General features: G+C 34.5%; 2 protein-coding genes and 3 long non-coding RNA genes across 13 annotated transcripts; 1 reads left to right on the top strand and 4 right to left on the bottom strand.

Moving 5' to 3' along the window:
- Positions 1 to 430: 430 nt before the first annotated feature.
- Positions 431 to 2,250, bottom strand: LOC149477625 (uncharacterized). Its single transcript, XM_089710393.1, has one exon. It carries the CDS (start codon positions 2,019 to 2,021, stop codon positions 561 to 563), a length of 1,461 nt encoding a protein of 486 aa, XP_089566519.1. The 5' UTR covers positions 2,022 to 2,250; the 3' UTR covers positions 431 to 560.
- Positions 2,251 to 16,698: 14,448 nt separating this feature from the next.
- LOC149477624 (uncharacterized) lies at positions 16,699 to 18,044 on the bottom strand. The gene is made up of 2 exons (XR_016317554.1): positions 17,231 to 18,044; positions 16,699 to 16,980 (listed from the first exon to the last, which is right to left on the bottom strand). It is a non-coding gene; the product is annotated as an uncharacterized LOC149477624 (long non-coding RNA).
- A 4,641-nt stretch (positions 18,045 to 22,685) lies between these two features.
- Positions 22,686 to 24,084, bottom strand: LOC149477623 (uncharacterized). Of its 2 annotated transcripts, none has more exons than XR_016317582.1 (5): positions 23,942 to 24,084; positions 23,415 to 23,649; positions 23,216 to 23,287; positions 23,018 to 23,097; positions 22,686 to 22,913 (listed from the first exon to the last, which is right to left on the bottom strand). It is a non-coding gene; the product is annotated as an uncharacterized LOC149477623 (long non-coding RNA). The 2 variants fall into 2 exon arrangements; XR_016317583.1 differs by lacking the exon at positions 23,942 to 24,084 and adding an exon at positions 23,738 to 23,921.
- Positions 24,085 to 31,984: 7,900 nt separating this feature from the next.
- Positions 31,985 to 33,738, bottom strand: LOC149477622 (uncharacterized). The gene is made up of 2 exons (XR_016317533.1): positions 33,505 to 33,738; positions 31,985 to 33,333 (listed from the first exon to the last, which is right to left on the bottom strand). It is a non-coding gene; the product is annotated as an uncharacterized LOC149477622 (long non-coding RNA).
- A 799-nt stretch (positions 33,739 to 34,537) lies between these two features.
- Positions 34,538 to 102,683, top strand: LOC149477621 (uncharacterized). Of its 8 annotated transcripts, none has more exons than XM_089710153.1 (35): positions 34,538 to 34,639; positions 41,060 to 41,713; positions 55,527 to 55,643; positions 56,632 to 56,763; positions 57,582 to 57,743; positions 58,189 to 58,267; positions 58,828 to 58,936; positions 59,472 to 59,574; positions 59,952 to 60,124; positions 60,815 to 60,925; positions 61,304 to 61,413; positions 67,214 to 67,371; positions 68,003 to 68,091; positions 68,373 to 68,516; positions 69,279 to 69,443; positions 83,631 to 83,724; positions 83,804 to 83,898; positions 83,981 to 86,271; positions 86,680 to 86,891; positions 87,491 to 87,613; positions 88,320 to 88,509; positions 89,208 to 89,946; positions 90,340 to 90,449; positions 92,108 to 92,188; positions 93,465 to 93,671; positions 93,898 to 94,089; positions 94,620 to 94,735; positions 97,151 to 97,243; positions 97,935 to 98,054; positions 98,729 to 98,810; positions 99,035 to 99,145; positions 99,595 to 99,881; positions 100,402 to 100,553; positions 101,433 to 101,620; positions 102,545 to 102,683. In XM_089710153.1, exons 2-35 carry the CDS (start codon positions 41,426 to 41,428, stop codon positions 102,592 to 102,594), a joined length of 7,473 nt encoding a protein of 2,490 aa, XP_089566279.1. In that variant the 5' UTR covers positions 34,538 to 34,639; positions 41,060 to 41,425; the 3' UTR covers positions 102,595 to 102,683. The 8 variants fall into 8 exon arrangements, with proteins under 8 accessions (XP_089566279.1, XP_089566280.1, XP_089566274.1 ...); XM_089710154.1 differs by having other exon boundaries at positions 86,677 to 86,891; positions 97,160 to 97,243; XM_089710148.1 differs by having other exon boundaries at positions 86,677 to 86,891.
- The last annotated feature ends 3,410 nt before the right edge of the window (positions 102,684 to 106,093 follow it).

Raw genomic sequence — 106,093 nt, 5'->3', positions numbered from 1 at the left:
AATACACATATGTCCTATTCTGATGCGACTTATTGTAGATATAACTAATTTATTTGCTTCAACACCAACAAACCAAGGTTTTATGGGGATTACCGGTTGAATTCTATAGTAATTCCTTCCCTTATGCTGTATCTGTCCACCGTAGACCGTATTCCACGCTTCAAAGAGAAATCGTTTCGGTAATGTTAAGAGATCATGAGAGTAGTTAATGTATGGATACATATTACATATCTCTACACTGCACTGCATCCTTGGCCAAGCTATCAGCCCTATCATTTCCGTGGATATATAAATTGAAATGATTGAAATATTTTTAAAACTAATGCCAACACTATTTACATATTTATTATTGTGCGCTGGTAATATTAGAGTATTGACTTTTTAATAAGATTGGCAGCACCACCATACCCATCAATTCTGTCATCACGAATACAAAATACAAATTTGAAATTACAATCATAACCTGGAATTCGAAAGAAGAGATTTGGTTTTAACCAAGTCTCATTTAGAGCAATTAAAAAGGATTGTGCTTATTTATTATGTGAATTAGATCTGACTTTTTAGGTATCACGCTTCTGCAGTTCCACTGTATTATTTTGGAATCCATGATTACTAAATAAACTATCAATTACTTTATGTAAAGTGGCAACGTTGGACGGTTTCAGGGTGTTATTTTTCAATAGAGTGTTGATAAGTAAAGTAATTATATCCATTATCTGGGAAGTTTCAGATTCATTAGGGGCTACTTGATAACCGCAGCCATTTTCAGGCGTAGGAATCTGAGCTTCCCTAATAATAGCATTATGAGCATTTTTATCAAAACCCTTATTAGTCTTAGGAGGCAATTTTGGTTTTAAAAAATAAGTCTTTTTGTAGGATGAATTTGAACTATTTACATTCAATCTATTTGTGGTTGAATAAGCAGATGAAGACATTAATACATCCCCATAAGACTTTGATACATTTGGGTAAAGTTTACTTGCTTCCCCGTAAGATATATTTTTTTCAGACATACTTATTTTAATATCCTTTTGGCGTTTAAATTCTGGACAGATTTTATTAGTTGCGAAATGGAAGCCTGAACATAACAAACATGATGCACAATCTTCTTCGACTGTACAAGTGTCGCCAGAATGATCTTGACCACACTTATAACATCTGGGTTTGGAACGACATATATTTTTAGTATGACCATATCTACAGCATTGAAAACATTGGATGGTAGGGAAAATGTAAAGATTAACTGGCAGAGAGTTATAACAGGCATACACACGTTCAGGAAGAACTTGACCGTCAAATGTAAGAACAACAGATTGTGTTGGTCTCCAAGATATGGAACCATCAATAATAACCTTATAATTGATCCTTCTAACTTTTATAATTTTTCCACAGCCAGCTGGAGTTGAAATATTTTCTATTATTTCCTCTTGGGACCATTCAGAAGGTATTCCTTTAACAATACCAATGCGACTTATGTTATATGTTGGTATTTTTGCACTTAGCTTATTTAATTCTAAATTTTTATTTTTAATAAAATCATTAGCATCCTTTGGTGTTGAAAATGCTACAATACAACGATTTCTCCCTATTTTTTTAACACTACCAGATACTATATTTTTAATATTGTTATTTTTTAAAAATCGACCAAAAGTAATGGGATGCAATGTTGTTCCATCGCCAGGTGTTGACTCTGTACGCTGAACATGAACAATATAAGGGAAGGAGTCAGTAGATAGGTATTCTGAACGTAAATTTGGTAAAGCCGATTGTTCATTCATATTATTATTATCATTCTTATAGGATTCATTAAAAGTAACATCAGAATTGGACTTTTTATTAGGCTCAGTGCTATCACTGTCCTGTTTCCTTAGCCTGCGTTTTTTAGGAGTGCTTTCCACCCAACTATTTTTTAATGCAAAATCGTTTTCACATTCTATACTTGGAACCGTAATATAACTAGCTACTTCAGGACCAAGTTGGAAACTTGGTCCTGAAGCTATAGGGTCGGGAGGATCGTTCATCGATCAGCCCGCCAAAAATTAAGTGCAAAAATTTTTTTACATACTATAAATCAGAATAAAATAGACTTACCAATAAAAAACTACTAACTACACTAATTTACAAGTTTATATATAGGAAACAAAAGATATATACAAAGCCAAACTCAATTGAACATTAATTTAAATTTTTTTTCAAATTAAATTTCAAAAATTACACCCGGCTCGTTCGAAGATTCCCGCGCTTTTCTGCCACAAACTTATCTGACCCGGTGGCAAAAACTGGAACTACGTGCCGCCATTTTGAAATGTCACATTTTCACAGACTTTTCATACGGAATATTTTGTTTATATAAAAGAAAGCGACATCAGTGACCAGTGCAAACTTAGCACCCCATCAATGGAATTTTGGGTCGAAAATGACCTTGATCGTTAGGTCCCCGTTAGGTCCTTTAAGGTCCCACAATTTTTTCGTTAGGTCCCCTTTAGTTTTTTTTTAAATAATTTTTTTAAATTTTAGGTATAAAAAAAAATGCACTTTAGCACCCCATCCATAGAATTTTGGGTCAAAAATGACCTCAATCGATAGGTCTCCGTTAGGTCCTATAAGGTCCCACAATTTTTTCGTTAGGTCCCCTTTAGTTTTTTTTTAAATAATTTTTTTTTAATTTTAGGTATAAAAAAGTTACACTTTAGCACCCCATCCATAGCAAAATTGGCAAATTTTATCAAAATCGTATTCTTTACCGTTAGGTCCGTATGGGCTCATCATTGAAATTGTTGAATTATTTATTTTATTAAAATTATAAAATAATAAAAACCTGCGCATGCGCCTTAGAGCATTAAGGCATGCGCACATCATACATAAACAGCGCGAAATTTAAAATGGTATCGTTTCATTTATTAAATAAATCTATTGTTCTGAGAGTGCTTATTTATTAAAAACCTACTTTTCAACCTAGAATTAAAATAACCTGGTATTAGTGTCAATCTATGGTGTCAATATATTTTTTGTAGCGGCCACAGGGCCACACTACGGTCGAGGTATATATTCGGAAAGAATAACATGCAACAAATCATTAATTTGATTCGGGATGACCTTCGCGTGGACACTCGAGGGGGCGGTATTCCAGTGGAACTGCAAGTGATGGCAGTTATTCGATATTGGGGCCGGCATGAGGTAGATGTGACTTGTGCTCTAGTTTTGGATATATACAATAGAAAAGCCTGTATAACGATCTATTACATTACAGATCCAAGAAGATTGTGCTGACATTCACAGAATGAGTCAACAGACACTTTCCCGTTTGTCCCGAAATGTTGCTATTGCGTTAGCTTCTAAAAGTTCGCGTTATATTAATATGCCGTCGAACTCAACCGAGGAAGCCAAAGCAATTAGGAAATTTGAGGCCATAATATGCGGGATGAAGCGTATCATTGGTGCAATAGATTGCACTCATATTAAGATACGCAAAGTGAGTGGAGAGGCTGGACAGTACTATGTTAATAGGAAGGGACATTACTCCATTAACACTCAAGTATGAACATTGTACAATAACATTTTAGTTTGATCATAGTGTATTTAAAGTAATAAATTTTCATTGTTATGTGTGCTATTATGTGTTTCTAATTTATAATAATATTGATGACAATAATTACAGGTAGTATGTGACTCTGACCTTAAAATCTGCGATATTGTGTGTCACTGGAGAGGAAGTACACATGATTCCCGCATATATAGAGAAAGCTCAATAAAGCGGAGGTTTGAGGAGAATGAATTTCATGGGAAGCTGATTGGAGATAGCGGGTATCCTTGTACTTCGCATCTTCTAACACCAATATTAAGACCAAGGACACAGGCAGAAGAAAGGTACAACCTGAGTCACATACGAACGAGGAATACTGTAGAGCGTTGCTTTGGGGTGTGGAAGCAAAGATTCCGCATACTCAACGAAACAATGCGAGGGTCTCTGCAAGTGATCAAGACCACTATTGTTGCTTGTGCAGTTTTGCACAATTTAGCAATACTCTTTAATGAGTCTATTTTAAATCAAGGTATTTGTGCAAACTAATATGTAAACAAAGTATATTTAATAATGCCAATACATAAAAAATAAGCATATTTTAATTCTTTATTTTGTATTTTTCTAGATCCTTCAGGCCTTGAAAATCAATTATTAATCGATCCAACTATCCCTGATAATATAGAAGATGAAGACGAAAATATAAACAGGGCCATTTATATTGAAACTTATTTTAATCAATAAAAACCATATTTTATTATTTTTCAAAATTTATTTTTTTTAAATATTCCTCCTCTAATGCAAGTATTTGGAGCTTCTTCTCGTGAAGCTCCCTCTCTTGTTCTATTCTTAATAGGTGAAGCTCCCTCTCTTGCTCTATTCTTAATAGATGCAACTCTTGTTGTTGCTTCATTAATTCCTCCCTGCTTTTTTTTGCAAGGAGGAATAATTGATGCTCGTAATTGGAATTTGATTTCCCACTGTAAAAATAACATAAACATTAAACATTATTTCACATAAATCACAGCTGAACAATAAGCACAGGAAATTTCATGAAATTCTATTTTCAACATTACATACTTACGTTTTTTTTGGTTTAGCTTTGAAAATATGATGTGTAGGATTTATACGTGGCAATTCAGTGGAGAAATTTGGCAATTCAGGCTAAAAATAAAAAAATAATAATTATTTTAAAATAATATAAATTTTATTTATAATACTGATATTTTTGTATAACATAACTGATAAAAATATTATACAAATTATTATATAATATGATTACCTATGCATGTGCAGTGCTTTCATCATTTTCATTCAATTTCAATGTATCATCAGCAGACTCCTTAGTAACTTCCTATAAATATATAAAATATAATTACTCAATCTCACAATAAAAAACTATATATGCATAGCGCTATTATCCCTTAATGGATATTCCAAATTAAGGAATAATAGCAGTAGAAAATGTAAAAAATATAAACCTGTTGGCCATGTGTTGCATCGCTATCGAAAGGATTGTTATCAACCACAAACTCATTAGGAAGAGCTGCTATAAGCTCTTGATCTTCAGGCGGAGGACTTGGTGGCGGAGGTCCCCCGCCTGTCATGTTTCTTGCCGTTCTAAATTTGTGTTCCGAAGCCTTAGCTTTCTTCAAATTCCTCCACTGATTTTGTATTTGGCTTAAGTCCCTTTTATGGAGTGAAATGATATTATAACTGAAATATAAATACAATAATAATGTTATTACACTGTAACAATTTATTAAATACAAGAAACTGTTAGAATAAGTAAAACTAAAATAACCAAGACAAAACATCTTCCCATGCAAGTTTTTTTGCTGTATTTGTATTAGTCGACGTATCCTTATTCTCTAATATAATATGTGCTCGCTCGAGCACTAATTATTTGGTAAAACTGTACATTATAGGGCGTGGAATTTGGGGGTAGTGGGGGGTGGAGAGAGGGGGGGTGGGTACTAGGAACTTCCCCTGTAAAGGGGGGGGCGCGAAAATTAATAGTTTTCGAGATATTTACAAATTAAGTTTTGGTCCGCCTAAAGCAAAGGGGGCGCAAAGTAAGGACTTAGAAAATTTTTCATCTAAAGTGAAAATTGTATAGGAATCATAAAATACATAATTTTTATTCAAAACGCTAAAATAAGCATGTTTTATAAAAAAAACTTTTTCTCTAAAATATAAAATGGCCGAGATATTCGCCCTCAAAGGTTGATGATAAAACCTAACCTAACCCTTTCCCTATCTCCTCATGTCTTTTTTATATTGTCTCAGACACTGCCTTAGCTCCGGCGCTACGGGAAGTGCAGCCCTTCCGCCCTTGCGTGACAAAGCACGGTCGCCCGTACTCCACTTCGCAGCTTCAGCTTATTGGTCGCCTTCGGCGACCAGCCTCAGCCGCTCCGCTCCGCACGGCTCCCGAGCTTTGTCACGGCGGGCGAGGGCTGCTCTCCCTCCGCGCCTCCGGCTTTTTACATACACTCTAGGGGTAGGGCAGACAAGACCACGTGGAATTCGGGGTTGACAGCTTCGGTTCTGTGGCAAGTCTTATGATAATGCAATGCTTATTTTAGCGTAACGTTTTTTAGCTAGATTCGGACTTTCGCAGCTTAATATTGAATACATAATATTCCATCATTGAAAAAATTTACATTTTACAATCCGTCATGTATCTTGGTAATTATCAAGTTTAGAGAAAAGTTGCCCCAACAAAACTTGCTTTTATTAGCGTAATCTTTACGATAAAACAATAATAAATAGGTGTTATAATGATACCAACTCCATCAAAAATTTTCTAAGTCCTGCGACCCCTTTGCTTTAGGTATTTTTTTCCAGTTCCACATTGATCTGAAGCAATTAATATTAATTATTACTTTACAATAATAGTTTTCAATACTAGTAATATTGCATTAGCTCTTTGATTTGAAATATGACAGATTTAATGTAATAGACATTAGTATGACCTGTAGTTTTTTTTTTGTTTGAGTGGGAATCGCCCTAAAGTCGCTTCTGGCACTCGCCGGCCGCTGCCGCGGCACTGAACTGCCGCACGTATTATAGGTTTTTTGTGGGGGGAGGAGGGCACACGTAGGTATTTGATTTTTTTTTGCGCGTCGACGGAGCCCCGCTTCGCGGGGCTCCTATTTCTGTGTAGTTTTTTTTTAAAGAAACCTAACCTAACCTAACCTAACGGCTAACCTAACCTAAACTAGATTTTTTTTGCGCGTCGACGGAGCCCCGCTTCGCGGGGCTCCTATTTCTGTGTAGTTTTTTTTTTTTTAAGAAACCTAACCTAACCTAACCTAACGGCTAACCTAACCTAACTTGATTTTTTTTTGCGCGTCGACGGAGCCCCGCTTCGCGGGGCTCCTATTTCTGTGTAGTTTTTTTTTAAGAAACCTAACCTAACCTAATAGACCGGGAGATACTAACACAAAATTTCGAGTCATTTGTAACAGGATGGCGGTTCTACAGGGTTCTTAGTACGCAATGACATAAAGAAAAATGATGGTGTGAACGCTGGTGCCGGCGGCTTAGTCGCGTGGGCGTTAGTCGAACTCGTCGGAAAATAGCGAAAGTCAAACGATTTGTAACAGTATGGCACTTATTTTTCCTGGAAGTTTGAGGATCAAAGAATATAAATACAAAATTTCAAAGATCTAGGTGTTGGAAATCTTCACTTATATAAATTAATACTAAATTAATTTTTCAAGTATGACAGCACTTTTTCCCCCTACTAGAAGTATGGCAAATATAATAATGGTCACATTTTATCAAATACTCTCCAAAAATCCAAATGCAATACTGGTACAAAAAGTTTGGCGAAATAAATTTTTTTTGCAGATTTTCGGCGGTATGGCGACCATTTGGAATCGTCCGAAAAGTATGGCATGGCGATTTTCGTAAATGGCTGCACGACGATGGTTACCAGTGCAAAAGTTAGCCTGGTACAAATGGTTGAATAATTGTTTTATTTAAATCAACATATTCGCGTCAGTATGGCGGGCTGTAAGTCACACCGGAAAAGTATGGCATGACACTACCGCCTACTTCTTTTTTATGGGCTATCGGTAAATACTAAAATTTTTTTGTTACAAATCGTTTGACTTTCGCTATTTTTCCGACGAGTTCGGCTAACGCCCACGAGACTAAACCACCGATACCAGCGATCACACCATCATTTTTCTTTTTATCATTGCGTTCTAAGACCCCTGTAGAACCACCATCCTGTTACAAATGACTCGAAATTTTGTGTCAGTATCTCCCGGTCTATAACCTAAAGGCTAACCTAACCTAAACCTAACCTAACGAATTGAGGGTGAATATCTCCGCCATTTTTGATTTTAGAGAAAAGTTGTTCCTATAAAACATGCTTATATTAGCGTTATCTTTACGATAAAACAATAATAAATAGGTGTTAAAATGACACCAACTCCATCAAAAGTCCTGCGCCCCCTTTGCTTTAGTCCAACCCAACTAGCTTTAGTGTTAAAAGGTTATCTAGTAATCCGAATAATCGGACGATTAAATTATTTTATTCATCCGGTAATCGGACGACTAATTTATTTTATTCATCCGTTTAGCGGACGACTAGACACTTCGATTAATATTTTTGTTAAATTATAAATTGCGAATATTAATAATTTTATTTTATTTAATCTATTTTACAAAAACTATACTTAATAATAATTATTTTTAATGTTGTTGTTAAAAAATATACAAATTTCATAAATAAAATTTAAATTATAATATTTTTTTTGTTAGATAGAAATGTTTTACCTGAAATGAAACGCGTTTGACAATCGCTGTAGGTCAATTTGACACTGTCATAACAGTAAGTTCGCGTTTCAAAGATAAAATGGAGTAAAATTTTCCGATTTTCAAAAATTCGTGACTCAAAAACAAAAAGTTTTCGCGCTGTGAAATTTCAGATTTAGGTTCCATAGGACAATAGCTAACCACAAAAAAAATTACGACTCTCAACTCCACGCCCTATAATGTACAGTTTAGCCAATTATTTTCGAAGCACTTTCTAAAGAGCAATATATATTTATTAATAAGCATTAAAACATGTAAGGAAATAAGTACATTCTATTAGATTTCTTGTGTACATTACGTACCTTATCCTCCTCACTCCAATTCGTCGAACGAGAACGTTTATTGATCATTGAACTCATTTTAAATTAAAACTGAATTTGAATTTATCAAAAATCTCAAATCTGTACAAATGTTTGAAATTTGAAAGTTATCAATATCCTGTCAGTTAAACCGTTAAACGTCATACAAAATAAAGTCTACCATTCATATTTGTCAAAAAGTACATTTTTAGTCAAGTTTTACGTGAATAGCGGGTTTTATTTCGATAATGTTACTAGAAAAAAATACATATATTGACGTAACTTAGTTGAGAGACTGCTGAGATAGGTTTATATGTACCTAAGATTATTTTAATCATTGTTTAAGGAGTTGAGAGTTATTTAACTGAGAGGTGTTTATGCAACAGATCAGTCAGTTTTTATAAGTAAGGCTGGTAATTTTTTACGACATCACATTAGAAACCTCAAAAATAGCAGTACTTCTCCACTATTTAATGGATGTTATTATACATATAAACCTTCCTCTTGAATCACTCTATCTATTAAAAGAAACTGCATCAAAATCCGTTGCGTAGTTTCAAAGATTTAAGCGTACAAAGGGACATAGGGACAGAGAAAGCGACTTTGTTTTATACTATGTATAATATAATAATGATAGTGATAGCACAGTATTACAATATTATTTCCTACAGTAAGGAAACGCCTTTGATGTCGCGCGATGCCGCCGCCAGCGTAGGTACTTACGCTGCCACACGAAAATACGCTAGGGTTGCAACAAATGGGAAATAAAACAATTGTGATTATTAATATTATGATGAAATCATTTATTCATATGTACATTCAAAATAATTGCGATTATTAAATCTGATGTAATCATTTGTTCATAAATATATAATTACAGATATTGCACTGCTAAATATTATTTACGTGGACACTTTATTTTTGGATGTTCTTAATTGTATATTATACCATTTAAGAAGTAATGCATTCGCATTGGGATGTACAATCTGATTAGAAAATAATGAGGACAACATATACATAGCTTTGATTTTAATTCAACAGATACAATTATTAATACAATCTTTCTGAAATATTGTTTCCTTCTGGGATTTCAATGTAGATTTACATCCGTAAACGGAACAGTTTTTGCGCGCCATAATAGAATATGTAAGTACCTATGTATAATAAAATTATTACACAAAAAATACGACTGCGTCGTCCTTTCGCGATAGTTAATGCAAACTCAGCGTGATTGCATTAAGCGGCCCGCGTCGCCCGACCCCCCGCCAGTTCCCCTCCGTTTCTCTGCACAAGTACATTCGTCGCCATACTGTAGGAAATATGGTGATACTGTGGTGATAGTCCGGCTAACGAAAGATAAGACTGGAAAAGGCGGCAAATTCAAAAAATCATCATATTAAGGTAACCTAATGGTAACTTAGGTTATAGTTGGAAATAAAGTTTTGATACTTTAATTTATTATTACGAGCTTTGTTTTTTTGAGAGATTAACAACCTCTACAAACTCTTCATCTATATAATATTATATACAGGGTGTCCCAAAAAGTAGTGATGAACGAAAGCTGGGAGGTAGAAGACCAAGAGGGCTATCCGAATCACCCCCATGTGTGTTATGCGATTTTTCGTATTTTCGGAGTTATTACATTTTTTTCAATTTTTCATCTATCGCCGAGTACGATGAGATTTTTATTTATGGTAACGTGAATTATTGCGCTAGATGCTTGATTTTTTTTGTGTGCTAAGCTGAAAGATAGGCCAATTCAGTATGGTAACATTTACTATCGTTAGATCTTCGAATGGAATCTATACATATAATAAAATCGTAGGAAAGTCAAAACTGTACATTGAATATTTTTTTAAAAGAATACATAATCCATGATCTATAATCGATATAGAAGCCAAAAATATAGTTATTAGAATTTTTGTCTGTTTGTCTGTTTGTCTGTTTGTCTGTTTGTCTGTATGTTTGTCCGAGCTAATCTCGAAAAGTACTGCATAGATTGACTTCAAATTTTGCATGAATATTACTAACAGGTCGTGTGAGGTTTTTTTAAACATATTATCATGCTATCACCTCCGGGAGAGGAGCTGTGAACCTTTACTTTTCTTACGTATTCCGTGAACTACGACAGCGTACAATCTAAAGACTCATGTTTAAATGTTGTTTTTGAGTAAGCCATGCTATTATCTAGCTTTACACTATAAAAACTACGTCATTTACGTAATTTGGGCAGAGAAACTGTTTAATGAATCTTAGTACTATAAAGACAAATTTGAAACAGCGCCATCTATGAGATTTCGTAAAAATCAAATCAATTTACATGTTAACACTACTGAACACAATGTTAAAAATTAATAATTTAAATATAATTATGTTATTTATTTATTTAACTCTTTAACCCATAATAAATCTTCCCTTCCCTATAAGGTGCGCTTATATAATTCGTGTGAATATACTACATTTTTAAAAGTGAGGGTAGATGTATATTATTTTAAGTCAAACTAGACACCATTACAGTTAATCTAATATTGATTGTGTTCATTGGTTACATTTTTAAAAATCTTCGTGTTTTAATAATTCGATCACGAGGCGGGACTCTAATACAAAAAGGTTAGTTCGTTGATAATTATTATTCCTTCATCATTTACATGTTGTTAGTAAAAATATACTTTGACTGTTAATACTTTTGTTCAGTATTTATCTGTATGATTATTGCTTGGTAATTAATATATTTTCATGTCGTATACCTAATTATAAACATAAGTGTGATGTGAAACTAGCTGGATTTATTTTTACACACTCACAGTCTTATATTTTGTGTTAATGTTAAAATAGTATTAATAGTGTAAATCATAATATTTTTTCAAAGTTAAAAATATTTCCTTTTTTCTGATGGTGTTGCCATCGAATTAAACCGCGCTGTCGTTTCGTTCACAAAAAGTCATGTTATTAGGACCGAATATGTAGCCGCCTCAACTTACGGAAACGAGAGTAACCTGCGTTGTCTGTTAGTTATTATATAGTCGAATTTAACGTTACATGGAAATTGGAATCTAAATATATGTATACCTACTTATATTAAATCTGTAGAGGTCAATTCTGCACATGAAATATATTTCCTAAATAACTATCACGAGGTGATTAGAGATCGACATCGACGTCAAAAATGTTTGTCCGTCTGTCTGTCTGTATAACCGTTATAGAAACAAAAACTACTCGACGGATTTAAACGAAACTTGGTACAATTATTTTTCATATTCGTGAGCAGAGCAGCAACTCCATTTTTAAGCTTTCGTCGCGTGTGCGTTCTTAATGCGTGTATCTTAATGGTTAAAGCTACACAGAAATCAAGTATGAAAGAAATGTTCTCCATATTATATAAAAAATATCTCCCGACATCATAAATGTCTATCTTTTATGGTTGAGCTTAGGAGTTCAAAGCTTTCTGATTATATTTGTCTACTAGCTGTCCCCGCGACTTCGTTCGCGTGGAATAGTGACTATGGGACCTTATGACCATGGGCTCAGGGTGGGGTAACAATAAAAAATCATTTTTATTTTCATGCTCCCACTCCCGCGCCCACTCGCACTCCCACGCCATATGCCACGTTCAGTCCCAATCCCACGCCCACGCCCACTCCCCTTCACAATTAGTATCTACCAGATCAAAGCCAGGGTAAGCGCCCCACCCAGCCCCACCGTGGCTACGCCCATGCTGAATTACTACTTAACATACAATTATTGAGTAAATACGTACTACCATACTGTACTGTTGTACTACCATAAATAATTAAAAGAATTGTTATTAAAATTTCTTACTAAACTGAGCTAAAAAACTTACGTACCAAATTATTAAAGAAAATCAAGAAATGAAATGCCTAACCTATACCAAATAGTTACTACATATTGTAATTAAAAATTATGATTAGTATATAATATCGAAAATCAAAAAAGAAATGCCTAACTAATTCTACGTAAAATTTCTTTTAAATTATGTCATATTATTTTTTAGGAACCAGGGGGGGGGGAGAGGAGCAAATTCTATTTCCTTCCTTTCTTAAACGGATGTTTTTAATAATCTATGGTGTAGCCAGTAGCCACTGATCAGCTTAATCGATACTCAGTTTTTATCAAATCCAGAAACAAATCCAAATTAGATCTTTCCTGTCTCACGCACGTAACTAAAGGCTGAAGAGAGAGAGAGCACGTAACTAAACCGTTTAGACGAAGAAAAGTGTATAGAAAAAGGAATAAATAATTTCATAAACTTCCCGACGATCTTTAAAAATAAATTATAACTTTCATTTTTTTCATTCCCACTTTTACCCCTATGTAGGTATAATAAGTGGATGAACCAATTTTGATACACTTTATCTAAGAACCAGCGTCGGAAAATATTCTGCCTAACAAAAAAAACCGCATCTAATTCGGTTTACCTGTTAGCCAGCTACGGTGCCATAGACAGACACACACACACACAGAAATACATAGCGGTCAAACACATAACACCAGTCTTTTTGCGTCGGGGGTTAAAAATATAATACGACATAATTTAAAGGACATTTTATGTGGAAAATTTACCTATACACCAGGGTAGATAATTTTTGAAACAAAAAAAAATCGCAGTAGGGTGAAACCCATTAGAAAAGGATATGATAAAAATGTAAGGAAAAATAAATTACGGTCAATCGGAGTTCGGGAAGTGGGAGGGGCTTTTAAGAGAAAAAAATGGTTTCTCTCGATTTCTCGATAATAATAACACCTGCTAATTTTTTTCTACATATTTTAATTGTACAGACATCACTTTTCCACAATTTTATTATATGTATTGATGATGATGATTGAGATTATAACACTCTTAGTCCGTTTTAATTTTTATTCACCCGCATCAGTGCCACCTAAAAAATCTTTATATATCGAAATTCGAGCAAAGTTAAGAAAATGAGAAATAAAAGTTCTCAAGGATCGTTAGAGATAAGAGGCTTACTATTGACCGAAAACAACATGTGTTATGCCGAACCTGAAACCGCTTCACAACGAGAATTGCGGCTCACAGCTGACCGCGAACGGCATGTACTATCCTGTGAGACCGAAACCTTCACTGAGGGTATATATAACGTCTCACAGCTGATCGCAAATGGCATATTGTACTATCCCGTGAGAATGAAACCCTCACTGAGAGGGAATTACGTCTCACAGCTGATCACGATCGTCATATTTTATCTCGAGAATTCTGAAACTTTTACTCAATATGAAGACCGTTTGACAAATAATAGGGTGCACCATAATATTATTCGATCTCTCGAAGATGAACATGAGCATAAGCAATGACTAGAGTAGGGACGCGAATATTACCATTATTTGAGACAAGAACGATTAATAAGTTTGTTTAATGAAAGATTAAGAATTGAAACTATTGGTCTCTTTAAACGGACGAATAGCGAGAGGCCCGTCTTATTGCAGACAGATTTCGACATAGTCTTAATGACTTAGAGGTAAACATAGAAGATCAATCTACAAATTCGGTGGTGTGGTCCGACAAAATAATATAAAAGTGGGTTTGCTTATAACCTCACAATTGATTACAGATCATCTTCTGTATAGGCGATATTAACGTAGTATGTTCTTTTTGTAATGCTTTAAAGTGGAGTAAGGAGTCGGCTTTCGTTTGAAGATACGACGGAACCTTTGAAATCACTACTTTTAAGTTTTAGAGGAACATGTGCAATCTAAACAGTTCTTAGACAATATTAGCTCTTATAGTATTGCGTTTTAAATGATCCTTTGGTGCTCAACAATTATTAGATGCTCCTTTCATTCTTACTTTTAAGATACAAGGTCAAGTTTATCATTTGATAGGATCCCTTTTGCCTGAAGGCCAACCTAAGTTTCTTTAAATATATTTTGTATTCGACTACGACGAATAATCGAATACAAGAAATCAATATTTCTCGAATTTAAAACTGAACTCATTTCACAATTTTAGAACATGTTAATTCATCAGGTTAATCCGTATATATGCGTTTTAAATCAACATTAGAAGCTTTTCCTCAAGATGGTGATATTAATATAAAATTGGTATAAATGCCGATAGACGGAAGTCTATCAGCACTCAGGAATTCCCTGAGCGTGTTATAACGCCCAGGCCGCAGTATTACAATTTTTCCTACAGTAGGGCGACGAATGTATTTTCGCATAGCAACGGAGGGGAACTCGTGGGGGGTAAAGTGACGCGGGCCACGTACCACAAACATGTTTAGTTTGTGGTACCAAGCGCGAAAGAAAGTCATCGTGTTTTTAGTAAAGTTACTATGTAAACTAACGTAATTTATTACTTAGGTACATATTCTATAATGGTGCGCTCAAACTGTTAATCTACATTTAATTTAGATTATTATTTTAATTACTAAGAAATGTAGAATTTAAATCACATTCATTCATGTTTTCCTCAGATATTCGATGTCTATGATTTTCGATGATTTTAAGATTTTCTTATCAGAGTATTCAATTTTAATGTAGTTAAATTTTATAAGAGACAATTAAGAACATTCAAAAATAAAGTGTCACGTATTTTTTTTAAACGACGAATGACGAAAAACGACCGAATCGCGGACGAAGTCGCGGGCAACAGCTAGTAAAAAAAATAATTAAATGCCAAGAAAGATAAAATTACCCAGTATGTTCATAACTTCAAGGGCCCATAAAAAAATAAAATCACATAAAAAAGGTTTTCCATTTGGCTTTTAAAAACTTGCTCTATCGATCAGGTAGCTACCCTAAAAATTTCATTTTATTATTCTGAAGGCTTCAATCGAAAAATTGAAATCTAAATGTGGTAAGTGCAAAATTTTTAGTAACATGATGATCATTAAAACCAATAAATAGGTGTTTAAAAATGATTTTTTTTTTAAATAGCCCCGCTGTTGCTCAATGCAAGTGCGACATCACCGTAAAAAGTTGTCTTTTTAATGTCTGAATGCTCTTTTATCATTTTTAATGGTTTCTTCTGCTACTATGAATTTCCGGGTTATTTCGTCCAAATTGTGGCAGTCTCTCGTCTTTGTAGTATCCCCACGGAAAAAATTCAATAGGGTTTATGTCCGGAGACCGTGGAGGCCAGGCTAAAGGGCAAAAATACCCTGAAAGATGGATTGGTCGTTGCAGCCTGCGCATGCGCCGGTGACGCCTGCTTTAAAGCCTGGCCTCCACGGTCCCTCGACCTAAACCCCATTGATTTGTTTCAATGGGGATACTAAAAAGACTTCGGCTACTTGAGAGAATGCCTCAATTTGGACGAAATAACCCGGAAATTCATAGTAGCAGAAGAAACCATTAAAAATGATAAAAAAGCATTCAGACATTTAAAAGACAACTTTTTACGGTGATGTCGCACTTGCACTGAGCAACAGCGGGGCTATTTAAAAAAATTCTGGTAATTAAACACCTATTTATTGGTTTTAATGATCATCACGTTAATAAAAATTTTGCACTTACCACATTTAGATTTCAATTTTTCGATTGAAGCCTTCAGAATAATAAAATGAAATTTTTAGGGTAGCTACCTGATCGATAGAGCAAGTTTTTAAAAGCCAAATGGAAAACCTTTTTTATGTGATTTTATTTTTTTATGGGCCCTTGAAGTTATGAACATACTGGGTAATTTTATCTTTCTTGGCATTTAATTCTTTTTTTTATTCCATTCGAAGATCTAACGATAGTAAATGTTACCATACTGAATTGGCCTATCTTTCAGCTTAGCACACAAAAAAAAATCAAGCATCTAGCGCAATAATTCACGTCACCATAAATAAAAATCTCATCGTACTCGGCGATAGATGAAAAATTGAAAAAAATGTAATAACTCCGAAAATACGAAAAATCGCATAACACACATGGGGGTGATTCGGATAGCCCTCTAAGTCCTCTACCTCCCAGCTTCAGTATATCACTACTTTTTGGGACACCCTGTATATGTAATCTGGTACAGTTATCTGATACAGATAAAAAAAAGAACAGCTAGTGAAAGTAATAAAAAACATAATAAAATACAATTAAATTTTGTTTAATCAATATAATCATATTAAATCTAAAAGCCGCGTTCAGCCGCGAATAAAGAATAAGAATCACTATCATTATCTCTGACATCATTAACTCTTCCATTTCTGCAGTTATTCCATCTTGTTTTTTTTGTACTGCTCTTCAACATGAATAACATGGTTCGGTCATAGAAGAAATCTCGTTGAGATACTGATTTTGTGTCTTTAAACATTTTGAACGGACAGATCGTTCAATTTTATATTGTTGCTTTAATAGTTTATAACTGGATTACTGGTATCATCCATGCAAAATAATAATAATAATATTAAACAAATCATATAATGTGCAATGCAATCAAGATGAAAAGTATCAAAATATCAAGTCACACTGTGTGTTTTTCCTTGAAAACTACATCTCTTTCAAATTGTTTCTTTTTAAATTTATTAATCATAGTTTAAAGTTTTCGTCATGTTTTCAACTCAGTTTTCAATTATTAGAAATCACTAAAATCCTAAGCTAAAATCGCAGAAAATAAAATCACTTTGACAAGCTTTGACACATCAACAACTCAGGTTTTAATGACAGTTAACTGTTAAGTGTTGCCAAATAAATTTTCGAAATAAAAAGCCAGTCTCATCTTTCGAACCAGACGTGACTAGTATAGATTTATTTATTGATTTAATAAATGAAACGATACCAATTTAAATTTCGCGCTGTTTATGTATGATGTGCGCATGTCTTAATGCTCTAAGGCGCATGCGCAGGTTTCAATTATTTTATAACTAGTGCCCCGGCTTCGCCCGTGGTACATATTTAGTATCCTATATCCTTCTCCTGGCTCTAAACTACCTCCCTGCCAATTTTCAGCTAAATCGGTTCAGCCGTTCTTGAGTTATAAGTGGAGTAACTAACACGACTTTCTTATAAATATATAGATTTTAATAAAATAAATAATTTAACAATTTCAATGATGGACCTATACGGACCTAACGGTAAAGAATACGATTTTGATAAAATTCGCCAATTTTGATATGGATGAGGTGCTAAAGTGTAATTTTTTTATACCCAAAATTAAAAAAAAAATATTTAAAAAAAAACTAAAGGGGACCTAACGAAAAAATTGTGGGACCTTATAGGACCTAACGAAGACCTATAGATTAAGGTCATTTTTGACCCAAAATTCTATGGATGGGGTGCTAAAGTGTAATTTTTTTATACCTAAAATTTAAAAAATTATTTAAAAAAAAACTAAAGGGGACCTAACGAAAAAATTGGTGGACCTTAAAGGACCTAACGGGGACCTAACGATCAAGGTCATTTTCGACCCAAAATTCCATAGATGGGGTGCTAAGTTTGCACTGGTACAGTCACGAGCAATAATATATGCCTAGGGGGCGATGTGCAAAAATATCTGTCACTAGAACAAATTCAATAATATCAGTCTGCCCGTATACAGCAAAAATATCTGACATTATTAGGCAGCATAATAAAGTGGCATCAAAATTATATGACGAAAATGTAGAGCAAATAATTGTGACAACCTCTCGAAGCATAAATATGTGACGTCACCTAGGAGGCAATAATATCTGACACAATTTTATATTTCTGTATTGTAAAATATAATTGATTCCTCACAAAAAGCATAAATATGTGACACTAGCTTTCCGCCCGCGGCTTCGCCTGCGTTTTCACAGAAATACCGCATAGTTCCCGTTCACGGCATACATATGTGACATCACCTAGGTGGCAATAATATCTGACACAATTTCATATTTCTGTATTTTGCATCGATTCCTCACAAAAAGCATAAATATGTGACATCAACTACGAAGCAATAATATATGACACAATTTCATATTTTGCATCGATTCCTCACACAAAGCATAAATATGTGACACCAACTAGGTGGCAATAATATCTGACACAATTTCATATTTCTGTATTTTGCATCGATTCCTCACACGAAGCATAAATATGTGACACCAACTAGGTGGCAATAATATCTGACACAATTTCATATTTCTGTATTTTGCATCGGCTCCTAACAAAAAGCATAAATATGTGACATCAACTAGGAAGCAATAATATCTGACACAATTTCATATTTCTGTATTTTGCTTCGATTCCTCACACAAAGCATAAATATGTGACATCAACTAGGAAGCAATAATATCTGACACAATTTTATTTTCAATTTAATATTGAATTAATCTTCTTCTTATATATAAAAATGAATCGCAAAATGTGTTGGTAAGCGCATAACTTGAGAACGGCTGAACCAATTTCGATAATTCTTTTTTTATTATATTCCTTGAAGTACGAGGATGGTTTTTATGTAGAGAAAACGTAAATATGTACCACGGGTGAAGCCGGGGCGGACCGCTAGTATAAAATAAATAAATTTTATTTTAACTACGTTGTTTTAAAACATGATTACCATATTAATTAATATGTGCCGTCGTTGTATACTACATATTGTATGTCTAGATATTATATCCTACTAGCTTAACACCCGCGGCTTCGCCCGCGTTTTCAAAGAAAAACACGCATAGTTTCCGTTCCTGTGGGATTTCCAGGATAAAAGCTCTCATAAGCGTTAATCCAAGTTACCTTCTATGTGTTTGCCAAATTCCATTGTTTTGTCTTTTATTTGTGTGAAAGAGTAACAAACATCCTTACATGATACGAACTTTCGCATTTATAATATTAGAAGGATATCATATCATGACAAAATTAAAGTATTCATTTACTCATATGAATACCCACTTGGGTAGATCTATTTTATTTGAAGGTTCAGTGTAACCTTCGTGTATTATTTAGAAATTGTTTTTTTTTATATTTGACGTTAGCGGCGTTTGACACGATTGCTCCGTTATTCATTTTCATTTATAGTGCCACAAACTTATCTGACCCGGTGACAGTGTCACTGATGTCGCTTTCTTTTATATAAACAAAATATTCCGTATGAAAAGTCTGTGAAAATGTGACATTTCAAAATGGCGGCACGTAGTTCCAGTTTTTGCCACCGGGTCAGATAAGTTTGTGGCACTGTACCTATAATATTGCTATTATTTTATTGAGTATCGAAAATTATGGCAAATTATCATATTATCGTAATTTCATTTAAATAAAAAATATTTACAAAATAGAATGTGTCTTTTGTTCATATTCTTACCCCAGCAAAATACAAAACACTAATTCAATAAAAAAACGTTTGACCTTTTTAAAATCCTATCCTATCTTATCCTACTAGTCCTACTATAATCCTACTTCCTATCCTACTGATCTAGTATTATAAATGCAAAAGTTTGTGAAGATGTGTATGTGTGTGTTTGTTACTCTTTCACGCAAATACTACTGAACCGATTACAATGAAATTTAGCAGACATATAAAGGGTAACTTGGGTTAACACATAGGATAGGTTTTAGCCCAAAATTCCCACGAGAACGGGAACTATGCGGTATTTCTGTGAAAACGCAGGCGAAGCCGTGGGCGGAAAGCTAGTGTCACATATTTATGCTTTTTGTGAGGAATCAATTATATTTTACAATACAGAAATATAAAATTGTGTCAGATATTATTGCCTCCTAGGTGACGTCACATATTTATGCTTCGAGAGGTTGTCACAATTATTTGCTCTACATTTTCGTCATATAATTTTGATGCCACTTTATTATGCTGCCTACTAATGTCAGATATTTTTGCTGTATACGGGCAGACAGATATTATTGAACCCGTTCTTATGACAGATATTTTTGCTAATCTGCAAATAGTAATATATTTATGCTTCTGACTGTACATCAGTGACACTGTCACCGGGTCAGATAAGTTTGTGGCACTATAAGAATATTATCCAATTATAGTCCTTTCCACCTAAGATGATTTCTGTGACACATCGATTTTTGACACGTGTAGAGATGTCGGTTACTGAAATCGTATCAATTGTTTCCGATAATCGATAATATTCTAATATGAAAATGAAATCGATTTGAATAAAGTACCAAAATTAGTTTTTTCGGCATTTCGCCAACAATTAACTAAGGAAACTTAGTAAACAACAGCAACAAAAAGTCAACAATAACAATTAGTAAAACACCAGTGCAAACTTAGCACCCCATCAATGGAATTTTGGGTCGAAAATGACCTTGATCGTTAGGTCCCCGTTAGGTCCTTTAAGGTCCCACAATTTTTTCGTTAGGTCCCCTTTAGTTTTTTTTTAAATAATTTTTTTAAATTTTAGGTATAAAAAAAAATGCACTTTAGCACCCCATCCATAGAATTTTGGGTCAAAAATGACCTCAATCGATAGGTCTCCGTTAGGTCCTATAAGGTCCCACAATTTTTTCGTTAGGTCCCCTTTAGTTTTTTTTTAAATAATTTTTTTTTAATTTTAGGTATAAAAAAGTTACACTTTAGCACCCCATCCATAGCAAAATTGGCAAATTTTATCAAAATCGTATTCTTTACCGTTAGGTCCGTATGGGCTCATCATTGAAATTGTTGAATTATTTATTTTATTAAAATTATAAAATAATAAAAACCTGCGCATGCGCCTTAGAGCATTAAGGCATGCGCACATCATACATAAACAGCGCGAAATTTAAAATGGTATCGTTTCATTTATTAAATAAATCTATTGTTCTGAGAGTGCTTATTTATTAAAAACCTACTTTTCAACCTAGAATTAAAATAACCTGGTATTAGTGTCAATCTATGGTGTCAATATATTTTTTGTAGCGGCCACAGGGCCACACTACGGTCGAGGTATATATTCGGAAAGAATAACATGCAACAAATCATTAATTTGATTCGGGATGACCTTCGCGTGGACACTCGAGGGGGCGGTATTCCAGTGGAACTGCAAGTGATGGCAGTTATTCGATATTGGGGCCGGCATGAGGTAGATGTGACTTGTGCTCTAGTTTTGGATATATACAATAGAAAAGCCTGTATAACGATCTATTACATTACAGATCCAAGAAGATTGTGCTGACATTCACAGAATGAGTCAACAGACACTTTCCCGTTTGTCCCGAAATGTTGCTATTGCGTTAGCTTCTAAAAGTTCGCGTTATATTAATATGCCGTCGAACTCAACCGAGGAAGCCAAAGCAATTAGGAAATTTGAGGCCATAATATGCGGGATGAAGCGTATCATTGGTGCAATAGATTGCACTCATATTAAGATACGCAAAGTGAGTGGAGAGGCTGGACAGTACTATGTTAATAGGAAGGGACATTACTCCATTAACACTCAAGTATGAACATTGTACAATAACATTTTAGTTTGATCATAGTGTATTTAAAGTAATAAATTTTCATTGTTATGTGTGCTATTATGTGTTTCTAATTTATAATAATATTGATGACAATAATTACAGGTAGTATGTGACTCTGACCTTAAAATCTGCGATATTGTGTGTCACTGGAGAGGAAGTACACATGATTCCCGCATATATAGAGAAAGCTCAATAAAGCGGAGGTTTGAGGAGAATGAATTTCATGGGAAGCTGATTGGAGATAGCGGGTATCCTTGTACTTCGCATCTTCTAACACCAATATTAAGACCAAGGACACAGGCAGAAGAAAGGTACAACCTGAGTCACATACGAACGAGGAATACTGTAGAGCGTTGCTTTGGGGTGTGGAAGCAAAGATTCCGCATACTCAACGAAACAATGCGAGGGTCTCTGCAAGTGATCAAGACCACTATTGTTGCTTGTGCAGTTTTGCACAATTTAGCAATACTCTTTAATGAGTCTATTTTAAATCAAGGTATTTGTGCAAACTAATATGTAAACAAAGTATATTTAATAATGCCAATACATAAAAAATAAGCATATTTTAATTCTTTATTTTGTATTTTTCTAGATCCTTCAGGCCTTGAAAATCAATTATTAATCGATCCAACTATCCCTGATAATATAGAAGATGAAGACGAAAATATAAACAGGGCCATTTATATTGAAACTTATTTTAATCAATAAAAACCATATTTTATTATTTTTCAAAATTTATTTTTTTTAAATATTCCTCCTCTAATGCAAGTATTTGGAGCTTCTTCTCGTGAAGCTCCCTCTCTTGTTCTATTCTTAATAGGTGAAGCTCCCTCTCTTGCTCTATTCTTAATAGATGCAACTCTTGTTGTTGCTTCATTAATTCCTCCCTGCTTTTTTTTGCAAGGAGGAATAATTGATGCTCGTAATTGGAATTTGATTTCCCACTGTAAAAATAACATAAACATTAAACATTATTTCACATAAATCACAGCTGAACAATAAGCACAGGAAATTTCATGAAATTCTATTTTCAACATTACATACTTACGTTTTTTTTGGTTTAGCTTTGAAAATATGATGTGTAGGATTTATACGTGGCAATTCAGTGGAGAAATTTGGCAATTCAGGCTAAAAATAAAAAAATAATAATTATTTTAAAATAATATAAATTTTATTTATAATACTGATATTTTTGTATAACATAACTGATAAAAATATTATACAAATTATTATATAATATGATTACCTATGCATGTGCAGTGCTTTCATCATTTTCATTCAATTTCAATGTATCATCAGCAGACTCCTTAGTAACTTCCTATAAATATATAAAATATAATTACTCAATCTCACAATAAAAAACTATATATGCATAGCGCTATTATCCCTTAATGGATATTCCAAATTAAGGAATAATAGCAGTAGAAAATGTAAAAAATATAAACCTGTTGGCCATGTGTTGCATCGCTATCGAAAGGATTGTTATCAACCACAAACTCATTAGGAAGAGCTGCTATAAGCTCTTGATCTTCAGGCGGAGGACTTGGTGGCGGAGGTCCCCCGCCTGTCATGTTTCTTGCCGTTCTAAATTTGTGTTCCGAAGCCTTAGCTTTCTTCAAATTCCTCCACTGATTTTGTATTTGGCTTAAGTCCCTTTTATGGAGTGAAATGATATTATAACTGAAATATAAATACAATAATAATGTTATTACACTGTAACAATTTATTAAATACAAGAAACTGTTAGAATAAGTAAAACTAAAATAACCAAGACAAAACATCTTCCCATGCAAGTTTTTTTGCTGTATTTGTATTAGTCGACGTATCCTTATTCTCTAATATAATATGTGCTCGCTCGAGCACTAATTATTTTCGAAGCACTTTCTAAAGAGCAATATATATTTATTAATAAGCATTAAAACATGTAAGGAAATAAGTACATTCTATTAGATTTCTTGTGTACATTACGTACCTTATCCTCCTCACTCCAATTCGTCGAACGAGAACGTTTATTGATCATTGAACTCATTTTAAATTAAAACTGAATTTGAATTTATCAAAAATCTCAAATCTGTACAAATGTTTGAAATTTGAAAGTTATCAATATCCTGTCAGTTAAACCGTTAAACGTCATACAAAATAAAGTCTACCATTCATATTTGTCAAAAAGTACATTTTTAGTCAAGTTTTACGTGAATAGCGGGTTTTATTTCGATAATGTTACTAGAAAAAAATACATATATTGACGTAACTTAGTTGAGAGACTGCTGAGATAGGTTTATATGTACCTAAGATTATTTTAATCATTGTTTAAGGAGTTGAGAGTTATTTAACTGAGAGGTGTTTATGCAACAGATCAGTCAGTTTTTATAAGTAAGGCTGGTAATTTTTTACGACATCACATTAGAAACCTCAAAAATAGCAGTACTTCTCCACTATTTAATGGATGTTATTATACATATAAACCTTCCTCTTGAATCACTCTATCTATTAAAAGAAACTGCATCAAAATCCGTTGCGTAGTTTCAAAGATTTAAGCGTACAAAGGGACATAGGGACAGAGAAAGCGACTTTGTTTTATACTATGTATAATATAATAATGATAGTGATAGCACAGTATTACAATATTATTTCCTACAGTAAGGAAACGCCTTTGATGTCGCGCGATGCCGCCGCCAGCGTAGGTACTTACGCTGCCACACGAAAATACGCTAGGGTTGCAACAAATGGGAAATAAAACAATTGTGATTATTAATATTATGATGAAATCATTTATTCATATGTACATTCAAAATAATTGCGATTATTAAATCTGATGTAATCATTTGTTCATAAATATATAATTACAGATATTGCACTGCTAAATATTATTTACGTGGACACTTTATTTTTGGATGTTCTTAATTGTATATTATACCATTTAAGAAGTAATGCATTCGCATTGGGATGTACAATCTGATTAGAAAATAATGAGGACAACATATACATAGCTTTGATTTTAATTCAACAGATACAATTATTAATACAATCTTTCTGAAATATTGTTTCCTTCTGGGATTTCAATGTAGATTTACATCCGTAAACGGAACAGTTTTTGCGCGCCATAATAGAATATGTAAGTACCTATGTATAATAAAATTATTACACAAAAAATACGACTGCGTCGTCCTTTCGCGATAGTTAATGCAAACTCAGCGTGATTGCATTAAGCGGCCCGCGTCGCCCGACCCCCCGCCAGTTCCCCTCCGTTTCTCTGCACAAGTACATTCGTCGCCATACTGTAGGAAATATGGTGATACTGTGGTGATAGTCCGGCTAACGAAAGATAAGACTGGAAAAGGCGGCAAATTCAAAAAATCATCATATTAAGGTAACCTAATGGTAACTTAGGTTATAGTTGGAAATAAAGTTTTGATACTTTAATTTATTATTACGAGCTTTGTTTTTTTGAGAGATTAACAACCTCTACAAACTCTTCATCTATATAATATTATATACAGGGTGTCCCAAAAAGTAGTGATGAACGAAAGCTGGGAGGTAGAAGACCAAGAGGGCTATCCGAATCACCCCCATGTGTGTTATGCGATTTTTCGTATTTTCGGAGTTATTACATTTTTTTCAATTTTTCATCTATCGCCGAGTACGATGAGATTTTTATTTATGGTAACGTGAATTATTGCGCTAGATGCTTGATTTTTTTTGTGTGCTAAGCTGAAAGATAGGCCAATTCAGTATGGTAACATTTACTATCGTTAGATCTTCGAATGGAATCTATACATATAATAAAATCGTAGGAAAGTCAAAACTGTACATTGAATATTTTTTTAAAAGAATACATAATCCATGATCTATAATCGATATAGAAGCCAAAAATATAGTTATTAGAATTTTTGTCTGTTTGTCTGTTTGTCTGTTTGTCTGTTTGTCTGTATGTTTGTCCGAGCTAATCTCGAAAAGTACTGCATAGATTGACTTCAAATTTTGCATGAATATTACTAACAGGTCGTGTGAGGTTTTTTTAAACATATTATCATGCTATCACCTCCGGGAGAGGAGCTGTGAACCTTTACTTTTCTTACGTATTCCGTGAACTACGACAGCGTACAATCTAAAGACTCATGTTTAAATGTTGTTTTTGAGTAAGCCATGCTATTATCTAGCTTTACACTATAAAAACTACGTCATTTACGTAATTTGGGCAGAGAAACTGTTTAATGAATCTTAGTACTATAAAGACAAATTTGAAACAGCGCCATCTATGAGATTTCGTAAAAATCAAATCAATTTACATGTTAACACTACTGAACACAATGTTAAAAATTAATAATTTAAATATAATTATGTTATTTATTTATTTAACTCTTTAACCCATAATAAATCTTCCCTTCCCTATAAGGTGCGCTTATATAATTCGTGTGAATATACTACATTTTTAAAAGTGAGGGTAGATGTATATTATTTTAAGTCAAACTAGACACCATTACAGTTAATCTAATATTGATTGTGTTCATTGGTTACATTTTTAAAAATCTTCGTGTTTTAATAATTCGATCACGAGGCGGGACTCTAATACAAAAAGGTTAGTTCGTTGATAATTATTATTCCTTCATCATTTACATGTTGTTAGTAAAAATATACTTTGACTGTTAATACTTTTGTTCAGTATTTATCTGTATGATTATTGCTTGGTAATTAATATATTTTCATGTCGTATACCTAATTATAAACATAAGTGTGATGTGAAACTAGCTGGATTTATTTTTACACACTCACAGTCTTATATTTTGTGTTAATGTTAAAATAGTATTAATAGTGTAAATCATAATATTTTTTCAAAGTTAAAAATATTTCCTTTTTTCTGATGGTGTTGCCATCGAATTAAACCGCGCTGTCGTTTCGTTCACAAAAAGTCATGTTATTAGGACCGAATATGTAGCCGCCTCAACTTACGGAAACGAGAGTAACCTGCGTTGTCTGTTAGTTATTATATAGTCGAATTTAACGTTACATGGAAATTGGAATCTAAATATATGTATACCTACTTATATTAAATCTGTAGAGGTCAATTCTGCACATGAAATATATTTCCTAAATAACTATCACGAGGTGATTAGAGATCGACATCGACGTCAAAAATGTTTGTCCGTCTGTCTGTCTGTATAACCGTTATAGAAACAAAAACTACTCGACGGATTTAAACGAAACTTGGTACAATTATTTTTCATATTCGTGAGCAGAGCAGCAACTCCATTTTTAAGCTTTCGTCGCGTGTGCGTTCTTAATGCGTGTATCTTAATGGTTAAAGCTACACAGAAATCAAGTATGAAAGAAATGTTCTCCATATTATATAAAAAATATCTCCCGACATCATAAATGTCTATCTTTTATGGTTGAGCTTAGGAGTTCAAAGCTTTCTGATTATATTTGTCTACTAGCTGTCCCCGCGACTTCGTTCGCGTGGAATAGTGACTATGGGACCTTATGACCATGGGCTCAGGGTGGGGTAACAATAAAAAATCATTTTTATTTTCATGCTCCCACTCCCGCGCCCACTCGCACTCCCACGCCATATGCCACGTTCAGTCCCAATCCCACGCCCACGCCCACTCCCCTTCACAATTAGTATCTACCAGATCAAAGCCAGGGTAAGCGCCCCACCCAGCCCCACCGTGGCTACGCCCATGCTGAATTACTACTTAACATACAATTATTGAGTAAATACGTACTACCATACTGTACTGTTGTACTACCATAAATAATTAAAAGAATTGTTATTAAAATTTCTTACTAAACTGAGCTAAAAAACTTACGTACCAAATTATTAAAGAAAATCAAGAAATGAAATGCCTAACCTATACCAAATAGTTACTACATATTGTAATTAAAAATTATGATTAGTATATAATATCGAAAATCAAAAAAGAAATGCCTAACTAATTCTACGTAAAATTTCTTTTAAATTATGTCATATTATTTTTTAGGAACCAGGGGGGGGGGAGAGGAGCAAATTCTATTTCCTTCCTTTCTTAAACGGATGTTTTTAATAATCTATGGTGTAGCCAGTAGCCACTGATCAGCTTAATCGATACTCAGTTTTTATCAAATCCAGAAACAAATCCAAATTAGATCTTTCCTGTCTCACGCACGTAACTAAAGGCTGAAGAGAGAGAGAGCACGTAACTAAACCGTTTAGACGAAGAAAAGTGTATAGAAAAAGGAATAAATAATTTCATAAACTTCCCGACGATCTTTAAAAATAAATTATAACTTTCATTTTTTTCATTCCCACTTTTACCCCTATGTAGGTATAATAAGTGGATGAACCAATTTTGATACACTTTATCTAAGAACCAGCGTCGGAAAATATTCTGCCTAACAAAAAAAACCGCATCTAATTCGGTTTACCTGTTAGCCAGCTACGGTGCCATAGACAGACACACACACACACAGAAATACATAGCGGTCAAACACATAACACCAGTCTTTTTGCGTCGGGGGTTAAAAATATAATACGACATAATTTAAAGGACATTTTATGTGGAAAATTTACCTATACACCAGGGTAGATAATTTTTGAAACAAAAAAAAATCGCAGTAGGGTGAAACCCATTAGAAAAGGATATGATAAAAATGTAAGGAAAAATAAATTACGGTCAATCGGAGTTCGGGAAGTGGGAGGGGCTTTTAAGAGAAAAAAATGGTTTCTCTCGATTTCTCGATAATAATAACACCTGCTAATTTTTTTCTACATATTTTAATTGTACAGACATCACTTTTCCACAATTTTATTATATGTATTGATGATGATGATTGAGATTATAACACTCTTAGTCCGTTTTAATTTTTATTCACCCGCATCAGTGCCACCTAAAAAATCTTTATATATCGAAATTCGAGCAAAGTTAAGAAAATGAGAAATAAAAGTTCTCAAGGATCGTTAGAGATAAGAGGCTTACTATTGACCGAAAACAACATGTGTTATGCCGAACCTGAAACCGCTTCACAACGAGAATTGCGGCTCACAGCTGACCGCGAACGGCATGTACTATCCTGTGAGACCGAAACCTTCACTGAGGGTATATATAACGTCTCACAGCTGATCGCAAATGGCATATTGTACTATCCCGTGAGAATGAAACCCTCACTGAGAGGGAATTACGTCTCACAGCTGATCACGATCGTCATATTTTATCTCGAGAATTCTGAAACTTTTACTCAATATGAAGACCGTTTGACAAATAATAGGGTGCACCATAATATTATTCGATCTCTCGAAGATGAACATGAGCATAAGCAATGACTAGAGTAGGGACGCGAATATTACCATTATTTGAGACAAGAACGATTAATAAGTTTGTTTAATGAAAGATTAAGAATTGAAACTATTGGTCTCTTTAAACGGACGAATAGCGAGAGGCCCGTCTTATTGCAGACAGATTTCGACATAGTCTTAATGACTTAGAGGTAAACATAGAAGATCAATCTACAAATTCGGTGGTGTGGTCCGACAAAATAATATAAAAGTGGGTTTGCTTATAACCTCACAATTGATTACAGATCATCTTCTGTATAGGCGATATTAACGTAGTATGTTCTTTTTGTAATGCTTTAAAGTGGAGTAAGGAGTCGGCTTTCGTTTGAAGATACGACGGAACCTTTGAAATCACTACTTTTAAGTTTTAGAGGAACATGTGCAATCTAAACAGTTCTTAGACAATATTAGCTCTTATAGTATTGCGTTTTAAATGATCCTTTGGTGCTCAACAATTATTAGATGCTCCTTTCATTCTTACTTTTAAGATACAAGGTCAAGTTTATCATTTGATAGGATCCCTTTTGCCTGAAGGCCAACCTAAGTTTCTTTAAATATATTTTGTATTCGACTACGACGAATAATCGAATACAAGAAATCAATATTTCTCGAATTTAAAACTGAACTCATTTCACAATTTTAGAACATGTTAATTCATCAGGTTAATCCGTATATATGCGTTTTAAATCAACATTAGAAGCTTTTCCTCAAGATGGTGATATTAATATAAAATTGGTATAAATGCCGATAGACGGAAGTCTATCAGCACTCAGGAATTCCCTGAGCGTGTTATAACGCCCAGGCCGCAGTATTACAATTTTTCCTACAGTAGGGCGACGAATGTATTTTCGCATAGCAACGGAGGGGAACTCGTGGGGGGTAAAGTGACGCGGGCCACGTACCACAAACATGTTTAGTTTGTGGTACCAAGCGCGAAAGAAAGTCATCGTGTTTTTAGTAAAGTTACTATGTAAACTAACGTAATTTATTACTTAGGTACATATTCTATAATGGTGCGCTCAAACTGTTAATCTACATTTAATTTAGATTATTATTTTAATTACTAAGAAATGTAGAATTTAAATCACATTCATTCATGTTTTCCTCAGATATTCGATGTCTATGATTTTCGATGATTTTAAGATTTTCTTATCAGAGTATTCAATTTTAATGTAGTTAAATTTTATAAGAGACAATTAAGAACATTCAAAAATAAAGTGTCACGTATTTTTTTTAAACGACGAATGACGAAAAACGACCGAATCGCGGACGAAGTCGCGGGCAACAGCTAGTAAAAAAAATAATTAAATGCCAAGAAAGATAAAATTACCCAGTATGTTCATAACTTCAAGGGCCCATAAAAAAATAAAATCACATAAAAAAGGTTTTCCATTTGGCTTTTAAAAACTTGCTCTATCGATCAGGTAGCTACCCTAAAAATTTCATTTTATTATTCTGAAGGCTTCAATCGAAAAATTGAAATCTAAATGTGGTAAGTGCAAAATTTTTAGTAACATGATGATCATTAAAACCAATAAATAGGTGTTTAAAAATGATTTTTTTTTTAAATAGCCCCGCTGTTGCTCAATGCAAGTGCGACATCACCGTAAAAAGTTGTCTTTTTAATGTCTGAATGCTCTTTTATCATTTTTAATGGTTTCTTCTGCTACTATGAATTTCCGGGTTATTTCGTCCAAATTGTGGCAGTCTCTCGTCTTTGTAGTATCCCCACGGAAAAAATTCAATAGGGTTTATGTCCGGAGACCGTGGAGGCCAGGCTAAAGGGCAAAAATACCCTGAAAGATGGATTGGTCGTTGCAGCCTGCGCATGCGCCGGTGACGCCTGCTTTAAAGCCTGGCCTCCACGGTCCCTCGACCTAAACCCCATTGATTTGTTTCAATGGGGATACTAAAAAGACTTCGGCTACTTGAGAGAATGCCTCAATTTGGACGAAATAACCCGGAAATTCATAGTAGCAGAAGAAACCATTAAAAATGATAAAAAAGCATTCAGACATTTAAAAGACAACTTTTTACGGTGATGTCGCACTTGCACTGAGCAACAGCGGGGCTATTTAAAAAAATTCTGGTAATTAAACACCTATTTATTGGTTTTAATGATCATCATGTTAATAAAAATTTTGCACTTACCACATTTAGATTTCAATTTTTCGATTGAAGCCTTCAGAATAATAAAATGAAATTTTTAGGGTAGCTACCTGATCGATAGAGCAAGTTTTTAAAAGCCAAATGGAAAACCTTTTTTATGTGATTTTATTTTTTTATGGGCCCTTGAAGTTATGAACATACTGGGTAATTTTATCTTTCTTGGCATTTAATTCTTTTTTTTATTCCATTCGAAGATCTAACGATAGTAAATGTTACCATACTGAATTGGCCTATCTTTCAGCTTAGCACACAAAAAAAAATCAAGCATCTAGCGCAATAATTCACGTCACCATAAATAAAAATCTCATCGTACTCGGCGATAGATGAAAAATTGAAAAAAATGTAATAACTCCGAAAATACGAAAAATCGCATAACACACATGGGGGTGATTCGGATAGCCCTCTAAGTCCTCTACCTCCCAGCTTCAGTATATCACTACTTTTTGGGACACCCTGTATATGTAATCTGGTACAGTTATCTGATACAGATAAAAAAAAGAACAGCTAGTGAAAGTAATAAAAAACATAATAAAATACAATTAAATTTTGTTTAATCAATATAATCATATTAAATCTAAAAGCCGCGTTCAGCCGCGAATAAAGAATAAGAATCACTATCATTATCTCTGACATCATTAACTCTTCCATTTCTGCAGTTATTCCATCTTGTTTTTTTTGTACTGCTCTTCAACATGAATAACATGGTTCGGTCATAGAAGAAATCTCGTTGAGATACTGATTTTGTGTCTTTAAACATTTTGAACGGACAGATCGTTCAATTTTATATTGTTGCTTTAATAGTTTATAACTGGATTACTGGTATCATCCATGCAAAATAATAATAATAATATTAAACAAATCATATAATGTGCAATGCAATCAAGATGAAAAGTATCAAAATATCAAGTCACACTGTGTGTTTTTCCTTGAAAACTACATCTCTTTCAAATTGTTTCTTTTTAAATTTATTAATCATAGTTTAAAGTTTTCGTCATGTTTTCAACTCAGTTTTCAATTATTAGAAATCACTAAAATCCTAAGCTAAAATCGCAGAAAATAAAATCACTTTGACAAGCTTTGACACATCAACAACTCAGGTTTTAATGACAGTTAACTGTTAAGTGTTGCCAAATAAATTTTCGAAATAAAAAGCCAGTCTCATCTTTCGAACCAGACGTGACTAGTATAGATTTATTTATTGATTTAATAAATGAAACGATACCAATTTAAATTTCGCGCTGTTTATGTATGATGTGCGCATGTCTTAATGCTCTAAGGCGCATGCGCAGGTTTCAATTATTTTATAACTAGTGCCCCGGCTTCGCCCGTGGTACATATTTAGTATCCTATATCCTTCTCCTGGCTCTAAACTACCTCCCTGCCAATTTTCAGCTAAATCGGTTCAGCCGTTCTTGAGTTATAAGTGGAGTAACTAACACGACTTTCTTATAAATATATAGATTTTAATAAAATAAATAATTTAACAATTTCAATGATGGACCTATACGGACCTAACGGTAAAGAATACGATTTTGATAAAATTCGCCAATTTTGATATGGATGAGGTGCTAAAGTGTAATTTTTTTATACCCAAAATTAAAAAAAAAATATTTAAAAAAAAACTAAAGGGGACCTAACGAAAAAATTGTGGGACCTTATAGGACCTAACGAAGACCTATAGATTAAGGTCATTTTTGACCCAAAATTCTATGGATGGGGTGCTAAAGTGTAATTTTTTTATACCTAAAATTTAAAAAATTATTTAAAAAAAAACTAAAGGGGACCTAACGAAAAAATTGGTGGACCTTAAAGGACCTAACGGGGACCTAACGATCAAGGTCATTTTCGACCCAAAATTCCATAGATGGGGTGCTAAGTTTGCACTGGTGAATACCACGTAAAGTGTCAATATAAAAATGCAACTTGTATACAAGGCTGACGTACTCGTACAGACGATTGACTCGATTGACAAACGATCACAAGATGGGCGCCGAATGGGCGCCGATTATATGATTTTCCAACTCTATGATTTTTCAACGATCCATTTCATGTACACGAATTGCGTAGGTATTATATTTTTGTGTTATTTTATTTTATTTTTCATTATATTAAACTTAACAATACTGTTTTTGATTTATAAGCTTAAGATGTTTCATTTTTATATTTTTGGTAATAATGCCGCAATAAAATAAAAATATTATGCACTAAAATTATTTTGACTTTTTAAACATAAAATACGTAATTCGGAACAGGATGAAGTGTCACAGGAATCATCATAGGTGAAAAGGACTATAGAAAAAATTATTTTGGTATTTAATAAACAAATCAAAAAGAAAATATTTAAATTTGTGTCTACAACAATAATTTTCAAATTAGACGCCATTTATAATTTCTGAACGTTACTTAAGTGTTCCCATATAAAAACTCACTTAAATAATATGTCACCTGTCGACCCTTTTTTTCCCCTATCCCGATCCTATCCTAATTTTAAATTGTAGATTTGAATGCAAACTTTTTCTTTACTTTCCTACTAGATCAACTTATCCTGTCCTATCTTACGCCCTGCAGTTAATATTGTGTTCTAAACAAATTGTGACGTTGAATATGGAAAATGGATGCATGTTTGTTACTCTTTTGCGCAGAAACAGCTGATCGGATCTCTGTTAAATCTATCGCAGACTAAATTATCCGATTACCATTTCGCAGATGATACCTAATCAGGGCTAGATAACATTATTTTAAAATGTGTAAATAAAGATGAGACTATAATCACTTAGCTGTTAACATTTTTTCAAGTATAAGACTACTCTTTGTTATGTACTTTGTATCAAATTAAATACGAAGTGTTGTTTGTTTATTATTGAAAAGAAAAAACGCCACGGAATTTCCACATTATGGATTTTATAAGACAATTTGCATTGCGATTTTTATTGTGATAGTTTTATGAAATGAAGAATAAATTAATATCTTTTTAATAATTCTGTCAACACAGAATAATATTTAACATTTTCATTATTAGGAAATAACTTGGAAATAATATTAAAAATTGTTGAGTGAAAGTCATTATTGTATTTTATGTTTTCTGTAGTGACGTCTGACCTACTTTGACGGTATTTTTTTCAAATAATGCAACACCGGTTTACTGATTGTGCAGAAGAAAAAACAATGGTGTGATTCCAGATTTTATTTGTAAGTATTTATAGAATCCAATATTAATCCGGTAGAAATAACATTTGTGAGTCAATTAAAAGAGAAGCTTGACCGTCGATGTGGATTTCGAGGTATAAAACTTGTACTTTATTAAAAATATTCTACTTGTGTTCTTGACGTACTGTCAATGCAATTTTTACTCTATTTATTCAGCTTGATTTAACTATGCGCCATTCTTATTGCAATAAAACAGCAGATGGAAGAAACTTTCAATGTAAATCAGTGCCTAAATCAGTGCCTAAATCAGCGTATAGTATAATTGTGATGGATGAAAAATCGCCGTTTCTACTGTGACCCACAGACGTGTTTTCTCGCATAGTAAACCTTGTAGCCGGCTAGTGGATGTGATTATTTGTCTATCGTAAGCGCTGTGTTTTGTTATTACGTTCGTGACGAATGGAATGCCGTCCTCTCGAATACCTTTACCTCGAAATAGTATCTCGACACTGCAGACCATGTCATGTAATGGTAATCAAATTAAAGACGTCAATAGTCGGTATAGCATGTGTTTTCGTGCTCTGATTTGTAAATAACACTTAAATGATACACAAAGGAGGCCAATTGGGAATATATACATGCTCTGTGTACATAATCCTTCTATATACTGAGGCTAATCAGTGAAATATTTGTTATTTGTGTATGTACAAAGTGTGTCGTCCTTTGTGAATCTGATTAGAAATTATATAATGTTTATAATACTCATTATCACATTATTGTGTGACCATGGTCAGTGTTTAGAATAGCTTTGATAAGTAATTGACTATTAGTGTCAATTTTATGATAGCCTGTAGTGTAATATTCTTGAAATACCATTCTAGTAAATATATTCCCATTATAAACATGACTCATTTGATTTTAGGACTATTACATCAGTATCACAATAAGAATGATCACAAGTATAATATGCATCATCTATTAAAAGTATTCTAAATACATCAGTCACTTAACAGTAGACAAGAAATAAAGTTGTAAAATTTGTACACCATCTGATTGTGTTGTTCTCATAATCATAATCATTCTGCATGTTTTATATGATCCATGGGACAAATTATATTTTTCAAGTAACTTTTTCTTAAAATTTCCCACTATCTTGAGCTTGAGTCCTACTTTTATCATATAGACTGCAATTCTCATAAAATTGCAACTAAATATTCCTCAAAAAAATATGTGTACAAGTCTACAAGCCTTAAAGAAGATAAGCTATTTATATCGAACAGACCTAAAGTACTGCATGATTACGCTAAACATTAGTTATTTCCTGATCGTCCAGCTAAAAATAGCCCTAAGCCTGCTGGCTAAAGTGGTTGATGATTTGATTGATAACAATCATATGGCAACTTGCTCCCTGATTGAATGATAACACTATTTCCGTGAATAATTTGCGCTCTGCTAATTCAACATTTGATATTTGCAAGTTGTGCGTTTATGATGTTCGGTAAACCTCTTTTAATTTAACTCTTTGTTACACTGGATTCAGTTGTAATGAATTCATATTTCATTCAGATGTACAATGAATGGATTTGAATGAAAACAATAGATTTTTTTGTACTATTTATAAAACAATTAAGTTATCCATCAATTGAAAAGTAAAAAAATAGTTTTTTTTTATAACAGAAATTTGCACTTTCAATGAAATAAATTGTATGATTCTAACAATTTTCATATCATGATCATGACCAATATCCCACTTAGGTCAATAAATTTATTATATTCTGGTTGTTTAGCTATAATATTAGTACATCAGTCTTTGAACCTTATTGTTTTTCAACATTTTACGACAAAAAATAATACTACATATAAAATATAAGCCATGTAATGTGAGATAAACGTCTAGGTAATCTGTTGACAGTACAACTATAACTTATACAATAACTAGCGACCCGCCCCGGCTTCGCACGGGTGCAATGCTGATACTAAATACACTACAGAAAAATTGTGAACGTTGTATAGGTATTAGTCAGTTCTTTAAAGAAACGAATCTTCAATGGCGGCGCTTATCATTCCCTCTCGCTCACACACGGCCGTACGGTATGCAAAAAAATAGGGTAATGTAAAATGTATTTAATTTTCCCTGTTATAATTTTTGGAAGAAGTTTACAAATACAACCCTCGAATTTAAGGTTTTTGTGGGGGGGAGGGGAGGGGAGAGTGGTAGGAATCCCTCCTCCAAAGGGGAGGGGGTGAGGAGTCGCTTAGTTTCTGAGATATTGGAGTTTAAAGTTTTGAGAATTGCCTTGAAATTGCAAAAAAAAAATATGGACAAGAAATAATATGAACTTTTCACAGTAATATCACCAAATTTCAAATCGTGGGTAATTATTGTACCGGCGAGCCTAATTTTTTTTTAGTTTGTAACATTTTCGCCATTTATATTTAGAATGACAATTATGTATTTGCTATAGTAAATAATATTTTCTTTAATAATATATTCTTTGGGGAAAATTGTTCAGTTTATGGGCTAATTACGAGACTACGAGTATTAATGGGGATTTTGTTGCGTTCTGTATATGTCATTTGATAGTTCATATAAATACACAAATATCATAACAAAACAGTTTGTCAACAAACAAATTAAAATAATTAACAAAATAATAAATAAAATAATTATCAATTTACGTTATTTTTATTTTCTTTTTTGCTGATCCTACCATCTGTCAAAGTCAGCTTTGGCCGCCATTGAAGATTCGTTTCTTCATTGAACTAGCTAATATAAAAATATAGCGGCCCGCTCCGGCCTCCGGCATCGCACGGGTATAAAATACATAGCCGGGCGGCCGCAAACGCTACGTCCTGCAATTTTTAAATCTGTAATATCTTCGAAAATATTCACTTAAATCATACGGTGTAATGGGCCATATAGATCTATATTAAATGAACAATGTATCCATGGTATTTAATTGGTTAAGGATTAATGCTGTATTGGTTAAAATCGCTTCGAAAATTAGCCATTATTTGTCGTAAAAAGTAAATGACAAAAAAAAGTTATTGTGGGTTATCCATAAGAGATAGACATATACCATCGCGGACTTTTCTGTAGACCTTTTCAATGTGTATAATACTTAGTACATTATTTTGATAAAACTCGTAGGGTTCAGCCTGCGTTTGCAATGTAAGCGGAATAAATGTAATTTTTTACGACATCACATTAGAAACCTCAAAAATAACAGTACTTCTCCACTACTTAATGGATCTTATTATACATATAAACCTTCCTCTTGAATCACTCTATCTATTGAAAAAAACCGCATCAAAATCCGTTGCGTAGTTTCAAAGATTTAAGCGTACAAAAGGACATAGGGACATAGGGACATAGGGACAGGGAAAGCGACTTTGTTTTATACTATGTAGTGATAATCAGGACAATTACTAATATTAGTTGTGTGTATAATGTTACCTGCCTGGTTTATGTTTCATAAGATAAATATAGTCCTTAACTGTTATTGTGATTCCTTGTACAAATCAAATGCTTGTTACTTTATTTTAAAAGGCATGTGCTTTATCTGTGTAACTATTATGTAACACAAATTATTCTTTAATTTCAGTTTTTTTGTGTATTTTATAAAATACTAAACTAGATAAATCTGCCACTTTCATTGTTAATACATATAACTACTATATGTACTATATTAATATGATAAGCTTGCCTTCCACTAAACATGTGTAAATTAATAAATGAAAATAACATAGCGTTAATGGCATACTATAAAATTCGGTTACCTATCTTAATCTCGAATTTTAATATTCCGATTATCATAATCCAGAAAACGTTTGGACATTTTTTCATAACCCCGAATTTTAAAATTTCGAAGTTTTGTTTGCCATATAATCGCAACTCCGAATTTCATTTGCCCATTTCTTTATTTGTACGACGTTTTACAATCCAGACGAATGAGTTCCAGACATACGAAATCTAAATGCACAAAATCCAGATAACCGTAATCCATATGCACGAAAGCCAGATTTTTAAAACACAAATTTTTGAAATACAGTTAATTGATATCCAGACAAACAATGTCCAGATTTTTGAAATTCAAATTAACGATATCCAGCAAAACGTTATCCTTCCAGGGGGACGCAGCACGAACCTAACCTAACCTTCTGAATAGATTTTAACACTTTAACCTTTCTGTAATGGGCAAATAAAACAATAGCGAGTCGGTTCTGGCACTCGCCGGCCGCTGCCGCGGCACGCTCGCTTCGCTCGCTCGGCTCGTGCATGGGGGGTCACAGTTCAAACCTAACCTAACCTACTGAGTCGAATTTGACACTTAAACCTTTCTGTAATGGGCAAGTAAAACAATAGCGAGTCAGTTCTGGCACTCGCCGGCTGCTGCCGCGGCACGCTCGCTTCGCTCGCTCGGCTCGTGCATGGGGGGTCACAGTTCAAACCTAACCTAACCTACTGAGTCGAATTTGACACTTAAACCTTTCTGTAATGGGCAAGTAAAACAATAGCGAGTCAGTTCTAGCGTGGGGGTCGTAGTTCAAACCTAACCTACTGAGTCGACTTTGACACTAAAACCGGTCTGTAATGGACAAGTAAAACAATAAATTTACTTACTGACAATGTTTATTTTCAGTCGATAGTAAAGGTATAATCACGATTGTATGGAAATCAAATAAAAAGATTATGAAAATTTGGCAATAGTTTATCTGTTATACGATTATATGGGAACCAAATAAAAAGATTATGAAAATTTGGCAATAGTTTATTTGGAAAATGGTACGATGGGAAACAAAAAAAAGTATTTTGAGAATCTGGTATAATTAGATCTGTATTATGAGAATACGGGAAACAAAAAAATACTTTTTAAAAATCTGGTTTTGGTGCATCTGGAAATTGATTCATCTGGGAAATTAAAAAAGGAATTTTAAAAATTTGTCATTCATTACATCTGTCTTTTAAAAGTTCTAACAACCGTTTTCGGGGTTTTAAGATTCGGGTAATAGAAATTCGAGTTTTTAATAGGTTACCATAAAATTCAATAGCAACAACGACAAGCAATGAAGTTCTGTTAATTGTTCATTAGAATCTGCATCAGATCACTTAAAGAATTTTATAAACTGATGGTGGCATCATGCCAAATTGGAGGAATAAATTTGTACTGCAGTTGTTCACTTTTTTTACCTTGAACTTAAGTGGAATATCTTTGACTGATAAGGACAAGTGATTATTGCAATGATAATGCTATTATATCTTACATTATTTCCATAAATCTATTGTAAATGTTCAGATCTCTTAGCAACACTAAGAATAATATTTCTGCTTGCCGGAGCTTAACAGAATGTCTATATTACATAAATGCTATGTAAGATTTGCCTAAAATGTAATTCAAGTGTAAAAACATAATAATCCTAAGAAATTACAATTAAAATTACAATACAAATTCAACTTAATTGTATTTTACCAAATTGTATTGTATTTTACCAGAAGTGAAAAAATACTTTTCACTTTTGGATAAAAAAAAGGGATGATATATCAAACTTAGGTATAGCCATTATGTGACCATTTTAATGAATAAACAACAAAATAAACAAAGAGTGGGTTGTAAGCTAAAAATAAACATGCATATAAATATAGAACAAACACTGTCTAGAGAGACTAAGGAGGATAATACACTGTTTCTACGAAATGAGATAAAATATTTCAATTACAATTGCATTATGCAGTTAATTTAATGAGGCCTTTGCCCTTTTTATGAAGCAGATTATTACAAGGTCGCGTACATTGTTTATTACAAATTTATTTTTTCTTATATTATTTGCTGGTGTTGCCTCTTAAATAAACGACAATGTTTTATCTGTATGTTCAATGTTCATTACATGTTGTGTAGAAGTCGCGTAAAGTCGCGATAATTTTTAATGCCAATTTTGTTTAATTTTTCGTTGTATTTAGGGAAAATTAACCTCAGGATTATTGTATGAAATATCTATATGTAAAATGTATTGATTGATAATTTTTTATTTGTATGTATAAAAAATATTAACAGGATATAGACAGGTTTTGAGAAAAATATAGATAACATCTAGAGATACTAACTTTATCTAAGCACCATCAAAACACTAGACCTTGTTCTTGTATTAATTCTTATTCATTTTTCGATAAGTTATGCAGTAAGTGAATCATTTTCATCTACAGCCAGATAGTTAACAATATTCACTCAAGTTTCCATTTGATTTTTGAGGAGCGTAGAGTGAAATTTTCGCAGTGTTTTTTTTAGTAACTGCCCTTTTAAAATGTAGAATCGTTCTGGATATAAGTTTGAAAGAATTTTTAAAATATTGAACGAAAACTGGAAAAAACTGTAATTCTATAATGTTCACATTTTTGAGCTTTTGATTTAAGACTTGTAAGTGTTTAATTTATCGATGTTTTATTATGTTTTTTCTTTGTTTCAGATAACATCGTAAAACCCAATCCTGCAATAATTTCCAAATTTCCCACAAGACTGTTTATATTAAGTATATAATTATTTCTGTTAGTTTAGTTTCGGACGGTCGCTAGAGAAGGATGCCAATGCGAGAGAGAATAAAAAGACGGAATTAGTTATTTATTTATTTATTGTACATTAATTAATGAATTAATCGTTTTTTACCCATTATTTCGTGTAGACTATCCTGTAAGTTACATTTCAAATGTATTGTTGAGATTTATTTATTCGATTCGTTTATTTATTTATTGAGATTACGATAAAATGTACCTATAACGAGTGCGAACGTTTTCGAGCGGGGGATCGTTTCGAGAACTGTGTCTGATGGAGAATTATGGACAATATGTCGTCAAATGCTTTAAGAAACAAACAGAGGAAGGACAACCTTATTACGCGGAAGCAGGACAAGAGTCCGGAGAAGACGATACGGGGCACGAGAGGGGCTTACAGGGGGATACCGTCGACGTCGAAGCGCGATGAGGACTCGGAGACCGGCTCCACGGAGCGGCTGGACCGCCCCAAGAAGTTCATGTCCCAGAACAAGGGCTACGGGCTCGGCAAGCGGCCCGACTTCTCGCTCAAGAATCGGAACGTACACCTAGCCTCTTCGCGATATGGACAGGTGAGCATTCACTCTTTTATTCTATTGCATTCTGCTATATTGTAGATTCGAATTGGGTCGAGCGTGTGTCGATGCGGCCATTACACCTGATAAAACACATGCATGTAGCAATCTATATAGGACATAATAAGCTACCCCGGTAACGTGATTTCTATAATACAATAGTGGCTTACATTTATAAAGTACATTATATGAGATGCCGATCATTTAAGAGGGTGTGATGATTGCCAAGAGTAAAAATGACCCAAGTTAGCTTGACACTCAAATGCGTAGCTTGATATCATAAGTACCTGTTAAAATTTTGGCTGACGCGAGTTCACGTTCAAAGGGAAGTGGTTTTCCTGTGCGCTATCTAGGCGAATTTTATTCGGGCAGCTAATTGGTAGATTTAATTTTGACCGCTCCTCGTGGACGGAGCGTCGTCGGGTTAATTGCTATCACTTAAACGTGCTACGATATTACTAAGTTCAGCATGCAGCTTGACTCAAAAGTAGCCTTATTATTCGAGCTCAATATTTTTATGGGTTTTAGCTAGGTTTTTCAGTTATTTTAACATAACGTTACAATTGATCAGTCTACTTTTTAAGATTCAATTTCGTCTATTATTTTATACAACAGATAATTGAGATTATCTCATATTAATATATCAAATGCTAAAATACGTGGCATGCCATTGCCACAATACCCTAAATAGTAAATTTGAATAGTTTCATAACTATACTATATATGTATAACATGAAGCTATAAATACGTTCGGAAACCGGAATTTCAGATAATATTCGTAGAATTAATTAGTGTTTTAGAACATGCATTTCCCGCAGTGATATGCAATTGTAACTTTTTAACTATTACTTGCGTACATGTCAATTAGTGTATTGCTGGCAAGTTGAAATGTCTTAAGATAATTAGTAGTTCTGTATGGTCCGTACGTCATACTTATTAGACGAGTAATGTTGTTATTTACTCCTTGACCACGGTAAATATATACGTAGATTTCGTGAATCTTAAAAAGCTTCTTAGATTCAATTTTGGAGGTGGCGAAGTCTGCATCAAAATTGCATACATTCTCATTCATCTCAGGATCAAGTTTCGAGCTCTCTCATAGAATTCGTAAAGGTCACTCAAATGCCTGGAGCAAAATAAGCTAAATAGAAACTTCACATGAAAGCTAGATCCTCTGAAATGTTATCCAGGTCGATCTATGCTATAAGCTCGTGATTAGTTTAAAAAAAATACAATCCGACCCGTATTCAAAATATCATATCGTTAACAAATTGTTGACGGTCAATAGATACAGAAAATAAGTTCTCTCCATACGGACGTCATCATGCGATCTTAAGTATTAGAAGTTGTATATTAGATCAAGAGCCCACGACGGCCAGACATTCCTTTCTTTAATAAAGTTGAAAGTTTCTCTGTATATGTCTCCGATACAGATAAGAACGACTAGCGATTATCAAGTCTGGGTTGTGGTTACTTTGGCAGGAAACAGGTAATAAAGGTGTATAAAATTGTACCTAACTTTCATTATAGTTTAAAAGCTAAATTTTATATATGTTACTTGGGGACCTATAAAAAGATGTTACCTTAAGAGCCAGACAGTATGCATGGTTCTTACATCTAGCCAGACACATTTAAAAAATAACTAACATATCATCAAATTCACATAACTACCTTAAAGCGTAACAAATATTAAATAACCCACTAAAACATTAGTTAACTATAATTATTAAAAAAATAAAAGTATAATATATAAGTAATAAAGTTATTTCTTATCTTTTACGAGGACTTATGATGGTGGAATTTCACGTATCCCGATGACTTTTTTATTGTGTCATCGAGATACGTGAAATTCCATCAACATAAGTCCCCGTAAAAGATAAGTAATAACTTTATTACTAATATATTATACTATTATTTTTTTAATAGTTATAGTTAACTAATGTTTTTAGTGGGTTATTTCATATTTGTTACGCTTTTAGGTAGTTATGTGAATTTGATGATATGTTAGTTATTTTTTAAATGTGTCTGGCTAGATGTAAGAACCATGAAAACTGTCTGGCTCTTAAGGTAACATCTTTTTATAGGTTCCCAAGTAACATATATAAAATTTAGCTTTTAAACTATAATGAAAGTTAGGTACAATTTTATACACCTTTATTACCTGTTTCCTGCCAAAGTAACCACAACCCAGACTTGATAATCGCTAGTCGTTCTTATCTGTATCGGAGACATATACAGAGAAACTTTCAACTTTATTAAAGAAAGGAATGTCTGGCCGTCGTGGGCTCTTGTATTATATCTTTTTACATGTGAAATATACTTCACTCCCTTAGGATAAGGCTATACGACGTCGCGTCGGCATAAATTTCAAAAGTTATACAGGGTGTCCCAAAAAGTAGTGATGAACGGAAGCTGGGAGGTAGAGGACCAAGAGGGCTATCCGAATCACCCCCATGTGTGTTATGCGATTTTTCGTATTTTCGGAGTTATTACATTTTTTTCAATTTTTCATCTATCGCCGAGTACGATGAGATTTTTATTTATGGTGACGTGAATTATTGCGCTAGATGCTTGATTTTTTTTGTGTGCTAAGCTGAAAGATAGACCAATTCAGTATGGTAACATTTACTATCGTTAGATCTTCGAATGGAATAAAAAAAAGAATTAAATGCCAAGAAAGATAACATTACCCAGTATGTTCATAACTTCAAGGGCCCATAAAAAAATAAAATCACATAAAAAAGGTTTTCCATTTGGCTTTTAAAAACTTGCTCTATCGATCAGGTAGCTACCCTAAAAATTTCATTTTATTATTCTGAAGGTTTCAATCGAAAAATTGAAATCTAGATGTGGTAAGTGCAAAATTTTTATTAACATGATGATCATTAAAACCAATAAATAGGTGTTTAATTACCAGTTTTTTTTTAAATAGCCCCGCTGTTGCTCAATGCAAGTGCGACATCACTGTAAAAAGTTGTCTTTTAAATGTCTGAATGCTCTTTTATCATTTTTAATGGATTCTTCTGCTACTATGAATTTCCGGGTTATTTCGTCCAAATTGTGGCATTCTCTCAAGTAGCCGAGGTCTTTTTAGTATCCCCATTGAAACAAATCAATGGGGTTTAGGTCGAGGGACCGTGGAGGCCAGGCTTTAAAGCAGGCGTCACCGGCGCATGCGCAGGCTGCAACGACCAATCCATCTTTCAGGGTATTTTTGCCCTTTAGCCTGGCCTCCACGGTCTCCGGACATAAACCCTATTGAATTTTTTCCGTGGGGATACTACAAAGACGAGAGACTGCCACAATTTGGACGAAATAACCCGGAAATTCATAGTAGCAGAAGAAACCATTAAAAATGATAAAAGAGCATTCAGACATTTAAAAGACAACTTTTTACGGTGATGTCGCACTTGCATTGAGCAAGAGCGGGGCTATTTTAAAAAAATTCTGGTAATTAAACACCTATTTATTGGTTTTAATGATCATCATGTTAATAAAAATTTTGCACTTACCACATCTAGATTTCAAATTTTCGATTGAAGCCTTCAGAATAATAAAATGAAATTTTTAGGGTAGCTACCAGATCAATACAGCAAGTTTTTAAAAACCAAATGGAAAACCTTTTTTATGTGATTTTATTTTTTTATGGGCCCTTGAAGTTATGAACATACTGGGTAATTTTATCTTTCTTGGCATTTAATTCTTTTTTTTATTCCATTCGAAGATCTAACGATAGTAAATGTTACCATACTGAATTGGTCTATCTTTCAGCTTAGCACACAAAAAAAATCAAGCATCTAGCGCAATAATTCACGTCACCATAAATAAAAATCTCATCGTACTCAGCGATAGATGAAAAATTGAAAAAAATGTAATAACTCCGAAAATACGAAAAATCGCATAACACACATGGGGGTTATTCGGATAGCCCTCTTGGTCTTCTACCTCCCAGCTTCAGTATATCACTACTTTTTGGGACACCCTGTATAACTAATATAGATTCATCTATGTTCTTTAATACAATAAAATTACGTCATCCAACCCGATAGGTGGTCCGTCAGGTTATTGTACAGTCACGAGCAATAATATATGCCTAGGGGGCGATGTGCAAAAATATCTGTCACTAGAACAAATTCAATAATATCTGTCTGCCCGTATACAGCAAAAATATCTGACATTAGTAGGCAGCATAATAAAGTGGCATCAAAATTATATGACGAAAATGTAGAGCAAATAATTGTGACAACCTCTCGAAGCATAAATATGTGACGTCACCTCCCAACAAACAATTATGCGTTAAGACAAGCTTTAGACATGTATTTCGGTTCTACTTAGATATTTAAGAGGTAGCGTATTTCTTATAAGAGAGTTATAGAGTGTAATAACACCTTTATACCCTCGATTTTGGCACAAAATTTTGCAGGCTAAGCCTGTATGAAGCCCTATATAGTGGTTCTACAAAGCCTTTAGTTGAAGTGTGTAAGAGGTGTTACAAGAACGTCAATTTTAGTTTGAAACTTTATAACGCCTTTAGAATGGAGTTAAGTTGAAACCTAGAGTTATATAACATATCTATAGTGGTGTTAGTTAGAACTAAGACCGGTACGTTGATACCTTATAAGTCATTTGAAAAGTTTTCTGTGTCAAAATCAGATTGTAAAAGCTTTAAAGTAAAAAGAATTCTATTAATTTATTAAGTTATTATTTGTCCAAATGAGTGCTTCGTTTATCTGCCGACAGTATGCCGCCATTGCAATATTCTCATCACAAAATGTATTGTGGATTTAAAGTATTTTTGAAGTGGTTAGTTAATTATTAGTGCGCTTGCCAGTTTACTGTGATAGCGTATCGTGTTTCTCATCTCAATTTTAACGCGCCCTCATAAAATTATGAATTAGAGGAATAAAAGGATAACATTTGAAAATGAAAATAACCTAAAATAGTTTTAAACGTCATTTTCAAGTGTTGCTCGGTTTTATTAGTGATTATATACATAAAACTAAGTAAAATAATTAGAAAAATGTAAATATATCGTTATTAGAAAGTGATTTTGTACCAATAAATATTTAGGTTATGTTTACAGAAAGTAATCAAAATGGCGATTTTTTCTTAAAGTTACAGTCTTCCCTTAAATCAATTATGACACTTGATGAACTACAACGCCGGTGGTAAAGAGTATTATACGGTCTTGGGTTGATATAAGAGAGGAATTATACACTTATCGAAGACATTTACCTGCTGTGGAGACTAAAATACTGATTTTAGCTTTATTTATACATGTTTGGATTAGGGTTCCTTACAAAGTAATGAAACCCCTAATCTTCAAGTCACCCCAGGCGCAGGTTTCATTTTAAAGAAAATGCACAGCTTACAGTTCATACATTCACAAACACAAAAGATACACAAAAATATTGTCACGAGCTCAGTTCGATAAATGTTTTCAGAATTTGAGGTTAGGTTATGCATAAACTCTTTAAGCGTTCGAAACATTTAATGGTGTTTTTACAGAGTTACAAGTAATTCATCTTACACCAAAACCTTTTATATAAGGATCGTACAAAACCACTGTAACTATTTAACCTATGATTGCCTTTAGTATAACAGGCGTAAACTGTATATAAGGGTTATACAACGTATGTAGAGTTTGGTGTTACTACACTCTTAATTAACTCCCTTGCAGAACCGCTAACGTTACTGAAGTTGAAATAAAGTCTTATGATCTAAAAGCAACTCCGTTATAGCAGATTTGTAGCAATAAGAGTTAAAGAGAGTTAATGAAGATCTTTCAACAGGTTTTAACGTTGTAAGCAAAAACAAGCTTTAACGTCTTAAGTATATACGCAGCCACTGATACTACACTAACTACTAAGGAAATTGTGATTCGTTATTTACAGTTGTAATGCAACTTGAAGAGCTGAACTTATTTAATAAGTGTACTGAACCACCTTTAGTGATAACTGAATCCATTATAAATCAATAGTAGTACCTTAAACATTAAAATAGCCTGCAACCAACGCATAATTGTTTGTTGGGCTAGGAGGCAATATTATCTGACACAATTTTATATTTCTGTATTGTAAAATATACCTAATTGATTCCTCACAAAAAGCATAAATATGTGACACTAGCTTTCCGCCCGCGGCTTCGCCTGCGTTTTCACAGAAATACCGCATAGTTCCCGTTCACGGCATAAATATGTGACATCAACTAGGTGGCAATAATATCTGACACAATTTCATATTTCTGTATTTTGCATCGATTCCTCACAAAAAGCATAAATATGTGACATCGACTAGGAAGCAATAATATCTGACACAATTTCATATTTCTGTATTTTGCATCGATTCGTCACACAAAGCATAAATATGTGACACCAACTAGGTGGCAATAATATCTGACACAATTTCATATTTCTGTATTTTGCATCGATTCCTCACACAAAACATACCTAAATATGTGACACCAACTAGGTGGCAATAATATCTGACACAATTTTATATTTCTGTATTTTGCGTTGATTCCACACAAAAAGCATAAATATGTGACATCAACTAGGAAGCAATAATATCTGACACAATTTTATTTTCAATTTAATATTGAATTAATATAAAATAAATAAATTTTATTTTAACTACGTTGTTTTAAAATATGATTACCATATTAATTAATATGTGCCGTCGTTGTATACTACATATTGTATGTCTAGATATTATATCCTACTAGCTTAACACCCGCGGCTTCACCCGCGTTTTCAAAGAAAAACACGCATAGTTTCCGTTCCTGTGGGATTTCCAGGATAAAAGCTCTCATAAGCGTTAATCCAAGTTACCTTCTATGTGTGTGCCAAATTCCATTGTTTTGTCTTTTATATTTTGTGTGAAAGAGTAACAAACATCCTTACATGATACGAACTTTCGCATTTATAATATTAGAAGGATATCATATCATGACAAAATTAAAGTATTCATATGAATACCCACTTGGGTAGATCTATTTTATTTGAAGGTTCAGTGTAACCTTCGTGTATTATTTAGAAATTGTTTTGTTATATTTGACGTTAGCGGCGTTTGACACGATTGCTCCGTTATTCATTTTCATTTACCTATAATATTGCTATTATTTTATTGAGCATCGAAAATTATGGCAAGTTATCGTATTATCGTAATTTCATTTAAATAAAAAATATTTACAAAATATAATGTGTCTTTTGTTCATATTCTTACCCCAGCAAAATACAAAACACTAATTCAATAAAAAAAATGTTGTGTGGTTTTATGAAACCACGGTAAAAGTGAAACTGTTCGAACGGTTCCGAACACTGTTTTGTGTAGCGCATGTCGCGTGACGGTCGGCTGCCGAGTAGGTATACCTACTCGGCAGCCGCGATACACGCGACATGCGCTACACAGACCAAAAAGTTTGAGACGATGTAATAAAAGTTTCACTTTAAAAAAAAAGTTTGGCCTTTTTAAAATCCTATCCTATCTTATCCTACTAGTCCTACTGGCTACTACATATAATCCTACTTCCTATCCTACTAATCTAGTATTATAATTAATGTGAAAGTTTGTGAAGATGTGTATGTGTGTGTTTGTTACTCTTTCACGCAAATACTACTGAACCGATTACAATGAAATTTAGCAGACATATAAAGGGTAACTTGGGTTAACACATACGATAGGTTTTATCCCAAAATTCCCACGGGAACGGGAACTATGCGGTATTTCTGTGAAAACGTAGGCGAAGCCGCGGGCGGAAAGCTAGTGTCACATATTTATGCTTTTTGTGAGGAATCAATTATATTTTACAATACAGAAATATAAAATTGTGTCAGATATTATTGCCTCCTAAGTGACGTCACATATTTATGCTTCGAGAGGTTGTCACAATTATTTGCTCTACATTTTCGTCATATAATTTTGATGCCACTTTATTATGCTGCCTAATAATGTCAGATATTTTTGCTGTATACGGGCAGACAGATATTATTGAACCCGTTCTTATGACAGATATTTTTGCTAATCTGCAAATGGTAATATATTTATGCTTCTGACTGTACTTATAATTCAAACTTCATAATATCGCAATGCGGGTAGTTACATAAGTTACACATCTCGGAAGGAACGTAGGCTAACTTGGTACACTTACCATAAACACCATGTTCCGAGAAAATTATTACTTGTGTACATGTATTGAGATATTATCCTTCTTTACGTTATTTAAATAATTGTTTGAAGTATTTGCTTGGGTTTACGCGGAATACGCGTTCGCAAGTTTTCAAGTATATTGTAAAACAGGAAAACGAAGTAACGTTGTTAGATGGAAGTATGACAGTATGGATGCACTAATAATCTTTTCGTTTCATCGTCAATATTGCACGACTCATGATGCGAAGCATCAGAGAGTGCTTTACGATCGAAAAATTTTTTTCGCCTCATTTTTGCAGCTATTTATGTTGTTGTCAATTAAAATTAATTCTTATCAATCAATAAGCAAACCATCTTTGATGCTTTTTTGTTTAGGTTATACAGGGAATGTTAACAAAAATACTTATAAATTGATATACATTATTATTGATCGTGTTACGTGTATAAGCCGCTAATAACTATAGGTCAAAGAACTTAGAACTTCTTATCCAGCCCAACTTGTAATACAGATGATGTTGCTATTACTAATTGAGTCAAAACTACTTTAAGATAAGACGAGACGTTATATCTTTTCGTTTTCAATTTATATCACAAAATTGTTAATAAACCAATCACCTAAATCTTAATATTTACAAACAATAACGAAGCTAAAACCACGCATCGATACATATTGGTAATTGTTGTTTACATTAAGTAATGATCCATAGATAAGACAACAGTTTTCCAAGATCTGTGCATGATGCACTTATTTGTGACAGATATTTTTCCACGGAAGTGTGATTAGATTTAAAAACACAAACACGTAAGCTGACGGAATATTGTTATTTTTAATATGTGCAGTAAAATTTTATTCGCTGATTCATATCTCAGATTGACTACTTGGTATGCCTAGTTTAGGTTCATTTAGGTATCAGTTACATTGTTTATATTCTACAGGGCTTTAAATAATGACGTATGAAGTGACGTTCACTTAATTTAATTATTAGAAAAAAAAGAGATCGAACCCTTATATCTTTCAAATGTTAGTTTGCTATTTCCCAAAAACCCATCACAAATACTTTATAATTGTATTTTTTGATATTAACCCATTGACCACCGTAAGCCCCGATCGGGGCGCGACACAATAGATTTTCTATTGTGTCTGTGATTCCGAGGACTGATGGATTAAATGATCACCTTCATACCTTTTCTAAAGGGTATGTATTTGTTACCCTCTTGGCGTATTGTATTTCAAATATTTGAATGTGGATTTATTCTTCACACAAATCTTCCTTAAACGCAGCCAAAGACGTAGACAGAGTTTAATGAACACCACATTGATTTGTTTGTATACGTGACTTTAAATTCGCACCATACACTTTTATCTCGGATCTCGGGGGCCTTTCGCGATATTAATAGACCGCGAGAGCTTTGATAATGTTTTAATTGCTTTTACACCATACGATAGTGGCGACCTTTTCTGTCATCGGAATGCCGTTACATCACGGAGATAACAGCTGTTATCACAATCCATTCTTGGTACAGATTGTGCCGTCACACGCACTTATCCATAGTGCACCGTTTCGGCCCTAAGGGTGTTTGGAAACGTCGCGATTTCAATTTTTAGGGAGTTATTTACAAAGACTAAAATGGAGGAGATACAACACATAATGCAATTATTGTTTAAATTGTGTAATCGAGTAAAGGAACTCGATTACACAATTTAAAGAAGAATAAGGATTCTCCTTAAGAAAATTTAAATAAATCATATATTTAAATTTTCTGGAGGATTTCTTATTTAGGAGGCTAAATAATGATAACGCTTTAATCGCTTCTTTTCATTTAATTATCTTTAACAATAAACTAAAGCTTCTTCAAAATTAAAGTGTAAAAATTGGCTCACCCAGTCGAAAGTTCTGTGGCAACAAATCCAAAAATAAAAATTCGAATTGAGAACCTTTTTTTAAAGTCGGTTTTAAGTAAAAGTGTTTTCCAATATGCATAAAATGCTAAGGCTTTAAGAATGCTAAGAAAATTAACTCGCCTCTTTTATCAGTTTCCGGCAACATATACTGACATGAAAGCTCTACATCATATCACAACTCGTGTTTTATTACAACACTGAGCGTTATGCAATTAATTGAATTTCGTATTTATTATATTTTTATGGATTGGTTAATGTTCCATACGTGTACTGAATATGCAAATTGGTGTGTTTTCTGTGCGTATTATGCTTACAGAATAATTAATTAGGCGTCTATTTGTTTATTTTCTGAATCCATTAATGACAACATTAATTACAAATAGTAGCATAAGTTGCTACGTAATTAAAAAGTCATTAGTTACAGAATTATGTAGTGTTTTCATGTAACATGTCATAGTGTTCATGATTAACGTAAATAATGATGCGGATCACCTGCTAGTTGGTAAACAGCCTACACACGATGCGTTTCTGAACCTTTATCGCGCTTGTTATGAATGGACCAGTGTCTGTCAAACGCAGCTACTTTAAGGACTGATTTTTCGCGCGCTTTTTCTGTTTGTTTTTTTTTTAGTTTGTGACAATGTTTGGATGGATACAGTGCAATTTGTGTTTGTGAAGTGTATGAGTGTTGGTTAATTGTGTGTACACTGGGTGCGTATATTTTAATATTTTATTAGTATTTTATGGTAATTTTCTTTATATAAAAATACTAGTGTTTTCCTTTATGCGCGGGATATTAGGAAATACATTGCGGATTTTTCGGTGATCTTGGTGTTATGTGAACTGGAAGAGATATTTCTTTGATTGATGACTTCTATAAAAGAGAATGTTTACGAGCACTTTAAAATAAATTTTCCACGTCATATATGAAACAGTAAAAAAAAAGACAATGTGACCCTTGCGGAGTAGATCAAATATTATGCAAGAATGTGTTATTAAATCACTGAATTAAATTTTAGAAGTAATTAATAAAGTTTCTGAGATTATGAACGAGTGATATCCCACGATAATAGAGACAGTGATTTCAGGATAAAATTAAATAGTTTGGAAAATCCAAAAGTGCACGCCTCATAATTTTTTTTTAATAATTATTTATTAATTATTATTTTTGTATATTTAATAACAATTAAACCACATCGAATCAGACCCTGAAAAATGAAAGGGTTCTATTCCTGAGCATACTCAAGCGTAAGAGAAAAAAAAAGACTCGATTAGTAAAGTATTTCGGTCGCTATCGTGTTAACAAGAAAAAGGATCCGCACATACAGACACACGGACGTCCAAGACAGAACTTTTTTAAACTGTTTTTTAACTAGTTTAAGGGCCGATTTTTCAATCCCGAGATAAACAGTCTAATAACTACCTATCGAATAGATTTATTCAATTATTTATCTAACTCATAACGGCTCGCCTATTTTTCAATCGTGATTTATTTGATGAATAACTATCTGACCAAATATTTCCATATTGGCAGCTCTGCTCCCGGAGTGGCGAAACAAACATATTAAATTAGTCAGGTTAGAGCGGGATAGAGTCAACTCTTGCAATTTGTCAACAACCGTCATTGTGACTCACGTCAGGACTCAGGAGTGCACTTGTCTTCTATGATTGTTGATTGTTGTTTTGATTCGAGTAAAGAGTTTGGTTAAATTTGTGTTTCAATTTATATATTTTACGATGGAAACGACATACTTAAAGGCAGCGTTCGGCAAATTTTCAATGGCATGGTCATCAGTACTATCAAAAACATCAATTTCAATATGATTTTAATTGATAATAATTATATAGAAAGAGGTTTAATTGTTAATAATTCTACGCTCTATGGGCGTATTCAGAAAGAAAGCTTGAAACTTATAAGCGCTTATCGGCGCTTGTCATGTTCATATATTTTCCTGTCAGTGCTGGTAACCCGCGCAGGAAAATATATGAACATGACAAGCGCCGATAAGCGCTTATAAGTTTCAAGCTTTCTCTCTGAATACTCCCTATGTTATGACATACGAAAATATCCCAAATTTGACGCGTCAGTTGTCAACTCAAACGCCTAACAGTCGAATAGCGCGCTATCTGGCCGTTGGAGCGGCAAATAGATTTATTCCTCAAACAACGTAGTTATTGGATAGATAAGTCCTATTCGTCTATTGAAAAATTGAATATTTTGTTAACTGAAGAATAAAGTCTATCTAGCTGTTTATCTGGGCATTGAAAAATCGGCCCTAAATAACAAAAATGACATCAAAAATATCATGAACGTTAAAAATAGTGTTTTTTCTTAATATGTGTGTGTATGTATTATCTTACAAGTGCAATGTATGATACATAAAGACATTTTAAGTTTGAAAAATCAGATGTTTTGCGCGAAGCGACAGTAGTACCCACCTCAACGCTTCGCTTATGAGGCGTGCAATATTCACACTATTATGGTCTTACCACAAAACAATATAAACACATTCTAACTTTAAAGTTTAAACCAGGGATCTATCACTTTAATAGGTCTATGTGAAATACGACAAAACCAGATTAAAGAGAACCCGCGCTTAAAGTTAAACCCTGTCTTAAGTTTTTTGTGGTATAATACAGTTAATATCTCACATGTTCGTAAAAACATTTCACTGTTACCTTGCAAGAAAATATTTTGAACTCCAGAAAATATAATATATTAAAAAGAGCGTAATTTTTACTTGAAATTGCAATTAAATTTATACCGTACATTATATTAGAGTTTATGAAAGAAGGTTTTATTTAATAGTTCTTGTGTGGTCTTATAGACGTTGGAGTGGTTGTACCCAGAGGTCAATTGCCTCTTACAATCTGACCCAGTGACATATCCTATAAGTTTAGAAACTTACTATATTTAATATTAAACAGTTTTAGCATAATGAGACGTAAATCGTGTAAATTTTATGACTTGTTGTGTCCCGCGGATTAGTATGTCGGTTATAGGAAATTGGTTTCTGACTTTTATAAGCTCGTTTAAACCTTATGATCTATGAAATGCATACCTAAATTGTTTTCGCGTACAGAAGTTCTTGTTTTGCATTATTAAAGTTGAAGCAGTGATAAGATGAGATTAGATGGTATCAGGTTTTCCGTTTTTTTGTTGTCTGACTGCACACTTGGCTATCTTTTTGTCTTTTTTATCCAGCATTTATTGAAATGCCAAAGTTGATTTTCATGGGTTTAGTAACTTATCTACGAAAAAAATTGTAGAGTTTTGTCAAGAATGCGAAAGAAGTCGAACGAAAAGTTATACATTTAGAATTACACATGGGCCAATTATATTACATCTTATAATTATATTAATCATGTGTATAACTTAAAAACTTTTACCACCTAATAATGTAGTGATTCATTCTTTTATCTTAACAAAATTTCTTTGTAATCTTCATGGAATCACCCTTTTTATTGTTTTAAATCTATTTAGGTTATATACCAAACAAAAGTTGAAAATTAGGCAGAAGTATGAATTGCAAGTTGCTTTATGACAATAGATTGTGAATAATATGAATTCCCTGCGCTTAGACAAAAAAAAAATTAAATAAGATACATAGTATGTAGCTCGATTTATCGAGCTTTTTCACATACCGGTTTCTTGCACGACTTGGCAATGTTTAAAAACAGTTGTTTAAAAACAGTTAATGTTTAAAAACACTAAACATGTTTTGAATATAAATTTTAAGTGAAAATGATGAATTTCCAGATGACATCAGGCCTGCACGGCCACGGCCACCAGATTTCGCAGCCGGCCCATCACCTCGACTCGTCTGTGCTGCCGGCTAAGGAAAAGACTGTGCATGGCAAGGAGAAAACGTTTAAGGTAAAAAATATTCCGCATCAAATAAAGTAACAATCACGTAAATCGATTCAGAAACCTCAGCGAAATCGGTCTACATAGGTACAAAAAAAAAGATATACCAGCCGAAATGAGAACGTCCTCCTTTTTTTGAATTCGGTTAAAGATCGACATTCAATAAGGCTCAAAATGTCGTTTTATATTAAGTGTAAAAATTTGAAGAAAAAATACTATTGGATGTAGAGCATAGAATCTAGATTGCCGATTATTGTGATGAAAATCTACACATAAATTTTGGCAAAGCGAGTGGGACAGGATGGATAGGACGGATATGACGACGTTGAGTAATCATCTTAAACATGATGAATCTGTAGTAAATTTGTCTTGTTTGTAAAGATTGTGTAGCGGTACCAAAGACCAAAGTTAAAGATGTACTATTAAGCATAACTATAAGTCCTTTATTTTTAATTTTTCTCAAAATATTATACTTCAAACACTGATCTATACAAATATTATAAAGAGGAAAGGTTTGATTTTTTGTTTGTTTGTTTGTATGAATTGAATAGGCTCCGAAACTACTTGGCAGATTTGAAAAATTCTTTCACTGTTGGAAAGCTACATCATTTCTGAGTGACATAGGCTAGGTTTTATCCCGGAAATCCCACGGGAACGGGAACTATGCGGGTTTTTTTTGAAAACGCGGGCGAAGCCGCAGGCGGAAAGCTAGTCTACTATAAGACATCTAGACTCATATTATCTGGCCGCCAAAAATTTCCCAAGATTCGTTTTAAAACATTGATACAAATTAACACCTTATTTCGTGACAAAAAGGTTCAAAGTCTATTGTATTCGATCATTTGAAAACTCTGCCTATTACAAACATAGGCAGTCTTTTTTTTTCGGACAATTTTCGAGTGTGCTTGTCAGTGTATAACAATAATATAAACATTAACGGTTACTTATTTAAATTTTAACTTATCAGGTAAATTTTACTTAATTTTGTGTGTTGCAGGTGGTGGTGGGCGGCGAGGTGGCGGTGATGAAGACGCCGGTGCTGGGCGCGCGGCCCTACAACGCGCTGGCGATCATACACACGCAGCAGAGCAACACGTTCGACATGCTCAACTCGCTCACCACTAGTGTTGTGAGTGATTATTTATTATAAACTAATTGATGACAGATGTTTTGTCAAGTTTGAATTTTTGTCTCTTTCTAAGATCCTTCTCGAAAGATTAATTTATTTAATTATAGAGATGTTGGTACTAAGGAATTTCGTACTCTGGATCTAATCTATGGATGTTATTCCTGACTATATCTTTTTTATCAAATTTACTTTGGTCCAAAACTTGATAACTTTTAAAAGAGGAATAGAAAACTAATTTTTAAAATGTCCGTTACTGTATTCACGTCTATTATTCTAGTAGCTAAGCATAATTGAAAAGCGGCAATTTAGCAAGTTACTTTTGCAATTTTGACTCAAACAGTTCTTTCAAAATTGACATTATGACATTCAATAAATGCCATTCGGACAGATTGATGTCAAGTAGTTTACGATGCTTCTGTGCTTATCGATAATCATTAATTGTGTGATAACACTCTTCCCTCCTTCTATATCTTAATTCAATTAGTTCAGAAGTATTTTCATTTTCTAAAAGAAAATATTCTCAAAAACTTTTACTGTAATATATTTAGTTTAAATTTTAAATTCCATACAGTTTAAATTTTCTTTTGCAGAAATTTGAGTTGCACTTGTTTCAGTCTAGTGCTCATGTACACTATTCCGTATTATTTATTATCCATGTCTAAATGCAAATGTACAAAAATTGCCCTATAATACATTGGCATGACTCCGCTAACTCGCAACCTGTACCTGTTATTTTGAGGTTTTTTTTTAGAATTTCATATGAAAAATGCCCATATACTCTTATCCCTGACTATATTTGGATGTTACCCCGTCCGCAGGCGAGCCAGCCGGTGGTGGGCGTGGGCGTGGGCGTGGCGGTGGGCGGGTACCGGCGCCGCAGCTCGGGGCAGGGCGCGCTGTGCGACCCCGAGCTGGACGACAGCGGCAACAAGCTGGTCGCGCGGCTCGAGGACGACGCCTTCATATCGGAGCAGGACCTGGTGAGTGCTGTGTACATAGCGTGGGCGTGGGCGTGGGCTTAAAATTATAAAGTTGAAGAAGTTTGGTTGGTGGAACGTGCTATTTGCAGACTACTTACTAGGTTAGAATCAAAAAAATATTTTTGCGTAGGATCGTGTCAGTATGATTTATTGTGTTGTTTCAAAACGATTAAGTTTTACGTACATAGTGCATATACGCGTAATGTAAACACGCAATTTTACAGCTAAATTTGTATGACATTTAAAAATATTTTCTGGAGTATGCTAGCAGCTCAAAAATTTGTTTATTTTTTTGCTACAGCACACTACATTATATTAAAAAAAAATTGTATGATTATATCATTTTATAATTGATTACACAATAATATCCAAAGATGTTTTTAATTTAATACTTATATAAATATAATAAAAAAAACACGCATTAAAAAACAATATTTCCATACAGGAAGAGAATATACAAGAGAACACAGCCACAGAGAAAACGGACACGGAAGGAGCTGAGACGTCGCAGAAACAACAGAACGGTGGGTGTTAATTGTTTTGTTTGTTTTACTTTATTTTTTTATTATATCAGTCTATTATCGAACATGTAATGTGTCACACGACGTGTATCGTTGTTTATTCTGGAGATTTTATATACTAAAATAGTTTGAGTGTGTTCTTAAAGTAAAATGGAACACGGCGTTTTTCTTTGTAAATTTTTGCCGTTTTAGCAGCATAAAATTGTTAATTGAGTGTCTTAATAAAAATTACGTCGTTATTTGTGTATAATATTCTGGTCGATTTTTGCAGAATAATATAGTCAATAGTAATCGAATGTGTTAATAAATTAAAAAGTGTTATACAACGTTTTTCTACGTTTATTCCGACCGTTTTGGGGAATAAAATAGTACATTGTGTTGTGTTAATGAAATAAAAAAATTATTACACGATTCTCGTCGTTTTACGTAAAATTGTAAATTAAGTGTGTTATAGAAAATTGTGCGGAAACAAAATATTATATTGAGCCATGTTAAAACAACCAAAATTCAGAGATAATAAAAGAAAAACATGTATCCCTTACGCATCTACGACATAATTGCAGGCATAGTGTACGATCCTATCTACGAGTTGGACAAACTCGAGGACAAAGACAAGGAGAAGGCGGATAAGGAAGATGAGGAGGAGCCGATTGGGGTGTCGCCTTGTGGCAGGTGAGGTTTTAATTAAATAATAGGTCTGTTTAACAAATACCTTGTAATTTAAACTCATTCGAAAGCATTTATTTATTCAACTAGATTTTTTAACTAGTGCAAAATACTAAAATAAATTATTTACCATTTTCATAAAACAAAATTCATGAAAATGGTAAAATGTATTTTAAAACAGTGAGGGTAAATTATTATAATGCATCTGTGTTGTAATACAACAAACACTTGTTTATGGAGCAAGACAGTTTGGCACTTTGAATTCCACTCAGTAAACATAATATTAAGTTCTATTAATTCATATATTTGCTATTTTTTCTAACTCACATTTGTAACTGTTAAGATTTCTTGATTTTGGAAATAATCTGTGAACAGTAATTAACTACATGATCTTTGACGATTAAAACACTGCTCCAATTTTTCTTGTGTAAATTCTTTAATTAATTGAAAATCTGTTTGTTGGTTCATCTATGTTTCGACTTTATATTACATTAAAAGGATAATGCACAATTTACTTAATTACTAAAATTATTTATTCCAGGTTCTTCAAATACGACAAGGAAGTGGGTCGCGGTTCGTTCAAAACAGTGTACCACGGGCTCGACACGCAGACTGGAGTTGCGGTGGCGTGGTGCGAGTTGTTGGTAAGTTTCAGTTATTTTTATTTATAAAGTAGTTTGGGGATGTTTGTGTGTGTGTGTGGAAGTGTGTACGTTAAGAATTTTATTTGGATAAAATCAAGTTAGAATAGGGTCACTTACTAAGTGTTAAATGTGAAATTGTCTCAGTGTCTGTTGGCGAGGAAATTTCGAGTTTTAAAAGGTGTTGTTAAATCTAGAATTTCTTTATTAAACGCAAATAAATAAAATTATAATTTCTAGTAAAATAAGTAATTGAAATTGTCTTGCGTACAGATAATATTTGATATTCTAAATAATATATTCACTTCGAAATACAATGTAAGTGATTTTAAGTTGTTAATTACGAATATTTTAAATATTTTTACATAATTTATTTACAGGAGAAAAAGCTAAACAAAACCGAGCGGCTACGCTTCCGCGAAGAGGCGGACATGTTGAAAAAACTGCAGCATCCGAACATTGTGCGTTTCTACAACTATTGGGAGGGAACTGTGGCCAAGAAGAAGAATATAGTGCTGATCACTGAGCTCATGGTCTCCGGCACATTGAAGACGTGAGTTTAGTTTGGTATTAAATTTAAAAAAAAATGTGTGCGTGTACTAGTGTACACACGTAAGAAGTGAAACTTCTTTACGACCTTATTTAAAAAAAAAAAATTTACTTTAAGCAACTTTACAGAAATACGTCGAATCACGCGTGGTAGGGATAAGAAAAAGATGGCGCGTAACGGAAAAATGTCACGCGTAACGAAAAAATGTTACACTATATTTTTTTCCAACCCCGATAAAGAAGTCAAAAATATTGGGAAGAAATATGATGTGGAAATAATGTATCAAAATTGTTAAAGTGTATGTTTAGGTTTTAAAGTGTTAATTAAGTGTCATTTTAAAATTTTAAAGTGTGTTTAGGTTTGAAAAACTGATTATTGAGTGTAACAAAAATATTAAACTGTCAATATGGATTATGGTCTTTCGAGCTTTTTGATAAATATCTAATTCTGCTATTTAAGAATGCCCATAAGGTATTGAATAATGTGGTAAGAACTCAATAACACTACCAAGACGCTAAAATACTATTTACTTGCTTAAAAATATTTTAAATTGGCACGAAAATCTGTCGATATTTTATGTTGAAAAAATCACAGTAAAGATCTTTTTTCATAATTTCCTACATGTTTTTTTTTTATTAATAATTGTTACACCATCTAGTTAGGGAACTAACCTTTAATTATATTTTTCAACAGATATCTAAAACGCTTCAAGCGGTTCAACCCGAAGGTACTCAAGTCGTGGTGCCGGCAGATACTCAAGGGGCTGAACTTTCTGCACTCCCGGACGCCGCCTATTATTCACAGGTAATTTAAGTACTGAGTTAATAAAGTAATAAGTATATTTCGTCAGTAATTTGATGAATATGTAGATTTTTAAATAATATTTTCTGTACAAAAAACTTGAATGCACATACAATAACTAGTGAGCAAAAAATAGCAGTGCAGTAGTAATAAACATTGGTGAATAGATGGGTTGAATTGTATACAATTTGGCTATTTATAGCCGGTTCTTTATTAATTTGACATGAATTTAACTAGTAGAAGTAAACTATATTAGATTTAACGATCTACATATATTCAAAACAAATTATATAACGCATCATGATTTATGTTTATAAAGTTACACATAAAGTTTCAAATCGCCTATTATTAATATTTATTATTTATTTTATTGCGTTATAGAGATCTGAAGTGCGACAACATATTCATAACGGGCACGACGGGCAGCGTGAAGATCGGAGACCTCGGCCTTGCTACACTCAAGAATAGGAGTTTTGCTAAGTCCGTTATAGGTTAGTTATCAATACATTATATATAATAATTCATCTATACTATAATATTATAAAGAGGAAAGGTTTGTATGTATGTATGTATGTATGGTTTTCACGCATAAACTGTTAGAAATAAGTTCTGTTGTATCTGTTGTAACAAAATAGCATTTATTATCTATGAGCATAAACTGGTCACACTGTCTGTGTACTGTGCAATGAATTAATAAAGTTAGTCTATTCCAAAATGTCTTCCTAGTTTTATTAGGTTATGGGCCCAGTCACATATTTGCGAGTTTTTCTAGTAGTTTTATCGTGTAAAAGTAATAATGTCGATGTCAGGCTATTTAGTAAATGTGCCTAAGTTAAAAGGACGCGAAAATTACGATGATTGGGCGTTCGCGGCAAGTAATTTTCTGTTGCTGGAAGGCATTGACATTGAAAACGTGCCGGCGGCCATCAGTGAAAATGAGATGAAGAAAGCCAAAGCGAAACTTGTGATGACGATAGACTGTTCATTATATGTGCATATCAAGAGTGAGACTACAGTGGGCGGTGTATGGAAAAAGTTGAAACAGTTATTTGATGACTCGGGATATCAACGAAAAATAAGTTTGCTTCGAACATTAATTTCAATACGTCTCGATAACTGTGAAACTATGACATCGTATGTATCTCAAGTGGTGGATACAGCACAGAAATTGAAGGGGACTGGTTTCGAAATCACAGACGAGTGGATTGGATCGCTACTTTTGGCTGGACTCCCAGAAAAATATTCACCGATGATAATGGCTATAGAACATTCCGGAATCGCCATTAGCGCTGACGTCATAAAAACGAAATTACTTGATATGTGTTCGGAGGTTGGTACAACTGGAGCGGATACTGCTTTTTTGTCAAAACATCAGCGGGGAAAAAGTAGCAACACTAACCGCAAGCAAAAATCAACGTCAACGTCAATGTCATACAATGACGCTTCAACCAGCAGTAAACAAATAAAGTGTTATAATTGCAAGAAAATAGGTCACTACAAAAGCAAGTGTCCAGAATTAAAAGCAAATAAACAAGTAAATGCTTTTAGTGCGGCGTTTTTCAACGGTTGTTATAGCACAGAAGACTGGTACGTCGATTCGGGCGCAAGCGCGCACATGACGTCGAATCAGAAATGTTTACTCCAACCACGACCGGTGCACGATAACAGAGAAATCGTAGTGGCAAATCAAACGACGGTGCCTGTAGTAAGTGTTGGTGAAACACAGATAACGACATGCGTGAACAATTCTCAGTACAATGTGATTGTGAAGAATGTATTGTACATACCAAAGCTCACGACAAACTTATTGTCAGTAAGCCAACTTATAGTTAATGGCAATAGAGTTGTGTTCAAAAAGGATGTCTGTTTAATATACAATCAAGTGAATAAGCTTATTGGTACAGCAGATTTGATTAATGGCGTGTACAAGTTAAACACAAGAAAATTAGAGAATTCATTATCGGCAATGTCAACCTGGCATAAGAGGTTAGGACATGTAAACAGTAAGTCCTTACAAAAAATGAATGAAGGTGCTGTGATAGGTGTTTCTTTTGAAGAGAAAGCTGACATTCAGATACAGAATTGTGAAGTGTGCTGTGAGGGGAAACAGTCACGTCTACCCTTCCCATCAGCCAACCATAGAAGTGAAAACCTACTGGATGTAGTACACTCAGATTTGTGCGGGCCGATGGAGACCAAGTCAATTGGTAATTCAAAGTATTTTCTTCTGTTTGTGGATGATGCCAGCAGAATGACTTTTGTCTACTTCTTGAAGGAAAAGAACCAGGTGTTTCAGCATTTCAAAGAATTTCGAGGTTTAGTTGAGAATCAAACAGGAAACAAGATAAAGAAGCTGAGAACCGACAATGGAGGTGAATTTTGCTCACATGAGATGGAGAATTACTTGAAACAAGTCGGTATAGTTCATCAGAAGACCAATCCTCACACTCCGGAGCAGAATGGACTCTCAGAAAGGTTCAACAGAACTATAGTTGAACGAGCAAGATGCTTGTTGTTTGAAGCTGACCTTGACAAAAGTTTTTGGGGTGAAGCAGTTAATACTGCAGTATACTTAAAGAATAGGACACCAGCCGCCAGTTTAGGCATGATGAGCCCATTTGAGAGGTGGACAGGTGAGAAACCAGACCTTAGCAATGTTAGAATTTTTGGCAGTAAGGTAATGACACATGTTCCCAAAGCACAAAGACAAAAATGGGATAAAAAGGCTGATAAATTGATATTAGTTGGATATCCAGATAATGTTAAAGGATACAGATTGTATAACCCAAAAACTAGAAAGATCACTACGAGCAGAGATGTCATAGTCATGGAGAAGACAGAATCAGACAAAGCTCAGGTAGTAGTAAATATTAGTGAAGAAAAGTTAGAGAACAATGAAAACTTAGAAGAAGAAGAATATTCATCAGATAGCCTAGTCTCAAATCCTAACGACCCAACTTATGTTAATGATACATCCACATCCCAAGATGATTCTTATCAATCAGTAGCCGATGAAGACTCTGTCATAGATGAAGAAGTTCAGGTACAGCAAGTTAGGAAACGTGAGAGAAAGCCAGTAGAAAGATATGGTATGACCAATCTATGTATTCTGGGAAACCTGGAAACTTATGAAGAACTGAGTTATGAATCTGCGATGAATGGACCAGATCAGGAACAGTGGAGACAAGCGATGATGGATGAATTGAAAGCTTTCAGTGACAATGAAGCATGGACATTTGTAGACAGGAGTGAAGCTGATAGAATAGTGCAGTGTAAGTGGGTGTTTAAGAAAAAATGTGATAATAGTGGTAAAGTGCGGTACAGAGCTCGACTAGTAGCTAAGGGCTTCTCCCAGATTAAAGGTATGGATTATAATGAAACTTTTTCACCTGTATTGCGTTATTCTACTTTAAGACTACTTTTTGCTTTAAGTGTTAAACAAAATTTAAAAATGAATCACTTGGATGTACCAACAGCTTTTTTAAATGGTAATATTGATGAATGTGTATTTATGGAAATACCAGAATATTCTAATTTCATAAATTGTGATAATAAAGTTTTAAAATTAAAAAAGGCTATATATGGACTTAAACAGTCGGCTAGAGCTTGGTACATGAAAGTGGAATCTAGTTTGTTAAAGTTAGGTTTCAAGAAATCTAAATATGAACCCTGTTTATTTATTAAATGTCATGATAATGTAAAGATTTATGTAGCTATATTTGTTGATGATTTTTTTGTTTTTTATAACTGTGTAAATTCTTACAAAAAGTTAAGAAGTGTATTAGAAGCAGATTTCAAGATTAAAGATTTAGGTCAAATAAGAAATTGTCTAGGCATGAATGTAAAAGTTCAAAAAGATTGTGTAACTTTGGACCAACAGCAATTTATTGATAATATTTTAAATAAATTTAATATGATTAATTGCAAAATTTCAGATACTCCAATGGAATTGAATCTTAAATTAGAAAAAGCTGTGAATGACAGTTGTAATAACTCTTATCCTTATCAACAACTTATTGGTTCACTGATGTATCTTGCGGTTCTAACAAGGCCAGATATTTCTTATAGTGTTAGCTTTCTAAGTCAATATAACACATGTTTTAATGGAACACATTGGAAACATTTGAAAAGATTATTAAGATATTTGCAAAAAACTAAACATTTTGGATTAATTTTTAAGAAAACTGAAACTGATTTAATTGGTTTTGTTGATGCTGACTGGGCATCTTGTAACATTGATAGAAGGTCTTACACAGGATATTGTTTTGTATTATCAGGTTGTGTAATAAGTTATGAGTCTCGAAAGCAAAGGACAGTTGCCTTATCTAGTACAGAGGCCGAGTATATGGCACTTGCAGAGGCTTGCAAAGAGGCCATTTATTTAAAAAATTTAATGCTAGAACTTAATATATGTAATAAAAATAAACCTTTGGACTTGTACACTGACAGTCAAAGTTCTTTAAAATTGGCTTCTAATCCAATGTTTCACAAACGTACTAAGCATATTGATGTACGCCATCATTTTGCTAGAGAATGTGTTGATAATAACCAAATTAAAATTAACTATTTAGAAACTTCTTCTATGCCAGCAGATGTATTTACTAAGTCACTTTGTGTTAATAAACATTATAAATTCATAGAACAAATGGGAATAGGGGAAGTAAATTAAAATAAATATGTAGTTTTTCAATTGATTGTTTTTATTGTTAAAGCATTTGTAACGTTTAGTTATTGTAGCAAAAGATGTAATTTTGTCAGAGTATTTTGTTAAGAGAGGGTGTTAGAAATAAGTTCTGTTGTATCTGTTGTAACAAAATAGCATTTATTATCTATGAGCATAAACTGGTCACACTGTCTGTGTACTGTGCAATGAATTAATAAAGTTAGTCTATTCCAAAATGTCTTCCTAGTTTTATTATAAACTACTGGACCGATTTTGATGAAATTTGGCACAGATAATCTTTAGACCCTGAGAAAGAACATAGGCTACCTTTTATTGCGAAATATGTACCACGGGCGAAGCCGGGGCGAACCGCTAGTACTTTATACGATTATGTGTACAGTACTCCCAAACTGATAATGCGCATAGAAAAAATCGTCACTGTTCGGCAACTGTCATATTCCCCGAGCCTCCGAAGATGATATGTATATAGAGTGGTTAAATGTATTTTCTTCATGCATAATTTATTAGAATTATGAGTTTTATTGTGGTTTTATGGTAAAAGAGATAAGTATCGAAATTTGTTTCGATAATTCAATGTAAGTTAATAGCGAGGATAAGCCACACGATTGCGAATATATATTTGTTGTATTGATTTACTCGGAAAATTCTATACTTAGAACTATTAAAGTGTCTTACTGAAGCTGGCGTAATGATGGATGTATGGAAGGTTAAAATAAGACAAAGTTTATATTTAAAAAAATGATTTTCAAACACTGGTTTACATTTAAATTGTAGAAATCTAATCATAAAAATCTCAGTCCAAAGGATTTAGAGAATCAGGGATTATCTCTATTTCTGATAACGTAGAATGATCAGAACTTTCATTATGCTCTTATTAATTTTCACTTTCCCCACTGCTATCTGCTACCTGTGTAAATAATCATTTTATCGGAAAACTCAACTTTGAAACAAAACTAAGAAGGGTATGTAACAGCAGCTCTATATAATTCCATTCAGAGATAATACGTGCGGTCACCACCAATATATCAAGACGACTGACGGATTTTTGAATTTTTTGACTGACAGGCTACCGTCACCTATCGCCTGAATTGTTTTCGATTGTGTATGACTCTGAATTGACTCCTATTTCTTTTGAACAAGGTGCAAGATGCAAGTGCATTGTTTAGGGCACTTACGATTCAATGAATCGGGGTGATTCGGGTGTTTCTAGAAATACGATAATTAGCGAAGATCTGCATGCGCATTATTAATTTTGGAGTACTGTAATGTGTATGTGTTTCCCATATGATATCTAATTTATATAATATTTCATCTGCTCTATCTTATTAAACATCGGAGAATTATAGGCAATTTTGATTTGGGTCGCTAGTTGTCTAAAAAATGTATAGTAGTTGTCAGATTTAAGATAAAGTTTTGCAAGATTAATTCCTATTTTATTTTTCTTCTTTTATATCATTAAAAGTTATAACAAAAATTCTAAAACAAAATTTCCCTTCATGATCGAAATACTTGGGGAACATCCCTGTAATTTTACAGTTAGGGGTTTTTTTTTACTGTTAGAGGTCCGTCTTTGTATTATTATTTCTTACAAAAAATTCGTATTTCAGGCACGCCCGAGTTCATGGCGCCTGAAATGTACGAGGAGCACTACGACGAGTCGGTGGACGTGTACGCGTTCGGCATGTGCATGCTGGAGATGGCCACCGGCGAGTATCCGTACAGCGAGTGCAGTGGGCCCGCGCAGATTTATAAGAAGGTCGTCTCGGTAAGGAATATAACCTTCTAAAATTAAAATGAGAAGAGATATGCTTGTTAAATTAAGAGCTGATTTTTTAAAATTAATTGGTTGGTTAAAATTTATCCGTCCAATAAAGTATTACACGAACATATTAAAATGTCACCTGTAAACTGTCAAATACGGACAATTACAATACATTTTTGAAATGGTAGTTTAATACGTTATTCAATGAATAAGTTAACCAAGGATTGAAAAATCAGCCCTAAGTGAATTTAGTGCCTAGCTACAGTTAAGAATGCGGTGAACAAGCAATAAACAAAACGAAAATGCTAGTAGATTGACGTACAATAAACAACTGGATTAAAAAAACACGCTCAGAAACTGTCCGAAGCAAAACTCTGCCTACTCGTTCGTTAGGCAGAGTTCAATAATAGAGCGTACCTATTCAATGGACTTTAAACATTAATTTGTATGAAATAAGGTGTTAAATTGAATGAATATTTTACAATGCCGCTCGTATTTTTGATAGGCGACGACTTTTAATTAGGCGATTGTGTGTTAAGTTTACAGTACATCAATGTGAAAGAGATGTATTGGCAAGAAATTATGTAATTGTCTCTAGAATATTCCACGAAAATTACTGATTATTTTGTTACAGGGTGTGAAACCGCAGAGTTTAGAGAAGGTCACCATTCCGGAAGTCAGGGACATCATCGAACAGTGCATACGACCCAATAGAGCGGATAGGTATAATGCATAAAATTATGTTAAAATTACACACACACATACTGATAAAATTTATTTTGAAACTCATGTTTCTCATCTACATTAAAATTTTCCGTTTTAAATACATTTACAACCGAAAAGATATCTATTCTAAGTGTCTATGTTAGCGTAATATTGTAAAAGATGTCGAAAATGTTTGATCCGTAACATACAGCTTATAGTTTTTTTTTTTTAATTGGCAAAAGAAGACACTATAAAAGTGCTTGAAGTGACACTTTTAATATTATTTTGTATGTATGTAGGCCAAAAGTGAAAGACCTGTTAAACCACGAGTTCTTCGGCGAGGACATCGGGCTGCGGCTCGAGATCGTGGAGCGGGATCTCGTGACGTCATCCGACATTACCAAGATACAATTCCGCTTGAAGATTATTGATCCGAAGAAACGGTGAGTGTTGTTAAAATAATGTATATGGTAGTAAATCGTAAGTAGTACAGGGCATAAATTGGACATCTTTTAGAATGGCACAATTTAATAGAAACATCATATAATTTTACCAATGTCAAACAGAGGATAACCTAGGCAAGAAATAGCTTCACTTATAGTTCTATTGATCTCTATAAACTCTATCCTACTAATATTATAAAGGCGAAAGTTTGTATGGATGTATGGATGTTTGTTACTCTTTCACGTAAAAACTACTGAATGGATTTGAATGAAACTTTACCACAATATAGCTTATACATCAGAATAACACATAGGATAGGTTTTATCCCGGAAATCCCACGGGAACGGGAACTATGCGGGTTTTCCTTTGAAAACGCGGGCGAAGCCGCGGGCGGAAATCTAGTTGTAAATATATTAAATGTAGGCTTAGGGAACCTTGCAATTTAAAACAGTTGAGCAGACTGAAAATTAGCACTATACGAGTTTTAAGACCTGGCAATATGGCCGAATGTCATGCTGTTTTAAGTTTGTGTAACAATACAGCTTGTTTTCTGTCTAAAATCAATTGAACTTAGACCTTACCATTTTTTTTATGTCAGAGCAAGCAAAGGGGCAGGTGGGCCACCTGATGTTAAGTGGTCACCACCGCCCATAAGTTACAGGTGCTTTGTCGGCCTTTTATGGACAAATAAGCTCTTTTCTTGAAGGCCCTAAAGTCGTAGTTGTACCTTACAATTATCTAATTTGAGCTCAATCTCGCAGTTCGTACACGCACAAGGAGAACGAAGCGATCCAGTTCGAGTTCGACATGGAGGCGGACGACTGCGAGGAGGTTGCCAACGAGATGGCGAAGGCCGGTCTCATCATGGGAGAGGATGCGAGGATCGTGTTCAAGCTGCTTAAGTCACAGCTGATTAGCTTGAAGCGGTAAGTCAAAAATTGGTTGTCTGTAAAGTCGGTTTACTGACGATAGTTGAACGTGACAACGTCCGATTGTGCTTCTTTGTCGCTCGTTCCGCGCTCTCGCTTGCACTTCAAGCCTTACATGGAACGCCTCAGAGCGAGGTAACGCCGCATGAGTCATGTTTTTTCGTGCGTGCAGCCGGCTCTATCGAATTATAAGACGTTGTCACGTCAAAAACTTGATAGGTATCAAGGGACGCCTGGGAGATTGAAACATCAACATTATTTTCTACGACGAATTTAGTGAAACACTAATGCACACGCGGCGCCATGCCAGAAATCGGTTGAACGTGCGCCTATAGATGTTTCATAAATAAATATAATTTATACAAAAGAAAAACATTAAAACAAAAAATAATAATAATTGAGTACAAAAAAACGCTTCTTCTTCTTATTATCACCAATGGTTGGTTTGGATGGCAAAGTTTGAACTTAAATCTGTCCGTTTATGTTTGTCAAACTTGAAATCGAAAGAAAAGAAAAGTAATAAATGATATACTGAACTAAATACATATATTCAAAACTAGCTGTGCCCGCGACTTCGTCCGCGTGGAATAGTGACTGTATAGTAGTTACTACTTAACTTTTATTGAGTAAACACGTACTACCATAAATAATTAAAAGAACTGTTAGTAAACTGAGCTAAAAAATAAAAAAGAAATGCCTAATTAATTTTTTACGTAAAATTTCTTTTAAATTATGTCATATTATTTTTTAGGCACCAGGGTCGAGGGGAGCAAATTTATTTACCTTCCTTTCTTGTATGTGTGTTTTTAACAATGTATCGTGCAGCAACTGAGCGCCGAGACAAACGTCAAAACGCAAAGGAATAGAATCCGCTATCGATACTAATTGACATAAGCGTATGATGTTTTGCTAAGGATTTGTTCACCCTACCAACGACGACGACGACCACGAACAAAATTTTCATTCAGTCGCAATTTAACACAATTGTGTTTTGCACAATCTTATATATAAAAATGAATCGCAAAATGTGTTGGTAAGCGCATAACTCGAGAACGGCTGAACCGATTTCGATAATTCTCTTTTTATTATATTCCTTGAAAAATTTTCTTTTATAATTTAATTTTCTTATTTTCATGTAATATTTTCAAGTGAGCGAGACCGAGCTATCAATTCTACCTCCATATTACATTCCTACATCATATTGATATCTATAAGCTTTTTGCTCCTTGAAATCTTTTAAGTTGGGCCGTAACCGTGCACAAATTGCAATGGACCACAGTGGCAAAAGAAGTAGGAAGAAGGTATATTTAGGAAAAAAAAATTCCAAGGGCCAGGCCTATGTGGCTATGAGTAGAGTTCAAAATTTCCAGGGTGTGGCTATCCTCTCGCTCCCATGTCCCCTCTTCTTTCACAGACTTCCCTTTCCACCCCTAGTAAATGGCAGAACCGATTTTGATGTAAACCATATCTAATTGTATCTATATGTACACGTCATATCCTGTCGTTTGATGCTCCATTTGGTTTATTTATCCAACAACTGTCACCCCTAAAGTAGGACTGTTGATATTTTTTAAAATATCGGATTTTCGATGTATCGATATTTTCAAATATATCAGTATCGGAGTTCGATATATCGAAAAAAATATCGATATTTCGATATATCGGCTTTATTTAAAAAAAATCGTAAGTCAGCTCAAAAATGATTACACAATTTATAGTCTAGTAGATTTATTAAACAAATTCAATTATGAATGTACATAAGTAGTAGGTTATAGTTCTTGGTAATTACTTTTTAAATTTAAATAAGACAATTATGTATACCAATACCAATATTTTTCTGTAAGAGTTTTTAAAAATACTCCTTGTTTTAAATATGTTCAGCTGTTTGGCTACTAAGATTGTTAGGCACTGAAAGATTGATTGAAGAAGCAACTCGTTCAGATGTTAAAAAATTGTCAAGCGACTGCTAACATTAAGTTTACGATGATTTTTTGGATTAAATATATTACGGAAAAAAAATTATTAAAAAAAATATCGACCATTGATATCGATATTTCAATACCGAACTATCGATATATCGTCCAAAAAATATTAGTAATAAATATCGATATTTCGAAATAATAATATCGATATTTCGATATACATATATATATTTTATCAACAGTCCTACCCTAAAGTGCCCTATATGTAATAAACGGATGAACCGATTTCTATAAAACATTACTAACTAATTGTAATTCACACGTTGCCCTTTCATATTTTGATATGCCGCTTGAGTATATTATTTGACCACATTCGATTATTGTTCATTCCCACTTTTACCTCTGTAGTCTAACAAATGGATAAACCGAATTGGATAAAAATATAACTAACTGTACTTCACCCGTTATGCACTTTCATTTGATATATTATGTCTCTTAGGTATATTTGACAACATTCGTTTTTTTCATTCCCCCTTTTATCTATATATAGGTATAGTAAATGGATGAACCGATTTTGATTAAATACGTCTAATTAAACTTTACACGTCATGCCCTTTCATTTCATATTATGTCACTTGAGTATAATTGACAAAATTCATTTTTTTATTACCGCTTTTATACCTATATCAAATACATGGATGAACCGATTTTGATAAAACGTTCACTTTCATTTAATATACATATATCACTTAGATTCGACAACTTTAATTTTTTCCCACTTTTACCCCTATAGGTAGGTATAATAAATGGATGAACCGATTTTGATACACTTTATCTAAGAACCAGCGTCGGAAAATAAGGTTGGGTCGCCTAAGATCGGACGCATATGCCGAAAATTTTATACGTACTGTATTTTTTATTTTATTTCTCATGATTCGATGTCGTTTTTCTGTTGCGGTCAACTGTAAATTGATGACAAGAAAATGTTGTTTAACCCCTAATTTTTTGGTTTGCGTAGATGCTATCTATCTAAGCAAATTTAGAGCCTAAAAAGCAGACTTTTTTCGACTTACCATAGTGAAGAAAATAACAGTTCGGCCGAAGATCGGACTATGTAGTATCTTCACTTCTATGCGTTTAATAATAATGTTAACATTAGGAAAACATCCGGACTTACGTCCATACATTGAGCATCAATGATTGAGTCAGGAAATTCCTCAAAAAATTTGACAAAGAAGTTTTTTTTTTTTATTGCGTTTTTTTAGTCCGGTCTTCCCTCCTCATCCTAATTAAGTTTCTCAAACTTTTATCCTCCGTGTTCTAGGACTAAATAATGAAAATGTACCTAAGGTCTGATAGTCATACCGTCATTGGATAGTTAAATATATTGAAAGTTAATAATTATTGCGCATTATTGCAAAAGGCGCAGTCAAGAGCTAAACTTCGGTCCGATCTTCGGCATTGGGAGGGAAGATCGGATCTTGGGTTGTGAACGTCCTAGGCGTAATCAAAGTATACAGATGGAAAGAGGATTCGCTAATTCTGCCCCAAAATAATTAATTACATTATTTCAATGAAAGTACTCTCCACAATGAGCCATCAAAATTTTGTAGGTAAGATCGGATCGACGATTTTCGCCACAAAATACACCTTTTCTGCTGAATCACCTGTGTACACGTCCCGTCTGGTCGCTGGCCGGCCGCAGAGTGAAGAGAGGGGCAGAACAAAATGGCGGATCTAGTAGTGTTGGTAGCAGTAGAGAATATTGCCTAGTTTGCGAGTTATTCCATGCATCCGATCTTATGTCACATCCGATCTTAGGCGACCCAACCTTATGCTGCCTAACAAAAAACCGCATCTAATTCGAATTACCTGTTAGCGAGCTACGGTGGAACAAACAGATACACATACACAGACACACATAGCGGTCAAACACTTATCACTCATCTTTTTGCGTCGGGGCTTAAAAATATATTATGTAAAATACGACATAATTTAAAGGACATTTTATGTATAAAATTTACCTAAAAATAAGCATAATTTTAATTTGACCCCTCCCCCCCTACTACCTCAACTTACCCCCCCACCCCCACCCCACCCTTGGGGACTTTCGATATGATCACCTGGACATTTTATAGAAATAACTGTAGCGTATAAGAGATAACTTACGTTTTATCGTACACTGTATAATAGTGTAGGTACCATAGAATGCCTTAGCAAATGTTCGCCGTGAATACTTAAATGGTCATAACTTTTTTATTTATAAACCGATTGACATGAAATAAACACTAAATGTTAAATGAAGATTACCACAATATATTAGTGAAAACCGCATTCAAATCGGATAAGCCGTTTCTGAGATTAGCGTGTTCAAACATACAGACAAACAGACAAACGGACAAACGGACAAACAGACAAACAGACAAAAAAAATTTTAACGACAGTTTTGGGTTTGGGATCGAATTAGTAATAACCCCTGCTAATTTTTTTTTACATATTTTCATTGTACAGACACCACTTTTCTAGAATTTTATTATATGTATTGATAGTATAGATTAAGATGATATACATGTAGTTATAACAACTTCCGGACTTAGAAAAATTTTCCTGACTTATACGAATTTTCCTCATCTGTTTAAATTTTCCCGACTTAAAGAAATTTTCCTGGCGTATAGAAATTTTCCTGGCGTATGGAAATTTTCCGGACTTATACGAATTTTCCTCATCTGTATAAATTTTCCCGACGTATAGAATTTTTCCTGGCGTATGGAAATTTTCCGGACTTGGAAAAATTTTCCTGACTTATACGAATTTTCCTAAGATAAAATTCATTTATTTATTCCTACTTTTACCCCTATATCAAATAAATGGATGAACCGATTTTGATAAAACGTTCACTTTCATCTTAATCTTAATCTTAATACTATTATAAAGGCGAAAGTTTGTAAGGATTTAATTTTATGGATGTATGGATGTATGGATGTTTGTTACTCTTTCACGTAAAAACTACTGAACCGATTACAATGAAATTTAGCACACATATAGAGGGTAACTTGGATTAACACATAGGATAGGTTTTATCCCGGAAATCCCACGGGAACGGGAACTATGCGGGTTTTCCTTTGAAAACGCGGGCGAAGCCGCGGGCGGAAATCTAGTTTAATATACAGGGTGTCCCGCTTTCGGTATACTAAGCGCGAAGGGACTTGTAGTTTTGCATACACTGATCACATAAAAAATACTTAAATAACAAAATTACGCGAAAAATTTTTTGCTAAATTTTTCCTTAAAATCCATGTATTCGTCTCTAGCTTCGCGCAGCCGGCATATACCGCTTCGCTAATGTGAGTATTTTGTCTATGAAAACATAATCTTAAACGATAGCTCACATGCGGGTGGCAAAGTTGGGCGGTTTGCTTGTTGGGGGTGTACACAAGGAGTTTTAAGAATTCCTCTATTTAAAAAAAAAATACGTCTGGAATTTTATAATTATTTTTTACGTACTCAGCGTATGCAAAACTACAAATCCCTTTGCGCTTAGTATACCGAAAGTGGGACACCCTGTATATGACTTAGATTCGACAACTTTAATTTTTTTCATTCCCACTTTTACCCCTATAGGTAGGTATAATAAATGGATGAACCGATTTTGATACACTTTATCTAAGAACCAGCGTCGGAAAATATGCTGCCTAACAAAAAACCGCATCTAATTCGGATTACCTGTTAGCGAGCTACGGTGGAACAAACAGATACACACACACAGACACACATAGCGGTCAAACACTTATCACTCATCTTTTTGCGTCGGGGCTTAAAAATATATGTAATACGACATAATTTAAAGGACATTTTATGTATAAAATTTACCTAAAAATAAGCATAATTTTAATTTTCCCCTCCCCCCCTACTACCTCAGCTTACCCCCTCACCCCCACCCCCACCACCAGAAATAACTGTAGCGTATAACAGATAACTTACGTTTTATCGTACACTGTATAATAGTGTACCATAGAATGCCTTAGCAAAATATGTTCGCCGTGAATACTTAAATGGTCATAACTTTTTTATTTATAAACCGATTGACATGAAATAAACACTAAATGTTAAATGAAGATTACCAAAATATATTAGTGAAAACCGCATTTAAATCGGATAAGCCGTTTCTGAGATTAGCGTGTTCAAACATACAGACAAACAGACAAACGGACAAACAGACAAACAGAAAAAAAAAAATTTAACGACAGTTTTGGGTTTGGGATCGATTTAGTAATAACCCCTGCTAAATTTTTTTTACATATTTTCATTGTACAGACACCACTTTTCTAGAATTTTATTATATGTATTGATGATGATGCGCCTGCGATCAGTGAAGATAAAAACGATTCACCAATAATAATTGGCGCATTATTTAATGCTAATAATAATAAGCATTAAATAATATAAAAATGTCGCCTGTATAATTTCAAAAGCCGAGCAATTGACACATTTTGAAATGGTTGTTGAATACTATATTCGACAAGTAAGTTTTAACCAAGTCTTGATAAATCAGCCCTTATGAAATTAAATTAAAAACAAAGAAGCGAATGTTATTTAGCTAGTGAATTGAGATTGCAAAAACACATACATAATTCTTATCGTAATTGCTACAAAATCTCCTAATGATAAGATAATTACTGTCTTTCTTATTATTCTGACTTATATCATAGCATTTTTTTATTCACAATAAAAATTAATAGTAATTTATATTGGCGCCAATCAAAGTTCGACTATTAAGAAAATTAATGAGATCCACGTTGTATTGTGACAGCGATTATTAATAGCAATATGTGTATGTACAGATTATATCATGTTTATTTGATGCAAAAATAATAGCGTTGCATTCGCGACGACGCAACGTATTGGCCATGAATACGTATTTCTAAATATGTACACACATATCGCTATGAAGGACGGTGTTATGCGAAAGGAAAATATTTTAATATTTTTTGTGTAATGTCTTCTCTTATCAATCGACTGAAGAGAATAATTGAGCATTTCCAGTTTAAAATACCGTACGTAACGCACCTTTAAATATATTTTCTATTTTTCTTGCATACCGAAGATACATCGCATTGTAAGGGCCAGATGATAAAATATACAAAATAATTGTTAAACATGCATACAATTTGAATATAATTGCGACTATCATAAAAAACAACGTTCCAAATAACTTCAATAGCATTTAAATATTAAAATAAAAAAATCACTTTAGCACTCCCTTTTGCATAACGCTTTAAATACTTATTTCGACGCATCGATGCGCGCGATTAAACCATATGACGATAACATTACTGCATAAGTCGCGTATAGACTCTCTCGTGTGCATATCATTGTGATTTGTGTTTTTAAATATTGTTTACACGCGTTATGAAACTAGGAAGCGGTGCAGTGTGCAGTGTGAAAGTTGGTGCGTCTGTGACGTGTTTCTATATGTGTGTTTTTGTGTATTAGTGGAATAATTAGCTATTGTTGTGATGTAAGTGTGATTTTAAAGTTCTCTAGGATCCCGGTGAAGATAGGGTTATAGGAAAGCGTCTTTCATTGATTCTTTTGGAACGCATTTTTTTGGAAACTTAAATAGTTAGGTCTGTTTGTTCTTTTTACATTTTTCTCGTTCGGTTTATGTGTGCTTGCCATTTATTATGTTTATAAGACTTAGGGGGTGTCCATAAATTACGTGAGTTGTTTTAGGGGGGGAGGGGGTCGAGTTAAATCTCATCTAACCTTACGTTGGGGAGAGGAGGGGTGTCGGCAAATATCACGCAATTTTTTTTAAATTGAAACAAAATAAATTATACTCTTTTGGTCCATTTAATCCAAATAATATGCTTAAGATTTTAATGTTAAGATTTAAATATTCTATTGTTACCTTGTTATAACACTAAGGGCCGATTTTTCAATGCTTGGATAAAACTTATTCATGGAATAATGTATAATAACTACCATTTTAAAAACGTATTCTAGTTGCCCGTATTTGACAGTTTACGTGACATTTTAATATTATCGTGTAATACTTTATTGGACGGATAAGTTTTATCCAAGCATTGAAAAATCGGCCCTTATTATAACTTTCAGCAATATTAATTCCTTTTTTTAACTAGTCGTAAACAAAAGCACGAAGCATTTTTTTCTTTTTACAATGACAAATAAACATAAGAAACATAAGAAACCCACATTTTGAAAAATCTCACGTGAGATGGGGGGATGGGGGAGGGGGTTCAATAAAATCTCATGATATCTCACCAGACGGGGAGGGGGGGTCAAAAAATGGACAAAAACACCTCACGTAATTTATGGACGCTCCCTTATAGAAAATTAAAAATATCGAATTTTCTTGTTTTACAAGTAAGTTTCCGCTTTTCCGTCTGTCGACAAAAATGACATAAAATATGTACTTGTGTTTGTACTGTTTTACGTTATAGTTATTATATTTAATTACTATTTTATTTTCCACATATTCCTTAACTTTAATGTCAAAACTAGAGATACATATCGTCTCCATTTTGCCACTTTATACCGTTTCATAGCTTAAGTTATTAGCAAAGTTCTTAAGGCTGCAGTCTAGCAAAATTGCGTTTTCAACAAGTTATTTGACAATTTTTTCCCGGCTAATGAAATGATAAACTGAATTTTTTTTTCTTGTTTATCAATTAGTGTTATATACGCAATGCGCGTGAATTTTTTCACATTTGTAAAGTTACTTTATGTTACCTTAATCAGGCCTTCAAGATAAGTCTCTTTCCCCCAAAGACATTTCGAGCTAAGTTTGTGCACTCACTACGTTGCAACCGATTACAATTTACACAATCTGATCAGCGCATTATTATCCTTATATAGTCGTTATTAAAAACTGCTGAATACAAATAGCGAAAAACTTATGATTTTCTTAATTAGAACGTTATAAATTCATTAAATTTCCCATTTTTTGCCTTACAAAATCTATTGATAAATACTGCTAAAAGTTATTTTTTCCATTAATTTATTCGAGTTGGTTGAAGACCAATGAGTATTAATCCTTTAAAAAATTTTTTTTTTTAATTTTGATAATTCTTTAAATATTAAAAAAATATTTAAAATAATTAGGAAAAATCCTAGCGAATTTCTTTAGTCGCGCTCCTTGGGCCGGAGCGTTCTGACGTGTGCTCTACGCTCGATTTTCCTTCATACCGAAGTGAAAGTTGCTCTACTTCATTAAATTTAATATTTTTGTTAATTGATTATTTTTATCTTAGTTTTGTGCAAATATTCGTATTTTTAAACATTTGATTTCGATATGGAAAATAAACGAAAAAAATACGCGTGTAACTACTAGAAAAAAAATTATCTTCGAACATAAAGTTAATGAAACCAAATAGATTGCAAAGGTGATTGGCAACAATTTCTTTATTTTACGGGGTGTCAGTAAAGGGATGTATATTTCTTTAAAACTAAAGTAAGCTCATAAATTTTCTTATAATATAATTTTTTTGAAGTTCCAAAAATGTTTATTTTTCGTTTGAGAAATACGAAATATAATATAAACTTGTATTGAGAACTTGAACTTCCCAAGTTCATCCGGGGAAATCCCCATACGGGGAAAATGATTTGTTTACTCCAAAATTGATCCGAGGTGTTTTAATTTTTTCTTCTAGTCATTTTCAACGTAGCGGCATGTTGTTTGATTATTAATTTTGTAACTTAAATACTTACAGGATGTTGGTATTCTGATCTTACAGACGCGCTGACAAATTTAGTCCGCCATTTCTAGTTTAGTCCACCAACTCTAAGTACCTATATTAAAACGAATGGATTATCATCACATCATCAAAACTCAGATGTAATGGAAGATCACAATAACATAGAAAATTCAGTGGGTGTTGAGAACTAAACAAACACAAGTAACAGAGACGCGAAGAATAAAAAAAGAGGACGAAAACGATAATTCGTTGATGCTTTCCCTTTTCGACGTATTGTTAGGGTACATCACCAATCTGCAAAAAACAAAACTGATGATTCCCAATTGCTGATTAAAAATGAAAAACAAATAATCGACAACAGTGGGGAAAATTTGCTGATCACAATGAAACATCCTTCAGTGGTAGCAGATTTACTCATTTAAAATGTATCGGTGAACAGCGTAAAGGAGAGGAGGACAGGAAAACATTATGAATGTGGATGGTGGATTGTATACAGGGTGTAATCGTTAAGTATGTGCAGGCGATTATGACGTTATTATTGCAGGTATCAAAAAACTTAAAACTGATATCGAAATTACTTTACCTAATGAGCAAAATGACAATAATAACTTTTTAAAAGTATAACGAGAAATATCTAAAAAATTTACTTTATAAACTCCCATATCAAAAAGGGAAAATGGGACTAGTAGAAGTTAAATGTCTAATTCCGGCAAAAGACATGAATGCGGAAGGTGCGGTTAAAAAAAATTTAATATTTGAAATACAATGCAAAAAATAACACTTTTGTCATAGATAAGAATCATGACTATTTTTTCCAAATTCAGGGACAACTAAACGTTGCAGAAGCAGAAGTCTGCTTATTTGCTGTTTGGACTGGAGTGAATCATTCGTTAAAAATAGAATATATAAAAAAGTATGTAACGTTTAGGCAAAATAAAATGATGGACCATTATCAAGATTTTATATAAATTGCCTACTGTCAGAATTGATTGATTCGAGACTTCAGCATTCGATGCCCATCAAGGACCCATCCTATATCATTCAAGCGATTGAAAAAAAAGAGATAAATCCAGTGCAACCGATAAAGCATCAGAATGCTAGCAAAAGATTTATTAGGTTTATAAATATAAATCTATATATTATACATAATATAATAAATCTGTAGAAGACGCGAAGACTGACATCCGCGCGGACGGAGTCGCGGGCGGAAGCTAGTCAGAAATAAATATCTTTTGTTTTCATTTGCGTATTTTTCTATTTTATAATTTTTTAACAGAAACATTACATTTTTATTATTATATACAAAATTTGTTTATAAATCCGTTTTATTAGTTAAACTGAACAACTTTCACTAAGAAACTTAGGTCGACAAAAATGTATAGAGTTATGCATTTTGTATGGAAAGCTTATTTTTTTTTATATTTCGTCCAAATTTCTTTGTAAAAGTTGATCAGTTATATATAAACATGAAGTTGAAGATATCAATAGAAAGTATTCGCAAATTTTGTGTACTGATAAAAAAACCACCCGGTGTAATTTTCACGAAAATTGTTTCAAATTGTCATTTTTGGTACTTATTACGAATATTAAATTATACGAATGATTTAATTTTTAAAAATTAAGTGGAGCAACTTTCCCTTAGTAAATTTGTATTATTTACATATAGGATGACAGGATGCATTTGTTTGCACTACTAGACCAAGCCCTTAATTGATTTTTAATATATATAATTAAGTAATCACATCAAGTGTCTAGTAAGTAAATTATTTACTTAACGTAATAATACTTATAATATTTCCTTGTTTTTCATAATTAGTCACGGTTGTAAGGCGTGCCCGCGATTAAATTTTCTTTCTGTCTTCATATAAACTGTTTTATTGTCTACTTAAGACAATTATTAATTCACATCACGTTGCATTTTCTTTGAATCAAATGTACTCTGCAAACTTTACATGCAAATATATGATTTCCAGTGAAAAACATACCTTTCGAATAATAAAATTTTGCTATATAGGAAAACACAATATCTTCTATACTTATCTTAGATACTAATATTATAAAGCTGAAGAGTTTGGTTGTTTGTTTGAATGCGCTAATCTCAGGAACTACTGGTCTGATTTGAGAAATTATTTCGTTGGTAGATAGCCCATTTATCGAGGAAGACTATAGGCTATATTTCATCACGCTAAGGAGCGAAGCAATGCGGGTGAAACCGCGGGGCACAGCTAGTTTATAATAATCTGGTAATGTCTTAAAATATTTAGACAAACAATTCAAGATAATATGTCTTTAATTACAGACTATCTTTATGTACATTTAATATCATAATAATCTACATGATTACGTAGTGAATCACAATATAAAATTAATTGTAGTAACTCAGCCCCCGGAACCACAGACACAATAGAAAATCTATTGTGTCTGGGACCGATCGGGCCGCTTGGGGCTCAATGGGTTAAAATGATAATTACACGATATTGACATATATTTTATGCATTGCGATAATAAATGCGGGTATTGGTTGTTTTAAAAATTAATAATTGTAGTTGTTGTCTAAAGTGTTTATTTACCTAAAAAAACACTTCCCAGTGTTTATTTAGGTTTTCCCATTTGTAAACTATGTATTATCAAAAAGTTTGTTTAGTGATATTATCATAGTAACGTATAAAGTATTTTTTTGCACATTAATACATGAAAATGGAGTTTAAATTATATTGTTATTAATTTTGATTTAAATTCTGACTGAATATCATTATAAATTTAACTCCTTGAGGTATACATCCTCCTACAGAATTCAGTTCAATTCAGATATCATATCATTGTATTGTAAACTTTTCCGTTCTTAATACAGAAAATGCACAACAGTATGTAATTGCTCCTCATTAATTTCCTCATTCAGTGTATGACAGCTTGTGTGACATGCACATACTGCGAACAAATTCATACATGTCAGTTTTGTTGTTTATCTGTAAGGAAGTGCAATTAAAAATGTATAAAAAGTGATACAGTGATTATAAATGTGATAGACATAATTGAGGAAAACCTGACCTTCGCGATACGGTCGGTTTGTAGGTCAGGATTTAAGTAGGGTAACGATAGTTTTCAGGCGTATTTTTTAATTATCTTTGGTGTAAGGTAATAGTCTTAAAGAGTTAAAAGTCTCACTTTTCACAGGTTACTATGAAAACATATTTATATTGATGAAATTGGGCTTTTTAATGCATATAAAACTAAATATTGTCTTGCCTTTAGTCCTTTGATATTCAGTAGAAAATTACAATTGTTACTAGTTTAAAAACTGACGAATATAGACCAAACTAATTCAAAATATCAATTTGACTTTCAAAGTTCAGATAATAAACTAATAAGTTAATAATGTTCGTGTTTTGAGGCAATAGTATCCATGCTATCGTAAATATTATCTACGAAAAACGAGCACATTATATATTTCGTTAAAGGCATAATTTTTAAACTCATTAGAATTGAATGAAGGACAAGGAATTAAATATGCTAATAAATGCTAATAATTAAATAAAAAATTTTAAAATTGCTACATACATTTTTTCGGCTGCATGCGTTATTGTATTTCGTACAGTTTTTATAGAAATATACAAATATGTAATAAAAAAGAAATATCTTCACGCGTAACTGCTTCGGCATAAGATAATTGATAAATTTACAATTTTAGAAGTTAAAATTCTTTTAACGCGTTGAGAGTAAAATTTCAAGGTCGCGTCATGGCAATATCGTCACGTCATGGAGTAAGGCGAGGATTTTGGTATCTTTGAATCTTGCCAAAGAAGTTTCACTTCTGACACTTGAGCACACCTCCTTTTTTATCAAATGTTACACAACCGAAATCCTCACGTGAAGTGTCGGCCAGGCAACGGTAACTAAGCTCCATAATAAATAGCTATTACGAATTTGCGTGTCAAAGTTCATTGTTAAATAAAGGATAATTTGTTTGAGTCTGTTTATGAATGTTTGATGAGCAGATGTTAGATACGTCGAAAGAAGAGATATTTGCATTTGTTAATCCGAACTATTTAGAATCAGTTGTGTCGGTTCTGCTTTGTGTGGTAGTTCATACGAAAATATAATTTTGTAACTATTATCCGAGATTCTTACAATGACAAAAGAAAAGTTTGGTTACAAGGTATGTGGTTGTAATAACTTGTAACAGAGTTATTTCGTTCGTAACGATCTTGCCAAATGTAATGTAAATTACAAGGAATCCATACTAATATTATAAATGCGAAAGTAACTCTGTCTGTCTGTTACTCAATCACGCCTTAACTACTGAACCAATTTGCATAAAATTTGGTATAGAGATATTTTGATACCCGAGAAAGGACATAGGATAGGTTTTATCCCGGAAATCCTACGGGAACGGATTTTTCTTTGAAAACGCGGGCGAAGCCGCGGGCGGAAAGCTAGTTATTAATATATTCCTTGTAATTTACATTACATATGATAATTCATAATGTTGTTTGCGTATTGCAATTGCGTAAAATACTATTAATTTAAATAACTTTTGCCAACAGAGAAAGGAGCGAGAAGAAAGCCCAAATGCTGTTCAATCAAGAGATAATTAATGAACAAAATAGGCAGCAACAATTACAACAACAACTTAGACAGGTATTTGAAAATATTTTCGAATGTCCCTTATTATTAAATGTTTTGATTTGTGATATTTATGAGCTGTTTTTCTCGATAGGTAAAAATGATTCAAAGCCAGCAACAAGCTGGACCTGTGGATCAAGTAAAGTCGGGACTTCTGAACGGTGTAGGATCACAACCAGCTTTTAGCCAGTTAGTAGATTCAATATATTCCGCGTAGTTTATATTTTAAGTTCTATTTGACGTGAATATCCATGCAAATTTTAATTTACAGGTTAGATCAACAATCTCAACATCTCTTTCAAGCCCAACAACAACTTCTTCAGCATCAGTTTCAACAACATCTTACAAATGAGGAGAAAGCGATGAAACTTTTCCAACAGAATCTGATTCAGGCTCGAATGTCACCTTCACTGAATTCTGATCAACATCTGTTGCAACAACAACAGCTGATCGAGCAGAACATCAAACAACAACAGGTGATGATGGAACAGAATCTCCTCAGCCAACAAATGCTGGAACAGTCGGTTCAAGGGCAAAGTTTCAGGGATCAACAGGTTCAACAGAATCTGCTTGAACCCCAACAAGCTCCTCATCAGCAGAATTTGTTGAATCAACAACTCGTTGCCAATGAGATTAACAACACTAGCCAGGCGTGGCAGCAACAAATTATTCAACAGCAACAGAATATAATAGCACAGCAAGCGGCGGCGATACAACAGAAACAGTTGGAGGAGCAGCTCACGGCCCAGGATCAGGTGATGACCGGACCGCAACCGAATCTCGTTACCGGGCAAGCCCTGGATCCGTCTCTTCAAAACTTGCAGAATATTCTAGCTCAGATCATACACAGGCCGGATACGTTGCAGTCGAGGAAAGAGTCGGAATCGGAAGCCCAACCGCAGCCGCAGCAACAGACGCAACAACCAGTCGTCAGTCAACAGACGGAAATGGTTGAAATGCAACAGCAGGTCCCTCAAGAACAAGAAAACGTTCAACCTAACAATAACTTACTTAATGTACAGATGCCACAACATACTAGTCAAAATATTAATTACACGCAGGCGCAGCAGAATTTAAATTTCATGCAACCAAACTTATTAACGGCGGTCGATCCGGCTATATTCGCGCAACAGCAACAAGTTGCGCAAGCTCAGCAACAGGTCGCGCAGGCGCAGCAGCAATTAAACATGCAGAAACAAATGTTAGCGCAACAACAGCTCGTCCTTCAACAACAATTAATTACCCATCAACAGTTACAAATGCCAGGTCAAACGTTATCGCCACAGCATATTAGAAACTTACAACAGCAGCAGTACTTAGCGCAACAAGAGTTGCAACTACAGACGCAACAAAATCTAATCGATCAACAGAATCTAGCGTTATTAACACAAAAACACCAGTTGATGGGACAACAGCAGCAAAAAGTGGAGGAGATATTGCGTTCTCAAAGGCCAATGTACACGAGGCAGGGATCGGAACAGAGCCAAATAAGTACGGCGGACGTTCACGATCAGCAACAGACTCTAGTAGGCGATCCGTATCAGCAGAAGCCTCCTCTACAGCCGCAAATGTCCATAGACCAGATGTATCAGAATCAGTTTATGGATAAACAAATTCAGAAGCAGCCGTCGGAGGAGCAGCAGTACCACCCCCAAGTGCACACCATGCAAGGACAGTCGCTGCCGCACAACATGCTGGCGCAGTTCAACCTGGTGCAGAACGAGAGGCAGATCTCTAGTCATGAAGGCACACCAGTGCAAAATTATTCTGCCAACCCGATTATGTACCAGCAGAACCAGCAGATGCAGATGCAGAACGTGGGATATCAGCAGGTCGAGTCGTCCTCCGTGCCGGCGACCATGACGCATAATGCACAGTACATGGATATCCCGTCGTCCATGCCGCAAACATCACAACCGATACAACCGGATATGCAAACGCAACAGATGCCGCAGCAAATCCAACAACAACAAATTCAACAGCCACAATCACAACAGCAACAAATTCAACCTCCGCAATCACAACAACAACAAATACAACAGCCTCCACAATCACAGCAACAACAAATTCAACAGCCACCATCACAACAGCCTCCACACACACAACAACAACAAATTCCACCACAATCACAACAACAACAACAAATACAACAGCCTCCTCAATCACAGCTACAACAAATACAACAACCTCCACAATCACAGCAGCAACAAATTCCACCACAATCGCAACAACAAATGCAAGTACCGCAATCGCAACCTCAACAACAAAATCCTCAACAATCTCAGCAAATGCAGCAGCAGCAATTACAACAGCAGCAAATGCAGCAACAGATGCAACATCAGATGCCACAACAACAAATAAGCCAGCCGCAACAAATACAACAGGCTCCTCAGCAGATACAACCAGAACTGCAGCAGCTTCCCATCAAGCCAGAAGAGAATGGTGTCTCCAATAAAGAGCAGTTCCACACTCCAATGACGGATCTGCCGGCTCAGCAGGATGCGATGTGGCAACCGGAACTTGGAGCAGTGGAGGAGAAGCAAACTGATAGTCAGCAGGAAAGTGAGTACCTTTTAAATAATAATAATAGCAATTTAAGCACTTAAATTCACGATTTCGATCAATTTTTTTCTACTATGCACACTTTTTGCATACGTCTTATTGGCTTAATTTTCGTGTTTTCTCTTCATAAAAACCTTCCTTCTGCCTTAACAAAAACATTTAAAAATAATTAGTATGAATCAGTCAAGCCCTTCTCGATTTTTACGCTTAGCAATTAATTTTTGACATTAATTTTGACAAACATTTGGTGATTAATTTTTAATATATTAAACTTCCGAAGTATGGCAGGTTTTTATTTGAATAAAAAGGCTCTTCGCTCACCAAATGATACCACTTTGCAATTGTATACGAATTCACATTGTTCTTAAACCGTTTTAACCTATAATTAATAATTCCTCCCCCCAGCAGGCACAGCGATACCCTCGCCCATAACGAGCGAAAAGAAATCCCGGGGCTCCAAAAAGCGGTCCCGGGACAAGGACAAGATGCCGCGGCTGACCGTGCTCACTGTGTCCGAAAATGGTACCGTGGTCGAGTGCCAGCTGGAGTCCAAGTCGAAGACGGTCACCTTCAAGTTCCACGTGCCTGATGTTAACCCGGAGGATCTGGCTAATAATCTGGTGAGAGACTTGTTAGAATGATGGAAATTACGAATAATTGGTCATATTTTGATAAAGCACTTATGGATTTTATGTGTCATCGAAATAGTGTATTTATTTTTACATGAAATGACAGTATACGAAAAGATTTCCTCTTTTTAATAGAAAGGAGCAGTTTATGTCAATGCAATAATGTAAGATTCATATTATTAATATTTGCACTATTATGAATAACGCATCTAATACCATTTTAAAGTATTATCTATTCGATGTAACTTTAGGGTGTTATTGAAGTGAAAACTTCTTTAGCGGCGTTGAGCACTTTTTCTGTAATGGGTATAAAATCTTAAACTCGCGTCAGGACACGTGACCTGATCGAAAAAGCGTAAGACGGATGGATATCAAACATGCTCAACGTTAATAATCAAGTTTTCACTTCTGCCGGCACTCCCGGAGTGCAACCCGTCTTTTTTTTTTCTTTTCACATTTTACATTTTACCTTGTAATTCCTTTTAAATATTGTAAATTTAACATTTCTGTTCTTATGTCGTTTTTAATTAAATATTTGATATCGAGTCGTATTTCCCAACAAACACGTAACATATTTATAAAATTCCCAGGTAACAAACAACCTTTTGCCCGAGTGGCAAAGCGGCGCGTTCACAGAATGGATCCGTGACATCGTGCACCAATTGCAGGCTGAGCCGCTGCAACCGGCCGCGTTGCGCTTGCACATCGATAAGGTAACACTTGATAAACTTAATAATGTCTCAAATAATGCTATAGGGATATAGGGGACTGATGAAGAAGCAAACAATATTTTGCGAAACTTCTTTCAATGAGTAATTTTTACATTGATGTTTTTTGTTGTTTTTAAAGTGTATGCACACTTTTTGTGATGACGTTATAATAATTGCTTAAAAAAATACTTCATTTAAGGCCATTTTTCAATCCTTGGTTAAATCTTATTCGTTAAATATCGTATAACAACCATTTCAAAAATGTGTTACTTGTCCGATTTTGACATTTTACAGGTGACATATGTATATTATTGTGTAATACTTTATCAGATAAGATTTACCCAAGGATTGAAAAAATCATCGCTTAATGTAGTTAATGTTTTCAATATGAGTAAATGAATTGTGAAGATTGTATTAATTAATTATATTGCTTTGCATCTAAATATCTTGAAGATATGATTTACCTAAGGATTGAAAGTTCGGCCTTCAATGTAGTAAATGTTTTCATAATTAATAAATGAATTGTGAAGATTGTATTAATGAAACAAGGTTGCTTTTTTTTTATTGTTGATAGGGAAGCACTTGACCACAATCTCGCCTGATGTTAAGCTAAGATGTGGTCTAAGATGGAACGCGCTTCCCTAGGAAATAGCTCCAAGTGCTTTGCATGTGTCTAAATATTTTGAAGATTTGTACTATTTTTTTTCAGCAAACAGACTACGACTCTGAAACAACGGAACGCGAAGAAAACCTAACGGATTCGAACCAGGACAACTCTGAGTGCACGACGCCGACCGCGTCGCACGACCACATCGCGTTAGAGTTGGACGACGCGCCCGCGCACGAGCCGCGCGCTACTGACGTGCTGTCGCGCAAGATCAGCACCGCTTCGTCTATTGGTTATTGTTTATTTATTTATCCTACTAATCCATACTAATATTATAAATGCGAAAGTAACTCTGTCTGTCTGTCTGTTACTCAATCACGCCTAAACTACTGAACCAATTTGCATGAAATTTGGTATGGAGATATTTTGATACCCGAGAAAGGACATAGGCTACTTTTTATTGCGAAATATGTACCACGGGCGAAGCCGGGGCGGACCGCTAGTAATATTATAAATGCGAAAGTTTGTGAGGATGTGTGTGTGCTTGTTACTCTTTCACGCAAATACTACTGAACCGATTACAATGAAATTTAGCACACATATAGAGTGTAACTTGGATTAACACATAGGATAGGTTATATCCCAGTTATCCGCAATCGGGCGAAGCCGCGGGTGGAAAGCTAGTTTAAAATAAATCGTCAAGTCTGTTGCTAAACGTAAAAAGTACTTCTCGACATATTCGACATACTGGGCTGTCTTTTTAACTTTTTTGTTAACACAATATGGTAGAATAACGTCTGTGATGCTAGTCAGTTTATTAATAAAGACATTCTTTAAGACTTATAATGGAAGAGAAGAAACACAGAGATTAATTACAGATGTTATTCAATTACAAAATATTTTTTCTAATAATATTTTACCAGAAGTTATTTTATCTTATAACAGACTGTTAGAAATATTTATAACGTAATATTATCGCTATATTTTCAGGTTCAAACCAATCAGACGGCGGGCCGATGGCGCCAGAACGAGCCGGTAGCATCGAATCTAACGGTGAGAAGAAATCACAAAAACCCACTCGAAAGATATCGAGATTTCTAGTCAGCCCCGTAGTGGACCGCGGCGAAGACGTTCCAGATGAAAAGTCTGAAATAGCTGCCGCAGAAGTAGAGAAAGAAACGCCCAAAGAGGCCAAAGAGCCGCAAGTCAACGGTCTCCCGGAACCCGAGCCGGAAAAACCGGCACCTGTTCCCCAAGAGAAATATGTTCCTACGCACCAGTATTCGCTTCCGTCCCAGCCGCAGACGGTCACCGACCACCGGCCCGAAGTCCTACCGCCAGAAGTCGCCCCACAACCCACCACAGCACCACCAATCACCACCACCATCCCCATAAACTTACAAGCGACGATACCACAACCGCTTCCCTTCCAAACTATTAACCCTATACTGAACGGAACGTTACAACCGAACCTTACCAACTTAACAACGCCGTTACAAATAGCTACGGATACGCCGTTACTAGGGTTAAGCCAAGTGGGAACTCCCATGGGGGTGGGGGGAGAACTAGGATTGAACCTGGGACTTCAAGTGGCCCCGGGGCTCGCTGACCCAGTTCTGGGACGGTTACAATTGAGCCAGCCGACTTTGACCCCCACTCCGGCGGTCAGCGACACGCTGACTAATGCTGAGAACCTACAGAGGATGCTGCTCAAACAGAATATTATAAAGTAAGTATAGTACAAAATATAGTGCAAGAATTACACTTGTAAGATAAAATACGATTTACCCTGACTATAGTAGAGCCATTTTAATAGGCAACATTTGACAGTTCAACAAAATTCAACAACGTAACCTAGTAACGACGACATAGAATAACATGATATTTCGTTTTGTTATAACTGCACATTTGCTTAACTTTTTTCAATTACGATTACATATTTATAATAATAATGACCGATACAAGCAATTTTAAACTTAAAATCTGTAAGCAAAACTAAATAATAAAAAAAAAACGTTAACTGATATTACAGAGATCTGTTAATATTCTCATAAGTTGTTAAAATAGTGATAAAAGTGTTAAAATAATTATAATTAATAAAAAAGTACATAATTTTTTCCAGTCAACAACAAAACCTCTCTGGGCCGAACCTTCTGGGGCTGTTAAATCAACCCCAATTCCCACAAGCGGACCTCGCGTTACATAACAATTTGTTGAGCAACGCACAGCCAGGTATGTTTTATTTATTATATAGTTAAAAATTTAATAACATTTTTATTTATTTTGACGACGCGGTTGGCGCAGTGGTAAGTAACTGCCTACTGAGCCGACGCGTACGGTCCCGGGTTCGATCCCCGGTCAGGGCAAATATTTGTGTGATGAACTCAATTATTTGTTCTTGGGTCTGGGTGTTTATCTATATATGTATTTATTAAATATTATATTTATCGTCGCCTAGTACCCACAACACAAGCCTTAATTGAGCTTACTGTGGGACTAGGTCGATTTGTGTAATAATGTCCTATAATATTTATTTATTTATTTATTATTTATATAGGATAGAAGCAAATAAACTTATAGTAAAGTATATTTAAACTTATTTTACAGTAACAGTAATCCAGTTAACGTTGATGTTAATTTAAATTTAAAAATTCGAAATATGATATTATGTGTAAAAAATATAATATCTATGATGTATGTGTGTCACACACATTTTCTATTTCACTCATATTTCAATGAAAAATATACAAATGGAAATGTACTAAAAAAAATATCTGATGGTTGCATTTTTTATTGAGTGATGATAAATATTTACAAACAAATCTATAATTTAAAGATTATATTTTTATTTATTTTATATGCAGAGACTTTTTCGCTTTACGAACGCTCTTGAATACGTATGAGCGTGTTACTTAGTGTTATGGAGATTATTTGACATTATACAACAAGAAAATAAAAAGTGTAGACTATAAATATTACCAAGAATATGCTTTAAAAAAATATGTGCGTGTACTAGTGTACACACGTAAGAAGTGAAACTTCTTTATGACCTTATTTTACAAAAAAAAATTTAGATGCAACTTTACAGAAATACGTCGAATCACGCGTGGTAGGGATAAGAAAAAGATGGCGCGTAACGGAAAAATGTCACGCGTAACGAAAAAATGTTACACTAAATTTTTTTCCAACCCCGATAAAGAAGTTTCACTTCAAAAATGAATATGATGTATCATACCAGTTTTATCACATGTTATTTAAATCATTTTTTTCTATAAATAGCGTTTTGTGTATACGTCATATTCATTTATTGATATTATGTCACTTCTAACCAAATAAATGTAATGTAAATTTGTTTAACATGTAACTATATGTTGTAATATAATATAACTATAAGAATGTAGTTCACATGTTTCGTTGCTGTTTCACACGATCTTCATATGCATATCTCTTACTCTTTCTTATGTTAAATGTTTATATTTTATTTGTAGATGTATGTTTTAGTCAATCTCCGCTTAATTTGCTTAAAGATTCTTATTTTTATTACCAATTATTATTATCAATCGTTTCTATGTTTCTTTTTTGCATTTAACTTTTTAGTATGAACTGGAATAACCTTTATCTTTGGATATTTTTAATATTTGTAAATAAAAATATTGTCGTAATCAAAACTGGTTCTTTTAAATATAGAATGTTCGTGTATTCTACAAAGAATTCTTGTATACTGAGACCCAACGGGATAAACGTTATTCCAGCTCCATAGCATGTCCCCCCTCAACGAAAAAATAGTCAAAAATTCTGAAACCAACGAACGTACCAACCAACCAACCTACCAACCGATGTTAAATTGGCAATATCCCGCTTGACGTGTGTGTGACTAACCGTTGCTTCAGCGCCAACCGCGGCGTCACGGCTGGCGTACTTCGCGCCGCGGTACTACCCGCCTATGCTGGCCACTGCCAACGATCTATTAGGTAATACACGACGCTTTGTGACCCACTCACCCACTCACTGGCCACTGGCAAACGGCGACTGGCAACTTGCAAGTGGCAATTAGAAAGAAAGAAAATAAGCTTTATTGCTAACGACAACTTACTGTAACGGTACTATACCTTAAGTTGAAAAAGTACATAAATATGGCAATCGGGACAGTATCAACCATGCTGTCGTGCTTTAACACCTGAACAGCGCTGATTTTCAGTCAATTAGTGACTGGCAACTAGACACTGTCCACTGATAACTAGCCACTTGCCATTAGCCACTAGTCATTGGCCATTGAGAATTGGTCAATGTACGTGCACTGGGAATAGGAATGGTGGCACAGAGGATGCTTTAAAATCTTGTAAGTTTATGGTGTTGCGTTATGTGGTCCGGAAAGTTGTAGATAACTAGACAACTTCGGGGTGGAAATATTTGTGTGTTTACTTTTTCAGAGAAGTAAATCCATCTGGGACTGGAAATTAAGTTTTATTTTACGATTCTTTTGGCCTCTATACGAATATGTCCGTAATAGATACACGTGAACTTCTGTTCTAGTGAGGCAGGAAACTAACAAATTATGCAACATTTTTAACTTATTCAATAATCGGTTTAAATTAAAGTAGCCAAGCCGAATACCGTAAAAAACTGATCAAAATAACTGCTGAAACTAGAAATATCATCTAGTCTATCATGCCCAAGATTCATTTGTTAAAAGGCATGCCGTACTCTGTCATTTGCTATTCCTTAAACATGCCATAAATTACAATGAAACATTACCACCACAAACTACCACTTACATTGATTGTAATCCTACTAAAAATAGCATACACCACCAATCCCATCGTGGTTTTGTTGCAACATCCCACGCACTTATCCCATTTCCAGTGTACACTATGCTTTGTAGATTATCGCTATCTGTATCATGCTGTTTTTTAATTTTTCCAAAAAACAAAGTAACTAACACAATACCTTTCGAAAAAGATGTTTATAATCTTTTACTTTTGCGGGTTCGAATCCCACAGAACAATTTGACTGTCACACACTCGAGACAAAAAATTTCATTGATTAGAACTAAATTATAATTATACTGTTATTAATAAAGTCAATATAGTTTTGATATCAAAACTTCACAACACCATTGCATATTATTTTCTATTTTTTTCTCAGTAGTAGACAGTCTTGTTTTTTCCTTTTAGTTCTTCTAATCTTCAGCTACTGAGACAATACCAACCAATCGGAGCTCGCGTTATTACACAAGTATGTTTCCAGCCCAACAGCAAGCGTTGCAGTCGTCTGTGAACCAGCTGGCCGGCCAGTCTATAGGCGGGGGCTTCGGTCTGGGTCTAGGGCTGAACACGCCGCTTCAGCAAGGCTTGGCCGCGCAGAACTTTGGCCTGCAGCAGAACATCAATCTCGCATCGCAGAACTTTGCGCTCAATCAGAATCTTATGGGACAGAATCTTGGACAAAATTTAGGTGAATTTGAAACGTATCTACTGTGTGCAAATAGATACAAGTTATCTTTAAATGCCGTGCATTATTAGAAAAATAGATTAAATAACCTTAGATTGTAAATAAAGTATTTCTGTCTATTAATTTAATTAGATGCAATAAATAAAAACTGTTATAGTGTAAATACAATACAAAAACACAAAAAAATGCAATTTCAGTATAATATTTATTACATCTGTTATTCTTCCAGGTCTAGCGGGTCAGAACTTAGGTTTAAGTGGGCAGAATCTCATCGGGGGGCAGAACCTCGGTCTCGGGGGGCAGGCGCTCGCGCTCGGCGGGCAGAACATCTCGCTGATGGGGCAGAACCTGGGGCAGCTGGTGGCGCAGAGGGCAGTGCACAACGCGCTTGCTAGAAGGGCCGTGCAGAATATGGAGATGGGTAAGATATAGAGAAATCAAAATATATTGTTGCCGGCACCTAACTTAACTGCTTTAAAGCGTAGTGCGGTATTGCGCGCTGTTAAAATGTACTAAAACTACATGTGCAAAACTATATAGATAGATATAGTAATACTGTATTTCCAAGAAAATACCTTGTTAATATCAATCAAAGATAAAGCGCTTGTGAAATAAGAAAACGAGTTATATGGCATAATAAAATTAAAGCCATGCATCAAATTATCATGTCAACATCAATCAAAATTATTATTTTCTTGCAACAGATATAAAACTATTCCGAAAAGTGATTATTCTCAAAACATTTTAATTTTTTTAAAGTGAAACTTTTATTACATCGTCTCAAACTTTTTGGTCTGTGTAGCGCATGTCGCGTGACGGTCGGCTGCCGAGTAGGTATAAAGCAGTGTTCGGAAAGTTTCACTTTTACCGTGGTTTCATAAAACCACACAACATTTTTTTCTACTTTTTCCCTCCAGAATTGTTCATGTACGATGTCAACTAATATTACAGGCATGACGAACGTAAACTCGACGGGCTCGACGCAACCGAGCACGCCGAACAAGAGCCAGTCGTACAGCGAGTACATGCTGACGCTGCAGAACAAACTCTCCTCTATATCGAACAGCGTAAGTGTCAATATCGCGTACACAACACGCACCGCTTTGTATATACTTGCGATCACCGCTTTTTAGTTTGATGACTGTCCATTCATTGTTTATAGTACACACTTTGTAGATAAATATGTTTTTTAAATGTTTGTTTGATTTTTTTTTTAGTTTTAATAAAATAAAGTTTTATTAACCCAGTTGTTACTATCGTTCTTTTAAAAGGACGCACCATAAATAAAATTGTTATTAACAATGAGGGCATTTTTGAAAAAAATGTTTATATTCGTTTGAAACCTCACGGTTGTAGGAATTGGAAAATTAAAGTGTTGTGTCGTTTTATAACAGTGGTATATTTTTAAATTATTTTAGAATTTCAGTCATTTTCCATTGATAAATCAAGTTAAATGTATTATCAATAAATTACAACAAATTACTTGATTTATTTTAAATACACGTAATTTGAAACGTGTTTTATCAGAAATATATATTACCTACTATTAGATTACATTTTATTTGTGATATTTATGCAGTTTTAATTGCCGTTCTTTTAAAAGGCCAGTAGTAATATGTACTACTACAGAGTACTTTTTTGCGCATGCACTCTTTGAAGAGCATCACAGCATCGGCGAAGCCATGGTGCTCTACTATGGCGGCCATCCATGCAAGCAATTCATAAGAGGGAAACCAATAAGATGGGGGTATGAATTTTGGGTGGGAGCGACACGGTTAGGTTGCAGAGTTTGGTGTGATCCATACCAAGAACAATCGAATGATGTTGGTAATCAACACAAATACCAAATGCCTCTGGGATTGGGTGCAAGCGTTGTATTACAGTATGCCGATGTACTGCGACAAATATAGGGCAAAGCTGCATTCCATTTATTTTTTAACAACTTTTTTACGTCCATTCATCTCATTGATGAACTTCGAGTACGAGGAATAAAGGCTACTGGCACAGTACGGGAAAATCGCGTCGCGAAATGCCCTTTGCCTGCTGCCTTTGAGAATTGAAAAAGACACCACGAGATACATTCAAGCATCAATCGACCAGAGCAGAACAAATTTATTTTGCAAATGGAATGATAACAGTGTTGTGACTGTTGCATCAAACGTTGATACGATTCAGCCTGTGTCTACGGTAAAGAGATTTTCACAACAACAGAAGAAAAATATACATGTCGTAAAAAAAGTACGAGAAAATGGGATGGGAGGGGTGGACAGATCCGACCAGAGCATCGGTTTGTACAAGACATCTATCAGAGGCAAGAAGTGGTATTTTTCTTTGACTTGTCATGGACTAGATATGGCAGTACATAATTCTTGGCAAATATATAAGTAAAAGGGGGCCATTATGATTATCTCCACATTCGTAGAAGTGTTGGAACTGCTCTGCTCGAAACATATAAGAATGAGGAACGTAAAGGTGCTAGAGTTTCCGTGAAACCTCTGGATTTGATGGAAAAGATCACATCATTAGGTACAGAGACAAGCAGCTTCGGTGTATAGAATGTCACAAGAAAGCCAATTTCTATTGTCTTAAATGTAATGGAACCTTGCATTCTAAATTATGTTTTGAAAACTTTCATATTGCTACATAAAAATATGTGAAATGTATGTTGTCATTTTAATATCATAGTCTACCTACTTAGTAGTACATATTACTACCGTCCTTTTAAAAGGACACCATTTTCCGAGATTTCCACGATAGATAAAATTTTTATACTATTTTTCCAGTTAAACTTTTTGCAATATGGACACAATATGTAAATTTCACCTTAATATTATAACAAAAATTGTTTCAGTAACATCTGGGTTAAACAAGTTGTGTTCGTAGTGTTAAAAATAATTTTAATTAAAAATGGTTGATAAAAACAGTTCAACGTTTTCCTAGTCAGAAATCATACACAGTAGAACGGGAAGTGTAAGTAACCAGACGAAGGTAAATTATTATCAACAGATTGTTAAATTACAATTTTACTGAATAAAAAAATGTGGGTAAGTAGTTCCTTTTTCTATCAATTTTAAAGACAATATTTAGCAAGTTTTTATAAATTATACAAAAAAAGAGTGTGTGTGCCGAGCACACGTATCAGAAGTGAAACTTCTTTGACAAGATTCAAAGATAACAAAATCGTCGCCTTACTCCATGACGTGAAAGTATTGCCATGACGCGACCTTGAAATTTTACCCTCAACGCGCCTAAAGAAGTTTCACTGCAAAAAGTTTATCGGTTTACTTTTTTTCCGGTTTATGAAATCTCTAAGACAATCTTGTCAAGTTACTATATTTTACGTCGAAATATAAGTTTATCGGTTTGCCCGAACCCCCCACTAGTCTGGTTACTCCCGCTCCCCCCGTACCATGGTACCGTGGTATTGCGGTACCGTGGTATCGCGGTACCGCGTTAGCGAGCGCACGTGTGGTACACGGCAGTGTGTGCAGGGCCCGGTGTCGCCGCAGTCGCCGCTCGAGTACAGCCCGGCGCTGTCGCCCACGCACCGCCACGCGGGGCCCGTTGAGAACAAGGTGCGTGCGTGTGCGTGCGTGCGTGCGTGTGTTTAGTGGGGAGAGATGTGTGTGTGTAGTGTAGTGTGCTGTTTGTTAAATAAATAAAATAAAATAAAAATAAAAAGCTGTTTGTTAATTGGGGTTAAATTATATGCAATAATTAAAATCAATTTGTAAAGGCATAGTGTGTGTTAATCTGGTTTAATATAGAATTTAATAGTGGAATTGGAAAATGTATAAAAGATTTTGATAATAATTTCACTCATTCTTTCATTCATGCTTCAATTTGGTTGCAAAATTTTTGTTTCAAAATTTTATTATCACTTAAGTTTCACCACACATACAATTAGACGCTCCGCTTATTAAGTTTAATATGAATTGTCTTCAAGTGAACTTATAATATCAATTTACTTTAATTCTATGTTAATTGTTCAATAATTCAAACCCTTACGAAAAATCTAAGCAAACTTAAATCTTTCCATTAAATCATTTCATTAAATTTTCCTAAAATAGTGAAGCTCTCTTCATGATTATCTAATTATTTCTTGACTTAAAAACTCTAACGTTCTTTTTTTCCAATTTTTGCCCTTTGGCGCCCTAATACACATGTATGTATATCCAGGCGGAGGCTTTAAAACTCTAAAGACACTTGAACGATATTTATGTCCTTTGGCGCCCTACTAACATACACAAATGTATGTATGTCCAGGCGGAGGGTGGCGCGGCGGAGGGCGCGGAGGGCGGAGCGGCTCGGCACGCGGCCCGCCTCGCGCACCTCGACCACCAGCTCAGCAAGATCAGCCTGCACTACAAGCATCACGCGGACAAGGTGTGTGTGTATATATGTCCAGGTGCAATGCCGATGACATGCCAAAAATTAGAAATTTTTAAACAATAGAAAAAAAATTAGGGTTTTGAACCCGCTTCTTTCGCCATACCGGAGCAATGACACCCTTGATACCGTCAGAGCAATCGAATTTATTCTCCTCTTTCTTAGACACATAAAACCGAAAAAGTAGAATAAATTAGAATCCTGCTTCGTGATATTTTCAATTCATGAATTTCTCATTACACGATCCTATTTCAGTACCGTAAAGATGTTTTTACGGGACTGAAATAAGATCGTGTAAAGCGCTGACTCAGGGTGTACGGCTAGCCCGTACAATTTTTAGTATTGAAATGCTTCATAAATGAGAAAATTATGAATTGAAAATATCACGAGGCAACATTAAGGAAATATCAAATCCTGACATTGTCAATTGACACTTGACAGTGCCTTCCCAAAATGTTTTTTTTTTAATCTCGCCAAAATATATTTTTTTTTAATCTCGTATTCACAACAAGCGATGACAACTACCCAATGGCCACGCACACATGCGCCGTGTGCATGTAGTAGTGCAACCGATTCGTGCGATTCTATGTAACTTTGTCTCTGTACTGTTTAGCTATTAATGTATGTACGTATACAAGGATTTAATTAAAATATAATACCTCTTTTTACAGGATGTTTACAGTGAAGTGCACAGTGCTGATGAAATGCTTGCTGGTGAAATTAATGACAGCGCTGTCAATTCTTATGAAGAAGGTAAATTCAAATTGCAATTTGTTATAATATAAAGTTATTTATTTATTCAAAATATACTTGTTGTTTTTATAAATTATATCCAAGTGTATAAAAAAGTCAGAAAATAAAATAAACGTAATTTTGTTGTTTCACAACGTAACATGCGTTATATGTACCTTTATTAAAATATATAACGCATGTTACGTATAAAATCTAAGTTGTAACTATATTTATTCGTGTATCAGATATGAGCGGGTCGCTGGAGGGCGGCGCGCTGAGTCGTCGGTTTCGCGTGTCGAGGGCGACGCCACTCAGGAACTACGCGCTGTGCCGGCTGCTGCCCGAACACTTGCACGGTGATTTGCTTGATTTTATAACAAAAGGAAGGGGGGAATAAATAGCACGTACTGACAAATACACACACGCACTGGCAAATTCGGACGAATACAGACGCACTGGTACGCAATCACGTTTATACAAACGTATTCAAACATTAACAGTCACAAATACAGACGTATAATACACGCACAATAAAGCTCACTACATGCATACATACGTAAATACGTATGTGAATGCGTGTAAAACGCTTTCACACGCACCAACACGTACTCCCTAATATATCGCCGTAAAATATAATCTACTGTTAAATTAACAGGAGTAAAGTAATTTTCAAGATTATTTTCTGTTATCTCAATTTATGTTCTATTTTAATTTAGACAAATATACTAATGCTCCAAGACAAAACGTACCTACCTTCGGCTAATGTTTATAAAATAAGTTACAGTAAGTATTCATACAATTGCAGGCAAGGAGAAGCTCGATCTAGTCCAATCGCAAGAGGGCACCGTCGTCGAGGGCGGGGAGGGAGAACCGGAGGGGGATGGCGAGGGCGACGGGGACGGGGATGTGGAGGGCGACGGGGATGGGGACGGGGAGGGGGAGACGTCGTGCGACAACACGTCGTGGTGCGAAGAGCGCGTGGATACGTACGTGCTGACGGACTGCGCACGCGCACGCACGTACGTGCTGGAGGACGTGCTGGCGGGCAGGCGGACTGCGATATTGGATCCCGCGCCCGGGGTGCCTGCTACGGTGAGCTGTATTCGATTGTTTTTTATTGAAGTGAAAACTTCTTTAGCGGCGTTGGGTATAAAATCTTATACTCGCGTCAGGACACGTGGCCTGATCGAAAAAGCGTAAGACGGACTTTTTTTTTTTAGCCCTTATATTCCATGCGTAAGACGGATACCATTCCAAAAATATATCAAACATGCTGAACTTTAATAATCAAGTTTTCACTTCTGCCGGCACTCCCGGAGTGCAACCCGTCTTTTTTATTTATGTTACAGTATTTATTAATAACGCCTATATTTGTAACTACATTCTGGCAAATAAATGTAATTTGAATTTGAACAGTCAAAACTCATTGCTGGTTAAAAATACTTCAATGTAAAAATCAGTCAAAAGTAGTTGACATTTAGTTGAGAATGTAACATGTACTTTGTTTATCGTATTTATTATTTTACACGCATCTTTATCAAGGGAAGAATAATGTACATAATATTGTGTGAATCATCCAGGACAAAATATATGTAAATATGTAAATTTCCAGGCGGAAAAGCGGCCCAGCCCGGACGACAGCCCCACGGACGAGGGGGAGCAGAGTTACTTAATAATAGACCCGCTTCGCGACATGACGTGCACCGTGCTCGACCGAGCGCTGCGCCCGAGCGAGCCCGCCTTCACCGCCTTCGTCGAGAGCAGGTAACCGCCCGTCACGGTCATGGTCACCGGTAATAGACCCGCCCCTCACGGTCATGGTCACCGGTAATAGACCCGCCCCTCACGGTCATGGTCACCGGTAATAGACCCGCCCCTCACGGTCATGGTCACCGGTAATAGACCCGCCCCTCACGGTCTTCGTCACCGGTAATAGACCCGCCCCTCACGGTCATGGTCACCGGTAATAGACCCGCCCCTCACGGTCTTCGTCACCGGTAATAGACCCGCCCGTCACGGTCATGGTCACCGGTAATACCCGCCCCTCATGGTCATGGTCACCGGTAATAGACCCGCCCCTCACGGTCATGGTCACCGGTAATAGACCCGCCCCTCACGGTCATAGTCACCTATAATAAACCCGCCCGTGACGGTTATGGTCACCAATAATAGACCCGCGCGTGACGGATATAGTACCCGACAATGTACCCGCGCGTGACGGATATAGTAGCCAACAATGTACCCGCGCGTGACGGTTGTGGTCACCAATAATAGACCCGCTGCGGCTCCTATAATTTTATTGTATTTTATTGTAGGTATAGTTGCTTATTGAATCAACTCAACCTTCAAAAGCCCATTTCAAAATTCTTTACATTTTTTTTGTCACATGGGTAGATTATTTAATAGTTTACCAAAAACAAATTGCATATATTGAGCATCAATAGTCCGATTACAATCTCACAGGAATATAACTCGCGAAATTGTAATCACGGTGTTAATTTTTCGACAACATTTTTAACATAAGTTGAATAAAAATATGAACAAATATTGAATTAGAAGATACTGACAGTCTCTGTAATTGTGAATTTTATTTAATTTTGCTTTAATATTAAAAACAATTAACAAATGTTCAACATTCTACAGGTATCAAACAGGCAGGATAGAGGGCGAGAGCGTAAGCGAAGAACTATCCCGGTGGAAGAGCGTGGTCGGGGCCCCCAACGGTAGCGGGGCCCTGGCCGGGGGCCCCGGGGCCCCGAGACTGTGCGAGGGCGTAGTCGCCGGGGACCTCGTGGCTGACCTGCTTGTGGACGAGGCGGTTACTGACAAAGGTGGGTTTTTAAATTACAAATGTACATAAAAGCTCGAATCTTTTCTTGGTTTTTGTAATTACAATAGTTTTATATATTAAAATCGATAAAATTGAATAATATACACTACGATAACGATACGATACGATAACAAGCATTTGTATATCTTGTGCGTGTAACAATATATACAAATGCTTGTGATCGGGAACTTTGAATTGATATAATTTCAAAACTTTAATAACATAAAATTTGTTTAGATGCATACTTACACTTTTATAAAAGTTGTTCATATTTGTAATAATAATGCATTATGCTTGTATGTAAACCACTTCTTTAGACTCGATTTTCACCCACTTTAAACGGACAGATTTAATTCAAACCTTTGTACCCTACCAAGGACTGATAACAATAAAATATTTTCCTCTTATTATATCCTGTATTTTTAATTTTATTTATTTATTAGTATTATAGTTTTAATTAGTAATAATTATGTATGCATATATAAGTGTATATATTTATTATTTATGTAGTTGTGTACTTCTGACCTACCTCCTCCTTTATCACTTCACACAGTGGGTTGCCTGGAAGAGATCACTCTTTAGTGATAAGGCCGCCCTCTGTGCTAGTTTAGCTATAATTTTTAGTTTTAAGTAATTTGTATAACTAGCATAGTAAAGTGTTATAAATAAATAAATAAATAAATAGTTTGTAATATATGATTATATTTCTAACTAGCCGCTCCGCGCGGTTTCACCCCCGTGGCTCCTCTCCTGTTGGTCGTAGCGTGATGATATAGCCTATAGCCTTCCTCGATAAATGAGTTATCTAACACCGAAAGAATTTTTTAAATCGGACCAGTAGTTCCCGAGATTAGCGCGTTCAAACAAACAAACAAACAAACTCAGCTTTATAATATTAGTATAGATATGTTTTGTATTGTTCCAGCGGTGTGCCGGCAGGTGGTGCTGCTGTCGGTGCGGAGCGCGCACTCGTGACGCGGTCACCTGTACCTTATATTTATTGTGTACCATACTATATCTATATCATTACTCGTTAATTATATTCATAATATGTGATATCCGAATATGTGTTTTATTTTCAATACCCTGGTCTTATTAGTGTTTAAGATACACATAACCATAAGTATTAAGATAGGAAATATATAAAAAATTAGCATTGGTTGTTGGTGGTAGGCATCTTTATCTTTATTTATGCAAAGGAAAAATTTGTAGTTTTGTATTTAACCTGATTTTCTACCAATATTGCGCGGGATGTGTCAAGAGGAATGTGTTTGTAAGTAACCAATAGTATCGCTACGATTCAAACGTCAAACTAAATGAAGCGAAATCATTGGTTCTTTACAAACACATCCCTCGCTACGCATCCTCGCACATCTCTGATGGATAAGCAACCTTAAACTCAAAAATAACTAGACTGCTTTATATTTAGCTGCGGCACGGTTTCATCCATGGGTGAAACCGCGTGCAGACAGTATAAAAATTTAATCTAAAGCTCATGTGTTATTCTGATATATACCTATATTCCTGTAAAGTTTCATCCATATCTGTGAAGTAGTTTTTACGTAACAAACATCACTCCATCCATGGTCGCGTTTATAATATTAGTATGATTTTCGATGGAAAAAAGCTTTGTAATGAAAAGCTACATATTCACTGATTAACGTAGGTTATATTTGGGGCATTTCACGCGAAGCGGACACAGATTTTTGGGTCAGGTTTCCGATTTCGGTTATATTTTAGTATGTTACACCTGTATATATCCTCGGTATGTATACGAAATATTTTTGCATTTAGAAGCTTAGTTTTCAAAATACAGGTCTTTGAAGATGTCAGCAAGCGCGAGGCATGCATGACTTTGAATGTAATTATCAGTTAAAGAAAAGGATTTTTTAATAAATAGATGACTGAATAATAACCCCCATTAAAAACCTTTTTATTCTCATATTTTTGATATCGAATTTATTTTTAAATTCCTAAGAAAAATTAAAAAATATTTTTCTTTGTAATTTTTTACGAACTTAGCATATTTTTAAAATTTTTTAAGATCATTAAATAAATGGCTTATATTATGCTTAAACTACATGCCAAGTTCTAGAGTGGTCATCGCAGAAGTTTCGAAGCTACATGTATTATAATGGCGAAGCGCGGCAATATCCCCATATATCTGCATCCCCACTGCAGAATGTCGCGCTAACCAACTAGGGCTAGTATGGGGATATTGCCGCGTTTCGCAATTATAATACATGTAGCTTCGAAACTTCTGCGATGACCACTCTAGAACTTGGCATGTAGTTTAAGCATAATATAAGCCATTTATTTAATGATCTTAAAATTTTTTTAAAATATGCTAAGTTTGTAAAAAATTACAAAGAAAAATATTTTTTAATTTTTCTTAGGAATTTAATAATAAATTCGAAATCAAAAATATGAGAATAAAAAGGTTTTATAATGTGGGTTATTATTCAGTCATCAATTTATTAAAAAAATCATTTTTTGAACTGATAATTACATACAAAGTCATGCATGCCTCGCGCTTGCTGACATCTTCAAAGACCTGTATTTTGAAAACTAAGCTTCTAAATGCAAAAATATTTCGTATACATACCGAGGATATAAACAGGTGTAACATACTAAAATATAAACGAAATCGGTAACCTGACCCAAAAATCTGTGTCCGCTTCGCGTGAAATGCCCCATTTATTAAAAGAATAAAAGGCATAACTTTAAATCCCTATTAAAACTAGCATAATGTATAAAATATTAGCACAGTATTACAATATTATATTAGTTTATGCTGGGTTTTAACTTTTAATGATTACCTAATCGCTAGATTTGGATGTTAGTGAACTTAGCAGATCAAAAAAAAATGTGAGTTCTTATCGCGTGCAGTTGAGTTCTACAGTTCCTGATACTTTTTAGAAATAGTTCTGGACATTTGAAAAAACCCGACCTGGACCCGGCTTAACGTGATGCTAAGACGTAATGCTACGACGTGATGCTACGCTGTGATGCTACGGCGTGATGCTACGGCGTAATGCTACGGCATGTGTTACGGCGTGATGCTACGCTGTGATGCTACGGCGTGATGCTACGGTGTGATGCTACGGCGTGATGCTACGGCATGATGCTACAGCGTGATGCTACGGCATGATGCTACGGCGTAATGCTTCGGCATGATGCTATGGCATGATACTACGGCGCGATGCTACGGCGTGATGCTACGGCATGGTGCTCCGGCGTGATGAAATATGACATAAATAAATTTTCTAGTGTTTCATTTTACGCGAGTATTTCTAAAAAGTATCAGGAACTGTAGAACTCAACTGCACGCGATAAGAACTCACATTTTTTTTTGATCTGCTAAAAATGATCTGCTACGGGAAGTTGGCAGATAAATTTTTTCCAATGTCGTTTTTTAAGGTAAAAACGCCAGAACTATTTCTAAAAAGTATCAGGAACTGTAGAACTCAACTGCACGCGATAAGAACTCACATTTTTTTTTTGATCTGCTAAAAATGATCTGCTACGGGAAGTTGGCAGAAAAATTTTTTCAAATGTCGTTTTTTAAGGTAAAAACGCCAGAACTATTTCTAAAAAGTATCAGGAACTGTAGAACTCAACTGCACGCGATAAGAACTCACATTATTTTTTTGATCTGCTAAAAATGATCTGCTAAGTTCACTAACATTAGATTTGGTCCGTCCGCTCGCTACCTATACAGACCTACATTACGGACATTAGGCAAAAGTTTTATAACTAAGTAGTTATAAAATATATATTATAACAGAAAAAACAAACAATGACATTGAATTGCAATGCACGAATCATAATTTTTCGATTATCGACTGTTTACATTCTCGCAACCGTGTGAACTTATAAAAATTGACATTTGATTTAGGTACATTAAATTGGTGTCCTATTCTATGGCCTTAAAATCCGCATGTCAGCTCATTCTGTTATATAAGTAATTTAACTATACGCCAATATAATATCATTCACACTTAGAATTTAGCGCCGTTAAATATAATATAGAGGCTTTAAATTTATTATTGAACTAGCTTTCCGCCCGCGGCTTCGCCCGCGTTTTCATAGAAAAACCCGTTCCCGTAGGATTTCCGGGATAAAACCTATCCTATGTCCTTTCTCGGGTATCAAAATATCTCTATACCAAATTTCATGCAAATTGGTTCAGCAGTTAAGGCGTGATTGAGTAACAGACAGACAGACAGAGTTACTTTCGCATTTATAATATTAGTATGGATATAGCCTTCCTCGATAAATGGGCTATCTAACACCGAAAGAATTTTTCAAATTGGACCAGTAGTTCCCGAGATTAGCGCGTTCAAACAAACAAACAAACTGATACACAAAAAGCTATAAGAAGCTGAATCAACACAACGACGACAACAACAAAAGAGGGCGTTAATTTTTGATAGACATAAATTTGAACCTCAATGTAATAATAGTTAGGTTT

This window comes from Colias philodice, chromosome 24 (assembly GCF_061535455.1).
Source record: "Colias philodice isolate Cphi_HAF_F1 chromosome 24, ilColPhil1 Martin Lab GWU primary, whole genome shotgun sequence".
Lineage (NCBI taxonomy): Eukaryota > Metazoa > Arthropoda > Insecta > Lepidoptera > Pieridae > Colias > Colias philodice.
Note: the sequence above shows the minus strand (reverse complement) of the source record. Positions and strands in the feature narration are given on the sequence as shown.

What these genes read in the sequence shown, in the direction of transcription:
- LOC149477621 (XM_089710148.1), top strand. Translation starts at nt 41,426, where the DNA reads ATGGACAATATGTCGTCAAATGCTTTAAGAAACAAACAGAGGAAGGAC. An exon ending in TCATATCGGAGCAGGACCTG is followed by an intron (nt 57,744 to 58,188) that starts GTGAGTGCTGTG and finishes ATTTCCATACAG; the next exon opens with GAAGAGAATATACAAGAGAA. An exon ending in TCACAACCAGCTTTTAGCCA is followed by an intron (nt 83,899 to 83,980) that starts GTTAGTAGATTC and finishes TTTAATTTACAG; the next exon opens with GTTAGATCAACAATCTCAAC.
- LOC149477625 (XM_089710393.1), bottom strand. Translation starts at nt 2,021, where the DNA reads ATGAACGATCCTCCCGACCCTATAGCTTCAGGACCAAGTTTCCAACTT.